The sequence below is a fragment of the Lepus europaeus genome, chromosome 5, assembly GCF_033115175.1.
Source record: "Lepus europaeus isolate LE1 chromosome 5, mLepTim1.pri, whole genome shotgun sequence".
NCBI lineage: Eukaryota > Metazoa > Chordata > Mammalia > Lagomorpha > Leporidae > Lepus > Lepus europaeus.
The window spans coordinates 123,027,192-123,168,512 of record NC_084831.1 but is presented as its reverse complement, the minus strand read 5'-3'; the positions used below and the strand labels follow the sequence as shown (position 1 = coordinate 123,168,512).

The 141,321-nt window shown below is 53.9% G+C and overlaps 1 protein-coding gene across 2 annotated transcripts; it reads right to left on the bottom strand.

The window, feature by feature from the left end:
• Positions 1–26,128: 26,128 nt before the first annotated feature.
• On the bottom strand, positions 26,129–127,932 carry KIRREL1 (kirre like nephrin family adhesion molecule 1). Of its 2 annotated transcripts, none has more exons than XM_062192546.1 (15): positions 127,797–127,932; positions 47,020–47,169; positions 45,164–45,313; positions 40,297–40,454; positions 38,194–38,344; positions 36,489–36,594; positions 36,241–36,389; positions 35,931–36,058; positions 35,101–35,275; positions 34,919–35,019; positions 33,304–33,502; positions 32,032–32,139; positions 31,733–31,872; positions 30,916–30,993; positions 26,129–30,710 (listed from the first exon to the last, which is right to left on the bottom strand). In XM_062192546.1, the coding sequence occupies exons 1-15, from the start codon at positions 127,846–127,848 to the stop codon at positions 30,234–30,236; spliced, it is 2,322 nt and encodes a 773-aa protein (XP_062048530.1). In that variant the 5' UTR covers positions 127,849–127,932; the 3' UTR covers positions 26,129–30,233. The 2 variants fall into 2 exon arrangements, with proteins under 2 accessions (XP_062048530.1, XP_062048531.1); XM_062192547.1 differs by having other exon boundaries at positions 35,101–35,227.
• Positions 127,933–141,321: the final 13,389 nt, after the last annotated feature.

The following is a 141,321-nucleotide window of genomic DNA, read 5'->3' as shown; positions in this document are numbered from 1 at the left end:
GGTATTTGGAGCTGCCCTGGAGCCTGGTGCCCGGTAAGGAGGAGCTGCTCCAGGCGGCCTGGTTCCTGCAATGCCAGACGTTCCCCCAGACCTCACCCCCCTCCTCTGCCAATGCACGCTCACTCTGCTCTTTAAAGTGGCCTGGCTTCAGAATTTGAATGTCTTCTCTCGCTGGATCTTCTAGGCTGAAGTGATAGATGCTTCTTAGTTCCCTCATTCACACAGGAAAGGAATGAGTACAGAGGGAATTAAAAATTGGTTAAAGTCCAAATTCTCCTTTTTAAATGGACTATGTGTTGACTATGGAATATTGAAATTATTGGGAGCTCGCAGGATCTCAAATCACAGAATGAAGCTATCTTGGAAGATCCTTAAAATGCAACCGCTCTCCCTGCCCTGTATTCTAGATAAACCCCTTCCTCCCCTCCACCTACTGCTGGAAATAAAAGGTCTTTATTCTCAAAAAATGTTTTGAAGTACCAAGTACTTTTCTCTCTTCCATCATTCCCCAACTTAGTGGGTTGGCAAAATTTAAAAATATCATATTCAAAAGTGATCATTTTTTCTTTTTTTGTCTTTTCTGTATTTGGAACAAATTAACTCTCTTTTCAAATGAAATCCAAATTAAAAGAGGCAGTTTTATGAAAAACCATACCCTCATCCAGTTGGGTTTGGGTTGCCATCAAGAACATTTGAACATTCGCCCAAAAAGAGGGAGCATTTTTCTACAAGAAAAATCTCTTTGCCCGAACCTCATTGTTAATTTTTTTTCTAGAAACGTCAAGTAAGGTGTCCCCTGGCCTCTGTCCTCATATACACTTGACCCTGGAAGTCTCAAACCTGGATCCTCTCCCCCAAAAGCTCTTCCCATTCATTAGAATCGTGACACTGTGTCCAGCCGCTGGGAGCATGCATCCTTCCTGGTGTCTGGGCTGTGCACTGTGCATCTCAGACCGTGGGTCACCCTCTCACTTCCACTGGAATCCATAGGAATTGAGGATCATGGACCCTTGGGCTGCTGTGGAGGGGCTGGAGTTGGGACCAGACCCAAGGAGAGTCCACGCCAGGCAGACCTCCCACCGCCTCCTCCAGCGCCTGCTGTGGGGACAGGAGCTGCTTGTGTTTGTGGCTGACCAGCTTCAGCAGAGACAGACCCCAGGTGGCTGGCAGATGGGGACAGAAAGCCCCTGGGCAAGGGAGACATTGACCTCCTCACTGCTGGCCTCTTGGATCCCCTTAATCAGGAACCGGCTGGCTCTCGAGCCGGCTTTCACCCCCTTTCCAAACCATCACGCCTACTTGGGAAAGAGGGGCAGGCAGAGGGGATGGGACATGGTTTCCCCTCACCTCTGTGTGGGCGAGGAGTTCCACCAAGGTCTGTGCATGCCTCCCGGCACTCTCTCAGTCTGTCCTAATCTGCAAACACCTCTGTCCACCCCACAAACACTCACTGAGCTCCTTCTGTGCAGCTGGGGGCTAGGGGGTACAAGAGAAGCAGAAAGAGGCCCCCATCTTCTCTCTCCTAGATGCTGTACAACACAGTGAAAGAGACAGGTGTTAATTAAACCATTCCAGAGATGAACGCTTAACATTAAACTGAGAAAGAATTTGGCTCTAGAAGAGTGTGTGTCCAAGGAAAATGACCTAATTATGGCCGGCGCAGTGGCTCACTAGGCTAATCCTCTGCCTGCGGCGCCGGTTGGGGCACCAGTTCTGTCCCAGTTGCTCCTCTTTCAATCCAGCTCTCTGCTGTGGCCCAGGAGTGCAGTGGATGATGACCCAAGTCCTTGGGCCCTGCACCCGCATGGGAGACCAGGAGGAAACACCTGGCTCCTGGCTTCGGATCGGCGCGCGCCAACCGTAGCGGCCATTAGGGGAGTGAACCAACGGAATGAAGACCTTTCTCTCTGTCTCTCTCTCTCTCACTGTCTAACTCTGCCTGTCAAAAAAAAAGAAAAAAAATGACCTAATTAGAGAAAGTTAGAACTCGTGCGTGGACTGAGAGCTGAAGAAGAGCGGATGGGACCATGCTGGGATGGCAGGAGAAGGACAAAGCACCCCAGATAGAGAACCAGCAAGTGCAAAGCCCTGTCAAGAGAGGTGGCTATGGCACTGATGGGATGGATGGGTTTTGCGGTGTAGGGCACATGGTAAACACAAGCACGAAGAATGTAGGCTAGAGTCAGGGGCGGGATCTCACTAACCCTGGTGGGCAGTAATAATCGGAGATGCAACAGTGGATGGGGACGGGGGGCAGACCTCTGGGACCCCTTCCAGTTAATACTCCTCGGCAGGCCATATTTTGCTCGGTTTCTGTTATGCACAATTGAATGGCAAACCAGCCAGCATGCACTGCAAGCAGATGACCACCAGATGGCAGCAAAAGGTCAGCAAACCTGGTCCTTGTAACAACCCGGTAGGCAAAGGAACTGATAGAACAGCTGCTCTCTCCTTCCAGCCCTATGAAAATATGAGATCATCCATATAATGAAACTCTCTTGTCCAGATGATCTGGAATGGAAATTTGGAGGTTTTTAAAACATGTCTTCTATCTTGAGTATCAGGTCTATGCTGACTGTTGTATGTAGTGTTGCCTCGCTTGGCCTGTGAAAAGTCCATCATCCCCCCAACGATGGCACGTTGAGCTCAGAGCAGCAGAGAGGCTGCCCATGTCTCACAGGTTTCTTTCCCTTGTCTCTTCCTGCATCCATTGTGGAACAAGACAGACTTGCTTTGAGGAAGCTCTTTTTCTTAAAAAATTATTTATTTATTTGAAAGGCAGAATTACATAAAAGCAGAGAGAAAGAGAGGTCTCTGTCTGCTGGTTCACTCCCAAAATGGCCATAATGGCCAGAGCTGTGCCGATCTGAAGCCAGGACCCCGAGGCTTCTTCTGGGTCTCCCATGCAGGTACGGGGGCCTAAGGACTTGGGCCATCTTTCACTGCTTCGCCAGGCCATAGCAGAGAGCTGGATCAGAAGTGGAGCAGCCAGGACAACACTCATATGGGATGCTGGCACTGCAGACAGCAGTTTTACCTGCTACACCACAACACCAGGCCCTGCAAGTTCTTCTTTATCAGAAATCTTTTTCCCCTAATATGCCACTAGTATGCATTTGTGGTGTTCTCTTGTTGGGGGAGTGGGGGTGGAGAGCAGTGACTTCCCTGCTGGGCGAGTCCTGTGTCTGCCTCTCTTATCTCCTAGGACTGCTCCCCGGCACCTTCACAGGGGTCTGCTGCTCCCAAGCCATCAAGGACCAATTTCATAAAGCATCGGTGGGCGACAGAGAGCAGAGGGAGACGGCAGGGAAAAGGAGTGAAATGCTGCCTCCTTCAGGGAGCACCCTGTGCAGGTGGGGCCTGGAGCTTCCCTTGGGCCACCAATATCACCAGGGTGTTCTGGAAAGCCCAGGAGGAGGTACTGATGGGATGCTCCAGGCATTGTGAATCCAAGAAGCACACAGGCTGGAACAGTCAAGCAGGGCTTCCTGAAGCAGGTGCAATGTTAGAGAAACAGCCTGGACCTAAGAGTGGAGGGGGCTCGTGACGGAGCAGTGAGCCAGTCACACCGCCAGTGAGGGCAGGGCAGGGAACAATGGGAAACCAGGTTCAGAGAAAGATGAGCCAGGGGCAGAGGGCCTGGAATGGCAGAGCAGGGTGGGCAATGATTTTCAACCAAGAGGAAGCCAGGAAGGTCTTTGGAAAGTCCGTGGAGCTGATGAATTAGGAGCTGGGCTTCCTGAACGCCGTTTACTCACAAAACGTCCCAACATTCCTGCTGCTTCCCCATTTCTGTGGCTTGGCCCATTCTGTTCCTTCCATATGAAGTGCCCTTTTGTAAGCCTTTTTCTGCTCAGTGGGTTTTAAAGGGTGTGAGAGAGACTGGGAGGAGTGGAATTCCCAGGGGTGCATCTTCAAAACTCTGTCTAAACACGCGGCAGGGGCAGGTGTTTGTCCTAGAGGAGAAGATGTCTCTTGTACACTGCATCGTTTGTGGGAGTGCCTGGCTTCATGTCAGTGCCAGAAGGGTCTCGGACCCCCAGAGCGGCACTGCCATCCCACAGAGGAGGGCGCTGATGACCACAGAGACTGAGTGAGGGCAGCAGCTCGGGGACACACAGGAGGCCAGACCAGCCTGTGCAGGAATGCTGGCTCCACGATGTCACACCACTGTGCATCCGCAGGCAACTTATCTCAGCCAGTGGTGCTGAGTATGTGGTCCTGAGACCCCTGGGGATCCCCAAGACCCTTCCAGGGGATCCCCAAGGTTGCAACTGTCTTCAAAAAAACACTCAGGGGCTGGCGCTGTGGTGTAGGAGGTAAAGCTGCCGTCTGCAGTGCCGGCATCCCATATGGGTGCTGGTTCAAGTCCCAGCTACTCCACTTCCTATCTAGCTCTCTGCTTTGGCCTGGGAAAGGAGTAGGAAGATGGCCCAAGTCCTTGGGCCCCTGCACCCGCATGGGAGACCCGGAGGAAGCTCTGGTTCCTGGCTTCGGATCAGCACAGCTCCGGCCATTGCAGCCATCTGGGGAGTGAACCAGCGGATGGAAGACCTGTTTCTCTGCCTCTGCCTCTCTGTAACTTTGCCTTTCAAATAAATAAATAAATACTCAAGTAGTTGGGCCATAATTCGCTGTTTCCCAGCTGCATTAAAAGAAAGTTGGATCAGAAGCAGAGTAGTCAGGACTCAAAACTGGCCCTGTGATACAGGATGTGGGGGTTCCAAGCAGTGGCTTAACCTGAGGCACCGCAATGCCCGCCCCTAGTGTTTGTTTCTAACTCCGTAAATATGTATAAAAATAATTCACTGGGCAGGCACTGTGGCGTAGTGGTTGAGGCCATTGCCTGCAGTGCCGGCAACCCATATGGGCACTGGTTCTAGTCCTGGCTGCTCCACTTCCCATCCAGCTCTCTGCTGTAGCCTGGGAAAGTAGTAGAAGATGGCCCAAGTCCTTTAGCCTCTGCACTCACATGGGAGACCTGGAAGAAGCTCCTGGCTCCTGGCTTCTGATCAGCCCAGCTCCGGCCATTGCAGCCATCTGGGAAGTGAACCAGTGGATGGAAGACCTCTCTCTCTCTCTCTCTCTACCTCTGTCTCTCTGTGAATCTGCCTTTCAAATAAAATAAATCTTTAAAAAAATAATAATTCACGCAAGCCAGAACTCCTTGGTATCCCCAAGGAGCTTGGAGACTATAAAGGGATATTGAAAGCACAAAGTTTAAAACCACAGACTTAAACTCACTAAACCTCCTCCATGTCCTTATTTGTAAAATAGGTACATAACACTTATTTCACAGAATAGTTTGAGACCCCTTTAAAAAGCCGGGTGTTTAACCTAGCTTAAGAGGCTGCTTGGAACGCCCCCATCCCATAGTGGAGTGCCTGGTTTCAAATCCTGGCTCTATTGCAAGTTCCAGTTTCCTGCTAATACTCAACACTAGGAGGCAGCAGGTGATGGCTCACGTATTTGAGGCCCTGCCACCCACCTGGGAGACCCAGTTTGATTCCTGGTTCCCAGCTCCAGCCTAGCCCAGGCCCAGGAATTGCAAGCATGTGGGGAGCGACCCAGCTGATAGAAGTACCTCCATCAGCGGAGTGCCTGCAACTGCTGGGGCAGAGAAAACCTGAAACCAGGTCTCCATCATGAATGGCAGGGACCCGACATTTACGCCATCACCCATCACCTCCCAGCGTGTGCACTGTAGGGTCTGGAACAGCGAGCACAGTCAGGACTCCAATATTCCAACCAAACTGTGCCAAAGGCCAGCCCAGGGTCCTGTTTCTTTTGTGTTTTTTTTGTTTGTTTGTTTGTTTTTTGTTTTTTGGGGGGTGGGGGTTGTTGTTGTTTTGAGATTCATTTATTTTACTTGAAAGAGTCAGAGAGGAGAGGCAAAGAGAGAGAGAGAGGGAGAGGGAGAAGGAGATGATGAGGGAGAGGGAGAGGTCTTCTATTTACTGATTCACTCCCCAGTTGGCTGCAATGGCCAGAGCTGAGCTGATCCAAAGCCAGGAGCCAGGAGCTTCTTCCGGGTCTCCCACATGGGTGCAGGGTCCAAGGACTTGGGCCATTTTCCACTGTTTTCCCAGGCCATAGCAGAGAGCTGGATGGGAAGTGCAGCAGCTGGGACTCGAACTGGAGCCCACATGGGATGCTGGCACTGCAGGCGGCAGCTTTACCCGCTACACCACAGCACAGGCCGCACAGGCCGCAGGATCCTGTTTCTTTTTTTTTTTTTTTTTTTTTTTTTTTTTTTTTTTTTTTTGACAGGCAGAGTGGACAGTGAGAGAGAGACAGAGAGAAAGGTCTTCCTTTTGCCGTTGGTTCACCCTCCAATGGCCGCCGCAGTAGCGCGCTGCAGCCGGCGCACCGCGCTGATCCAAAGGCAGGAGCCAGGTGCTTCTCCTGGTCTCCCATGGGGTGCAGGCGCCCAAGCACTTGGGCCATCCTCCACTGCACTCCCTGGCCACAGCAGAGAGCTGGCCTGGAAGAGGGGCAACTGGGACAGGATCCGTGCCCTGACCGGGACTAGAACCCGGTGTGCCGGCGCCGCAAGGCGGAGGATTAGCCTAGTGAGCCGCGGCGCTGGCCAGGATCCTGTTTCTTAAGCCAGACCCTGTGACATCACGTCTGGGCAACTCTGGGCTTTCTCTGAGGCTGCATGAGGTGAGTGTGGGAGCAGCGGAGTGAGGCACTTGGAGTGCAGAGCTGCTTTTTCCTGTTGGAAGCCCAGGTCTGCATGCACAAGTCCCTTCCTGTGCCTGGCACAAGTCCCCTGACCCGCACCCAGGGCTTTGAAGAGTGTGAGAGGCAATCTTACCCCATGAGCTTGCTGGTTACAGCCGAGACCCCAGAAATCTGTTCGCACACCTGCAGCTCACCTTTCTCACCACCAGAGGGCAGAAAGTCCCCACAAGTGGACAGGCAGAACCAAAAAGAAAACCAGGAAAAGTCGCTTCAGAGACTGTGTTGGGTGGCTGTTCAGGACCCGTGACAACCACGACCCAGCAGCAGGGGTGATGAGTCCCCAACCTTTTAGTGGAAAGGATTTCAACACTGTATGACCGCCCCAGGCGCTTGCATCCGGGTTGTCTCTTGCCCTGGAGTGAGTCTGCCTGGACTCTGATTAAGCTCTGGAGGGCGAGGGACTCCTGGACCCAGGCGGCCACTAAGCCCCTGCGTAATGAGCCTCAGTTTTCTCCTGGGTAAAATGGAGAGAGAAAAAAATTAAAAGCACCCAGCCCGTAGGATTGTGAGACGCTAAGGAGAAAGATACAGAGTCCTTGTGAATCCCAGGTGGCCCAGGTCCTGTAGTAATTCTTGCTGTTGTTCTCCTGGACAGGAAAAGCCAAACATGTGGCTCCTTCTAATATACAGGTAGATCTTTCATAGCGCATGCAGAACACACACATAGAGTCATTCAAGAAGTTTGTGAGAAAATGAAATTCAAAAGTTTATTTTAGTGTGAAACACATTGAAATTGTGCATAGTTTTTTCAGAATATATGCTCTCCATGAAATGTGTGAAGAGCCTTTGTATGGATAGATCTCAAAATTTTTTGCACCAAAATATCCATTTTAATTCCATTTCCTCCCGTGTTAGCTCGGATTCAGAAAGGAGCAGTGACTGAGCAAGAGCAAGTTCCTTGCGGTTCTGTGCGTCTCCTTGATTGAACCAAGGCTCAGTCCAAGTGAGACGGCACAAAAGACAATTATGCAGAAGTGACTTGGGAAGAATGGCTTTCCTGTTACTAGCAGCCGACACCTCTGCAGCACTTCAGGGTTTTGGTTTGTTTTTTGTTTTTTAAGATATTTATTTATTTATTTATTTGGCAGAGCAACAGAGAGAGGGGGAAAGACACAGAGAGAAAAAATTCTTCTGTCTGCTGGTTCACTCCCCAAATGGCCTGAGCCAGGAGCCTGGAACTCCATCCAGGTCTCCCACATGGGTGACAGGGCCCCAAGGGTTTGGACCAGCTTCTTCTGCTCTCCCAGAAGCATTAGCAAGAAGCTGAACTGGAAGTGGAGTAGCCAGCACTCCCAGTCAGGGTGCTGGCATTGCAAGCAGCCTCTTAACACTCTGGGCCATAACACCAGCCCCCACTTTAGAATTTACAAACTGATTTCACCAATGTTTTCCTCTGACTCCTCCTGCAAAGACAGATAGATATCAATAGTTTTCTTTCAAAAAAAAATTAAAAAACAGGCTCAGAGCAGTAAAGGAACTTGCTCAAGTTCTCAAAAGTGTGTCAAGGCCTGGCCACACTTGAGTCTAAAGTTTGCACTTTCCCCAATATGCAATTCTAAAAGACCCTACAACTCCCCGGAAGATGATGCAGGCAGCTCTGTATCTATGGAGCAATGTACCCACCTCAAGGAGCACCAAGAGGGTTGCTGGCCCCCACTCCCTTGCCCTCAGTAAGCGCACGACTGCACGATGAACCAGCATCTTTGTGGTGAAGGGACTGCCCCACTCCTCTGAGTGGCTCTCTCCTGCCACTCAGTCGAACCCTCCCACGCCAGTTTCCTCACAGCTGTGTCACAGAGAGCCATGGGGGAATCACACAGCAGTGTGGAGAGACCAGGGGGACATGGCTCAACAGCAGAGGGAGGAGGAAATGGAGGGGAGAGGAGGAGCGGCTGGAGACACCTGCCCATGAGTTAACATTGTGTAGGATCAGAGTCGCCGGCGCTGAAGAGCTGGAGCCCTGCTTGTGCTGCTTATGCCTCAGAGCTCTCAGGAGGTCACTCCACCATGCTGGTTCTCGGCTGCTTCACCCTTTAAGCACTTGGTATCCCAGGAAGCCCTCCTAGGTAGACACAAAGCCTGTCTACAGGAAGGCTGCATTGGATGTTGCCACTTGTTCACTCCCAAAACTGCCTGTCCTCAGTTCCAATTAGTCTGCATGTCAGATCCTCTTTGCTGAGGATGCATGGCTACATATTTTGGGAGAGTTGAGAATTCTCTAAGCGAATTTTAATATTTCTTTATTACAAGCCCCAGTAGTATCAGCAACACCTGTGTCTCCGTCACTCATGGAAATCAAGATGTTTTGCTACACTATCGGTTGTTGAAATATTGTTTGCACTCATCACAATGTGAAAGTAGTTATTAGATCTGTCGCTACATATAGTTATTGAATGCGTTGTTAAAGAAGGTGGTAGATTACTGTGTCACAAATTTGGTTTTTGATTATTTCATTAAAATTGGCTTTCTTTGCAAGACTTTGTGTTTTCATTTATGTGTTGGGGAAAATCGTGAGTCCATAGAGTTCACTAGACTGTCAAGAGGGACCTGGGTCAGAAAGGGTCTGGGACCAGCACTGTGGAGCAGTGGGCTAAGCCTCTGCCTGCAGCACCAGCATCCCATACGGATGCCAGTTCGAGTCCTCGATGTTCCACTTCCAATCTAGCTCCTTGTTAACACGCTGGGAAAGCAGCAAAGGATGGCCCAAGTGCTTGGGTTCCTGCACTCATGTGGGAGCCCCAGAAGGACCTCCCGGCTCCTGGCTTCTGGCTTTTGGCTTCTGGTTTCAGCCTGGCCCAGCCCAGAACCACTGTGGCCATTTGGATGGAAGTCCTCTCTCTGTGTCTCTCCCTCTCTCCTTTCTCTCTTTGTAACTCTGCCTTTCAAAAAATAAAGGATCAGGATTCCCTGACCCAAAATGCTCCCCTGGAACCTCAAGGGTGTCTATACCCAACTAAGCTCCCAGCACCCAGCCCCTGTGTGTTCAGAGGGACCCTGCAGAGGAGGCTGAAAGATGACGTGCCCAATTTCTGAGCCCCAACAAGTTCCAAGAGTTGCTCTCTCATTTAAATATCAGAGACCCAAGGAAGATGATTGTGGAATCTGTATTTTTAAGAGGAAGAAACAAAGGCTCATAAAGAAATGAGCCACAGGCACCCTTGTCCCTCCGAGGTCAAGGGCAGGGTCCTACATTGTCTCCTCAGAGCAACCAGTAACAGAGAGAAGTGGGAGTAAGGGTTGGGTACAACCAGCTGTGTGTCTAGGGGTAGGTCACTCAACTTCTCTGAGTCCCTAAGTCCCCATCACCACAGTGAGGATAAATAGGTGAACGTCACAGTTTTTGTTGTGTGGGTTCAGTGAGAAAACACCTGCGCAGAGCTTAGCATGGTGCCTGGGACCCGCTGGCTGCCTGCCTGCTAACCCGTGGCTGTCACCAATACAGGCAAGGGGCTCAACACACTGCTTTCGGAGTTGCATTACAGTCCATGTTAGACATTACAGGCAACACTAAGGCCTCTCTCCCACCTCTAACAGCTTTGTTTGTTTTCTTTCTTTTTGGGCATCCAAGACTTTTTCAAAGCCAAATGGACTTTTCTCCTCCAGTGAGGAACACAGGCTGAAAGATGAAAGCTTCAGTGCCAGGGCCGGGCAGAGGGGAGGAGGGGAGAATGGGTGGCCGACTGCTCTGGCCGAGCTGCTGGGGAAGATCGTGCGTCCGTGTCTCTGTGTGTGCATGTGTAATTTATTTCTGGCGTGGCTGGGGGGAGGTGGCAGAAGGATCACAGGCTGTACCTGACAGATAATTACACAGAGACAAATTGCGCCCTGCTTTCCCCTTCTCCCAGTGTGGCAACCTGCAAGCTCTGGATGTGTGTATTTGTGTGTGGAGGGGGGTGATATGTGAGTTGGCAGGGTGTAGAACAGCTGGAACAGATGTGCTGGGCCCCGACCCCTGGCTCACCTATATGCCAGAGTGGACAGCGGAACTGGGAAGAATGGGGCGGACTCTGATGGAAACATAAACACGTTTCTGGGTCAGGTAGTGGCTTCCCTTAAAGAACGACACACACGGAGCACCAGGCGACCTCTCCGTGCCCATCAGAGGTTGGCTGCTGTCTGTGTGGCCAGACGCCAGGCCATCCAGAGCTGTGCTGACCAGACACACAGGACGAACTTTAGCGGCCCCCTGGGGCGGAAGCCGCCCAGAGCCTGGTGGGGGCCCAACCTCCACTCCTGGCTCTGATTTGGAAGCAGAAGGGGCTGCTAGTTTCTCCAGGGCTTTCTCCTCCTCTCCTACATTTCTGACCACTCCCTCTCTCCATTCTCACTCTCTTCTCCATCTTGTCCTTCCTTCTCCTTTTAAAACCTTTTCTGATACATGAAAGGATTTTTTTAATGTTCTTCACAGGCGAAAACCTGGATGACAGTGTATATATAGCCTCCAAGCTTTCTACACCTTTTTTCAGTTAAAATGGTAGTAATTTTCAAAGTATTCCTGAATGTATAATTATGTTGACCAGCAAAGAAGCTAATAAAAATAAATCAAGCCTATAGACACATTAAGCTTTCTCAAGAAAGGAACACAGACAGCCCGAGCCTAGGGATGCTACGCCTTTCATCTAAAGCCTCCCATAGCTGCAGAAGAGTCTCAATGTCCTCATCAGCAAAAGGGGAACTTGCTTGGTGCAAGCAGACTTCACCTAGTTATTGTCCATGGAGCATCTGTTGAGCACCTGTGGCCCTAGGCACAGCACAGTTCCGCTTGTATCAACAAAGAGGAGCTGAGTGTGTATGGTCCTCTGTGGGGAGGGGGCACTGAGCAGGAAGAACTGATGTCCTCCACCAGGAACACGGGAGAGAGCTTCGGAGGAGAGGCGCTGGGATCAGCAGTTAACTCCCGGGCCATTTCTTCAGCACAGAGCATGGCCTCGTACAGGTCCCCCAAACAGATTACTTCCCACCAGACTCCCTCTCTTGCAGCATCTAGGTAGTGCATCTCTACCTCTTGCTCATCTTCCTTCTGGACCCAAGGGGCCTCTTCCACCCCAGCCACCAGCCTCACATGGCACAGAGCAGGTGCACAGTCCCTGCTGTGCTGAACCGGCCTCTCCTCCTCCATCCACTCTGCGGGGCCCCTGCTTTCTGCCCTCCTCTGTCTCCATTTGGCTTCAGCTCCTCCTCCTCCCCACTCCTTTGTTTTCTCTCCTGAGATCTGTAACTGAGGAAAGATTCCTCATCCCTGCCAGGCCCATCCATTCTCCTCCCTCCCTGAGCTGGCTCTGCTTCTAACACTCAGCTCCCCTTGGTTCCCCGCCTACCTTGGCTCCTCCTCTTTCCCCAGGGCTGGGGGCTGAGTTCACACAGGTGCTCCCAAGTCACCCCACCCCCACCATGCCTACACAGGGACCCCCATCCACACACTCCTAGGAAGTCCCACTTGGGTCCACACACACACACCCATTCTCTGCGCACACATTGCTTGCTCGCACACATGCACCCACGCAAACACACAGCCCAGGCCTCTTCCAGCCATTTCTTGGGGAGCCACTTTTCCCTTCCTGGAAACAGGGAGAGGATGCCTTGAGAGTAAATCCTCAGGTCCTTCCAAGGGCACCACCCCTCAGTGCTACTGGAAGCTCCAGCCAACACCCCGGGGCAGGATCTTCCAACAATGACAACCGGAGACTCACCGAGAAGCGCCCAGGTTCCCTACAACACAGCTCCTCCCCGCCACTCCAAGCCACACCACCTCTGGGCTTCTGGACCAGGCATCCCTGGTCAGGTCTGGCCTGGGTACCACTCCTCAGACATCTTCCTGCGAGCGGGCTGGCCCTGTCGCTCCTCCCTGAGAGCCCTTCAGACTCCTCCACTGAGGCCATCACCTTTCCGCGCTCCGAACCTCACCCCTGCTTTGCTTTCTGATCCCCACCCTTCCCTGTGGCTCCACCTGCACCTCAGCCCAGCCCCTCCTCCCTGGTTTCTTTTGCACACACTCCTTCCCTGCCCTGGGTCTACTCAGCCCCTCCTCCTCCTACGGGGGAGCCCCAGACTTGGGAGCGTCCTCCTTAATTTGCAGATGAAAGCGGGGAGGTGAAGTGGCCAAGGGCACCCAGCTCCGTCCTCTCTGCTCACAGCCGCTACAGCAGCATCTACATCTTGCATGGACCTGGTCCCGTGGCCTGATGCGATGGTGCTGGCGGTAAGCGAGAGGGTGGAGAAATGAGAGCTGGGAGTTACTCCACATGGGGGCCCCGGGGCAGGCAGGCTCCTCCACTCTGGGGAACCTCACAGCGGGGAAGATGGACAGCAGGCAGAGTCCTCAGCGCCCTTCCTCACTGCCTCCCGCCGTCCGACCGTCCCCTCCTTGGGCTTGAGGAAGGGAAACACTGCCAGTGACCGCGGAGGCAACAGGGGAGTCCTGGAGATCCGTCTCGGAGGTTTCGGTCACTTGGTAATGAGGGCAGGCGTCCAGGGAACGAGGGCAGGGCAGCTCAGGATGAGGCGATCAGAAGGGCCTAGGACGGAGTGGGCTGAGCTCCACGCGGGGAGCGAGGACGGTTGCACCGCGCAGGTGTCTCCAACCGCCTCCCTCACCCTCGGGTGACCGGGAGCAGAGCGGAGAGGGCTCGGCCCGCCTGGCGGCAGCCGCTCTACTCCCACACCGGCCTCGGCTCCCGGTGGCCGGCCGCAGGGGGGAGCCGCGCGCCTGGCCGCCCGCCAGCCTGCTCCGTGCCCCCGCTCGCACCGGGCCCCGCCACACTCCGGCAGAAGCCATTACAGAGAACAAACTACCTTCTTGTCTCCGAGATGGGTCCCCGGGGCAAGAGGCAAATTGCCTGCCTCGTGCATAATAAACCAGGCGTGGAGGAGGCCGCGGCCGCCGCGGGGCAGAGGCGGCCTCTGGGCCCGCCGCGCCTGAGCCCCTGCCCTGGGGGCGGCTCCCGGGTCCCGGGTCGCAAACCGCCGCCGGACCCGCGTCCCCGAGCCAGTCCGCACGCAAGTTTGTGACGGGGCTCATCCCAGGAGGGCCACGCCGAGCCTTGCGCCCCTGCGCCCCTGCGCCCCTGCGCCCCTGCGCCCCTGCGCCCCTGCGCCCCTGCGCCCCTGCGCCCCTGCGCGCTGCGTGGCCTCTGCTGGAATGCCTTTCTTCCGCGTGAGAACGCCGCTGCCCTGCTCATCCTTCAAGTCCCTGCACCTCGCTTTGAACTCTCAGCGGTCAACGGCAATGGCTTTCTCTTCCTGCTCCGCTGGCGCGTGGCTCAGGCTCTGAGTAAGTGGCCATTACGTCACGTACACAGTCGGCTGCGCGCAGGCACCTCCGCCGCGCACGGTGCATTCCCAGGGTCAGAAACCATAGCTTACTTCTATGCCTACACCCGGACACAGCACAACGGCCCATACTAATGAACGAGTTTTAAAAGACAATGCTGGCGCCAGCCTTGTGGCACAGAGGGTTAAGCCACTGCCTGCAGCGCCAGCGTCCCACGTGGGCTTCGGTTCCAGTCCTGGATGCTCTAGTCCTGAGCCATCTCCTTGCTAATGCGCCTGGGAAGACAGCTGAATATGGCCCGAAGTGCCTGGGGCCCTGACACCCACATGGGAGACCCAGATGGAGTTCCTGACTCCTGGCTTTGGCCTGGCCCATCCCCTGGCCGGGCCATCTGGGCAGTGAACCAGCAGAAGGAAGATAACTGTCTCTCCCTCTCTCTCACTTTGTAACTCTGCCTTTCAAATACATAAATAAATTTCAAATAAATAAGTAAAAGCTACAACAAGAGCCCAGGATCGCCATTCCAACCACATCTTGTTCTCCATTTACTATGCCCATCTGGCAATGCCTGCTCTCCCCCAAGATGCTATGTAGAGGTGAGATGCTGTGCAGGGGTGAACCCTCCTCTATGCTAAGTGCAGAGAGAGAGAGAAGCAGAGACCACAGCTTTTCCCATGTGGGAGTCCCAGAGGCTTTGACCTGGCCCAGCCCAGGACATTGTGGCCATTTGGGGAATAAGTCAGCAGATGGAAGATATCTCTCTCTCTCTTTCTCTTTCTCTTCCCCGCCACCCCTTTTGGAATAAATCTTGAAAGAAAAAAAAAAAAAATGATCAGCTAGGAAGTACTGATCTTAATCCAGAGAAGAAGTGAAGAAAGCCTGAACCAAGGTAGGCCTGATATCAGGTAGTGGTACTGAGAAACTGTCAGGAACACTTATCTGGAAGACTTGAAAGTGGACAAGAAAAGGTTGCTGGGTGTCCTAACTGATCCATCAGAGTTACCTCTGCCCTACCTTGTTTACCAGATGTTTTATGGCTCTGTATTTGCAGGAAACTGATAAAAATGCAGACCATTCTTACCAGTAGAAATGCAAATTAATGTATCTAGTGGGGTGCAATTGATTAGTGTCCTGTGGATAAATCAGTTTTATACCTATTTGTAAATTTGTTTTAGAATTCCCGTTTGACCTATATACATTTGTCCCCTTAAGTTTTTCTTTGAACAAGTTGAAATATCTTCCAGGATCCTTCATTTGTTAATGGATTAGATATAATCTTTGACATGTGTTCATTTTATATTTGTATGAAAGTGATGATTTAAACTTAATTTTTAAAAAGTATCCAATAATAGAAGAAAAGCACTTAGATGTGACCATGGATTCAATGACTGGAACCAGATCTGTTTGGGTTTAGGAGGCTTAGCAGGTGCAGAAGACAGAGAATTATGTGTTGGGGTGGGACTGTGAGGTGAGGAACTAAATAAAATGGATTTCAAGAAACTTGACTGTCAAGGGAAAAGGAGTATTGGGTATTATCTGTAAGGCACCATATCATGGAAAGAGGGAAAAGTTGTTTTTAAAAAAACTGAGCATGACATCACCATGTAGATAATAGCTGGGACCACAATTTCTCTTTATATTGTCAATGCCTTGATCAGCTTTCCTGGGTATAAAAATGATGGTAAGGGGCAGGTATTGTGGCACAGGGGGTTGAGCCATTACTTGAGATACCTACATCCCGTATCAGAGTGCCAGTTCAAGTCCCAGCTACTCTGCTTCCAATCCAATTGCACTTATGCACCTGGGTAGGCAGCAAAGATGACCCAAGTGCTTGAAGTGACCCTGACACCAACGTGGGCAACACAGATGAGGTTCCAGGCTCCTGGCTTCCACCCGGCCCAGTCCCGGCTGTTGTGGCCATTCAGGGAGTAAGCCTGCAGATGGAAGATATCTCTGTCTCTCTGCCTCCCTCCCTCCCTCTCTGCCACTCTGCTTTTAAATAAATAAATAAATCTCTTTTTTTTTAAGTTTTAATAATGACTGGGCTGGCACGTGGGCAGTGACTAAGTCACCATTTGGGGCGCCAGTATCCCGTATCAGAGTGCCTGATTCCAGTTCTGACGACTCCACTCACTTCCAATCCAGCTTCCTGCTAACGTGGATTCCGGGAGGCAGCAGATAATGAACAGCTCAAGTGCCTGAGTCCCTGCCAGCCACATGGGAGACCCAGATGGAGTGCTAGGCCCCTGGCTTTGGCCTGGCCCAGCCCTGGCTTTTGCAGATGTATAAGGGGAGTGAACCAGTGGGTGGATTGATTACTTTGTGTCTTTCTGTATCTCTCTGCCTTCACATAAAATGAAATAAATTTTAAAATAATGATAGAGGCACAGAAGACAGGAGTAGGGAGGAGGTGTGGTGCAGTGACAAAGAAGAGGGGGCTGCTAACTTGGCAGGGGAGGGTAGAGACCTCTGTGAGGAGCTAACTCCTGACTTGAGTCTTTATTTTATTTTTTTTTTTTTGGACAGGCAAAGTTAGACAGTGAGAGAGACAGAGATAAAAGTCTTCCTTCCGTTGGTTTACCCCTCAAATAGCCGCTACAGCCGGAGCTACGCCAATCTGAAGCCAGGAGCCAGGTGCTTCCTCCTGGTCTCCCACACGGGTGCACGCGCCCAAGCACTTGGGCCATCCTCCACTGCCTTCCCGGGCCACAGCAGAGAGCTGGACTGGAAGAGGAGCATCTGGGACTAGAACCGGAACCCATATAGGATGCTGGCGCCACCGGTGGAGGATTAACCAAGTGAGCCACGGCGCCAGCCCCATGACTTGAGTCTCTAAATAAGAGTGAGCCAAGTCTTCTTTTCTGCTAAGGTGGTTATGGAGACTCAGAAAGAGCCAAAGATATTGCACCAAGTCAATACCAGTCTGATGGTGGAAGCAGGAAAGCTTTGGAGTCAAAAGACCTAGATCCTTGCTGTTCGCTGCTGATTTTTATAGCTATAGTAGCTGTGTGTTCTGAATGGGAAATTGGTGCCAGGCATTTGAAATTGTCCTTTCCTGGAAATCCAGGCTGCTTAGTTGCCATCCGTTTGACATCCCTAAAAGATATCAGAATCATAGAATCCTAGATATTAGTACTCAGAGGGAAACTCCCAGCTCATTGATCCAATTCCCCTGACTTTTCAAAAGCCAGCCTGGTCCTTTAAATTTCAAGCCCCTAATTTTTTTTTTTTTTTAAACGAATAAAAAAGCCGTGAAAGTGTTTCCTTGCCCTGAGGGTGCTTCAGCACTATTGATATTCAGATACCTGAATCAGATCTGCACAACCAGCCCAGGGGCTTAAACTGGAATGCGAGGCTTTTTCTCCTCAATCTACCGCAATCCCAAGGGGCCACATTTGCCGGCAGCTCTCTGTATCTGTAGAGACCTGAAATGCAAGAAAAGCTGTGTCCAAGGGTGGGGGCCCGGATCCCCCAGCAGAAATGGACCGATTGTCGAGAAATGAGGTCAGTTTTCCTTTTCCTGCCGTGCTAAGGAGGCTGCCCTTTGGGGAGTCCAGCTTCTTTCTTTGGCACATAGCCAGGACCAAAGGGATCAACATCAAAAAAATTGTTTTAATAAGTGAAGCGTCTGTTAATAGCCCTTTAGCTTCTCAGAAGGAGCGAGCTGGAGCCTGGGGGCTCTGAGCTGGGAAGCTTCTCGGAGTTTATTTGCTGAGCTTTCCTCCAAGCTGGGCCGCCGGGTGTCAGGAGTGGGAGAACTGGGGAATTCCCTTTAAGGTCCAACTGCAGAGCCCATGATTCCAACAGTTTACTGTCATCTCATACAGGAAAGCAGCTGGCATGCTTAGGAAGCCGGAACTTCTCCCCATCCTGAGCATCCGCAAGACCTCAGGTGGTTTCACTGAAAGGAGGGTCCAGCAGGTACCCAACGATAGAATACCACAGAGGGCGAGACCGGTGAGGCCGGAGTGGTGGGGACAGAAAGTTAGCAAGGGCCAGCTCAGGTAGGGCTTGCAGGAAAAGAAAGAATACAAATTTTATTCCAAGTACAATAGGAAGCTATAAGGTCTAAAACAGAAGAGAAGAGTGATGGGATTTTTTTTTTTTTTAAGATTTATTTATTTGAAAGGCAAAATAAGAGAGAGAGACAGAGACAGAGAGACAGACAGAGAGAGAAAGGTCTTCCATCCACTGGTTTACTCCCCCAAATGGCTGCAATGGCAAGGGCTGAACCAGGCCAACACCAGGAGCCTGAAACTCCATCCAGGTGTCCCACATGGGTGCAGGGGCCCAAGTGCTTGGACCATCACCTGCTGCTTTCCCTGGTGCATTAGCAGGGAAAGGAAGTGGAGCACCTGGGAATCGAATTGGTGCTCTGATGTGGGATGCTGGCTTCACAAGCTGCAGCTGAACTCGCTGAGTGACGATTCCAGCCCCTTTCTTTTTGTTTATTTATTTTGGCTATTTGAGAGGCAGAGAGAGGAAAAAAAAAAAAACTCAGATCTGCTGGTTCACTTCCTAAATGCCATTGATGGCCAAGTCTGGGCCAGGCCTAAACCAGGAGCCTAGAACTCAATCCAGATCTCCCAAGTGGGTGGCAGGAGCCCAATTCTGTAAGCCTTCACCTAGCGCTTCCCAGGATGCTCACTAGCAGGAAGCCGTGATCAGGAGTGGAGCCAGGGCTCAAACCCAGGCATGCCGATCTGGGATGTGGGTGCCTTACTCAAAACTGCTATGCCAAATGCCTGCCCCAACTTTCACCTTAGAAGGATTATTCTGCACGTGTTATAGTTAAAGTTTGCTATGGTCTGAATGTTTGTGTGCTCCACCCCCCATTCATATGCTGAAACCCTAATACCCCCAGCACTAGGGGCAAAGCCTTCTGTGGGGTGATTAGGTCACCAGGGCAGGAAATCAGTACCCTTATAAAAGAGGCCTCAGCACTGAGGGGAGACACCGTCTGTGAACTAGGATATGGGTCCTCAGCAGCACCAAATCAGTTTGCCTTGATCTTGGATTTCTCAGCCTCTCCAGAACTGTAAGAAATACATCTGTTGTTTATAAGACCCAAGATTCATGATATTTTATTACAGCAGCCCGAGTAGACTAAGACAAGTCTCATCTTCTAGCATTGATGGTGAAAGTAAGAACAAGTTCTTTTTCCCAATAGGGTTACAATTCCCTAGGGATTTGCCACCAGTGCCATGCTACGGAGAGCAAACTCTAGGATCACAAAGACTGGACACAGTGAAACCCCTCAGCCACTGCGGGGGGCTGAGGGGAGCTGACAGCCCTTGGGCAGTGTGGAGTGGTAGGATTTGAGGAACATCCTCATTGAATAGCCAGCTGTGCCAGCTTCCTTCTGCTGATGTACTGGTACCATCGTGCCCACTTTATGAAGAAGGAAACTAAGACTCAGAAATTTCCAGGGGCCCGTGCTGTGGCACAGTGGGTCAGCTGCTGCCTGTGATGCCAGCATCCCATATAGGTGCATGTACGAGGCCCAGGTGCTCCACTTTCAATCCATCTCCCTGCTAACATGCCTGGGAAAACCCATGTGGCAGACCCAGAAGAAGCTACTGGCTCCTGGCTTCAGCCTGGCTGAGCCCCAACCCCAGCCATTGTGGCCATCTGAGGAGTGAACAAGTGGATAGAATTCTCTGTGTGTGTTTGTCCCTCTCTCTCTGCCTTTCAAATAAATAAATAAATAAATAAAAATCTTTTTAAAAATAGCTCCAGTAATGTGTCCAAGGTTACATAATTAATAAGTGGACCTTAGACTAGAACTCATATCTCAATTCTAAAGCCAGAGAGAAATCAGACCTAGAATCTGACAGCAGGAAGGATCTGGGTCAGTGTGATGCTCACCACACCCTTAAAACATTTCAACTAAGGGCTGGTGTTGTGGCACAGCAAATTAAGCCACTGCCTACAATGCTGACATCCCACATGGGTGCTGGATCAAGTCCTAGCCGCTCCACTTCAGATCCTGATCCCTGATAATGTCTCTGGGAAAGCTGCAGAAGGCTGCCCAAGTGCCTGGGCCCCTGACACCCATGTAGTAGACCTGGATTGAGTTCCAGGCTTCTGGTTCAAGGCTGTTGTGGCCACTGGGGGAGTGAACCAGGGGATGGATGATATCTCTCTCTTTCTCTCTGTTATTCTGTGTGTGTAACTCTACCTTTCAAATAAATAAATAAGTCTTAAAAAAAAAAATCCCAATTAGGCCCCTCACACAGAGCTTGGGAAACTCTAAGTCTTGGAACATCTCAAAGAACTCGGGTTGTGGTGCCCGCCATGGCCCTTGCTGAGCTGCTAGACGGGGAACCCCTCTTATCCGGCTCTTTGGGATTTTTGCCTGAGAATTGGGAAGCAGCTTCTACTCCAATGGACTTTTCAGAGGTGAAGAAGCCACACTGCCTCCAAGAAGAGCCAGAAGACGGCGCTCACTAAAGGAGGTAAAGGAACACAGGTGAGCTTTCTGGGGTAAGATGAGGAATTCTCCTTGAGACTAATGGGTGCAGAGAGAGATCCTGAATCTCCCAGTGTGTTCAAACCTCACCCAGAAGGCAAGTTCTGCAGGGTGAGGAAGAGTCAGGACATCCTGTCCTAAGAGAAATGGCCTGATATTCCAGAAATATTTAACCAAGAAGAGACCTCTCAGAAGAGACAGGACAGGGACCAGTATGTGTCAAGATGGGAAAGGCCTGCTGTGGACGCGGGGCCAGGCGACCCAGACTGCTCGTTCCTAAAGGCAGAACCACAGCCCCTGGGCAAAGTGTGGACAGAGATGATTCAGGTTCACTACAGGAAAGAAATGCCTCCCCATCAACCCTGCAAAAATAATAGCAAAGCCCGTTTTTCTACAGGCACTAATAATCAATCAACAGCACTGTAAGTTTACAGATATGAGGTCAAACCATGTACGATTCCTGCTGTCTGGCCATTTTTGACCCACAAAAACAGTGCTTTTCTATGACTTGACTTAAAACCTCTTCCCATCCCAGAATACTTTCTGATGTTCTCTCAGGGGTCTACAGCGTCCTCACAGGATCTGTTGAACTCACTTCTAGCAGGATTTCCTATCACTCCCCTCTGCTCTTTCTGGGCCCACCCCCACATCTCTTTGTTGGAACTTGGGCACTGGGAACTCACTTCTGCCTCAGGGCCTTTGCAGGTGCTGTTCCTCTGCTAGAACGTTCCTCTCTGTAGACTTGAGCACAGTGTACTTTTCCCTTTACTCAACATAAAATAGCCTACCCTCTCTTCCTACTGCCCCTCTCTGGCCCGCTTGCCCTGTCCTTTGTGTCTCCTTAGCACTTGCTGCCATCTGACATCCATTTGTCTGCTTATTGTCTATCTCCCACCAGTACAGCATTGGTTCCATGAGAGCAGGGACTTTGTTTTGTTCTCTGCTTTTTCCCCAGGGTTTGGAATTGTGTCAAACACATGGTAAGTGTTCGATAAATATTTATGGCATCAATGAATGATTTTATGGAGAGGAAACCCAGGCTCAGAGGAGTCACATGACTCTCCCAAAGGCACACAGCTGTGGTCTGGGGAAACTGGAGGTGGGAACAAAGCTCCAAAATTCAGATTGCAAAGTGTAGACCCCATACAAAGCCCCCTGCTTCCAGGTCCCCTGAGAGATGGAGTCCATGTGTCTGTGGGGCTAACTCAGGGCTCCTGCCCTGGATGCAAAGCTGCACCAGATGACTCCAGGGATTCCTTAAACTTTTGAGATTCTATTATACACAGTTGATATCTATTTTAGTGGGAGAATCATAGGGGCTCTGAGAAAAGCAAGGTTTGGTCACCCCTCGGGCTAACGCGTGACTCTGGGGAGCCAGCCTCTGCTCAGAGCATTGACAGGATACTGTTTGAAAAGAAGTCCCGAGCAGTGTCACTTTTGGAGAGATGGAACATGAGTCTCAAAATATGAAATATCCCCCATTTGCAAATGAATGCAGCCTGTGTTTGCATAGCGACCACCAAGAGAGCAGTATTGTGTGGAGAGGAGCACAAAGAGCTCCCCAGTTCAATTCTGGGAGCTGATGGCAGTGCTCTCCCCAGGAGGCTGCCTGTGCGGAGCTAATTACAATGAGTAAAGGAAATGGGGAAATGAGGGCCACCACGGATGAAGTGATCTTTCTCCTCCCCCAGGTTCCTGCTTGGCAAAGAACTGGGCTTTGGGTTTCAGAAACCTGGGGGCTGGCAGGAGGGGCTCTCTCAGGCTCAGCTGGGGGAAGGGGACACAATCTCCTAAGATCAGGTCACGCCGCAGCAGTGTTGGTGGCATGGGATGGGTGCTAGAGTGGAGATGGGGTAGGGTGGGATACCATAGTGTTAACAGACTTTCGAACAGCATTTAGCCATTTACAAGAGGCTTTTGTACATCTCACCTCATTGAATGCTCATAACATTTCACAGATAAGGAAATGGGAGCCCAGAAAGGTGTGCGTTGGCCTGGCGTGCATTGCAGAGTCACGGGAGGCTTTGCTGGGATTTTAACCTAAATCTTCTCATTCCAGAGTCTAAGCTATACTCATAACCCCTGGGCTGGTGCTGACATCTATCCTGACATCTCTAAGGAAAGGGGCACTGGAGAGAGAGGGACACGGACCCACTGCTCCCCCTCCCTTCTCTAGGTAATAAGAGCTACTGTTCACTGAGTCCGGTGTTCTGGAACCCTGTTAAGCACGTTCAAGGGGGATAGGAACCATTCATGACCAGTCCATTTCACAGGGAAACCGAGAGCTGCAGAGAAGTCACGTAAATCACCCAAGGAGGGAATGGTGAGGGCAGGATTTTAACCCTCTGCTAACCAGGATGGGATATGCAGAGTTCCAATAACAAACAGCTATACAATTTCAACATCTTAAGCAAAAAAGAGGTTCATTTCTCTCTCAAAGATTGGCAAAGGAGCTCTGCTTCAGACCCACTCAGTAACCCAGGCAGAGACTCCACTGTCACCGAGCTGCACCACCTGGGACACCCAGCTCCTGTCCCTACGGCAGGGGATGAAAAAAAAAAAAGAGGATCTCATACTAACAATTAAGTGTTTTGGTCTTAAATGACATCTCTCTTCTATAGCACCTTGTCTACAACTAGTCAGGCTGGCCTTTCCCAACAGCCAGGGGACTCAGAGAGAGAGAGAGAGAGAGAAAGAACCCAGAATCAGAGGTACTGGTGATGTCTACCTCCGTGGCACACTGACTTAAGAGTACATGCTGGGGCCAGCGCTGTGGCGTAGCAGATAAAGCCGCCGCCTACAGTGCTAGCATCCCATATGGACACCGGTTCCAGTCCTGGCTGCTTCATTTCCAATCCAGCTCCCTGCTAATGCACCTGGGAAAGCGGTAGAGGATGGCCCAAGTCCTTGGGCCCCTGCACCCACGTGGAGACCTGGAAAAAGCTCCTGGCTCCTGGCTTCAGATGGGCGCAGCTCCAGCCATTGTGGCCAACTGGGGAGTGAGCCAGCAGATGGAAGACCTCTCTCTCTCTGCCTCACCATCTTTCTCTGTGTAACTCTTTCAAATACATAAATAAATCTTTAACAAAAAGAGAGTCCACGCTTTTAATGAGCCTGCTGTCTGAGCTCCTCCAGTCTCCATTCCCTTTTCGCATTGTCTGTGGGTTTGCTTCACATCCCTCTTGCCTTTCACTCCTCCCTGCTTTCCTCCAGCAGGAACCGAGCAGCTGCAAGGCCAGAACCCTAGAGGGCAGTGGGGGTCCTAAGGTAAAAGATCCCTGGTCGCCACCTGCAAGTGCCCTCATTCTGAGAGGAGCGTGCTCATGTGTCATACACAAAACACTGTGATCAAAGCCGGAGGTTGTAAAGGAGATGAGATCCCTGAGATAGAGCTAATCCCTGGGCTGTCTCAGGAGGAAGGGAAGGTGAGCCCCGGGTCAGGCAAAGCTTCCCGGAGGAGCCAGCCTTTGGGCTGGGTCCCAGAGAAAGGCAGAATTGGGAAAGAAAGGTAAAAGGACATGCACTCTGCAGGCAAAGAAAAGAGCTCGGACAACTGCTCAGAGGCAGGAATTTGCAGCGGCACACTGCGAAGACGGTGAATCCCATTTGGTTGTGTTGAAACTTAGGAAAGGGAGGGCTGACTCAATCTTTGGGAGAGGGGCTTGGAGCCCTGTCACGGAGGACTTCATTCACACGTTGGTGTGCAAGTGCACATAGGAGCCTAGAAATCTGCTGCTTCCTAGGCCGAGAGCTCCTGTTGTGAGCCAGAGGATTTCACAGGAGGGCAGTGGCTCTCAAAACTTCCCCTGGTGCAAAGCAAGTAGAGCCACCTCCTCCAGCGTTGGTTTGCATCCTGGCTGCTCCATTTCCTACCCAGCTCCCCGCTGGTGTGCCTGGGAAAGCAGCTGAGGATGGCCTAGGAGCTTGGGCCCCTGCACCCACATGGGAGACCCAGAAGCTCCTGGTTTCCCACCCACCCAGCTCTGGCCTTTGTGGCCATTTGGGGAGTCAACCAGTGGATGGAAGACCTCTCTCTGTCTCTTCTTTCTCTATATAACTCACAAATAAATAAATAAATAAATGTTTTGGTGAAAAAAAAGAAAACTTCCCCAAAGCTTGGCCACAAAGGGGCTGTGTCCTTTTTACTTGTCCTCAGGCTGGAGGGGACTTCAAGGGGCTGAGGTCCCTGCAACAGGAAAACACCTGGCAGGGAACAGAAAAGCTCCTGTGGGCTAACTGGGTGTAGGCGTTTGGAGCCTCAGGTGGGGCCCTATCCACCAGCTTGTCCCATAGTGCCTGGTGGGCCGTGGGGACGCAGAGGTGAATAAAATGTATCGCAAGGGAAGGCCCAGCAAAGGGAGCGCCCCAACCACCTCTGTCTAGCGGAACAGAATTGACCTGGGCCTCTAGGTTTGCACAACTTTGTATTCTCCTCTCCACCAACCCCTGCTGTCTGCCCTTTGGTTTGCTTCTAGATCCTGACTATGTATGATAGCTTTTATCTGTTAGTGCAACTCACCTGACTGCAGCCTCTCAATTCACCCTGTACCTGGGCCTCTCATTCCCAGCCAGGCTGTCCTCACCGTAGCCCACTAACAAGTCCTTGGTCCTCCAAACGGTGGGCCCCCTGCCCCCTGTCCCCTGCCTCAGCTGGCCCCAGCTTCTGGTTGCAACCTCCACCCTCTTGGAAATGGATTACGTTCTCTCTCACGTATTTATTCTTAGCTTTTACATCCTATCTCTGCCTCATCATGTTCTGTGTCCCTTGTGCACAAACAGGCTGCTGTGAGCCACTTTGAGTCTGCTTGGTTGTTAACTGGATAGCGAAAACAATAAACCCTTGTATTTCTCCTAATGATTGACAGCCTTCCAAAACATTATCTGAAAACAATTTCAGGTGTCCTCAAACACTCCTGGGAAATGAGCTCAGCGAAATCGTTGCCAGTGCCACCCAATGGAGAGCATTTGGGATTCTCGGCAGGATGGTCTCTGTGTGGGCAGGGCTGCAACACCTGCTCTTTCCTGCTGCTTTACAACAGGTTCAAAAGCGTGCAGATCTGACAACTTCAGTTTTTAACCCAAACCAAATGAAACAAACCGGACTGTGTAACTACTCCCAATTCCTTTGGGATCCCAATCCCAGACTCAAGAGTCTCCCTTCTTTTCCTCCCCATAATCAGATTTGGCACACATGCGGATGCTATATTCCAAAAACAGGGAGCTTCTAGCTGTTTGTCCCTGGACTGCTACAACTGGCCTCAGGGTTCTGCAAGGCACAAACTGGTGAATAAAATGGTGTTTATCACACAGCCTGGAGGTGACACAGATTCCAGTTTCTGCAACCTTAACCCAAACCTTTTCCCCAAACGTGGCCTGGTTTACTCAGAACCAGGTAGGCTTTTTTAAAGCTGCTTATGCATTAAATAACACAAAACATAGTAATTTTTAAAACATTTATATTTATATATATAAAAATTAAATATATATAATATATAGTGTGTTTGAGACTAAAAATATAGTACATAATATTTAAAAAAAAGAAAAAAAAAGGCAGAATAGGAAAAGGTGTGAGGGACACACAGATACACATTGCTAAAAATCTACGATGGTCTGTCCTAACAAAAATAATATTTTTCTTCTCTCCTCTTATCGTCATGGATTCATTTATTATTGGGGTTTGGGTGCAGAAAAATTCAACTGGAGCCAGAAATAGAGGTTGTAATTCCAAAAGTGGTAGGGACAGAGAAGGCGACCACAGGGAGCTCTGGGCCTTCCTGGCGGAGCTGGAGGCAACAGCTAGCTGGGTCACAGCTGCTGACAGGCCTGTGCCGACACCGATTCGATCAGCGACTAGGGAATTCTGGGGGCAGCATCTGAAGAGCTCCAGAAGCTAACAGAAGAGCCTGGGGACCACCAACACTCGCAGAGGCCAGTGGTTGGGGACAGCAGAGAGGAAAAGGAGGGCAGGAAACAGCTGGTAGAAATGAGTGATCGTCCAATGCAGATGAAGTTATTATTATCAAGACTATGGTTTTTCAGGGCAGGCAAGTGCCAGAACTGCCCAGTATGGCCTGTGACTTCTGTGCAGCAATGATTTCTCCAGGGACAGGGCCTGGAGCTCCCTCACAGTGATGCAATAAAATGGGATTCTCCACACCCTCCCCCTCCAATCTCCCAAGTCCTCTCCACCAGCCGGGGTGGTGTCAGGACCAAGCCAATGCCTTTCACGGTCTGGCCTGCAGGAGACAGGGAGAAATACTACAGAAGTGGGGATTAAGGGAGGCAGAAGGGAATGGGATATTTAAATGCTAATTTTAAAGCCTCTTCACAAAAATAAATGCTTTGCCAATGACATCCCTTGGTCTGTGCACTTGTGTTCCCGAGCCTCCTCGCCAGGGCTCAGCAGGGCTCGGGGCTTCCCTGTTCCTTCCAGCGACTATCTCATACGGGGAACACAGAGCAGTGATGCGGCTCGGGTCACCTGCATCAGGACCAGAGAAGCCAGGGTGGCCCTGGAGTCCAGCCGTGGGGACAGGAGAGTGAGGCAGTGTGTCAGTTCACTCCACTGGGCTTTAACGTGGGTCTTTGAAACCCAGAGGGCCCAACATTGCTGTGTACGTGGGTGAAGTCTACGGATTCTGGGACCAGGAGCCCAGCCCCCAGCTCCACTTCTAACCTGTCCCTTCATGGAAGGATCAGCTGTGTTCTCTCCTGGTCCTCTGGCTCAGTCACCCCGGACTGCAGGCTTCATGGTGCAATAATGAGGACGGTGGCCCTGGGGACCTAGGTAAGGGACAGCTGCTCCTATTTCCCGCACACAGAAGCGGCTGCCTGAAACCTCAGCGCTCGGTGAGACTCACCCAGCCCTGCCTGGGCCTGCGCCATGGACCCCTTTGCAAACCTGCCTGACCTGAGCAGGAGCAGCACAGATAACCCAATGGCCAAAGGATGACCCCGCATCAGTTCCATTCTGAGGTCCTGGGTGTGCATTTGTTGCTGTCTGGGATAAAAGGGTTCCTGACGGAAATTCACTCACAACACTTCTGACAGAATAATGAAGCCCAGGTCTAAAGATTCTTTCAACAGTTACCCAGCTCCCCACCCCGGCCTCAGCAAAACAACAGCAAAAGTAGGAGAGCTCTGGGCCTGTGAAACCCTTCCCAGGCCACAGATCCGGGGGGTAGTGAGTGTATGGTTAAGTCAAGCCACTCAGAAAATGGTGGCTTCAGAACTGCGTTCCAGGTCTCCTGACCTCCAGGCCCTTGCTCTTCCTACTGAAACAAGAAAAGTCAAGATGACCAGGATCATCAAGGACAGATAGCCATAGCCAGCCTTAAACACAGCTCTGCAGCCAAGCCGCCTTCCGTGCCCTGGGAAAGAAAGCTGTTCTGTATGGCCGGGCCTCGGGTCCCGATCCAGATTCCAAACATACCAAAGTGCAGGCTGCAGACAGCACAGACTGTCTGGGCTGCAGATGCCTCCCTGTCCCCAGCCTGGCGCGTGTGACACCCAAGAGGTCCCAGCTAACCAACTAAGGAGCTTCCTTTCTCCACAAGTCTCCCCATTAGCGGAGTTACCTTGTGACCCTGGGTCCGTCCCCTCTGTCCCCTCGACAGAAAGGACCTGATACTTAACCAAAAAGAGAAGTAAGAGAATCTGGCCAAACCCAAAATACAAACGAGAGTGTTTTGGAATATTCCTGTTTAAAAAGTCACCACCTTTAGGCTGTACCGGGATTACCCATGGCTTCCGGCTTCTGTGAAAACAATCAAAATTTGCATGAATTTGTCTGCACAGGGACCTGCTCTCTTAGCAGACCTTCCCAGGGCAAGCTCAGGAAGGACTCTGCAGGAAGTCTGGGCTTCCAGGGGTGGAAGGCAGCTGGGGACAGCCTGAAATGCCCCCAGTAGGGCCGCCTCCACAGGGCTGCCCCCGAGGCTGCAGGCGGAGCTGCTTGCTCCCTGGGCATCATCCGCTGATCACCCCACAGGCCCATCCGTAAGGGTGGTGATGGCCCGTGGCTGATGAGCATGTAACTCATTAAAGTGAACATGACTAATGAATGGTGACCACCGAGAAAGGGCAAGGAGCATTCTGGGAATTGCACCGCAGGCGCCCCCCTCCTCCCACGGGGCTGGCGGGCTACACAGCCGGGGAGGCGAAGAGACTCCAGGCGCTGCTTCTTGGAAAGCGAGGCAGGGGCGGCGGACCAGGTTCTTTCAGAAACACGCGTTCTTTGGTCCGGTGGAATGTGTGCGGGCGCGCACGTGCAGAGGGCACGGACTGCGGGGCGACTGTGTGCCCTTCCGCAGCGCCTTCTCCCCGTCAGCACGAGGTCCCCCTAGCAGGGCCATTTCCCGGCCCATTTCCTCTCCAGGCTCCCCCTCGCCGTGAGTCTCTTTCCCCTAACCCTGTTAACGTCCCTGCTCCCCGCACACCTGCCCACACAGGGCCGGTCAGCCAAAGCTGGACACTCAAGGCACTGACAGTGGAAGAAGGAATCTGATTGGTCCAAGAAGACAACATAAAACACAGACATTAAACCAAAACCTGTCTCAAGAGAACATCTCCCATGTCCCCTGGAGGGTGGTCTCTGACCAGCTGGTGGGGTCTCAGGGAGGGCGGCAGAGCCGGAGACCCAGGGCCCCTCCCTCGCCCGAGCCTCCACCTGAATGTATAAAAATGGAATCAAAGTGCTTGGAGACGGAAAGAGCAATGGAGGGAATTAGGAGCCTGGTGGAGAACAGGTGCCCCCCTTTCCTTTCCACTGGGACTTGTATTTTGGTGGGGAAATCCCTACAGCTTTTATTTTTTTTCTTTCCCCCAAATGAGGTTTTCATTGTTCAGTTTTCCAGATGAGGTTGTCTTTGCAAAATACCCTATAGCACAGCACACCACCCCACCTGATCCCACGCAAGCTCAAGAGTTAAAGCCAGGAAGTGGGGCAGGTTGGGGCAGAGAAGAGGACTCCCCTAGGGTTGGTGCCGCAAACCGCCACGCAAGCCACAGCCGTCCTTGGCTGGCCAATCAGGTCCTGATCCTGACCTTTCTCTCTCCATGAAGATGCAGACGTGTCTGGTTGTCCCCAGCACAGCGCGGGAAGGAAAGGGGGCAGTGTGACTTGGGGCTCCTGGATCCACAGTGGGCAGCCAGGTTATTCTGCACTTTGGCCTCAGCTGCATGAGAGCTAGACTTGAACTCAGTACCAGGGCTGTTCTGCAGACAAGAGCTAAGTAAATCCAAGGTCCCTTCTGCAGTCTCCTAAGAGGGCAAGATGCACTCTGGGCATGAATGCAAACAGGACTGGCCGGGGCATCGTACATTCCACCCGTCTATGCCCAAGCCACTCGCTCCCCATACTTCATGTCTTCCCCGCCGAAGCCTGACCCCCTTTCCCACTTGCAGACGACCAGAGGGGTGGGACGGAAAAGGAATGCTAAAAAGTGCCCCCTCTGCTCTCCCCAACCTTCTCCTTCCCTGTCCCCATGCTGGCGTCAGGCAAGAGCACAGGTCAGAAGAGATACGTCCTCCCGAGGAAAAGGGAAGGGCAGGCCCAGGAGGCTGGGGCATGCACGGAGCACCATCCTCGGGACGTGGTGTTTCTGGGAGACCTGCTCCCCACCTGCCACGCGGGAGGAGGAAGGCTGGTCCGAGCAGGGAGCAACGAGCAATGCCCCTGAATATCAGGGAACAGCTGTGAAGCCTCCTCTGCCCCGCAGAGACGCCCCAGCCGGGCTCAGGCCCCTACACGTGAGTCTGCATGCGCTGCTGGAATCGCTGCCCGTAGTCCGAGTGCTGGGAGGTGTAGGAGAACCGAGTGGCCGTGGCGTACTTGCCAATGGGGTCGTACGCCTCATACGGGGTCCGCTCCAAGCCGGAGGTGGGGGCCTGGGGATAGCCCAGCCGGTAGGTGGGGTACCCGGCTGCCCCAGGGAAGGGGTGGGAGTTGAACTTCTCATAGTTCTCAAAGGACAGCTGGCTGGCTGTGTCGGTGCCCGCTGGGGCAGCAGGGCCAGTGGCGGTGGGCTCAGGGCCGTAGTCAGAGGCAGGGGCCCGGCTGTAGGTGTTGAGCTGGGCATAGCCGCTGGAGTGGGAGAGACGGGACGAGGGGCGGCCATCGAAGCGGGCAGGGCCAGGGGCACGGTAGTCAGCATAGAGCACCGCCCTGGAAGATGGGCGGTCCTCGTGGGCACGCACGTTGTAGTAGCCATTGGTGGGGTCCTGGGGGACAAGGAGAGAAGAGGATGGAAGCAGAAGTTCCCTCTCAGGGGATCAGGTCTCCCCATGGCTGTCCAGCTGCCTCCTCTGGCTCTCCCCATGTTTCCTTCTGGTACCCACCCATGCCCCTGTTCCTTCAGTCACCCTCTGGACCCCTCCTCCCTGCCCTGTCCTCCCCTCCACCCCCAGGCCACGCACACGGCCCCACCTTCATCTCATACTCCTCCCGGGTGTCGATGGTGTCGCAGCGCAGGTCCTGCTTCAGGTCCACATCATCCTTAAAGGACTGCACAGCAGCAGGGGTGAGGGGTCAGGAGACAGGGCCCGCTGTTAGCCCCCTCGCCAACCTCCTCCCCGTGCCCAGAGGCCTCCTGCTAACAGCAAGGGTCTGGGGTCAAGGGCACACTTGAGTTCTGCATCCCCCCGGCAGAGGCTCTGGGATGTAATGGAAGGGGCCAGAGACTGGGTTCTAGCGCTAAATCTGTTGCTAACGGGCAGTGTGGCCTTGGGTCTGTCTCTGCCCTCTGTGGGTTGATTTGTTCATCTCAGTGAAGAGGCCGTTAGGTCAGGAATGCAAGTCCTAACTCAGTCTGAGATGGAAAGGATGGGTGTAGGGGTTGGCGCTGGGGCAGAGTGGGCTAAGCCTCCACCTGCAGCACCAGCATCCTATGTGGACACCAGTTCGAGTCCTGGCTGTTCCACTTCTGATCCAGCTCCCTGTTAATGTACCTGGGAAAGCAGCCAAAGATGGCCCAAGTGTTTGGGCTCCTGCACCCATGTGGGAGACCTGGAAGAAGCTCCTGGCTTTGGATCAGCCCAGCTCTGGCTGTTGCAGCCATTTGGGGAGTGAACCAGCTGATGGAAGACTTTATCTCCGTCTCTCCCTGGGGTGTGTGTGTGCATGTATGCATGTGTGCGTGTGTGTGTGTGTGTGTGTGGCAGGACCAGGGAGAAGAGAGTAACAGCAGTGGTTAAGAGAGCTGGGATGCAGCTGGTCCTAACAGCCTGAGGGAGGAGACCCTCACCGAGTAGATGGCCTTCATGACCCGGGTGGCTGTGGAGACGCTGGCCGTGTCGTCCTCCCGGTCAGAATGCATCGTGAGTGGCTCTCGGTTCACCGTCTCTACCTTGATGTCCAGCTTCCTCAAGGTCACGTCCTTGCGACCTGGAACAGGTGGGGGCAGCCTGGACCAGTTGCTTTCTGCTGGCCTCTGGGCTGGGGAGCTCAGCTATACTCCCACCCCACCCCACTCTGGGAGGCGCTGCCTGCTGTGTGCCCTGGGATGGGAGGGGAGGGCCGCGGCCTCGTGGGGCCCACACTCACTGCCTTTGCGGCGTCGGTAGAGGAAGAACACCAAGGCGATGAAGAAGAAGATGAGCAGGATGCCCGCGCCGATGGTGGCCCCGGCAATGATGCCTACAGGCAGCACCTCTTCCGGTGGGGGAAGAAAAGGAAGAGGGGTTAGGCAGAGGCTCATGGGGACACAAGCTTCGGGCTGCGGTGGCAGCTCCGCACAGTGGATGGGGCTAAGGTTTCCTGATTTTGTGAGCTGTGTTAGGTTTAAATCAAGGTTGGATTTGAGAAGAAGGGGACGGATGTGTTTGCATCTGGGTCTGTGCTTCAGCTTGATGAGAGCTGAGCTCAGGGTCTCATCCCGGCAGGTGAGGCATCCATGTGACCCTGGCCTCGGACCATTCCTCTTCAGCCCACCTGCCACGAGGGGTGGTCCCTCCTTCCTGGACGTGGCCTGTGTTTCAGCTGCAAACCCTCCCATTGGCCATCTGTGCTTCGACCCCCTTGCCCACTTCCCCACCTGCACCTGTCCAGCCAAGGCCCAGCCTTCCATAATTACCCCTGCTTCCCAGAGCTGAGCAGGAGCTGAGGAGTCCTGACTTTAGCCTCTGTGGGCCGGACTCCACACCCTGTCTTCCTAGCAGTCCTCATGGGGCCCAGAGCCTGCCTACAGTTCATCCCCTCTGGGACCCCTCCCTGAAGAGCCCCCCATTGCTCTTCCACTCTGTCCTCCTGGTTCATCCTGCAGATCCCCAGCCGTTTCCCACGAGGCTCCCCAGCTCCTATGTCAGGTGGCTAGCTCTCAAGACACAAATGGACAAACCAAAGCTATCCCTCCCTCATCAGACCTGGGAGCTTCCAAAGGTCAAGGTAATAACACCTCTGGTGGGCTTCAAGTGCCCAGGGAGAGGGGGTCACGTCTCTCCCATCAGACTAAGAATTCCTGGAGCTGCAAGGGAATGAAATTGACTGAGCACCTATTCTGTCCTGGGCACTGGGTCACCTTCAGCAACCCGGTGAGACTGGCAGTGGTATTCCCTTGGTTTTTCTCCGTCTGGGTTCATTTGCTGCAAGTTCCTCCTCCACACTGGACGCTTCTTGAGTGCAGGGGCTGGGTCTTGCTCTCAGCTGCCCCCTGCAGCCCCTGGTGTGGAGCCCGACCCACAGAGACGCTCAAGAAACGTCCACGGAGTGAGCAACCCCGCGGACCACTGAGAGTTCTTGCCCTTGGAGAACCGCCCCGTCCCCACCCCGACCACCAGGCTGCCCTGCACCCCGGCAGACACCGGCATAGCCAGTCACCTCGCTCCTCCAGCTGGATGATGGCCGTGCCAGGCCCGAAGCTGTTCCAGGCTGTGCAGTTGTAGTGCGTCTGGAAGTCGGCCTCCATGACGTTGTTGATGGTGAGTGTGGACAGCACGCCGCTGCCTGAATTGGTCCTCTCCACCGTGTAGCGCTCCAGGGTCCCCACCTCCAGGAAGTTCTCCTTCCATGCCCAGGCCTGCGGTGGGGAGCGCACAGATGAGTTAAGGGGGCAGGTGGCAGAAGCACATGTCTAAGGCGTCACTAGAGCCATCCTCAAGGCACCCTCACTCTTCAGTGCTGTGTGGGCCTTCAGCTCGACCCAACACTCACCCTGGAAGGAGTCTGTCATATCTACTGCCTCAAACCCTCGGCACCCAGCCTCACTTGGGGGAGCAGCGGCTCCCACATGTGGCTGACGTCACACCTCCTAGGGAGATTCTTTCAAACGGGAACCTCCGGGGAAAGGCCGAGGACCACTGTCTTTTTAATGACCCCATGTGATGTGGGTGCAGCTGGTCCAACGATCCGACGTCTGGGACCCCCTGGGTCTCCCTCCAAGTCCCTGTGGGGCTCCCTCTCCTCTCCCTCTCTAGGCTGCCATTCCTTAATCTGTGACATGAGAGAACCAGGCTAGCACTGGACACTGCTCAAGGTTTCTTCTAGCTCGTCCGCTCTGTGATTGTAACTAAACACTACCCAACTCTCAGCCGCGCCTTAACCAACACGCAAGAACCCGCTAGCCAGCTCTGGAGACTCATCCAAGGCTCTCAGGATGGCAGGGCCCAGAGAAGAGCCCCCTGGACCCACCCCCCTCCCTGACTTCCCACTGCAGGACCTCCCACGGGGGCCCCCCTCAGAGTGTAGCCTAAAGGAGGGGAGCAGCTGAGAGCTGGCTCCTTTCCAGGGATCAATCTTCCCGCTCTGCGAGGAGAGCCCCCGGGGAGCCCAGCCGCCCGCTGCCCGGGCGGCCGTGGTAATGGAGTGTCCCTGGGCAGCCCTGGAGTTAGCCAAATGGTCATTAAATGTGATGAGGGGTTTGACGGTTAATGGTCACGGAAGGAATTAATGGCTCATGGTGTGGGGGAGAGGAGGGAGGAGGGAGGTGGTGGCGAGCGGGCTGGTAGGTGGGGGAAGGCAGGAGGAAGGAGGGAAGCGCAGGGCAGGGTGGGGAGCGGGCACGGATGGGGGTTGAGCAGGCCGAGGTGGGGGGGAATCAGGGGAAGGGTCGGGGCAACCGAGAGTCAGGTGAGGCGGGAGCAGAAGGAGCATTTCCAAGGGCAGCGGGGAGGAGCGGTGACACAGGTGCCACACCTGTTGCTCCAGGGACTTCTCAGCAACCCTGTTGGGCAGGGGTTACGGCCTTGGTTTTGCAGAAGAGGAAAACGAGACTCATCACACTAAGTAGAGTGCTCAAGGTCACACAAGGTTTGAGCGAGGAGGCGGGATCCGAGCAGGTAAAGGGACACAGCGGACGAAGGCGGAGGATTAGAAGTACAGACAAGGGATGTGGAAATCAGAGGCGTGAAGCCAGAGGAAGTGAGAGGCGGCTGGGCAGGAGTGGAGAGTCGGTGGTGGTGTTGCGGGGTGGGGGTGGGGGGTTGCCAGCACTCACGATGCGGTCCGGTGGTGGGGTGCTCCCGATGAAACACTCCACCTTGCCACCGTCACCCCTAACAGCGTACTGCACCGCCTCACTGGAGATGATGGGGGGCCCTGTGAGCGAGAAGACCCAGCAGGCCGGTCAGAGCCTGCAGCGCTGCCCACCCAGGCCTCAGGGCCGCTCGGGCTACTCACCATTCACATAAAGTGGCACCTCCCGCTCAGCCACGCCGATCCGAGGCACGATGGCCCGGCAGGTGTAGGTGCCAGCGTCCGCCTGGGTCACGGACTTCAGCAGCAGCTGGTTGCTGTTACTCAGGACCTGGGCAGAGAGAGCAGCCTCGGGTGGGGAGCCAGGAGGCCTGGGCCCCTAGGTCCGGGAGGGCCCCCGCATCGGAGGCATTGGAAAGAAAGCAGGAGGGGCCACAAGTGAATTCCCAGAAGGGAAATGGGGTTCCCGAGTCCGCTCGGTCCCTGCCCTGCCCCTCAACAGGTTGCAAGAGTGGATAGGGGTGGCGTAGAGGCTGCAGTGGGCAGGTGAAGGCTGCAGTGTTTGTACGAGGACGCGGCCTCCTCCAACCTGCTCTCCCATTTCCATTGCCTAACAAGGCAGGGCACTTTCCCCTGAAATTTCTTCGTGTAACCCCGGACCACACTGACTCCGAGGGTCTCTCTCGAGCTACAGAATCCAAGGGATCGTCCCAGCTGCCTGCCTGTCCTGTGCAGCGTTTATGTGCGTTTCACCCCTGTGGCAGCCTCCCTGCACCCACCCGGCCTCCCGGGCGGAAGCCAGCCTGCCCCTCCCACGGCCTCTGAACCAGCCAGCGGTCCTGTGACAAGGGGCAGAGCTGCCTGCAAACACTGGCCTTGTCCTCCAAATCTCAAGATGCGAAAAAGATCCCAGGTTCTACCTGAAGAGGACAGACCAACCCCTGCCCAGCCCCTTAGCCACCGCCCCTGCCCCCCCATCCCCAACACCCACCCCGCTTCTGCCCAGCACTTGGGAAGAGCAGGACGAGTCTCACCATGTTGGAGTCCTTCTTGGTCCAGGTGAGGGTGAGCGGGGGATTCCCAACCCACACACAGGTAAGGGTCACGTCGGAGCCAATGTCTGTGGTTGTAGGCTTGGGGTCCACTACGATCCGGGGAGCAACTGAGGCAGACAGAGGCAACTCGTCAGGGCCTCAAGCTCACTGGGGGTCTCCGGCAATCAGGGTCCTCCTCTTGCTCTGCGAGCCCCTCATCTCCACTCCTGTCTCCTCCTACTCCGCCGGCCCCCGACCATGCCCCCTTGAGGCACTGCTCCCCGCCCAGCCCTGCTGTCCAGCCACTCACAGTGGACGTTCACCAAGGTGCTGACGTTGGTGCTTCCCACTTTGTTGTGGACCTCACAAGACACGGGCTCCGTGAAGAAGGAATAATCGACATTCGTCTCGTAGCGACTCTCGTGGGCATCCTCGATCAGGAAGCCCCCCTTGGCCCATCTGGGGAGGACGATGCCCAGAGATGGGATCAGGGCTCTGAGCCGCCCCCCGCCCCCATCCTGGCCTCCCTGAAGCACTCCCACCCAGCCCCTTCTTCACCTGTAGCCCAGGATCTCGGGATTCGCCGTGGCCTGGCACGTGAAGATGACACGCTCGCCCTCCTGCACTGTCTGGGGCTCGATGGACAAGGTCACCGTAGGAGGATCTGCAAAACAGGCCACAGGAAGTCAAAGTCCTCCGGCCCTCCCTCGCACACTCAGACCTCATCATTCGGGATGATCTAGGAATCTGAGTTTGCAGATCAGCTCCAACAACTAAGCTGTCTTCCTTGCCTTTCCACGTGGAGCCTCTAGGGAGCCTCTAGGTAGGGGTGACCACCAAGGATGGTACTGAAGTCATCAACTGATCAACCGATGTAATGACCCACTGTGGCCACTAGGCGTCAGTGTGGGCTCGCTGGGCTCACGGAAAGCACCCTCGATTGCCCCCACCCCTACGTTTGTTTCCCCGTGTTTTCCGAGAGTGTTGTTGAGCCCCTACAAGGTAAGCACACTCCATGCTGAGTGCTCTTAGGCTGTTCAATGCTCACAGCCTCAGGAAGCAGGGACAGGTCCACAATCCCTTTCTTTCTTTTTTATTTTTTAAAATTTTTTAAATTTATTTTTTATGTATTTGACAGGTAGAGTTATAGACAATGAGAGAGACAGAGAGACAAGTCTTCCTTCCGTTGGTTCACCCCCAAAATGATCGCTACGGCCGGTGCTGCGCCAATACGAAGCCAGGAGCCAGGTGCTTCTCCTGGTCTCCCATGCAAGTGCAGGGCCCAAGCACTTGGGCCATCCTCCACTGCCTTCCCGGGCCATAGCAGAGAGCTGAACTGGAAGAGGAGCAACCGGGACTAGAACCAGCACCCAAATGGGATGCCGACGCTGCAGGCGGAGGATTAACCTAGTGCGCCATGGTGCCAGCCCCTCACTATCCCTTACTTTCAACCCTTGGAATTGGACATGTCTCAGAATTTGGAATTTTCCAAATTTTACAAAAAAAAAGGTGTGCATAAGGCCACAGACCCCTCCCCCAAGAGGTATGTGGGGACACCCCACAGTCACACACATTAATGCATCTGCAGTGACACATATGGCCACTATGCCAAGACTATGAAGAGCCCCAGCTCAGGTCTGCCCAGCAAATCACTTTTATTATTATTATTTTTAAGAGATTTATTTATTAATTTGAAAAGCAGAGTGACAGAGAGATCTTCCATCCACTGGTTCACTCCCCAAATGCCCTTAACAGCCAGGGCTGGGCCAGGCCAAAGCCAGGAGTTAGCAACTCCATCCCTGTCTCCCACCTGGGTGACAGAAACCCATGTACTTGGGCCATCACCTGCTGCCTCTGAGACATATTAGCAGGAGCTGGACTCGATCCCAAGCACTCTGGGATGGAGATGGGGATGCTGGGGTCCCAGAGGGAGCCCAATCCTCTGTGCCACAACGCCCAGTTCCCAAATCACTTTTTCTTTGGAACCATGGATCAGAGATTACAGGTCCATATTATACTTTCTCCAGGTATGCAGAGTTGGAAACCGAGCCTGGGAAAGATTAATCCATTGCCCCAAATGATGCAGTGGCTCAGAACCAGGGACCACCAGACTCCACAGCTGATGCCCCTTCTACCAGCCCTCAGTGTTCACGATTCAAACCATGGGAACGGCAGCCTTTGTCCTGGGGTCTCTGGCTTCTCACGAGGCCGCCACGTTCCCTCCTCACCACCCCGCGCCCGCCTGCTCCTGGACCCCACTCACGATGCACATCGAGCTCCACAGACGTCTCCTTGCCGCTCGGGATGGCCTCGTTCACGCTGCGGCAGGTGAAGACGCGCCCGATGTCCAGGTCTGTGGGGTTAATGAGCAGCTGACTGACGGTGGTCTCTCTCTTTCCATCCTTCAGCAGCTCCTGGGGTGGGATGAGGCGGACAGACAAGGTCAACCTAAAAGCCCCCTCCCCTGCTACCCAGGTGAGCTGACTCAGAGTGGGGTTCCGGCTACAGGAATACTGTAACCTCAAGTTCAGCTGCCTCTGCTCCCCAAACTCTGGCCTGTGTGCACCTATTTTTTTTTTAAGATTTTATTTATTTATTTGACAGGTAGAGTTACAGACAGTGAGAGGGAGAGACAGAGAGAAAGGTCTTCCTTCTGTTGGTTCACTCTCCAAATGGCCGCAATGGCCGGAGCTGTGTCAATCCAAAGCCAGGAGCCAGGTGCTTCTTTCCAGTCTCCCATGTGGGTGCAGGGGCCCAAGAACTTGGGCCATCTTCTACTGCTTTCCCAGGCCATAGCAGAGAGCTGGATTGGAAGACAAGCAACTGGGACTAGAACCGGTACCCGTATGGGATGCCTGCACTACAGGCAGAGGATCAACCTAGCGCATCATGGTGCCGGCCCCATACCTGACTATTTTTTAGAGCAGTTTCAAGCGTACAGAAAAACTGAACAGAAAGTATGGAGAGTTTCCATATTTTCTCCTTTCAGGCTCACCACTCCCAGCAGTACTGGTATCTTTCATTAGATAACTGTTACAACTGGCGGGCCAAGGCTGGTATACTGTTACTAGCTAAAGTCCAGAGTTGGCCTTAGAGTTCACTGTTTGTGTTACAGTTTTCCCTCTGGATCTGAGTCTCATTCTTGGAATTCTCTGAGTCCAATACAAGCCCCTCCTCTTCTGCAAAGACTTTCAGGGCTGAACCAGGCCTCATCACGACTCTCCCAGCCTGAACCTGAACTAGTACCCTTTGCAACCTGTCCTGGGCCCAGCTCTCAGCACAGCTGGGCCCAGCTGTGTTTGCAGTCCTGTGTGAAGGATTCAGTGTTTATATATAGAGAAAAGATTTACTTGATTATTTGAAAGTCACAGTTACAGAGAGGGAGAGAAAGAGAGAAAGGTCTTCCATCCACTGGTTCACTTTCCAGATGGCTGCAATAGCCAGGGCTGAGGCAAGCCAAAGCCAGAAGCCAGGAACTTCAACCGGGTCTCCCACGTGGGTGCAGGGGCCTGGACACTTGAGCCATCGTCCACTGCTTTCCCAGGCTATTAGCAGGGAGCTGGATTGGAAGTGGAGCAGGCAGGACTCGAACCAGCACTGTGACGCTGGCATCACAGGCGGTGGCCTCACCAGCTATGCCACCAAGCCAGCTCCAGGGGGTTTCAATGTTGAATCACAACCTCCTTGAGGGCGGGGAAGGGGCTCAGAGGCTCCAACTCTCTCTGGATGCTGTCCAACCCAAGATCCCTGAATACAGTCCCAGGAACCTTCCGGTTGTTTCACATATTGCAAACCGCCCAGGAGAACTACGCTGTGAACCAAAGTCAGGTCTGTGGCCTCCCACAGACAGGTGCATCTCTTCTGGGCCTGCAACGGGACCTGGCCATGCAGAGGCCTGTCTCCCCCGTGCTGCTCTGAACCTTTACTGTCTCAAATGGGCATGAAAAGGGGGGTGCCTGCCTGCAGCAGAATCATGGGGCCTCTGTCAATCCGGGTGTCTGGCAGGACTGTGGGGGACAGCGGGCCCACGTTTCCCCCTCTCCATGAGCCGGAAGTAACACCTACTCTATGGGACTTGGGTGAGGATTAAGGGAGTCCCTCCCTAAGGTGCTTAGTGTGCACAGCTAAGTAGGTTACTGTTATTCCTTAGTCTCTGCTTAGGGACCGAATGGTGGCAAGCCCAGGAACCAGTTCCCTGCTCTATGCCTCACGATGCCCAACAGTCTATTGGGAGGGTTGCCCCAGGCACCCTCTAAGACCCCTCCTCACGTCTGTGTCCCCCGAGCCGTGGTGGAACCCCTGTGGGAAAAAAGAGGCGACTACAGGCTGGGCGGAGAGGAGCAGGGGGAGCGGCCAGAGTCCTCACCGTGCTGGCCACGGCGCCCTCCTGCTGCGTCCCGTCCCGGAACCAGATGATGGTGGCGGCAGGCTTGGCGTTGAAGGCGCGGCACGTGAGGTTGTGGGGGGTGCCTGCCTGCAGCAGAATCACAGGGCCTCCGTCAATCCGGGTGTCCTCCGGCGGGACTGCGGGGGACAGAGTGGCCAAGTCAGCCCGGGGTGTGGGCGGGGCTGTGCCACCCAGGCCTGCCTGCAGCCACTCTACCACTGCTCCCATGGTGGCCTCACCCAAGGTCCTGGGCTCACACAGCTCCCCAGGCCCTCAGGTTCTCCTGTCTTAGCTTGCTCTGTTTCCTGGTACTACACTCCCAACCACTGCTCAAGCCTCCTACTGACAGATGGGGTTCTGCGCTATCTCAGTATTTGGGCTCTAGGTGGCTGCCTCCACAGGTCTCTTAACGCCCATCCCTTCCTGTCTGCCTCTCTGCTCCCGGGCAGCCAGACGGGCGGGCCTGTTACAGCAGTTCCACTGTGCCACTGCCAGCACGTCATTTGCCTACAGCTCTGCTGGGACTGGGCCACTCCCTCGCTCAGACACCTTCAGTGGCTACAACTGCCTCAAGCATGAGTTCCGAGTGTTTGTACAAGGGCCCTAGAGCTCAGTCCTGCAGTCCCTCGCCTCCTCATCCTTGCGGATGCTGGCGTTTGCACATGACGTGCCCTTCCCCACAGCTCCTGCTGAAGAGCCACCCACCTGCCCAAGACCCAGTGATGCACTAAGGCTTTCTGTGCCGTGTCCCCCCACCCCCCACCCCATCCTGCTGGTCCCAGCCAGTCACTCAGCACTCTATACACTGTCCCCCTGGGATCTGATGACTATCTGCCCCTGCCCCAACCAGAACTGTTCCCCCCTGGACCTGTCTCACTACTGATGGTCTCCAGTGCCTGCAGTGTGGCCAGTGTGAGCCCCTGCTAAATGCTGATGCTACAAGCAGGTGTGGGGGGGTGTTTCACCTGCACCACAGGTGAATCAGATAGGAAGTTTCCGGAGGGCAGGGGCTGCCTACTCTCAACCCCAATGTCGAGGAAGAGTTGCCTTGACAGCAAGGGTATCTGCTGAATGAATGAATGGTGATGGGTGGGATAAAGGCAGAAGGATTTTGATCACAATCTTTCTTACCCACTCAATGTTCATCAGCCAGAAAGGAGAAAGGATTTTGTTTGCTCCTTTCAGGGAAAGACAAGAAAAACTCGAGAGTTTTCCAGAAGGAACCCTTGAGAGTGGGTAGTGAGAGGCCCTGGGAGCCCTGGGGGCTGGCAGGGCTGTCCTGTAGTTATTGAATTAAGGGGTTGCATGCTTGGGTTTCCAGTTAGAACAAACCCCCTGCAGCCTGGCCCAGGGATCTGTTCAACCCCCGTGTGCTGAGCTGTCTCCTGGATGAGGTGTACAGAGTTTACGGCCCTGGTTTCAAATCCTGATACCTTCGCGTTGGCCTGCCCAGGGATCTTGGGTGAGTCACTAAAGTCACTGAATCGCAGGGGTTGTTAGTTTTGTCTTTGTTTAGACCAGAGATCAGTGCCTCCTCACTGCACCCCCGTGAAGGTCAGGCGAGGCACTGTCCCTGGGCTGGGAGGTGCAGCGCCTGTGCAGTGGGTGGGGTGTGTTAGTTTCCCTGCCTGGACGCGGCCAGCAGCACAGCCGACCCCTGGCAGGTTAATCGTCCTCTGAATCCCTTGTGCCTCCTCCTTGCTCCCTGCTGTATCTGGTTCCAATGCCAGATGGGTGCAGGTTTAGGGATGGGGGAGGGAAGTAGAGAAGGAGACAAGGAGCTGCCACCCCAGGTCCCTGGGTCAGTGGGGGGTGGGACGGACCTCTGTAAGGCCATACCTTGCTGCCACGCCCAGGAGCCAGGGCCTGAAGGAGCAGAGTGCTGAGCGTCCATGCCCAGAGACTCCACCCACACCCAGGTGCCCAGGTGTGTGGAGTCCCCCGGGAGGGAAGGGAAGGCGTCTCCTGCCTGCCCTTGTCATGTTTCCTTTGCTTTGTTCAGGCAGAACACGTCCATCTGTCACCTCTGCCACCAGCCCACCTTTCTCTAGGATTTCCCCACCATCATCGCCATCTGCACCTGGGGCAAAGGACGGCAAGGCTGCTGGGGCGTCTGCTCAGCCCGCAGGGAGGACGCCCGGGCAGGCCCACAACAAGTCCACGTGCTGATGGGCAAGCTTTTACCATCTGTGCCTTAAACGTGGATGCCCACATGCCCGTGTGTCTGTGGCCTCAGGTTCCACGTGTATAAAGTTTCAGCGTTGACACCGGCTCCCCGAGAGGTGTTACTGCGGTGGGGAACAGGATCGCATGGACGAGAAGTCAGCTGCAAACTGTAACGTGAGAGGCAGCCATTTCCACGTCCGCCCTGCTCAGCTGAAGCGCTCGTGTCTATGATTTCATTTAATCCTCACCACCAAGTGCATCTCATTAACCCCTTCACGGTAAATATCATTAACCTCAATTTACAGATGAGGAGCCGAGGCTCGGGGAGGTGACGCCCATCGCTCGGGGATAGCAGAGTGAGTGAAAAGGCAGAGCCGGGCCGGGAACCAGGCTGGCCTAACCCTGAAGCCCAGCTCCTCTCTGCTGCACCCGAGGTGTTACTGCAGTGACTAATGAGGGCGCTGTGCACTCCACGTCTGTGGGGACCGGAAGTCCTGGTGGGCTGCATCACAGCTCAGCTGCGTTGGAAGTCGTTCAGGCGGGAGCTGGGGTACAGGATGGCTGGGGGTGAGGGTCATTTGTGAGGCGGTGGGCAGGGAGGCTGATCCCAGATCCCAGGACAGCCCACTCCTCTTTCCTGCCCTGCCGGGTCTCCGGGTCCCCAGGCTGTGACCAGCCACGGCTGCAGTAGGCGGGCAGACAGGTAGGCAGGGGAGGGTGTGGGGCTGTCATGCCTTCTCCTGCCTGTGTTTGGTGCAGGCAACAGGGTGTCCCAGGGCTTAACAGAGGGACAGAGCAAGTGCAGAGACCAGGCAGGCTAACCACCCCTGTCTCCCTTCTTACTTTTGGGGGCCTCTCCCTTTTCCTCTCATGCTTCCAGAGTGCCCCGACAGCCTCTATGAAGGCCCACATCCTCAACACCGACCAGGCCCTCCCAACAGCCAGTCAGTACCGCCCCCTCCCCCCCCCCTTGTGGAGCTCTGCCTCATTGACCTGCAAGCCTTTAAACAAGGCATTCCGCCATCAAGGGTTCCCAGGACATTCTCTCCTCCCCCAAGAAGCCTTTCTTGATTGAGACAGGCCACTGGCCGCCACTCTGAGGCCTCCTCCTGCGGCACCTAGGAGCCTGTTGGGTTTTGTTTCTGGGTGTGTCTGTCTCTGTGCTGAGGTGGGAGGGAGGAAGGAGAGGCATCTGGGCCCCTTGTTAGGATGCGCACTCTCCAGGGCACACATAAGGAAGAAAAGGGGGGGGGGGTGTCTCCTAGGCTCCAGTGTGTGGACTCCATACTCCAATGAGGGTGTTGGCTAATTCTTGCACTCTAATCCCAATCCTGCTCCTTGCTGATTCCTGCAATTTCAGTCTTACAGAGGAGAAACAAGGCATCCACCAGCCTTGGGCCTAGCGCTTCAGGGCCTTCACACGCACAGAAATGGGCAGCCTGGTCCCCCCAGCCTCCCCTGTCCTGACACCAGACACCAGCCCACACCTCTGCACCTGGCAGTGCCATCTACAGGGAGCAGCAGAGCAGCAGGTGGTGCCGTGCCTCCGAGAAAGCCTGTGTCCAGGGGCAGGGCCCTCTCAGGGCGGTGGTGCCCACATGGCTGGGGTGCAACAGGTGCCCAGGTCCCCGGGGTCCCTGCAGCTGAAGCCTCTTCCTGCTGCACTCAACCTGTCACGTGCTCTCAGCCTCCCCTCGGACTGCACACTTGCTGGCGTCCATGCTCGCTCAGCTCACCTCCTCCCTCCCTTCTCCCATCCACCCTGGAGGCTTCCCCCACGGCAATGATTTCGGCCAGAAGGAGGGAAAACGGGGGCAGCAAAACAGATCAAAGGGAGGCGGGAAGACAGGGATGGAGTCGATGACAAAAGAGCAGCCAGAGGATCACGGGTAGAAGAGTTCAGCTGGAGACTTGGAAAGCACAGGAGAGGCAGAGGCACAGCAAGTGACACAGCAGAGCTGGAGGCGGCAGAAAAACCGAGGGAGCCAGGGGGCCGCCGAGCACCAGGCCTGGAGACAGGCAGAGGGGCGAGGGGCAAGGGGCGAGCTGGAGCTGGCCTCATTCCGGCGCTGCATGCTGGAGCTGTCCTCTCATTATGCAAATGGCCCCGGGGGTTACCATAGAGGGACATCTGCTCTGTCCGCCCGCCCGTGGGCTGCTGCCAGGCGCGTGACTTCCAAGAGACAGGCCCTCCCACGGCCGACCAGTCATACAGGACCCCTGCCCCATGCTCCCCCCCGCCCCCGGTCTGGTCTCAGCCCTCCAGGCCTGCTCCCCCTGTTCTCTGAGAGGGCCCCCAGGTGGAATCTGAGCACTGAGGGAGGCAACCCAGGTAGGAAGGGCTGGAAGCAATGTGAGCGAGACAAGTAGGGAGCTGGAGATGAGAAAGGGGAGCTCCCTCCCCGGCCCCCCCAGGGAGCTAAGGAAAGGAGAAGCCGGGTCTCCATCACAGCTGTGTGGCTCCCAGTGTGAACGCCCACATCCCCTGCCCTCTCCTCTATATGCACTTGACTTTGGAAGAAGTTAAAGGAGGAGTTGGGGAGGGAAAACCAGGGAGGTCACGGGGACAGTGGGGGCAGGATGGCGGCCAGAAACAGAGGGAGAAGCTGGGAAGTTAAAGAGGGGATCAGAGAGCCGGAGAGTCAGGGGCCTGGGGCACCGAAGGGCGTTGCATCATTACTGAGCACGGTGAGTTTGGCCCGCCGGGAGCGCAGGGCGGCCTCCGTGGCCTGGCACTCGTAAGCAGCGTCGTCAGACAGCTCGGCGTCTGTGATCTCTAGGTTGTACTGCCCGGAGTCGGCAGAGCCCACGACCCGGTACCGTGGCCAGGCTGCGGAAACAGAAAGGGCAAAGCCCAGGGTGAGGCCCGGCCTGGGGGCCTCGGCTCCAGGACCACCCCGTGCCCTACCTCTCAGCCCCAGGTATAGGCCCACGCCCAGCCCAGGCCAGCACTCCTCCCTCCGCCCAATCTGGGGACAGCACGGGCAGGTGAGACCAGAGGGTCCCAGACACAGGCTCTGTGATGTCACAGCCCCCCACCCTCCCCGCCCCGTGACGAGTTGGGAGTGATGGAGCAGGAGGGGCGGACCGCGGGGCGAGCAGAAGCAGGGAGATGAGCAGGAGCGGACGAGATCTCCGAAGCTGTTTGCAGACAAATGTCTTTCATAATGATAGGAGAGAAAGGGGAAAAAAAAAAGGCAGACAGCAGGGAGGAAGGGAGAGGGGGAGAGAGTGTGGGCGCGTGGAAATTAGGGCATCGCAGCGCAGACATGAGCTCACAGGGGGCAGCTCTGTGGGCAGAGGCAGAGAGAAGCGAGGCAGCCTGAGGTCTCGCCCCCACCCACACCGGGGGGACAAGCGAGGCAGGGTCCTGCCAGCCCCCTGCTGCAGCCCCCTTCTGGGCCCCCGTGCCTCTGGCCCTCTCCCATTTGGTCTCCCTTGTCCTCCCCCCTCCTCCTCCCCCGTCCCCACCATCAGCTCCCTCCCATTGTCTCCCTGTGTCCAGAGACTATCGATTCTTCTCACTCCATATCCATCGATCTCTCCCTCTCCTAGTTCCTCTCTCTATCATCAATACCTCCACCAGACCTGTCTCCTTCCTTCATACAGAGGGCTCTCTGTTACCTGTGCAAACCTACGGAGCCCGTAGCAAATAGCCTGCATCCCCCCAACAGCAGGAATAAAAGTAAAAATATACAGCCCCCTTCCCGCCACACCTGCACCACTGCAGCGCTTCGCAGCCGTGTGCTTTCCCAGTTCATGTTGTCTCACTGGGCTCAAGATCCACCAATGGACGCCTACACAGCCAGGCCTGGTTCCCACGTCAGTAATCCCAGGCTCAGAGAGGCCAAGTGGCTTTCCTCAGGCCGCCCAGCTGGCAGGCAGCGGAGGCGGGGCTAGAACCCAGGTGTCCTGACTGCCTGTCCACTCTGCCAGAGGCTTTCCAAGTACTTGCTTTAGGAGGTCGGTTTGTTTTCTGTTTCTGACAATCGCTGGGTTTTCTTCAGTGCCAGCTCCACAGTCGATGCTCAGTAAATGCTTATTAAATGAGTGAATAAGCAAATAAGTGCTCAGACCGATATCAGACTGAGCTTTTGGTCTCTGAGCAGGTGTCGCCCAGGCAGGGGGAGGACAGAGGTCAGAGCAGAGCCCGCGGGGCACGAGCTCTTGCAGAACGTACAAGGTGCCTGTGCCCTGTGCCCTCCCCAACGCCTGCAGGGGGCTGCAGGCTCCCAGGCCCTCCTCCTTGACCCCCGCCTGCCTGTAGGAACCCTCACAGTGTCTGTCTGTCTGTCTGTCTGTCTGAAGCTTTCTTTGTAAAGGTCTCTTGGTTTCCCTTCATCTCCTGGGCTCTGAGTTCTCAAGTCAGTCCACGGGGCAGGAAAGCAGTAGAGACAGCTCAGGACAGGGAGGGAAGAAGGAAGGTAGGGGGGAGACCAAGGGATGCTGAGTCCAGGAGTCCGTGCCCGGAGTCGGGGGAAGGGGACGAGCATCCAACAGCCTGGGTGCTGGGGTGGCCGGGCAGCCCCGACTCACCTTTGAGGCCCTGGCCCATGCCCAGAGCCAGTCCGTCCTTGGTCCATTGCACGATCCCAGAGTAGTTGAGCAGCACACAGGGCAGCACAGCCCGCTGTCCGGCCACCACGGTCTGGTCGGCTGGCTCCTGGCTGAAGCGGGTCTGGGTCCCTGGCAAAGCCAAAGCCGGCACTGGGTCAGGAGATGAGTGAGAAGAGGGGCTCCACAGAGAGGCCACCCCTCCCAGGCTCTCACCCCCAGCCTGCAAGGGGTGGGAGGGGAGACGGCCTCTGCCCCACTTCAGCCCCAACCCCTGCCCTCTAAACCTTTGTCTCGTTCCTCCCTCCACCACCCAGGGGAATGGGTTCCAGCAGCTCAAGTGCTTAGCAGTCAGGGAAAGTGGTGCAGTGTTACGTAAAGGCTTAGAGATGGGGCCAGTCCAAGCCTCTCATTTCACAAAGGAGGACACAGGGATCCATGGAGAAGACAAGGAACTTCCCAAGGGCAGGGCTCCACTTAGGGCCTGAGCCATCCTGCCGTCTCACCTCCACACCCATACGTTCCTAACAGTGGCTGCTGGTGATGCTGCTCAGGACTAAAACGCACACACGTGAAAGTGCCATGGCCCCTAGCTGGACATGCATCACGTGAGCCAACAAGAGGTAGCACCAATTTGCATCTGCACCAGGCCACTCCCCCATGGAGCATCCGGAAGGTGCGAAAGGGCAAAGTCCGTGGGACAGGCATGTCCAACATCCACATGCCTAACAGAAGCTTCCAAGGTGGAGACAGTATCCCAAACAGAAGCGCTCTTGGTCCACACATGTCCTGGCACACTGGCCCTGCTCCAAGTGTCACCCCTTGTTCCCAAGTGCATGGGTGTGCACGCACCGACACACCTGCACACACGTGGCCTCCTGCACGGCGGGAGCTGAGGCCGTGTGACTTTGTTCCACTCTCCCCCATGGCTGTGAGCTACACATGGCTGCCCGGCTGGCAGCTCAGCCCGGGAGCATTTGATTAGAGAACTGCAGAGTAATTGCCTTTAATTGTGGAGCCTAAATGGAGCAGGGAATTGGATTGCGGCTTCTTCTCCCCCACCGCTCCCACCCACCCACCCACCCACCCACACCAACCATCACTGGTCGGCCCCAGTGGTGGGGCAGCCTGGGCACTGTGCAGAGCCGGGGAGCTGCAGGTCTCCAGCCTGGGGAAAGGCGAGGAAGGAAGAGAGGACGGAGGAGATGGTGGAGGCTTCCTTGCTGTGCCTCCAGTGAATCACACCAAGGTAACCAGAGTCAGTTCCCCTCCAGGACTCAGGGGCTGTTCCCCCTTCTTCCCCTCCCAGCTCCTAAGCAGAGGCCACAGTCCCCAAATCCTACCCTTTCGAAACCCAGCTTCCTCAAACGTCTCTGACCTGTCATTACCTGTGTGTAGGCCAACATAACTCAGCCCTTCCCATTGCAAGACTTCCCTCTAACCACGGCAGAGGCTGAGTCCTGGTCGCATGCCCTCCCTTTTTTTTTCCTTCAGCCCCACTTTTTCCTTGCTTCCCAAACCTGCCTCCTGTTCCCCTCTTCCAGGAAGCCCTCCTAGACTAATTCCTGGGCCCCTTGGGCCCAATCACTAAGCCGTGCTTTCACAGCTCTATCACACGGTCTCCAGTCTCAAATCATCAGGGCTTACACCCATATTTTTCTTTGCTAGGAGAGGGCAGCAGGGAGGGCAGAGGGGGCAGGGCCGCTGCTCTGTCGCTTCCCCTGGAATGAGACCCTCTCCTCCGGCTGGATCTCTCTGGACGGTGACATCCATCCACGTTGGCTGCTGCACACAAAGGGGACTGAGAAAGAGGCAGCAGGGGCCAGGCATGGACTGATGGCCAGACAGGATACACTGTGAGGCAGGCAGCTTCTCTACCCTGGCCCAGAGTGCCGACTCAGCTCTTTGGGTCTGCAGGGGGTCAGGATTTTAGAAACCAGGACCCACTGTCACCCTCTGTGAGTGGTTCCCCAATTCTGCTGACCTGACTTCCCAAGAAGGAAAGGGTAAGGCTCACCCACATTCTGAGGGATTAGGGTGGCAGGTGCTGAGATCTTGGGGGAGGAGAGGGTCAGGTGAGCAGCCGGCATTATTAATTCAGGCATTGCCCTCATTATTATTCAAATTTATTCATATCCTTGGCGCATTTCTCTAGTGCAGCTACATGCTGCAAACCCTCCACACTCACATTTCTCCTTCCCCCGGCCCCCTGAGCCCAAGTCAAGGGCTTGAGAGTGGGGTGGCCTGCGAGCCCTGGCTCAGAGATGGAATTCCTATCCACAGCGTCCCTGCATGGAGCCTCTTGGTGAAGTCTTGGGAGTACAGTGAGCAGCTGGTTCCCTGTCCACTCGGAGTGCGAGGCCACTGACCCTGCGGCAGGATGGGGGTGGGCAGCACGGGGCGTCACAGTCTGCAGAGTGAAGAGCGCTGTGACCTTGGACTTGCTACTTCCTCCTCAGGGCCTCTGCGCGCACCTGCACTGTGACAAGTCTGGACTAAGGCCTGCAAAGATCCCTGTATGCTTAAATATTTTTTTAAAAAGATTTATTTTTTTTTTTTTTTTTAATTTATTTTATTTTTTTTTTTTTTATTTGAAGGACAAAGAGAGCAAGAAGAGGAGGCGAGAGAGAGAGAGACCGAGATTTCCCATCTCCTGGTTCACACCCCAGAATGCCCACAATAGCCAGGGCTAGGCCAGGCCAAAGCCAGGAGCCAGGAACTCCATCGTGTTCTCCCACCTGGGTGGCAGGAACCCCAGGTGCCTCCCGGGTGCATTAGCAAGGAGCTGGATCAAAGACCCAGAGCAGCTGGGACTCCAACCAGGCACTCCGACAGGGGATGTGGGTGTCGCAAGCAGTGGCTTATCCCACTGCGCCACCATGCTTGCCCCAACGCTCAAGTACTAGGGGCATCAGTTGCAGAGACAAAGGTTCACACTGTGCCTCTGCAGCTTCCGGAGTGACCTTGGACAAGCGCAGGCCCTCTAAGCTTCATTTTTCTTCTTCATGCACTGAAGAGTGGGACAGGGGGAGCAGCACGCCTGAGATAGCCCCGTGTACATTCCCACTAAATGGCAGCTGGGGTCGTTATGTACACTCAGGGGTGTCTGTCTGGGGACTTTGGGGTAAAACTTTATCTTGGTTTAGGCCTGGTTGAAGCAGCTTAGTTCAGAGACAGGAGGATGGAGGCGATGTCCCTGCCGAGGGGTCTGGGGTAGCGGGGCGACGGAAGGGTCCTGGGAAAGGCAGTCTAGATCCTGGGCCTACAAAAGCCACAGGCATTGTGTCCTGCTTCCAAATCAGCCCCCTGAAGCCAGGACAGCATCCGAGATGGAGTCCGGATGCCCGGGGCTCTGCCAACATGGCTCCTGATTAGGGAAAAGCCCCAAGTCTGCCCTTACCAATGCCCATTCTCTTTCTTTACTCTCTAAGGGCACCTGTCTCTCCTCAGGCCCTTGCGCAGGCCTTTTGCTGGGGCTAGGGGAACCATACTGCTCCCTCACCTCCTTTGAAATTCAAACATCACCTCCTCTGGGAAGTCTTCCATGGTTGACCTGCACTTCCTCAAAGCCCTTTGGGACTCACTTCTCACTTCTGCTGTGGTAGCAATGACACCGCACCAGCCTCACGGCTCCCATGCCCGGCACCAGCAGTGACTCCTTGAGGCTGGACCATGCACTCACAGCCCACACCCCACCACCTGGCACAGGTGTTCCGAATGAGTGTTGAATGACAGACCGGGAGTGAGCAAATGCTGGGGTCAACAGTCCTGCCTTGTGAAAGCCCCACCGAGAAACAGAGGCAGAGCTCCACCCCCCACAGACTTCAGCAGTTGGAGAGGCAGGGCAGGAGGCTGAAGGGCTTGGGTGTTCTCGGTCCCAGCAGAGGAGAGCGGTGCTGGGGCAGGACGGGGTGCACTTCTGGGCTCAGGCAGGCGCTGACGCGGCGCTGGGGGGCGGAGGAGAGCTGCAGGGTGAGCAGAGAGGTGCAGGAGCGCAAGAGCTTCAGCAGAAGCAGTGCCCTGACTGCATGACGAAGGAAAGGAGTGGGGGAGACTCTGGTGTGCCCTTGACAGTCAGGAAGCCTAGCAAGTGGCACACACGTGACTGAGCACACATGAGCCTCCAGGGCCGGGCAACCTGGCCCCCCAACCACTCAGCCGCATGGCAGACCTGTCCTGAGCTGGGAGTGAGGCTTCAGTCCCGTACCTGTGCCTGCACCCACCTCCAGGAAATAAAACCTGCACCAGAGAGAAATGCAGAGGACTTGCTCCCTGCAGAGTGAGCAGCTAGGTGAGGGGGGAACCAGGAAGTGTCCCACCGCGGCATCCACCGAGAGCTCGGACTCTGGGACCAGTCCATTCTGCTCGTGTTCCTAAGTGAATTCCCACCTGCTTTGCTCACCACTCCCTGGCTTCAGACCCCAACAGAGATGTAGTGAACTCTTAAGCAGCTGATGAGAAGCAGGCAGGAAAGAACAGGGCTGTCTGCACACCTGCAAGGGTGTGCACACATGCACACGCGTACACACACACAGAGGGCGCTGAGAAACAGAGACAGAGACCGACGCTCCCAGAGAGGCAGGGGCAGAGTGAAGGAGACCGGCCAAGGGGGCAGGAAGCCAAGGGGAGATCTGGGTTAGGAAGAGCCCAGGATGGAAGAGACACAGACTGAGGCGAGCAGGGGTCCAGGAAGAGAAGCACCAGGGCAGACCAAGAGAGACAGTGCCCATGCACTAACAGAGACCCAGGCCGAGAGACTGAGAGCGACTGAGAGGTGTGGCCACTCCAGGGTTGGCGCCCCATCCCACCAGAACAGATTCCTAGGAGGCTGAGGCAGGTGGATGGCTGTATAAGGTGAACAAAGCATGGGTGCAGGGAGCAGAGAGGCCCTGGTGGGGAGCAGGGGTGCAGCCGGGCACAGCACAGGTTCGGGCTGTGCTTCCCCCCGAAGTGCTTCGAGATGGGAGCTGGGGGAAACCCAGCACTCCGCCGGGAATCCCGCCCTCCCGTCTCCCACCGCAGTGTGTGGGCTGCAGGCTACAGCGCTCCTCACACCTCTGCTGGATTAAAAGTTACTCCCGTGTGTGTCTGTCTCCCCCACTCTCCAGAGAGCCCTTGAGAACAGAGAGACGCTTCGGTTTACTTTTCTTGTCCCTGCAACCCCAGCGACATTCATTAGTAATAAATACCTCCAGTCACAAGATGCGACCTGGAGCCAGGAGCGAGGCCGACCCTTGGCGGGCACTGTTTGCAACATTCTGATCCCTCCGCGGTGGCACTCCACAGGGGAAAGAAGGCTCTGGGTGCTTAACGCCTGGCCACCGAATGGCAAAGACACGGCCTGGACTAGGGTGGCTCAGGCACCACCGCCCTGCTCCTGCCGGCACAGGTGCAGGAGTGTCCAGGGAGAGTCACTCTGCCTTGTGGGGAATTCTTGGTCTCTAAGTCCTGCCCTTGTGATCTCCAGTGGACAGCACAGATTCACATCTTCATCCTGTTTACCCCTTGGAGGGCAGTATTCCCAACACCTGCACGAGGGGCAGAGTGGCACTCAAAGACTCCAGAGATGTTTCACTGACTCCCAAAACGCCAGCCGTTAAGTCACCAATGGCCACTGGTAGGGGTGGCAGTACTGTAGACAGCCCCTGGTAACAAAGTGCCAGCGACTCTGCTGAACATCCCGCTAACGGGATGTCACTGTGGGCACACTGCCCGCAGTGGGGCAGGCACGATCAGCATCCTCAGTGGGGAAGCTACGGCTCAGAGACACCAAGCATCGGCCCTCAGGTCACACAGCTGCTAAGTTAATCTGACCCAGTAAGCGCAGCCAGGGACCAGAACACCTGGCACCCCCTAGAATACCACCTCAACAGCCTTGCTACCTACGCTGCCTTCTCGTGGGCTCTTTCAGCTCAAACTCTGGCCATCGCTCAGGCCTGTCCTCTTGATACTATCCTTCACCTGGGGCGTACTCTCCTCTGTCCTAGCATCCCACATGACTTTCTCATCACCGATGTTCCTGGGGCTGCCAGCCTCTAGTTCCTCTGTGCTTTACGCACTGAGGTCGGCAGGCATCTCCCACTCCCGCTGGGTCTGGGGAGCCACCAGGAAGTGACCTCTGCCCCCACCGCAGGGGGCCTTGCATATGCTCACACACCCCCAGCACTCATGCACACACACAAGCATGCGCGCACACGCACACACACACACACTCCTGGCACCTCTGCATTCTATCTGCATTTGCACCCGTGGGTGCCTGTCTGTTCCTGTGTCCTGGTGCAGGGGCCCTGGAGGTCCTATTCCCACAGATGGCCTGGCAGGCCTGCCGGGAGCCAGAGAGGGAGAGGGGCCAAGCACAGGAGAAGCCAGGGAGCGGGTGCAGGGGAGGGGATGTGGAGGCTGGGCCCTGTCTCCCCGGATTCATCAAACGAGCAGTAATGAACCCCCTGGGCCGGAGCAGTCCCCGCGCTCTGCACTCCAGATCTCGGCTGGTTCAAAGGGAAGCCTTTGATTCGCACCGACAGCTTTCAGATGGAACTGAATCTCTCCACACTCCACACTCCCTCCCTCTCTGCTCTCAGGACTTGGCTCTCCCACCCCCACTGGACTCTCTCCCCCCACCTTAGCCATTCCCTTCCTGATCTATGAAAAATACAACAGCCAGACAGGCGTCCTCACGTTGGATTTCAATTCTCTGGGCTGGGCCAGCAAAGAGGGAAAGAGAGAAGAGAGGGAGAGATTGGTACTTTTGATAGAGGAAGAGAGAAAGTGAAGGAGGGGGAGGAGGGCAAAGAGACGCAGAGACTGGCAAGGGGGGAGAGAAAGAGAGAGGAAGAGAGAGAGAGAGAGAGAGAGAGAGCGAGCTGGGCTGGGGCTGTGTGGCGAGGCATGGAAGATGGATTCCTAGCCTGGCCAGGACAGAGCAGACAGGGGCTGACCCCCACTCCAGATGTGCCGGGAGACAAGCTTTGTGCTCACCCATCTGCTTGGGTCCAAGGAAACTACTGACTTTGCCTTTTTAAAAGCTTATTAAAATATTCTTACAATTTTGTTTATCTTTGTTTACTTGAAACATAGACAGTCAGAAACAGAGAGAGGGATATCTTCCATCTGCTATTTCACCCCCGAAATGACCACAGTGGCAGGGCCCTAGCCAGTCAGTTCAGGTGGCCCATGTGGGTGGCAGGGCCCCATGTAGCTCAGCCACCACCTGCTGCCTCCCAGGGTGTGCATCCGCAGGAAGCTAGAATGGGGAGTGCAGTCTGGACTTGAACCCAGGCACTCTGATATGGGATGACAGTGTCCAAAGCAGGGTCTCAAGCTCTGTGGCAAACGCCCCCGCCCCCGTTGATTGTGCCTTGTACAGAGTCCAGCCCAGACTGCTAAAATGTCACCGTGCCCGTGTGCTAACTGACTTCGGCAACTGCAGACCCCCCCTCTGACACACGAGTCCTCAGGGGCTCAGAAGCCTCCTCTGACTCAGGGGAGTGACTGTGGGTAGATGTCCAGTGATAGGAAATGAAAGCTGCACCCCCCAAAATACCATCCCTCCCCTTGCCCCCCGAAGCCCACAAAGCCTCTGCCTCCATTTCACAGGCGATGTGCAGGAGACACACTGAATGGCTGGAGCCTCAGCGCCTCGTTCAACCACCTTCTCCTCCTGCCTACTTCCAGTCCTTTGCCATCCCAGGAAGCCAGGCCACAGGCAGAGCAACCAGTCTCTCCTCCTCCACCCCTTCCTGCCTGGCCACAACCACCCCAACGCCCATCTCAAAGGCTGGGGCATGGCAGCGACAGCCAAAGGGAACTCTTTTCAAGGACCAGATGGCATTTTACAAGTGGCCACAGCCTGGCCTGCTCTCCTTACATATGAGCAGGCCCCAGGGCCTGGCTGATGCTCACAGCGACAGGGCAAGTGGGCTCACCGGTGTAGGCTGGCGATATGAAATGACCCAAAGAGGCAGGAGCAGAGCCCTGAGAGAGGCCAGGGACCGGCCCAGCACGGCCGTGCCAAGAAGAGGCTGAAGCCCTCTGGGCCGTAAACCTGGAACTGTGGGTGCGCCTGGTCCTGGCTCTGCCACCAACCAGCTGTGTGACTTTGGGGAAGTCATGTCCCTTCTCTGGATCTCAGGAGGCAGTTCCGATGTTCTAAGACTCTTCCCCTGCCTCCTGCTATCCCGGGGCCTCAGCCAAACCTTGACGACTCAGTCCCGTGCCAGTCCCTCCTAAGCTGGCAAGGGAAGCTGTGTACATGGGGCCCGACCTGGCATTTCCTCTCCAGCAGGGGTGTATGTAGATGGAGTGCTGTGGGTTGAGGCAGTGGCAGAGAGGACCCAGACAGGCATTCAGCACAGAAGAGAGGCTGTCCTTTCTTCTCCCCCATACAGAACTTCCCAACAGCGTTCCGTCCACTCTTTCCAGTGGGCTCAGAGTGGGCGGACAGCGCAGAAAAGGGCAGGCCAGCCAGGGACCAGGACCAGGAAGGGACCTGCCAGCCCAGGCTGATTCACAAGGACTCTGACCTCCAACTGAAAGAGCCTGGCAGGTGCGTCTGGAAACTCTCCCATCTGCCCCATGTGGGCCTCTAGCCCTGAGGCACCTGGGCCAGACCGACTCTGACAACTTTATGCAAATGTGCGCTGGCAGGGGGCTCTGGAAGGTCTTCCTGGGAAGGACAATGACATGGGGAGCCCAAGTGGGGTTGGCTGTGGCAGGTATGACAGGCGGGAGCAGGGGTAGTGGATGGTTCTGCGGAACAATCGAATTCCATCTGGCTTTGGTGGGAAGGGCAGGGGGTGGGGGAGAAAGAAGGCAGGTGGCAGGCAAGGACTTAGCTCAGATGGGAGACAGATGCAAAGAGGAAAGAGCAAAAGACAGATACAGAGGCAAGGAGGAGAGCGACCAGAAACTAGGGCAGAGCCAGAGGAGGCTGCAAGGGCTGAGGAGAGGCCCCGGGAGCTGGCAAGAGGAGGCAGGGGACAGAAGGCGGAGCCTCTGCCCTCCGCCCGACCCAGGCTCCACCTCCGCCTTCCTCTGAGCCCCAGCAGCAAACGCCAGGGTCCCAAACACCAGGGTCCCCCGCAGCCCTAGAGTCCACAGGCAGGGGTGAGATGGGGGGAGGGGATAGATGGGGACAGGACACTGAGAGAGCAGCAGCATTATGCAAAGATGAAACACAAACACAGCGAAGGAGGGGAAGGAAGAGTAGCAGACAGAGAATAGCAAAGCAGATAAAGAGGAGGTGGGTGGCCAAAGTGGGAGAAGAAAGCCCCAAGCCGGTTTCGTGGCCAGGTAAGGAAGGAGCTGAGGTGACACTGTGGAATGAAAGAGACAGGAACGGGAGGAGAGGAAATTGAATTGGGAAGAGAATCTGCGGCTCACCCTTTACTTTGGAGAATCAGAGGGCCTGTAGGGGAGGGAGTGTGGGGTGTGCATGCCTCCACATTCCTGGTGGCTTCTGGGCCTGCTCTTCCTGCATGGACAGTGGGGACAAGCTGGGGTGAGCGCCTCCCCCTGGACACCCTCCTTCAATAAAAGAAGGAGCAGTGAGAGGAGTTTTGGAGGAGGAGGGGAAGGTGGATACAAAAAGGAGACGTGAGGGCTGGCGTCGTGGCACAGAGGGTTAAGCCTCTGCTGGTAACACCAGGAACCCACATTCGAGCACTGGTTCAAGTCCCAGCTGCTCTGTTTCTGATCCAGCTTCCTACTAATGCCCCTGGGATGCCAGTAGAAGATGGTCCAAGTGCTTGCACCCCTGTCACCCACATCGGAGATCAGGGTGGAGCTCCTGGCTCCTGTCTTCAGCCTGGCCCAGCTATTGCAGTCATCTGGGGAGTGAACCAGCAGATGGAAGATGGATTCTCTCTCTCTCTCTCTCTCTCTCTTTCTCTCTCTCTCTTGTTCTGGTTTTCAAATAAATAAATAAACCTTTAAAAGAGAGACAGAGGGAAAAGTAAGGAGACCATCTGGGAGGGGAACATGGGAAGGAACTCAAGGACAGAGGGACAAGAGGGAAGACACTGGATAAGACCAAGGGCGGTGGGGCAGGGAGGATTACCAGACGAAGGACCTGAGCTTTTAGGTCAAAGCAGACGAGTGCAATTCTTGAGAAATGGAAGGGATTTTTGAAAGGATTAGCCAAGGAAAGGGCGGAGGAGAGGAAGGAGTGGGCTGCTCCTGAGGCAGTGCAGAAGGTCCTCATCTCTTCCATGGACTCAGCTCCGGCTCCCCTCCCTGGCACGGGCATCCCCAGGGGGCTCTGAGCCTCACCCTCTGAGGAGGGGCTCCACCAGTTCCCCCTTACCCTATCTCCCCCAGGGTGTCTAACCCCGTACCCTCTTCTCACATGAGAGCCATCCCTCTGGCCAGCCCCTCGAGCTGGGACAGACCCCGCTTTCCGGGCTCCAGCACTGGGAAGTGCAAGTTCCACTCCGATGCCTCCTTCTGCCGGCTTCAGCTGTCTTAGTTACTGCTGTGAGGGAGTCAGGATGGTGCCTGGGGTCGGCGACCAGGCTCGAAGCCCGGAAAGAGACGCAGGCGGGTCCCCAGACCCTGCCTACAAAGGCCCCCCTGGCGAAACGGCCCCGATTCTGAGAAACCCAGAAGGAGCAGCAGTGAGGAGAGCATTCTCTCCTTTACCCTGAAGCCAGAACCATCGACAGAAATTCAGGTCTTCTGATACCAGAGAGAGGCTCTCGAGTTTATGTATAAATTTAATAAATTTATTCTATTTGCATATCCCTGCCCCCGCCTCCTTTGAAAAGAGAGGACCAGCAGGTCCAGGTGTGGGACAATCTTCCCTTCCCAGCACCAGGGAAACCACATCACAAGTGCTGCAGGCTTCTCCAGCACTTCTGGATGGACCGGAGTCCAGCAGTCAGGCGAGCAACATGCACAAGGTGTTCTCTCCATCAGCACCTGGCTCTCCAGGAGCGCCCTGAAGAGGGCTGACTTGGCAGACTTACAGTATCCCCCCATTACAACAGGGGTGTCCACAGACCCCGCTGCGGCACTTTCCGTACAAACTCCAGGCCAGACATTAATGACAGTGGATCCCAGGGGGCACAGCTTTTGCACACAGGGATTCAAGATGCAGCTGGAAGACCCCTGGCAGCAAAGCTTCAGAGGGCTCTGGGTAGCATTTGGGATCCCTTCTGATTCCACACTTTATGATTCTACCTACACACCTATGTATTTCTTGTTTTTAAGAAATGCATATTCTTTTTGTATTTTCATCTATTTGAAAGGCACTGAGATCTTCCACCCACTGGGTTACTCCTAAGTGCCTACAACAGCCAGCACTAGGCCAGGTCAAATCCAGAAGCTCAGAACCCCATCCTGGTCTCCCTCGTGGGTAGCCATCACCTGCTGCCTCCCAGGATACATTAGCAGGAAGCTGGAGGAGAAGCAGAGTTCCCAATCGGTGGCTTAACCCACTGTGCCTCAGAGCCCCTATTTTCCTTTTCCTTTGTACATACACCTATCAATCCATTCTAACAGCTGGATCACAGTGAACTAGAAATGTGACAGAAGGAATTCTAAGCAGAGCCACCTGAAGGGGAAAGAACGGGTCAAAAACCAATCTGGGAGGGCAGTCACAGAAGTCGTAAGTAAACCTGCATCCCACACAGTCACCCCGTGATGGGACGCGAATGTAGTCACACTGACCCAGACCTGCAGTTGGGTCTGAAGCTGAGCTGTGTTTTACCCTGGCTCCCTTTAGATGACTGATGGTAAACTCCTGGAGGCAATGTAAGGCTGCTCCCCAAAGTTCAGGGAGCATGCACATGACACTTGCATGTGATTTTCCCGCAAACTTTGTCAAGCACCATCGTAGACATGCTTTTGGTTGCATCTTCCAAAATGAGTAGCTCAACATTACCACAGCTGCTTAATAAGTGCTCACTGTCCAGGTATGTGAATTAATGATTATTGATTAAAACACCCCCTGGCCCCTGCCTGAAAAAGCTCAGGAGGAGCAACATACATTCATCCATGTAATAAATATTTACTGAGAGGCTGGTGTGGCAGTGTAGCAGGTTAAGCTGGTTTGCCTCTTGGTTGTTCCACTTCCAATCCAGCTCCCTACTAATATACCTGGGAAGGCAGTGGATGATGGCCCAAGTGCTTGGGTCCCTGCCACTCATGTGGGTGATGTGGATAGAGTTCCAGGCTTCAGGCTGGCCTAGCCCTGGTTGTTGGAGCCACTTGGAAAATCACTCTTTCTCCCTCTCTGTCACTCTGCCTTTCAAATAAATAAATAAATCTTTTAAAAAATATTTATCGAGTGCCTACAACACACCATGCCCTGTCTGGACTCTGGGATGACAGCCCTGGCCCCGCCACCACTGAGCCTAAAGCCTGGTAGACACATCCATGCATCCAGGAAAGGCAGGGTGGTGAGTGCCGTGAAGGAGTGACACAGCCAAAGCTACCTGCAACAAAAAGAAGCACTTCTAGAGGAAGTGATGTCCACGCTGGGCTCTGGGGGGTGAGTCAGAGTTGTCCCCGGAAGCAGAGAGAAAAGGGAGAACACAGTATTCTCAGAAGACCCGGACAGTGGTGTAAAGCTAGGAAAGTGTGGTCTTTTAGGATTCTAGAACCAGTTCAGCCCAGCTGTGTGTCTCCTGGAAGCAAGATTCTGAGCAAATGGACAGTTGTCTCTCACATTCTACCAGGGAAGACAAATGAATTAACAACCAAGTAAGTGCTGAATCACTCTCTCAGCGCCATGCTATGGAGGAGTGACCAACACTGGTGAGATCGGGGTCTCCCATGCGGGTGGCAGGGACACAGGTACTCAGGCCATCCTCCGCTGCTTTCTCAGATGCATTAGCAGGACGCTGGATAATAAGTAGAGCAGCTGGGACTGATGGGGGGTGGAACTGACACTCCAGTATGGGATGCTGGTGTTGCACGTGGCAGCCGAAATCACAGTGGCACAACGCTGGCCTCTGTGGGCCCTTGCTGTAAGCCACACAGGCTGGTATCAGTGGCCTTGCTTGCCTACGGTAAAAAGTCAATAAATACGCATTCACGGAAGAGAATTACACCGAGCCTCGAAGACGAGAAGGATTTCAACAGCTAGAGCTGGGGGAAGGGCATTTCAGACAAAGGGAACAGCAGGAACAAGACATGGGGACATAAAAGTCCAGTGAGCAGTTGGAAGTGGCTGGGATTCAGGTACATAAAGAAGCTGGAACCAAGATCAGACATCTTTAAACACTGAACATATCCTCCCCTTTGGGGCATCCCTCAGTCTCTGCCCTCCAGAAACTTCTGGGCAGTTAAGGGAAAATGTACATAAGCCAAAAAGAAAGAGGTACAGAGTCAGAAGCAGGGAATCTGATCCACTACCAGGCCTGACCCAAGCTGCACGGAGCCAGGTGCTGTCAGCAGGGTAAGGCTTGGGGACAGGCTTGAGCAGAATCAGAAGGAATGTGGCCGCATGTGGCGGAGTGAGTGTATGCTCTGCAGGTGTCATGGGGCACACGTGTGTCCCTGTTTGTGTCCACCTTTGTGGCCATGCTTGTGTGTTACTACACATCCACAGATAAGCATGGCCGCCAAAAGGGAGAACCGGTCAGGCTTTTCCAATTAATCTCCATTAAAAAGATTTCCCGCAAAGGCGCTTCCAGAAGCCCCAAGTTGGGGTCATCTGGATCAATCCTGCGTAAAGTAAAAGCAGCTCCGACCGGCTGCAGAATCGATCCATCTAACTTGGTTCATTCTACACGTGCAAGGGCCATGGAATGTTAATTTGCTGCAGGGAGCTGAGGGGGCCTGGAAGTGGAGGCTTCGTCATCAACAGCTGTAGGAGCAGGGGCTGAATATGGCGGCACCAGAGAGGCAGCCGGAGGGAGAACGCTGGGGCTGGGGGCCGGGGCTGGGAACTCTGGTCTTATTGGGTCTGACGCTGACCTTGCCTGTTGGCTCTGACTCGGCTTCCTTGTGAGAAACACGAACGTCCCAGGAGCAGAGGAGGCCCACAAGCATCCTACTGCGCTCGGAAGCTTCCAGGAGTCGGGGAGGGGCCTTGGCGGTGGTGGCCACTTGGGAATCCACGTCAAGGGTGCCTGGGGAGGCTTTCCCTTCAAGGCTATGCATTCTGATGACTTTTCCTGGAACCCCAAAGCCTGGGGAAGCCGGGGATGCTGCCACGTCCCGGAGGGAGGGAGAGCATCCTGCTGTTCCCTTGCCCGCCATGCTGCCATCTCCCAGAAAACCTACAGCCGTCCTGTCAGGTCCTCTGCTTCTGGACAGCCTTGCAGGAGGAGTTGTCAAGGAGATGCCTTTACCAATCCATCCAAACTGCACACTCTATCAGGGGCCCTCAACAGCCCCACTCTCGGACCACTCACCAAAAGCTGCGTGGCGAGGGGGCTGGTGCGAGCCCTGGCAAAGAGGAGGCAGACACCCAGGCAGGAGAAACCTTGAGAAAGCAGCCGCCCCTTCCTTCATACTCCTCCATGCACGTTGGGTTCGGGTTCCTCCCTTCCCTTTTGATCTCCCCATGCTGCCCGCCCCACCCCACTCCCCCGCAGCGTAGGGGAATGGGGAGGAGGGTCTCTCCTTCCTCTCCCTCTGTTGTCCGTGGTCTCTGCAATAACCTAATGATTTCTCATTTAGCTGCCCAGCCCTCCACACGGATGGGCTCCCTCTGATTGCTTGTGACACCAATCTCACAACAAATTTAGCACCTCGTTTCCTGGACGAGCCAATATTCCCCCTCGATTATCTCCCGGCAAGGGGGACGGGGCGCCGTGCATTCCAACGAGCAGCCTATGCCTTCCCTGATATCAGAGTCAATCAAGCTCACAGTCCTCCCACTGATGGGTGGGGGTGGTGGGGCGTGCGTCCATGGGAGCACAAGAGGGCTCCAAGAGCAAGGAAAAGGTGGAAGAGAGAGCAGGACACAGAGGAGCCTCCGGAAACCCAGCCCTCGGAATTCTCTAAATGGGAGATGAGGATGGGAGCAGCTTGACCTTTGCTCAGACAGCTCTGGACTTCCTTCCCAAAGCACTCCTGGAATCCTGGTATCTCATCCAGCCATCCCCTACAGTCCAGGCCTTGGGACAACCCTGGAGCCATGCCCCTTCACCTGGAATGAGACGAGGGGGGACACACGTCCCTGCTCTGTGCCCCCTCCCCCATATTCCTGGACACCCTGGATCCCACTAGCTCCCAGCCTGCCCGGCTGCCAACAAGCTCAGGGATTCACGAGGGGTCTGACGAGGGAAGATGAAAAGAAACCCCCAGCCTAAGAGGCAGTGGAGGAGGCTGTGGAGGGATGCGGGGGGGGGGGGGGCGGGGGGCGGGGAACGTTCTCAGTGGAGGAGGAAGGGGCAGGCGGGAAGAGACACAGGGGACTTCTGCGACCCGGGAGAGCGATCAAAGGAAAGAGAGCCAGGGAGGGATAAGAAGGTGTTGCTTAAAGGCAAGGGGGGAATGTAGGGGGGAAGCCAGCTCCCTAGAGACTGTGAAGACAGAGGTGTGAGAGGCAGGGCCAGGTGGGGTGGAGGGGGTGGAGGTTGGGAATGGTGCCTGTGGTCTGTCCTAGGGACCAGAGGCCTGAGAAGGAGGAGGAGGAGGAGGGACCACTGGGATCAGAGGCTCCCACACCGGGAGCCAAGAGAGGTGAAAGAAGACCTCCCCCACCAGGAATGCAGGCTGCAGGCTCCCCGCTGGGAGAGGAAAGGGGAAGGGGCCATCACTAGCAGGGGTGGCAGATGGTCGCTGTCATTAAACGGATTCCAGTAAGTCCGGGAAGCCTTAGACAGCACTGACAAGCCTCGGTGAGTGGTGGGAGGGGGGAATTAAGGAGCAGAGGCTGGGAGGAAGGAACTTACACTGAAGCCTCACCGGTTCTGGACGGCCACACGGCCCTACTTCAACCCTAGTCCGAGTGGCAACCCCTAGACCCGCCTCAACCGCAGCGCTAGTTCCAACCAAGCCTATGCTAGTAACCACTCCAACCTCAAATCCGAGGCAGAGTAGGAGCTTCTCCAGGGCAAGGCCTCGTCCCCAGAGCCTGGGTTAGCACAGGTGAGCGGCAGAGGGTTAGTGACCGAGTGAGAAGCTGAGCCAAGCCTGATGCGCTCTCCGACCACAAGCCCCGGTTCCAGCCTGGCTCCTCCTGCCCACCCTGACGCCTGTGCAGAGCAGCCCTCAGAGGTCCAAACCCCAGCTCAGGCTAAAGGTCACTGTCCCAGGCTTCAGTTTCATTCCCCTGCCTCCAATTCCAGTTCTTCTGCCCCCACACCTCTGCCTAGACAGGGTCCTCAGAATCGTCTGGGATACAAAGGCAGGAACAAAGGACGTCAATCAACCTGAAGGCCCAGTCAAGATGCACATGCAGGCCCCCGGATTCTCGGGCTGCCCGAGTGTCTCCAAGGCAGCCACCCAGAGCTCACCGCCCCCTTTGTCCCGCCTCCTGCCCCAGCGGCTGGGTCCCAGGACCTAGGACTGACAAGGCTTTGGGGACTGGAAGGTCAGGATAAAGGAACAAGATGCTTGGGGCAGCCATCAGGGTGAGTGAGACCTGAAGACGCACCCTGAGCAGAGACAATTCGGACAGTGAGCAGGTGCACGACCCCGGTTCAGGAGACAGAGCCCAGACGCCATCCCACCCCAGCCCAGACAGCGCAGGGTGCTGCAGGATGGGGGTGCTGTGAGGGGTGCACACCGCTCTGGAGACTTCTCCAGGTTGCTGTCTCTGGTCCCTGCCCCTCCCTCTTTGCATCTCCAAGGAGCAAGGCTCTCCCCTCTGTGTCTCAGGACCCTCGCTGCTGAGGCGCCTGGAGAGGAGCTGAGTATTATGTTCTGCTCTAGCTGCAGCCAAATCTGATTATCGGGACGCGTGATGGATGAGCCAGGCTTGGACCCCCAGCTCCAGGAGTGGGATGATGGAGTTCGCCTGTCACTCTTTCCCCAGGGGACAAAGCGTCGGGTCCCAGATGTCCTACGGAATGTGCAGACCTGAGAGATGTCACCCTAACCAAGGTCCCTGGGAGACTGAAAATCCCCCCGCCGCCGGCCTCCAACCATTTTTTTCTTAGAAAGACCTTTGCGCCCAGGAGCACCTGCACTTGCTCCCCGAGGCCTGCAGAAAGCAGGCCCACGAACCCCGGCGTCAGAGTCCCCAGCACTGGGTGGGACCCATGGCCTCCGGGCAGCCGCCAGCATCTGTGGGGGCCGCTTGGCAGCGGGGGTGGGAAACCTGCCTCTGCTTCTGGCTAGAGGCCTCCAGGCGCTTCTCAGTGACAGCCATGGGCCTTGGAAGCCTGGGGCAGGGCAGGGAGGGAGGAGGGGGAGAGACAGTACAGAATAATAATGAAGGATTTTTAATAACTCGTCAGCTACGGTGTCAGCTGAACAGCAGCAGCAGCGCAACCCGTGGGGAAAACTTGGTGAGGAATTGTCTTCCTAGGAAGTGAGGGGAATCAGAGGGGCTGAGGGCAGGCAGGAAGCGGCCGCCTCATTCTCAACACCAGAAAGCCCCAGGTAGCAGCCAGCCAGCAGCACGGGGCAAAGGGCACACAGAGTGACACAGCCCCCGGCCTGCCCCTCCGCGAGCTTCCACTCTGGGCCAGACCCCCGGGCCACACGGCACTGAGGCCCAGGACGGAGCGCGGCCAAGAGACCCCCTCCAGAAAGTCGCATCCCCCAGCTTGCCCCGTGAAATCAGTCAACGGCAAGGCAATTACACGCTTATCAAAGGGCTTCTTCTCTTTACCTAATATTCACCAAGGAATTGTGCGAGGCAGCAGCGTCATCAAAGAAGGCTGGAGAAAGCCCCCTATCAACTGCTTCCACTGCCTCATTTTCCACCGAAGGACACGGAGGTCCAAAGACACTGCAGAGAACAGGTGGTGGGTTTCTAGAAACTAGAAATCCAGGGACTCACAGACCAGAACTTCCATGTGCCTTTCATGGGTTGACTGTTGTAAACAGGGTGATCACCAGATAGTCCAGCAGCTGTCTTCTGGGGGCGAGGGGCTCACAGGAATCCCAGGGCAGGCCATCCCAGTCACTACCCAGCTTCTCTTTTCCTCAGACCATCCCAGGAGGGCTTCCTGGAAGCAGTGGCAGTGGATGTGGGAAATGGAGAGATTTCCCAAGCCTCTGAAGCAGTAGTGGGAAAGGGCTCCGTGGTATGGAGAGAGAACACTAGAGGCCTGTGAAAAGCCCTGGAGAGTAATGCAAGGATGGGGTGCTTATCCTCCACATGAGAAACCACAGGGAGTGCTAAGAAGGAGCCCAGGTCTTAGGAGGCCCAGGGTCCTGAAGACCTAGCGCACTGCGTCCATAGTCCTGAGCTGCATGGGTTCCCCCGGAAGCCCAGGCAGGCTGCAGAGAGCATCCCACACCCCCCCCACACCCCCACCCCAGTAAAGCAGAGTGGAGGTGCCAGCCCTCCGCTGCCTTTGCATTAGGCCACACAGCTGGCGCAGGGGCTCACACCTCTATCTCCTCCTCTCCCAGGAGCCCCAGAGGCAGAGGCAGGGCTGCATCCCAGGCCCTGGCACTTAATTAGGGTTTGATGAATGAATGAAGGCAAGCTGGGGGCTCTCTAGGAGAAGATAAAGGAAGGAGAATGCCGCTCGCTCGGAAGATGGGGATGGGGGCGGCCTGAGGAAGACCAAATGACCCCTTCCTTCCCTGCTCCACAGAGACACTGAGGTGCCCAGGAGGAGGCGCACGTTCCAGATGAGAAGTCCAGCAACGAAACCCAGGAGTCGGCCCCACGGCCCCCAGCCCCGGCTGCCGCCCCCCCCCCCCCCCCCGTGCCCAGCCAGCTGCTCGGGAAGATGTAAAGTGCTATCTAAACGTGATGCATTATTAACACTTTAGAAATCATATTTCACAGCTGCCTGGTTGGAGCTGGAAAATGAATTCTTCCTCCTGCTCTCCGGCAGGGGAATTATTGTTGGAGCCGAATGTGACAGCAGTGACGTGTGACTCAGGGGAAGAGAGGGTGTTGGGGGTGGAGGCCATGGACATCCACTGGGGGCACGTCCCGGGTGCTCCTCTTCTGCCTGTGGCCTTGAATTACATGCCTGGGCCCTAACCAGGCAAGGCAGCCATCCCGACCCCTGCCTCGCCCTTTTGTGGTGATCAACACGCAGGGGCCCTGACAACGGGCAGACAGAGCCCCCAAGCCATGGCTGAGCACCTCCCTCAGCTGCAGGACCTTGTCCTGCCCTGTGAGGAGGAACTGCAGAGGGTGGAGACGCCCCAGTCTGAAGGGAGAGGCATGGAAGATCTGTCATCACCATCACCGTGCAAGGGCTTCTTGGAAGAGGAGGGAACAGAGCCGGATGAGGAAGGAGCCCCCTGCATGGGGGCTAGGGGCCTCCAGGCAGGCCCAGAGCAGGGAAAGGGAAGAGTGTTGACAGATAGGGACTGGTTCTGCCCATGTGGGCTGGAAGGAAAGGAGTGGGCAGGATGGGGTGGGAGGAGTATGTCCCCAGCAGGACAGAAGGGAGGAAGCAGGCGGTAAGCTGCATCCTGTCCCCACTGGAGAAGCACCAGCCATGGAGGGGGCGGCAGGGGGAGGGGAGGCGAGGGGGAGTCCCGCCTGCGAACGCCAGTGCCTGCTCGGCGGCAAGGAACCAGAAGGCCTCAGGTGGTGGATGCGGAAGAGGGAAAGCTGCCAAAGTCACGGCCGTGCCCACCCGGGACCCCAACCTCAGGTCTTCCTTGAGGGCGCCAGGCTCCTGTCCCTGTGCTCCACTGGCAGTGCAGGCGGCTTGTAATTAGGCATGGGGAACAGACGAACCAATTTTCAATTAAAACCTTATCTACAGGGTGCATAGATATAAAGGCGGGTAGGGCTGACTCTTTTCTAAGCCAGCCTTCAATATTTGCTGTGCCTATAAGGAGACACGGGGTGGGGAGGGGGGGCGAGGCGCCCAGGCAGCCCAGGCGACATATAAATTCTGCTCATAATTACACGACTTTCAACACCACAAGATGCCAATAAAGCGTTCGCAAGGCACACAAATTAACGGCACGCTGGCGTTCCCGAGACGGTGCCTGGACAGCCAGGGCACAGGGAGGGAGAGTGCTGCCCTGGCCTAAGAGGTTGCGCGAGCTGGGACTGCTGAGGCAGGGCTCTGCTCGGTTTCTCAGCAGAGATGCCCCGTGTTCAAGTCCCCCAGACCTGCCAGCATGGCTCTCTTGGATCCCCAGTTCTGCGAGAGCTGCAAAAGCAAAGGCCTTAAGCTGCACGTCTTCTAGAAGAGAGTGTAGGGGGCCTGAGGGACCAAGGAGAGTGGAGCGGCTGAGCTGCGAACAGCTGTTGGTGATGACAGCGAATGTCGGGCTCTTGGAGCTCGGGAGAGCCCTCCCCCTGCTTGGTCTGGTCTCTTTCCGGGCTCCCATCTTCTTTAGGTGAGCCAATGATAGCCTAGGCAGTTCCAGGCTTCTTTGTTCTCACCACTGAGAGGGGAAGGCAGGTGGCGGAGTGGCAAGTGCTCAGGGCTGCAGCTCAACCAGATGCCAGCTCAGGCTCTCTGGGCCCCATGGTCATCAATAGTCAAACAGCGCAACCGATGGCCCAAGAAAGGGGCAGCAAGAAAGCCAGAGAACCGGGTCTGAAGACGCTCAGCGAAGTGCCCCCTGCCCCAGACACCCCCACCCCCGCTGCCTACACCCACAGTTTAGGCAGGAAACTTGTGAAGATCAGGAACTTCCACTTCCTCATCACTCTGCTGTTTCAAAATCCCCCAGCACGGGTCTCTGCAGGCGCAGATACTTATAAAATAAATACTTGTTGAATTGAGCAGAATTGAGGAAGATAGAATGGGAGGAATTCTAACAGCACCCTGGTAGGGGCCGGTTTTAGTAGACAGAGTAGCAAAAAACACATCAGCTGGAAATGGAGAGAATCGGGTTTGAACTCCAGCTCTGCCACTTACAACCAGGGAGACGGCAGGTGAGCCAGCAGCCTTCTCTGGGCCGAATGAGCTGGACAGAAGTTCTGGATGATGCCTGCCAAGGCCCAAGATGGTGTGAGTCCTGGGAGGACCGGGAGAGTCTCTAAGAAAATGTCACGTTGAGTTCCTGGCATGGGCTTGGGCTGGCCATCGGCACATTACTCAGAGCTCAGCATGCCGTTTGAGATAATGAAAAATTAAATAATAGTAATAATGATGCTTCCAGAAATATCCACAGGCAACTTGTTGGCAAGAAGTCTTGTTTATAACTTCAATGAGAGTTTCTGTCTTAAGCAGTTTTCCCCCAGCCCCACTCCCCTCCATGCCCTGTTCCAACACATTCCCACCACCGTCTGCATTCCCCCTGGTCTGCGGCTCCAGTGAAAACTGGAAGAACTCTGAAACCTAAACAAGTGATTCACTTGAATATTTTTCTCTTCTAATCAGCAGACACGTACTAGGGACCTACTATGTGCCAGAGTCTACACTGAGCACCACAGAGATAAGGGGATTAATAGGGCATAGCCTTGCCCTTGAGGTATTTATAATAAGCATCTTTAGTTCAATAGAAGGCTCATGACAATCATCAGCTTTGGTATTTAGGAGAAAAATGATTAATTCCAATGGTGGGGAAAGGGTGATTCTGAGCAAGGTCTGTTGTGCAAGGGGAAAACTTGAGCCTTGCGCCAGCAGATGGGAGAGTGAAGGGATTCTGGGCCCCAGGAAGGGGAAGGACAATGGCAGGGGTGTATGTGGTGTTTCTGGGGAATAGTCTGGCATGGCTGGGATACGGCATTTGTGGAAGGGCAGGGTTGTGGAATTAAAAGTGATAATCCCCTTAAATACACTTGCAAGCTACTAGTGCACTGCAGTTATAAAGAGCTGCATTTTTATTGTTCAAAGGACAGGGAGACTGGGATGAGATTGTGGCAGGTCTTGAATGTGATTCACTAGATATTTAATCACAGTTACCCTGCTATATGTCAGGCACTGTCAGAGGGGAGGTAGACAGGAAGTAGAATCCCATGTGTCCTGCTCTCAAGGAGTTTACAAGTGAGTACAGACTTTTTTTTTTTGACAGGCAGAGTGGACAGTGAGAGAGAGACAGAGAGAGAGACAGAGAGAAAGGTCTTCCTTTGCCGTTGGTTCACCCTCCAATGGCCGCCGCATGCGGCTGGCGCACTGCGCTGATCCGAAGGCAGGAGCCAGGTGCTTCTCCTGGTCTCCCATGTGGGTGCAGGGCCCAAGCACTTGGGCCATCCTCCACTGCACTCCCGGGCCACAGCAGAGAGCTGGCCTGGAAGAGGGGCAACCGGGACAGAATCCGGTGCCCTGACCGGGACTAGAACCCGGTGTGCCGGCGCCGCAAGGCGGAGGATTAGCCTATTGAGCCACGGCGCTGGCATGAGCACAGACTTCTAAGCCTAAGTGCAGTATGGGTGTGATGACAAACAAATGGAAGGGTGGTGATGAAAAGGCTTCAGGGGTCGGTGTTGTGGTGCAACAGGTTAAGCCAACGCCTAACTCTGTATCGGAGTACAAGTTTGATTCCCGGCTGTTCTGCTTCCAATCCAGTTCCCTACTAATGGGGCTGGGTAGGCAGTGGGTGATGGTCCCGTAGGAGATCCATGGAGTTCCTGGCTCCTGACTTTGGCCTGAGTCAGCCCTGGCTGTTGCAGCCATTTGGGGAGAGAACCAGTGGATGGAAGACCTCTGTCTCTTCCTCTCTCTGCTGCTATTCTGCCTTTCAAATAAATAAATAATCTTTTTTTTTTAAGTCTTCCAAGAGGGGTATCACGTAGACTAAGCTATGACAAATGGGAGGTGTTCATCATGCAGATAAGGGGGGTGCTGGGGTGGGGGTTCACCCAGGTAGAAGATAAATGTGAGCTCAGTTTCAGAGGCAAGGATGTCTGATGGACCATGGCATCAGCAAAGCGTTCTGATTGATTAGCTAGAGTTCAAGAGCAAGGGACAAGAGAGGGGGCGAGGGAGGTAGGGGCCAGATTATGCCAGAGCTCTACACACTGGACCAGGAGTTTGAATTTTATCCCAGTGGTTAAGAGAAGTGATGAGATGGAACGCTCTGCCAGCAGTGGAGGGAGGGCACTGCAGGGAGCTGCTGCATTGCTCCTGGAGAGAAATTATAAGGATGTAAAACTAAGACGGAGGATAAAGAGAAATTGAATGGATGTGAACTATATGAAGGGGGTAGAATCAATAGGATTAGACCGTTGAGAGGATGTAGAAGCTGGGGACAGGAGGGATCGTTTTCAGTCTGGGAACCTAAAGGAGGAGGCTGTGGTGGTGGGGAGGCCGGGGTCATTAATGGGTGCTCTGGGGGCCATCCACGGTCACCATTAGGAGTAGGGACTTTCGCCTGAGGATGAAGGCAGCCTTCAGGACATCACTCTTGCATTTATCCCAGGAAGACGGGAGATGGGATAGAGAAGAGAGTCCCATTCACTGTGCCCCTCCAAAGCGGGGATCACCAGGACACGAGGGTGGTGATGGTTACCCTGGTGCTGGATAGTTGTGGCTGAGGGTTGGCCATTGGTAGTCCTGACTGTGAGGATTCAATAAGATACACACATAGTAAATACTTTATAGTATTTTATTGATGTTATTCCTTCATTGATGCCAACTCTGTCATCTATAGGTATTTATGTGTGACCATGGGCCATTAATAATGATAGCCCATCATCTATTATTGCAGATGGATAGGAGTTGAAAGTAGGAGCTGGGAGTCAGGGTTCTCTCGCCTTCCCCTTGCAGCGACACGGACCAAGAAAGGAGAGGAAGCCCCTCCAGGCAGAGGGGACCGCAGGAGTACAGGCAGAAGCATGGCAGTGAAGGCACCAACTATGTGTTGAATGGGAGCAAACCTTGCAGCTATGTGCTGGGCTGTGAGGGTGCTCCTGGCCCTCCAATCAGAACAGCGGATTCAGTACAGCAAACAGGGAGCCTCCATTCTGAGCATTGGTGAGAGATGTCCTTACTCCCCAGTGAGCTCTATGTTGAAGCAGGAGAAAGGGTGGGAAGACATGAAGGAGGACTTCCTGTTTCCAAGAACCGAGGAGAGGTAAGATTTTGCAAAAGTGTAGACAGTGGGACTAAGGGAGGATCAGATGCATTCTTCAGAATCATGAAACTTGAGAGCTGGAAAACCTCACATGAGATGATCTAATCCACTTCTCCCGTTTTAAGATCAAAACCCCGAGACCCAGAGAGGTGACATGAAGCTCCTGAAGCCACAGAGTTGGGACACAGCAAAGTAAGACAAAACTGGTCTACCTGGATCCCTTATCAGGTGCCATCTCTACTCCCTGTCCCCACAGAGGTCCCCTGCACACCGGGCACAGTGCAGTGCAGTGCCCAGCGGCCTCTCTCACAGGCGACTTTTCACTTGAATGGGCAGTATCCTGCTGCATTCCTGTTAGCCTCTAAGGCCCCTATCTGATTTCCTTGACCCCTTGCAGTACTCTGGGATGGATGGAATTGGATCGATCCTCCAGGTTCACCAGGAGGCTGCCGGTGGGGGGCAGCACTGCTGCCTGGGACTTCAAAGGGAAAGGAGTCCCTGCAGCCCAGCACGCAGCTCCTGGTCCAGTGGAGATCCTTCCCTGCTTGCCACATCTCACACGTGTGTGTGCACATGCACAACACGCTCACACACGCACCCATCTCCCGAAATCCCCACCCCCAGACATCAGTTTTTGGCTTCAAACACGAAAAACTGCCGAGGTCTTGGTCCTCATGTGGGTATTTTCAGAAGCTGCTCGCCATCGCTGGGGAACAGCTCAGCCCATGAACGCCATGAAGGCTGGCTTTGTCAACCTTCCCAGTTCACTGGGGACCGTGGCTGCTGTGACACGGCTATTTTCAGTGTCATTTCCTTGTCTTTTCTGCCCATGGATCCTGCAAGACCCTCACTGAGACAGGAGACTCACCCGACTCTACCTTGTAGCAGGTACCACTGAACATCCCTCCTACACAGCCCTCTTCTCCTCCCCTGCTACCTCGGTCTTCTTTATCACTCCCTTGGACTGTTGCAATAACCCCCTAATTGGTTCCCCTGCCTCCAGCTTGCTCCCCTTAAATCCATTCTCCACGCATTTGCCAGAAGGAGCTTTCTAAAACACAAATCTAATGATACCACTGCCTTGCGTAAAACCCTTCAATGGCTCCCCATTGACTTCAGATGAAGCACAAATTAGGTTAGGTCCTGCCCAATCTAGCTGCCGTGTACTTCTTTGGCAACCTCCTCTGCTCTCTCCCAGGTGCACCTGGCCTCCTAGAAATCCCAGCCTGTCTGAGGTTCCCGCCCACACCAAGCCACATCCTACCCCAGTGCTCTGCTTCAAGTTGCTCCCCTCGGCCAGTCCTTGGGCCACCCTCATTATCCTCCAAGACATAATTCAGATTTGTCCCCTAGGAGCCTCCCATAAAAGCTCTCAGCTGGGTCAAGGGCTCCACCTGAGCTCCCGTGATTCTTGTGTATCCTGTAGCACTGAACAATAAACTCTCTTGTGGACAGGCACCATGTATTTAACTCATCTTGTCTGGCTCAAGTAGGCCCTCAACTATCATTTACAGAATTGAACTGAACCCCAAAGTGAGTTTCCTCCTCCCTTCCCATCTTCCCCTGCAACTACCTTACTCATTCTTCCTCCTTGCTTGTTAATCCAAGTTTTTCTTCTTCCTAAATATGACCCAAATACCCCTTCTTCCAGGAAGCCTTTCCTGATAAGCCCCACTCCCCAGTGCTCTGGGTTGCTTGTGCTACATCCATTATCATCTCCACCTCACTCTTCTCTTAGGAGTCAGCTCAAAACTCCTTCCAAATTGGGCTGCTCATCATTACTCAGATGTGTTCAGCGCTTCACACTCTGGTCAACGCCATACCACTTCCCACCTTTTCCCCTCCAGCTGTAAACAGGTCTCTGCTATACTCTGGCGGCAACACCCTGCACGCCAGCATGTTATTTACTTTAACCGGTGCCCAACCGCAGCTGTTCAGGGCCCGCCTTGTGGGCCACCTTGTATGTTTTATGCTATTTTTGTATGTGTGCAAAGGTGCGTGCGTCCCCTTTTCCTTCGTGGGTATTTCACTTCGCCTCCCCGTGTGTCCCAATTTGGACGCCACCTCCGAGGTCTCTTCCCACTTTGATGTTCTGTGATTCTATAGCTGTGAGTGCACGGAGGGCAGGGACCAGATCTATTTCTTCCCCCACGGCTTCAGCACATGGAAGGCTCAAAAAATCATGGGAATAAAAGCCCTTCCTGGTCCTGTTTCTCCCTGCTGTTCCCTCTTAAGGACGGCGGCCGAGCACGGTGGCTGCACAGGTCCACTCAGGGGCAGCCTGGCTGACTTGCTGTGCCCAGGTTTCCTTGCTTGTAAAATGAAGGTAGTAGCAGTGTTGCCTCATAGCTAGTAAGCCCCAGGTAAGTTTTACTTCTATTATTATTTTTTCTCCTTCTCCTTTCCATCCTTCTTCTTCACAGTTTTATTTTATTTATTTCCTTGAAAGGCAGAGAGGCAGACAGACAGGTAGAGCTCATCCACCTAGCGGTTCACTCCCCAAACACCTGCCACAGCTGGGGCTCAGCCAGGCAGAAGCCAGGAGCCAGGAGCTTCATCTATGTCTGCCCTCTAGGTGGTAGAGACCCGAGTAATTGAGACACCATCTGCTGCCTCCCAGGGCAGAAAGCTGGAATCAGGAGCGGACCCAGGACTCCAGCCGGGCACTCTGATATGAGGTACGGCCACATGGAGCTTTCCTTAATCTTTTGCTCTCAGTAGGTCTCACCAGGACCCCAGGGCCCCAGGGACTGTCAGCCCAGGAAGTGCAGGGAGTATTCAGACTTGACTTCCAGAGATCTTCCTGAAGTAACAGAAAAAAAGACGGGAGGGTCCGGGCCGGGGGTAAGGTCCCAGGCAAAGACTGTGTGTCTGGCTCAACCACAGCGAGGCTTTTGCTGGGAACTAGTCTGCAGGCGGCTCCACAACCTCCGGGGAAGGGGCACAAGGTAGGAAATGCCTGGGACCCAAGCCCCGGCTGCAGGGCACAAGTCAGAGCAGGGAGAGGGCAAATCCCAGTGAGGATGTCGCAGCTCTGGCAAGGGGTGGCCCCTGGACCGGGCACTCGTGAGCCTGGTGTAGGTGCTGGCTTTGTCTTTATCACAGTCACGTGAGCACGGGTAAGGCTCACCACTCTGAGGCTCAGCTAACCAACTACAAAACAGTGACAACAGGACGACTCTGGCAGGGCCGTTGTGAGGATTAAAAGTGCCCTGTAAATGATGAAGCACCATCCATCTATCAGACATCATTTTTATGAAGGCTGTATCTACAGGGCCTAGTCATCCAGAAAATGTACCTGATAACTGAGGTTCAAGTGCCTTTTAAGCCTCATTTATTTAGGCCAAATAGGCTCTCCGTTATCAGCAGGTGGAATGTCCTCAGCCAATAATTATGGCCTCCCCCGCCCAGCCTGACCTTTTCCTGAACCCCACTCCCCACCCCAGTCTGACGTAGGGGCGACCGTCAGTGCTCTCCACAGCGCACTGCAAACTGCTGTGTGTTGCTGCCTCCCACCAGCCACAAAGGGTCCCTGGCGCCTAGGCCGCTGCCACTCACACAGTAGGCATTTAACACTGGTTTCCTGAGTGCGTAAATCCGTGCATAATAAGATGCATAATTCTTACTTAGGTTGCGCTACGATCCTCCTCTTTATAGCTCCTAACCGTTGGTCCTAGTTCTTCTCTCTGGAGTCACATAAAATGAATCTAATTCTCTTCCGAACGACAGTTCTTTAAGCGTGTAAGGAGAGTTACGGCATACCCCCAGCGCCTCCTCTTCTCATGACCAAACATCCTCCGTCTCCCTCACCGCCGTTTCCACAGGCACCAGCACACCAATGGGCTGCATCTCCTCCCCTCCTAGAAAACCCCATGGACCCCATATCCAGCAGCGCCCTCTCCCCCTCCCCCTTTACAGCTAAAGGACTGAGACACAGTCCTACACACCCTCCTCCTCCCATTCTCTCACGGACTCACCCCAGAACCTTCTTTGCCAAGGTCACCAGTTACCTCCAAGGCACTAAACCCACCACGGGTCCCCGTGTTGCTTGCTGGGTCCGCAGTACTTGTTGCGGGAGGTCACTGCCTCTGGCAAGACTTTCCTGGCCAGCCCTGCAGGGCCCCACACTCTCATGCACTCTTCCACTCCTCTGCCTGGTCCAGAGGCCCCACAGACTGTTGCTCCTCACCTTCCTGTTCTGGGGGAGGCAGTAGGGGTGGGGGTGGGGTCCCAGGCTCCCAGGGCCCTGCCTCAGCCGTGTTCCCCTCCCCCATGCACTCCTCAGCTGGACTCCACCCAGGTGACTCCACACCTGCTCTCCTGATGCTCTCCCCAGCTCAGAGCTCTCCTCCAGCCCCAGCTGCATCCGTCAAGCTGCTTACTTAGCATCGCCATGTGGGTATCTAATTGGCATCTCATGCTTAACACGTCCCAAACCGAGCTGTTGATCCTCCACCCCCAAACTGGGTCCTCTTGGGGAACCAAGCTTCACTCCTCCAGGTCTGCGAGACAGAACCTCAGCGCCACCATCGTCTCTGCCTTCCATCTCTCCCTAGCATATCCTGCTAGCTCTAATTCCAGAGATGGGTCACAGTGCCTGGGCTCTCTGGGTGCCACTGGTGCCCATCTACCATCCTGTGCTTTGGTCTGCAGTATTCGTGGCCTACTGGGTCTCCCTGTCCCCACCCTCTCCTCACACAGCAGCCAGGGTGGTTTTGTACAAATAGAATTATACCACGTCACTCTGTTCAAAACCTACCGGCCGGCGCTGCAGCTCAATAGGCTAATCCTCTGCCTTGCAGCACCGGCACACTGGGTTCTAGTCCCGGTCGGGGACCGGATTCTGTCCTGGTTGCCCCTCTTCCAGGCCAGCTCTCTGCTGTGGCCCGGGAAGGCAGTGGAGGATGGCCCAAGTGCTTGGGCTCTGCACCCCATGGGAGACCAGGATAAGCACCTGGCTCCTGACTTTGGATCAGCGCGGTGCGCCGGTCGCAGCACACCGGCTGCGGTTGGCCATTGGAGGGTGAACCAACGGCAAAAGGAAGACTTTTCTCTCTGTCTCTCTCTCTCTCACTGTCCACTCTGCCTGTCAAACAAAAACAAAAACAAAAACAAAAAAACCCTACCAATGCCTCCCTAGTTCATCCAAAGTAAAAGCCCAAGCACTCAGGATTCCTCAAAGGCCCTAGGCTTGCAAGGAAAGATTTGCCTGCTCTTGGTTCCGGGTCCTGGGACAGAGATTCTAATCCCTGGCAATGTGTCAAGTGATAGGAATGCCTTTGTTATTCATTGTAGACCCTTGAACCACACCTGGGAACGCACTGATCCACTGATCACACTGATCCACTGATCGGGCCACTCTGGAGGGGCTGGTTGCTCTAATGTGATTAGAGGCCTGGGGTTTTGTGCTATCAGCCTGACCCGCTGACCTCCAGAAAGGCAGGGAGGCCAGAGACTGAATTCAATCTCATGGCCCATGATTCAGGAAAAACTCTGGACACCGAGGGTCATGGGAAGCCCTGAGTGTGTAGCCAGGTGGTCAGAAGGGTGAGTGGCATCTGACACAGGCACAGTTCTTAAGGGACCGTGCCCTTCACCTGTGCAGTCTGCATTAACTCTGGGTGGCTGGCAGCAGAACTGTATTGCACTATTGTAGCCCTGCATGGATTGTGCACACCTGGGGCAGCGCGCACACACACACATACACATCCCCTCCCTCTAATACCAGTTCCCTTGCTCACTTCCTTACATCCAACTGGCTTTTCCTCAAACACACCCAGCTCATTCTCACCTCTGCATCCCGCTGTCCCCTCTGCCCAGGGTGCTTTCTCCCCTTGCTATGCCCACCTTCTGATCTCCTTTAGATCTTGTCTTAATTATCACCTTCTGAGCTAGCTCCTTCCTAATCTCACCACCTGCCCCACACACCCCAGAGCTGCCTCCCCCTGCTTTACCCTTCTCCCAGCACTAATGCTTACCCCATTTACCAAACGTTTCCCTACTACTGTGTGTATGGGCTCCCTCCCTGACATGAACCTTGTGAGGTCCAGGAGATTGGGCTTGTCTTTTCCCATTTTGTCCACTGCTGTGCCTGGTATTTTTAAAACATTGATTGGATAAGTGACTGTCATGATTTCTAGTAGTTTTACCACTGGGGGCTGGCGCTGTGGCATAGCGGGTAAAACTGCCGTCTGCAGTGCCGGCATCCCATATGGGCGCTGGTTCAAATCCTGGCTGCTTTACTTCCGATCCAACTCTCTGCCATGGCCTGGGAAAGCAGTGGAAGATGGCCCAAGTCCTTGGGCCCCTGCACCCATGTGGGAGACCTGGAAGAAGCTCCAGGCTCCTGGCTTTGGATCGGCCCAGCTCTGCCCGTTGCGGCCAATTGGGGAGTGAACCATCGGATGGAAGACCTCTCTCTCTCTCTCTCTCTCTCTTTGCCTCTCCTTCTCCCTCTGTGTAACTCTGACTTCCAAATAAATAAATAAATATTTAATAAAAAAGAAGTTTTACCACTGTCCTCTTCAGGACACTGTGTCCAGTTTCCATTAAAGTGGGGGTCCAGGAAGGACAGCTGTTGTCTCTGGGCACAGCCCTCCCAGAGAGATGCACAGGACTCTCCCCTCCCCCATGGAGGACTTCACATTAAGCCCAGCCAGGCCGTGGAGGCAGCAGGGGCTCACAGCTGCTCCTCCATGTCTGTACTGTATGCTTCCTAGGTATTGCACTCTGCAAAGATGGCTGCTCTTCTCCAAGGCAGAGATCATACCCGTCTTGCTCACTTAAAAAAAAAAAAAGATTTACTCATTTATTTGAAAGGTAGAATAACAGAGAGAGTGGGAGAGACAGAGAGAGAGAGACAGAGAGAGAGACAGAGAGAGAGAGAGAGATCATCCATCCACTGGTTCACTCCACAAATGCCCACAACAGCCAGAAGCCAGGAATTCCACCAGTGTCTCCCCGTAGGTGGCATGAACCCAAGCACCTAGGCCACCATCTGCAGCTTCCAAGTGCATTAGCAGAGAGCTGGCTTGGAAGCACTGAGTAGCAGGACTTAAACCAGACACCCTGATATGGGATCCGGGTATCCCAAGCAGTTGCTTAACCCTCGGTACAATGCCCACCCACCTTGTTCACTTAAAAAAAGTATTGTTATAAAAAAAAACTTGTGTGTTAGGGGATAGCATCTTAGCTTCACAAGTTTATTTATTTATTTATTTCTTATTCACTTGAGAGATAAGAGAGTTTATCCATCTGCGGGTTTACTCTCCAAATGCCTGTATAGGATGGAAGGTTAAACCCACATATTGAAAACTCAAACCAAACTCACATTTATGGTGGAAATTCAATTATTTGAGCCATCACCACTGCCTCTAAGGGTCTGCATTAGCAGGAACACTGCCGGAGCTGGGAATCGAACCCAGGTACTCTGATCTGTACACAGATGTCTTAACCAGCGACTCCACTACTAAGCGAGAGATCTGCCCCTGGCTCCCTTCTGTGTATCTAGCAAGCAGCACAGTCCCTGCATAAAGCTGGCAACCAGTTCACATCTGCTGAATGAATGAATGAAAGCTCAAGACACCAAGCCTGTCATTCTACCTGAATGTCTCAATGAGTCTTCCATATTCACCATTAAGATGCATATTATTAATCTCATTTTACAGATGGAAATGTGGAGGCTAAGAGAGATTAAGTGGCTTGCCTGGTAATGTACAGAGCTAGGCTAAACCAACAGAGTTCAACACAAGGTCTTTCGGCCTCGAAGACCATGCTCATAACCTCACTGGTGTATGGCCTCAAAGGTGGTAGGTAGCGTTACCATGGTAAGTCAGTCCTCAGAGCCTGGGTTTCTTCCCCTGTAAAACATGACTGCAGAGATTAGATGGGGCTAAAGCACTTAGCCGTGGTAAGTGTTTTATTTACATGCTACGTACATGGTAGCTACTAGTAATAATTATGATTATACAGCAACCTAAAACTGCATTGGCCACCCTAGCATCCACAGCACGGTTCTCAGTTCACCTGAAGCTGGTTAACAGCGCCTTTCCTGCCCATAGCGTCCTCACAGGGAAAGGCACTGCCCAGCGTGGCATGGGCTGCCAGGAGCCCCGGCCGTAGCCCGTCCTAGTAAGAACCTGCAGGGAGGGCCCCGGGCTGTGCTCCCAGCTCCCTGCCGTGACCCGGAGCCCCACAGAAGGCACATTTTCTGCTCTGTTTCTCCCTTTCCTTCTACTCAGGGACCCAGGCAGTCCTCGGCCTCGTCCACAGCCCCTGGAGGTCACCGTGTTGGGTGCCCAGGCTAGGAGAAGGTGGCGGGGAGAAGTGGCCACCGACCAGATGGCTTTAGGAAGGCGTTTCTCTGGGGAGTCCCATCTGACTTCCCAAAGCTGCCCCCTGCCCTGGGCTCCCCTGAACATCAGAGCTTCCAGACACAGAGGGCTTTATCCCCTGAAAGGGAGCAGCCAGGCAGAAAGACAAAGCCCATAGCTGATCCCGGCTGGGGTAGAGGCCATAGGTTGGGGGAAGGGAGGCCTGCAGAGGGGCCAAGTAGGGGCCGAGGTGAATCCGAGCAGGAATGAGGCCTGCAGTCCACGCTCTTATTCCCTTCCCTCCGCTCGAAGTGCAGTGAGGAGATGCAGATGCCGGGCGGGTGGGGACAGTGTCTCTTGCTTGTGTCATCTTTTTTGTTTTATTTATTTTTATTCTATTTGAAAGGCAGAGAGACACAAAGAAAGACATAAGAGATCTTTCATCTGCTGGTACACTCCCAAAGTGTTCACAGCAGCCAGGGCCGAGCCAGGCCAAAGCCAGGAAACTCCATCTGGGTCTCCCACATGGATGGCAGGGATCCAAGTGCTTGAGTCATGATCTGCTGCGTCCTAGGATGCGCACCAGCAGGAAGCTGGATCAGAAGCAGAGGAGCCGGGACTCTAACCAGGTTCACCCACATGGGATCAGATCTCCTTCGCAGCATCTTAACTGCTGCACCAGACGCTTTTTATTTTTAAGGAGGTTTCAGCCCTCTCTTTCCCCATCTGCAGCCTCTTCCAGCGTGGACATCGTGGTCCACTCTCTCCGCTGTCTGCCTCTGGACAGTACGTGCTGGGGGCCACACAGGATACCTAATGAGGCTTTGTGTGGCCTCAGAGAATCTACCACGGGGAGAGTACAGCCGCTGGATGGCCTGGCAACTTGCACAACCTGTCCGTGCATCCGCGTCCTCACCTACAAAGCTGGGGGGGGGGGGGGGGGATGACTGAGCTACCCCCAGTGGTTGTGAAGACTTATGGCAACATGTGTGTGTGTGTGTGTGCAGAGCACGCGGGCGAGCGCCTGGCACACAGTAACTTCCGCTGTCCTCATAGCGGTGTGGGCTTTGCAGATTATCGAGCGCTTTCATTCCCATCTTCCCAGCCCCTCTCACAATGGGCCCCTCACACCCGCAGAAACGGAGGCTCAGGTGAGAGAGACTGGGGTTATAGGGTACAGCCACGGATACAAACGCTGTGGGCCCACGCTGAAGATTCCTTCCAAATAGCCCAGCTGCCTCCCCACGAACAGGAAGCAGCAGGAGGGCACAGAGGTCACCCTCCCTGCACCCCAAACCCGCACTCCAGGCAAGGCCTCCCCTTACCTGCATGTTCACTGGGAGCCTTGCTCAGTTATGAACTCACACACACACACTCAGCACCAGGGAGGCTCAGCACCACAGCTCGCAGCCAGGGCCTGCCACTGCTCTCAGGTTTCTGAGGGGCTCTGTTCCTCTCCCTGGCCCTCCCCGACCTGAGCTCCGGGAGCACTGGTCAGAGCAGCAAGTTCTCTGAGCCCCTGCGAAGGCCCCCTGAGCTTCTGAGTTCCACTTTGTTCTTCCCCCATCCTTGCTCAGAAAGAACTTCCAAAACCAACCAGCTACCCAACCTCCTCCTCTTCCCCGGCTCACAAACCCATTCCCCTCCAATCATCCAAGCCAGCCCACTGCCCACAGCTACGACAGCTAGTACCCCGACACCAGCCTAGCGTTCCGCACCTCCCTCATCACCCCCTGCACAAGCCAGGGGGAAGCTCACTCAGCAGCACACGCACACCAGCAGGGACGGAAGCTGAGATTCCAGCCTGTTCCAGGAGAAGACAGCCATAAGGGATCCAAGGAGAGGGGCAGGCAGAACCAAGTGATCCTTCTGGGTCAAGTTCCCAGGCAAGGAGGAGTGGGGCTCATTCAAATCACTGCCACCAGTGGCTCTGCCAGCTTCCCTTCCCTTCCCCTTACAAACCCGAACTCAGGACCTTCAGAGGGACCACTTCCTCCCTTCCTGGGCCCCTTCCTCCCTCCCTCCTGCCCCAGTGGATTGTCTCTGGGTTAAACGCTTTCTTTCCTACCACAAATACCTTCCGTAGTTGTCTGTGTGATTGACAACCCGGCAACCGTGTGATGGACGCGCGCCTGTGCAGATGAATGAGTGGCCTCGTCCACGGCCTCTTTCACTAGCTGACCCTCCCTCAGGCCTCTGGTGTAGCTCTTACCGCAGATCACTGTGTTTTCTATTCAGGCGTCTCCCCCAGGGATCCTATTGAATTCATCCTCATATCCACAATACCTGGCGCATAATAGCTGTTCAATAAACGCTTGTTGCCTGCAGTCTCTCCCCGATGCACACCCACCCTGCTGTCTCTCCCTTGTTCTACTCTTACTACCCCACGGCCCCCCAGAGTTTTTATCCTAAAACAGAAAATCGATGCATTCACTTATGGCTTAAAAACCTCCATTACACCCCTGCTGTGGACAACAACGTTCCGAATCCCTCGTTGGTCGCCCACAGCCCTTCACAAGCAGGTTCCTGACTACCTTTCCACCTGATCGTCTCCCACTCACCCCCAGCACACACGCCAGCCCTCCTTCTCTGAATAGGCGGGGGCTCTTCCTTTCTAGGGTTGGTGTTAAGGTTTTGCCTGTTCCTACTTCCTGGAAAATTTTCCCCTAGAAAATTACTCTTTGTGTTGGAGATCAAGGCCAAAACCTCCTCCACTGTGAAGCCCTCCTAAGTTGCCTGGGCAAAGCAAGTCATTCGCTTTATACTATCCCAGACAAATGAGAAGACCCATACTTGGAGTGCTGGCACCTAGGATCAGATTCAGTTCTCCCTCACAACAATCACAGCAGACAGTGGACTGTTCCACTATACCTTGGCTCAAGTAGGTCACAGAACTGGTGAAAGCTGGAGCCAGGATTTCAGCCATTGTCTGCAAGACTCTACCCTTCCGGCTCTTCTCCGTGTCACTGTCTCTCACCTCTGCTTTGGGATTTGCTTGCTGTGCTTTATGGCATTTTTCAGTCCACCTCTGTTTCTCCCACCAGATGTACAATTTGAGGTTGGTTCTTACCAAGCCCGGAAACAGGCTTATTAGAGGGGCCTTTAAAAATGTGGTTAATCAGGGCCAGCACTGTGATGCAGTGGGTTAATCTCCTGCCTGCGGCGCCAGCATCCCAAATGGGTACCGGTTTGAGTCCCAGCTGCTCCTCTTCCGATCCAACTCTCTGCTGCGGCCTGGGAAAGCAGAAGAAAATGGCCCAAGTGCTTGGGCCCCTGCACCTGCGTGGAAGATCTAGAAGAAGCTCCTGGCTCCTGGCTTCGGATCAGCCCAGCTCTGGTCATTGCGGCCATTTGGGAAGTGAACCAGTGGATGGAAGACTTTTCTCTCTGTCTCTCCCTCTCACTGTCTGTAACTCTACCTCTCAAATAAATAAAGTCTTTTTAAAAAATGTGGTTCATCACACACACGAGTGAATAAATGAAGAAATGAATGAGTGTGCTGAGGGTTACATCACTCCCCAAAGACATGAGCAGTAATGAAGGCACTGTCCAGAGGGAGAACACACAAGGGAGACGCAGCCTCCCGCTCCCAGTGAAAGAACCCCTTGTGCATCAACTGTCTCCTCTCTTTGGAGCTCTGCTTTATAAGCAGATCAACAGCCTGCAAGGAGATGGCCTGGTTGCCAAAAAACAGAAGGCCAAACACATCCAAACAAACCAAAAACATAACAACAACACCCAGAGGTGACAAGTGCAGCTCCCTATAAAGAGCAAGACAGACAGGTTCTCGGCCTTCTGGGACCTCCCTCTGGGACCAACACGCCAACACAGGTAGCAACACACAGGCCATGTGGAGCCAAGACCGAGAAGGAGACCATCAGCGTGGTGCACGACCAGATGCTTGCTACACCCCTGGCCCAACAGGCAATGGGAAGGCAACAACCGGGCTCAGGCAGAGGTCCCCTCAATACAGCAGGTGCAGGGACACCTGCAGCGACAGGAGGAAGAGCCGGCTCCGCCAACTGGCAGAGGTGCAGACTGGGAGGTTGTAGGCATATGCGGACGTGAGAGCACGCCAGTCCTGGCCCTGCTCAGGCTCCCACAGCCCCGCTCAGCCCTCCTGCTCTCGTGTCCTCCAGCCCCTGTCTCGAGCCAATGCCGCTAATTGTTTTCTCCACCGGCCAACTGGTGGGAACGAGGGGCCGTAAAGGAAGCAAACAGCACAGGCTGTGCATCCAGCAATTTTACTGTTGGCAATTTATACAGAAAAAATAAAATGAGGACAGAGCTGCAGGGTCAGGAAGGGGAAAGATATTTCCAAATGATTTTCCCTGTTAATGCTGAGCAGTCAGGGCTCCTCTTTGTGGACAATTCCATGGCAAGCAAGACACAGGCACTGTCTGCAAAGTGCAGGCATTTATGATGCCAGACCAGGTGGGCCGGGCCTGGGCAGGGGTGGAGACAGAATGGCAGGGCTTCAGTGTGGAAGGGACAGTGGAGGTCACCTTGTCCAACCTCCCTCTCGATCACAAGTCCCTGTCCAGCGTGCCCAGCAGGTGGCTGCGCAGGCTTTTCCTGAGCCCTCCGGGGCTGCTGGGCTGGCTGCCTCTCGAAGCAGCCCCTTCTATTTGCCGACAGCCCTGGCTGTTAGAAATTGGTTCTTTACAGTCTGTGCAATCTGCCTCTCCGTAATGTCCACAGCCATCCGCCCCACCTCAGTCCTCCGGAGCCCATCAGTGCCTGCTGACGACCTACTAGGAGCCACGAGCTTGTGAATTTACACAGGAGAACAGAACTAGGTCCCCTGTGGTCCTTACAGCTGGTGGGCAAGTCTTCTATTTCTTTCTTGCACATGATAAAGAACTTTTCCCTGCCTCCCCAGACCCTTTGGGACCTTATTTGTGTTCAGTCTTTAGCTGTTGAGATCTCTGAGGGCCAACAACAGTTTCTCCTATTATACAACAAAAGCACCCCTTTAAAGGAAGAGAACGTTTTAAAGCGACTAGAAGATCCCAGTCTTGTTCATATTCCCCTCCTTTCTTTAAAATGTTTGCTTACTTATTTATCTATTTTTCATCTACTTGAAAGACAAGAGAGAGACATCTTCCACCTGCTTAGTTCACTCTCCAAATGGCCACAACAGCATGCACTGAGCCAGGTCAAGACCAGGGGACTGGAACTTGATTCAGATCTCCCACATAGGCAACAGGAACCCAAGCACTCAAACCATCATCTGCTGTCTCCAAGGATGCACTAGCAGGAAGCTGGATGGGAAGTGGAGCAGCGGAGACTCCAACCAGCACTCCAATCTGGGATAGGGCGTTGGAAGTCGTGGCTTAGCCTGCTGCACCACGACACCTGTGCCCACCCAGTTTTATCTGTAACGTCACAACACTTATTCCCAGCTGGTGTGTTCTTGTTTACTAACTGACCTCTACCCACTCCCACCCACTCCCACCGCCACTAATCGAGCCCCTCCGCTCCGCGACGGCAGAGTCTCCTCAACCCCAGCACATTGCTGGAGACAAGAACAGTGCAAGGACATTGTATGCATTTCTCAGCACATTTTTCAAGACCTTTGATGCAAGGATTTCATTTTTCTTTCTTTGCCCCAAATTAAACTCATTACTTAATTCCATATTCCAAGAACTTACTGAAGCTGCTCATTGCAGGACTCCCAGTCAGCATCTGCTGAGTTGAGGACTAAACGGATGGATGCACAGGACTCCGACCACACACACAAGGAGAACTCCATTCCTCGGACAGGAAGAAAGAGCTGGCTTCCCACCCTCATCAGCCAGGCAGATGGGTGGCAGGCCCGAGGAGGGCCTCCTTGGAAGGCCTGTGGGCACACAGCCAGGCCCCACTCAACTAGAGCCACCGGCAGCTGGCACGCTGGTCCTGCCCCTTGTCCAGCTGACAGAGCCGGGGACTGCTCCCCGGTGAGGAAGCAGGTGTGAGTCTCAGGGAGTTGCTCAGCCAGGCACTTCGGGCTCAGCCCAGCCTCCTGCAGACAAGAATCTGCTCTGTGCCTTGAAATCTGGGGAGATGAGGAGACAGGACCATTCCTAGGACACTTGGGACCACAAGACCCCAGCTACCCAAGAGCCCAGGTTGACTATGTGGGTGCCCGAGGATGCTTCCTGGAGGAGGGTGGCTGCAAAATGGCCCTGGGAAGAGACAGGACTTGGTAGCTAATGATAACTAAAATAAAGGCATTTATTGAATACATTTGTAGGCCAGGCACTCTGCTAACCACTTGTCAGACATTGATTCATTAAATGCTCACAAGCCCCTGCAAAGTCAGTACGATTAACCCCTTTCACAGACGGAGAAACAGAAGTCTAGTGGGATGAAGGCATTTGGCCAAAGTCCAATAGTAGTTAGTGGCCGGAGGAAGATCTGAACCCAGGTAGCCAGGAGTCCATATCCCAGTGTGTCACTGCACAGCACTGGGGGGGCCCCAGGGCATCCCCTAAGCTCTACCATAGAGAGCCACAGGAGACACACAGGGCGGGGCAGAGGGGCCTCAAAGGCATAGCCAGGACTGACCCTAGCAGAAGCCCCACTGAGGATCAAGGCAGACCCGCCAGGCTCCTCGGACAGATCAAAGACACACAGCCCACCTGCATGCCTGCTTGCCTGCCCTCATCGGTCTGCTCTCCCACGGGGTCTTTATTCTCCAGAGAGCACGCTCTCCATCCCATGTCGCCTTCTTTCGCCCCCTTCAAGCCAGAGAACAGGAAGGCTGACAGCTGTCAGGCAGCTTCAGGCCTCATCCAGGCTGACCCCTCCCACTGCAGGGTTTAAGACACCAGCCCCAGTGGGCTGACCAAGGTTGCTATGGGCTCCAGGTTCAGCGGGGGGTCTATCCCCCCACCCAACCAAACCACCTCCCTCTCAAGGACCTGCCTGCTCCGACAGAACTCATGCCCCCTCCAGGAAACCTGTCTCTCCTTCTTGCACATCCTGCCTACATCGGGATGGGTCCAGAAGCCCTCTCCACGTGCCTTCACTATTTCTTTTTTTTTTTTTTTTTGACAGGCAGAGTGGATCGTGAGAGAGAGAGACAGAGAGAAAGGTCTTCCTTTTTGCCGTTGGTTCACCCTCCAATGGCCGCTGCGGCCGGCGCACCGCGCTGATCCAAAGCCAGGTGCTTCTCATGGTCTCCCATGGGGTGCAGAGCCCAAGCACTTGGGCCATCCTCCACTGCCTTCCCGGGCCACAGCAGAGAGCTGGCCTGGAAGAGGGGCAACCGGGACAGAATCTGGCGCCCCAACCGGGACTAGAACCCGGTGTGCCAGCGCCGCAAGGCGGAGGATTAGCCTGTTGAGCCACGGCGCCGGCCGCCTTCACCATTTCTAACAGGTGCCCCATGGCCAGCCTTCCATTACCTGAGCCTGAAACATGTCCCATCACAGCCCCATCTGTGAAGAGTCTGTGTATTCTCTACTCCACCAGAAAATGCCCACCAGTGCCCCTGACCGGTATGCTTAGTGCTACAAGTCCAGCACAGCATTCACTGAATGAGTTCCCATCAGAAAATCAGTCTGGAACAATAATAAACAGGTGAGTGAATATACGGGGGAAAAAAACTGAAATTCCGTACTCTGATTATGTGCTCCAGGGGGCGCTGTCTGCATGAGGCTTTGTGACTCATGCCCCTTGACTTGCAAAGTCAAGGCCCATGGTCCCTTCATCAAAAAAACAAGCCACAATACTTCTGGATGATCTCCAGTATCTGTTGGTGGTGTCTGTTGGTTTAGGAGAGTCTCTTTGTGTACCCAGGATCTCTGCATTTGTTTAGAATCGAGGGCTGGCAGTAAATGTGAACGCCTGCCCCAGGAAACCCCACATCTCCTCCACTCTGCGTAGTTCTGCAGGGTTCTGTAGGATGCTAAAATGTCTTCTTTAGGGGACAAAGGTACTTTTCTCTCAAACTATCAACACTACTTTAATTAAAACACAGATTGTGGCTAAAAACACCCAGATACACAATTATTGTTATTAGCCACAGTCTCTATGCACCTAACAGGGACACTGCCTGTCTGTTTTCAAAGACTGCTTCTTTAGAGCCCTCACAGATCATGGACTGATAAAAAGAGAGCTACAACTTTGGGTCAGACGTACCTGTATTTGGATTCCAGTTCTACCTTCATTTTTTCTGGGCTTTACCATGTCATCCCCAGAAAGTAGGGTTAGTAATTTTTATTTAACGGGGCTCCAGGAGAATTAAATTAAATGGGTCAACAGTAAGTAGAATATCTAGCAGTGTCTAGTGCACAGTAAGTACTCATTATATTTTAATTCGCTCCCCCTTGGTTTCTCTCCCTTCTCTGTATCTACCCTCCTGGTGTGTGGGACAGGATCTTGTCTTCCTGTCGATACCCCAGGCCCTCCACTGGTGGCAGAAGGAGGCCAGAAATGAGGGCAGAACTCTGCAGTTCTTGCTGTTGGGCTCCCTGAGTGCAGCTGCAACTGTACATCAGCACACGACATCTGGACCTCCCCTCTCTGTGATACTCACTGCCCGGGGCCCTGGTCCCCAGGGGACTGTTCTGAACAGGTTTCTTTCTAAAAGGAAAAAGAAACTGACTGATGGTAAGTAACTGATCCCTTACAGAGGTAGGGGGGCACCTGCATAGCCACCTAGCCAGGAGGTAGTGGGGGATGGCCCCTACCAGTTCTTGCTTCCATTTGCAGACTACACAATACAGTACAGACCCAGAGTGGTAGAAGGAGGAAGAAAAACACAACAATGGCAAAAAAACACAGAAGCACACCAATACATGCATGCACACACACACAACCTGTTTGAGATAGATGTTTTGTTAGATGGAAAATATAGAATACAGAGAATTTAAATGTTGGCTTTCTATAGTGTAGCATGCCTCAACTTCTTTAATAAAAAAAATTATACTCATTTCTATCTGGTGAGATGAGAAACAAATGTGCAATTTTCAGTAGTAACTGGATAGCCCCACATTACTCAAAAATATTTCTACTCTGGCTCCCCAAAGTGTGGATCATCTACAAGGGCTTCATGTCACTCAGTCCCTGTTGACGAAGTGACCCAGGGAAGAATGTAGCATCAGCAACAAAGAATCATCACCTACAGCTGATCAGCAGCTTACAACGCACAAACCACCTTCACGTTCATTTTAGTTCTGAGCCATTAAAACTCAGCCCTCGGGAGTTGAACCTCAAAGGAGTTCAGTAACTCGCCTACCATCTCACAGCAGTGAGAGGAGATTAAGAATTTGAACCCACATCTGAGTCCTACTACGCATTCTCTTCTCACTCAATCAGGCCGAAAGTAAAAGGCCCAGGTCACTGGCTACCGGTGGGCAGCAGCTGCCCTCAGTCTGAGGCCCTGCTGAAGGCTTGAGCATCAACCTGGATATAACACAGAATGGAAACTGGGAAAGGGGAGTTGGGGAAACTGAGGCACCTAAAGGCAAAGAGAAGGAGGGGGAAAAACCTCATCTTCTGTCTCTGTTCGCGCCACGCTGTGTGGTCACAGGCTGAAGAAGAGCAAGGGCTCTTTGTGCAGAAGGTTCTGGGACAAGGATCAAGCACCTTCCCGCTGGGGGTGGGGGACGACGAGCTACAGTGGGCTACAGAGAAGGTGCTGCGGACGGGCACCAAAAGGCCCCCCATCGGGCCCAGCACTGAGAAGCGTTCCTTCAAAGCACAACCACTGCTCGTGGAAAGCTGCAGATTCCGATGGGGGGAGGCACAGTAGTGGGGAGGGGGGTACTCACTAAAGGGAGAGGGATCCCTCATCCCAGCACAGCGGTGAGTTATAAATAAAGTGGGGGCGGGTGTCTTGGTGCAGTGGCGCTTGAGATACGCGCATCCCACATGGGAGTGCCCGAGTGGCAGCAGGCAATGGCTCAAATACTCGGGTTCCTGCTGCCCATGTGGATGAAGTTCTGGGCCCCTGGCTTCAGCCTGGCCCAGCCCTGGCTGTTGCAGGCATTTGGGGAACGAACCAGCTGATGGAAGATCTCTCTTTCAATCTTTCTCCCTTTGGAAGTCTGCTTCTCAAATAAGTCTTTAAAACGTGAACAAGAAAGTGGGGACAACCCGTGACAGGTGTCTGGTCTCGGGTAGATTCTTACTCCTGAGAACTCCTGATCTGGAGTTACAGGAAGGGACACCTAGAGCTCACCTCTTCTCGGGACTGCTGGAGGGTCTTCAATGGACTTCCTGTTCCACCTTGCACCCTCTGTATCCTGTTCTCAGGGAAATAATTCCCCAATTCTGCCTTCAGTTCCTTTCTGACTACTAAACCCAGAAACAAAGGTCCAGGGCACCAACTCCCACTTCATGCATTCTTCAGGGCACCTGCTCCGTGCCATGCACGAGATGCTAAGGGATGGTGTGCCCCCCTCCCCTGCCCCGAAGTCATCTCCCTGCCCCCAGGCCTGCACCTCCTGCTTTGGGCAGACAAACCACCCTCCTCCTCTCCAGTCTCCCAGCCTCCCAGCCCCTACAGGGGCCACTTCCCACCCTGCTCCAGGTCTCCCCAGCAGCCCCCAGTTCCCAGCTCCTGTCAGACACCAAGTGCTTAACACCTCATTTAGCTCTCTCATCCTTGTTTGCCCATTTTCAAAAGTCTTTTCAATCTTCTGTAATCTCTCCCCCAATCAACTGGAAGCCCTACAAAAGACGAGCTCCACAGTTTTCCCTGGGTTCTTCCCTGCTCTGCCCACAGAGGATGCCTTGCAAGTACTGCCAGGCAGGGCAGGCCAGGGGCAGTCACAGGAATGGAGTCCTAGCTCTCCAAGCCTCTGCCTGGGCGAGTGTGTGTGTGTGTGTGTGTGGATGAGTGTGCTGAAGAGAAAGAAAGGAATCAGAGGAGGCAGGAGGACAAAGGTATCTGGCATCGATGAAGCAGTGCTAGAACGGAAAGGAACCTTCCCCCTTATTACTCTATATTAGAGAAGACATCCTACCATTTGTTTCCCATTACAGCCTTCAATTCCCTCCTCGTTCAGGGGACCTGAAGCACAGAGCTGGCTTGTTGATTGGTTTGAGTTTAATTCATTTGTGTAATATCCCTGTTCAGAACGATGTCTAATTAACACTTTTGTTGGGGGGAATAAAACCTCCCATAATCATTAATGAGAGGGGGAGGGGAAGGGAGGCTGTCTCAGGCAGCAGCCTGGATTCCAGCGGGTTGTGTGCTGGCTGCATCTTAGAGATGTCTTAATGAGATATATCTGAATAATGGGATTGTCGCTCACTCTGCGCCGGGTCAAACAGATGGGGCTTAGATGTGATGATGGGGTAATCAGTGCCACAAGAGTCCACGCTCACACCTAGTGCTGGGGTTCCTTGATTCAGGTGCCAGATCTAGAGATGGGGTGCACGGCAGAACAAACTCACCAAACAGAACGAGCACTCTCTCACCTCCTTCCGTCAGGACTTACAAGGAAAAATAACATCACAGACGTGTTAATAATCCCCCATTGCTGAGTGAAAGCCCTTCACTCAGCCCAACTTCCAAAGTGACCACTGCAGCTGAGGGGATGGTCAAGTAGGGTCAGCAACATTGCAGGCAGAACTGTAAATTTCTTGTTAGAGATGCCACCTGCCTTTACCTGGCCAGCTCTCCTCCCAGGCCAGCCAAGTAATGAAAGTCAACAGAGTGCCTTCCCCTAGGAGGTTCACACCTCCCTTAGGATATACCCCATGTGAAGAGATAGATAGGTCTGGGCCTCTGAATTTACAAGGCCTAAAGCCCACCAGATTATTATCAAGCCCCTTCTATCAGGTTCTATTTGCCTCTCAATCAGAAAACTTAATTGTAGCTTAGACAGCACCTTTCTTAACTCCTCTAATAATGACTCTGTCCTTTGTTCTAGGCCCTGTCTAGCGCACTTGGGCCTCATTCCTTTGTAATCATAACCGCTACTCTACCACCAATGGCTCTACTCCCAACATGTGGGTACTGATGGTCCTCTTCCCCACTTAATGCTGTATAATTGTTCAGACCTGGTAAATGCCACTCTTAGGATCATTGGTTACTATCCTCACTCTGTCTTTTATGACCTTGTCTAAATATGATCAGAGTCGGCAAACTTGGAAGGCTTCCATAGCCTTGGCAACTCATGACGACAGCCTAGGATGGCTACTGGCGCCATAAACTAGAGTGTCAATTTGTTGGGTCAACAACAGGAGCCACTGTGCACTTGCTCCTCATGTGGGATCTCTGTCCTTAATGTGCTGTACATTGTGATTTAATGCTATAACTAGTACTCAAACAGTATGTTTCACTTTGTGTTTCTATGTGGGTGCAAACTGTTGAAATCTTTATACTAAATTGATCTTCTGTATATAAAGAGAATTGAAAATGAATCTTGATGCAAATGGAAGGGGAGAGGGAGCGGGAGAGGGGAGGGTTGCGGGTGGGAGGGAAGTTATGGGGGGGGGAAGCCATTGTAATCCATAAGCTGTACACTGGAAATTTATATTCATTAAATAAAAGTTAAAAAAAAATAATCCCCCATTGCAAAATGAATTCACAAACATCAGCTCGCCACCCTTCGTGGGGAGAGAGCACCAACTCCACTTAACAGAGGGAAGTTTGGAGGAATTGAGAGACTCGTCTAAGGTCACAACGCTAAGCCACACCAGGGCCAAGAACAGAACCTGGATCTTCGGACTCCAGAATCCTGCGCTTCCTGGGGAGCAGGTGCTACTGTTGAGGAGACACAGAAGGCGGGGGGGAGGTGCTTTGGGTTTGGTGGCTTCTATTGGGAGAGGATTCATGTAAAATTACACCAACAGTCTGATCTGAGTGGCACGTGCACATTGACCAGGTAAGGAAGGAGAAATCCCTCACTTTCCCAAGATTCTCAGAGGAGCCCACGGCCCCTTGGGTCCATCTCTGACCACGTCTTCCAGTATGAAATTAGCAGGGCTACTAGGAAGAGGACCGGGCTGTGGTGCTATCGTTCCCATCTAGGTGACTTTCATAGCTTGTTTAACCTCACAGGGCTTCAATCTCTATCCCTGAAGAAGCAGGATCATAAACCTCACCCTGCCTGGTACATAGGGATTCTGTGACAACCGAAATACATACAGGGAAGGAAAACAGTGGCTAGAAGACAAAGATGGGAGAGAAACTCATTTCCCTGCTTGCTCTCTCTCAGTTTCTGAATTTTGTATCACGTGCATTATCACCTAAAATACGAAATTAAACATTTAACAGAAATATGTCGGGCCATCAGGTTATGGAGCGCTGGCTCTCTGCACAGCCCCTCCCGGGAGACATAACTTTCCCAGAGGCCTATGAGGCTCAGCAGGCTCAGGTCAGCCACGCTATGGTCATGAAGGAGCCTATTAGCAGGTCTAGGATGAACATTGGTGTCTGACTTCACAGTTGCTATTTGCTCCTCTCTCTCCCTCCCTCACTCCCTCCTGCATTACAGGTACTCATGCTATCTCCTAAAAGCTCAACGTTCAGAGATAAACTTGATGCACACTGGAGAATAAATGTCACTTTCTTGCTACAGGAGGGCTCAACGTTGCCCTATCATTATCTAAATATAGGACTCCCATAACTACACGCCTTATAACCAACCCAATTGTGCACTAGCAGCCCGTAGGAAAGTTATTTTTAAAAAAGTATATATATGCACACACACACATACATGCACACACACACACCCCACAGGCTTCTGGTACAAGAGGGAGAGAAAATGAGAATGGCAATTGCAAAGGCACTTCCGTGGTCTGCCACTGTGGAGACCCGCCCAGGCAGCCTGGCAAGTGCTCATTCTGCCCTTCCCTGAAAATTCACGTACCCTCGCCTTGCACAGTCTTGTAAATACTTCGCTGTCGATTCACGTTAGCTTATTGTTTTCCTTCTGCTGTCGACATGCTCTGTACAGGTTTCTCCATGTCAATGCCTCTGGCTCAGACAACAGCCCGCAGAGGGCAGGGACCGGGCCACAAGAATCTCTTTATACCACATCCACACTGAGCCAGACACAATTAAGTGCTTAATCAAGGTCTGAGCAGATGACCACGAAGATAAAGGTCATTTATTCCAACTTAAAGAGAATGAGGCCTCTGGGCAGGGTAATTCTCACCAGAAGTGCTGTGCAGTGGAACAAACACTACTACCTGGAGAAGGTCAGGGTCTGCATCCTGGCTCTAGTGGGTTCTACCCAGATCCAGAGCGAAAGAATTAGCCTCTCTCAGTTACCAGTTCGTCCACCTATAAAACGGAGATAACGATGCTTATCTGATGGGTCATAGTGAAAATTAAACGAAGAGACTATGAAATCCTTAAAGAGGAAAATGCCATGTATCACCTAATGATTCAAACAGGAGAAAAGCAAACAAAAACAAACCAGCAACCGAGCAAACGCCTAAGATGCCATTGCACTGGAGGCAATGCCTCCCGGGTTTTCCATCCCCAGTGGCGGGAGCCGCCTTGCACCAGTCCTGGCACAACATCAAGAAATGGGGTGACCAGCCGGCAGATCCTCGCCGGAGCTGGCTGCTACAACGAAAACTCTGATTTGCACCCAGTTTTGGGAACAACTTAAGAGGAAGCAAATAGCTCAGATTCTGCCTAAATTTCATTTAAGTTGAATTAATCCATCTCTGGCCACTGGGGATAGGACATATTACACCACGACACGCTCCCCAACATGACAGCAGGTTTGTTCAAGTTAACAGGGCAACGAAGGCAAATGACCTTGAGTCAGTACCCCCAAACCCCGCCAGGCACGGAGAGGGGACTGCAGCAGGCCGACAAGAGTGCTGGGGCTGCTTCTGCAGGCAGCAAAGGTCCCAGGTTGGTGGTGGGGCCAGACAGGGCATTCCCAGTGGAGACAGTGGTGTGTCCAAAGCCTGGAGGCAACAGGGAGGAGGCCCTGTATTAGGAATCTGGCAGCAGGTGAGTGAGAGGGGGTGTGGCAAAGGGGTGTGTAGAGGAGCAAGGAGAAACAGCATCCATAAAATCTGCAAGGGGTGTACTGGGAGGCAGGAGTGCTGGTCCTTCTTGAAGCGGTCTCTAAATTATCATTCCTTCCCAGGAGCTGCCCCTGCCCTATCCCTAAGCTGAAATCCTATTAATTCTCCCTGAAGGTCAAATCTTCTCCAGGCACCCTAATAAGAAGTGATTTGTCCTTGCTCTAAGCTTCCTGGCTACGCTACTCACATGGCAATTCAGCATCTACTGCTTTGCTTTGAGGTGACACAAACATACTGTGGACCTACTGTGCGCCGTGTGCTTTCTCTTCACACCCTGTGTTCAGTTACATCCTCGCCATCTTCAGACAGGCTCTGGAGAGTGGGGATTCCCTAAGGATGCTGTCCCCCATTTCTCACCAGCTCCTATTAGGTTAAAAAAACTCTCACAAGGGCCAGCATGGTGGCATAGTGGGTAAAGCCACCGCCTGCAGCGCCGGTATCCCATATGGGCACTGGTTCGAGTCCCAGCTGCTCCACTTCTGAAACAGCTTTCTGCTATGGCCTGGGAAAAAGGCAGAAGATGGCCCAAGTCCTTGGGCCCCTGCACCCACATGGGAGACCTGGAGGAGGCTCTAGGCTCCTGGCTTCGGATCAGCACAGCTCTGGCCGTTGTGGCCAACTTGGGAGTGAACCAGTGGATGGAAGGCCTCTCTCTCTCTCTCTGCCTCTTCCTCTCTCTCTGTGTAACTCTGACTTTCAAATAAATAAATAAATCTTTAAAAACAAAACCCTCACAGGACCCCGGTTGTCTCCTGTGCCCCTCTGTGCCTTTCTGGAGCCCTGACAAGCAAGTCCAAGGTGAAGATGCATTAAGCCCAGCTCCTCCTGATGACCAAGCAGGATACAGGCAGAGAGGAAGCTGGACCCAGCCTGGGACTGGAGCTTCCCCTGCCCCTCCCTTGCCTCTGAGATTTGTGGTCAGACATCAGGAAAGGCAGAAATGATGGGCACAGGGAAAGGTCCCAAGGAAGTGTCAATGAGGAGACTCAAGTGCAGTACGGCTCCTTCCCTGCCTTCTGGGCGGCTTCTGGCTTCCTTCTGACTTACCCAGGAGGACCGCAGTGCCACAGTGCCAAGCAAAATGGGTGTGCCCCCTCCACCCCTCCTCCCAGCTGGCAGTGTGCCCCCCATGCCCCCACCCCAGCCAGAGTGAGGCTGGCCTCCCAGGGCAGGGGCTCGTGCGCCTCCCTGCCAGCTCAGCGCTCCCGCCTGCCCCTGCTCTGCCCCTGCCCCGCCCTCACTCCCAGCTCACTCCCCCTGCCGTTCTGCTTGGCAAGGGCATTTCTGCAGCCCTCCCGACCTCCTCCGACCCAGGAGGATGGAGGCCTAATTAGCGGAGGCTCCTCCTGGGGAGTGGGAGAGGAGAGAGGCTCATTAAAGTGGCCACGCAAGCCCCTCCTGCTCGCAAGCCCCTCCTGCTCGTGGCTGGCCCTCTCCTCTGTCTCCTCTGCTCCATTTCTCCCCCTCCATTGCTAACGCTCCGCGCCTTCCTTTTGCTTTTGGCTGGCGTCCTCTCCTACCCATTTCTCCTGCCTCCCCAAGCCCCTCTGTTTGCTTCTGCAGCCCCTTTCTCTCTGGGTCCTCCCCGCTGCAGCGCCCTCCTCCTCCGTCCCTGGCCTCGTAATCCCGGCTCCTTCGCCCCCGGTCTTATGCTCCATTTGCTTCCACCCCCTTTCTCCCTGCCCTCCCTCTGCTCCTACCCTCCTGCGGTCCTTGCCTCTCTCCACCACAGTGGGTCCATGGCTTCCCTTTCCTGGTGGGAGGAGAGGATGAAGGGACGCTCGGGAGGACGCTCCTGGCCTCGCTTGGCCTAAGTAAGCCGACGACGCCACGGGGAAGGGTGGCAGCTGTGGACACATGCTGGGGTCTGTCTCCCACCCAGGAGGCAGGGACCAGGGCTTCCTGTAGGAGGGTGTGGCTCGCACCTGAGTTGCCCCAGCTGCTGTGCAGGAAGCCCCAAGGGAGGGGCCTGAGTCCTGGGTCCGGTTTCCGCACAGTTCCAGTCTTGGAGCTGCCACACCGTCCCTGTTCTAAAAATGCCGCTGGTGGTGAGCGGCCTCCAATTGTGAGGTCAGGGTGGACCCTGGGGCGAGAGGGACACTGGCCACAGGAAGAACACCCGCCTCCGCTTCAGGCTCTCCTCTAGCAGCTGGGTCCTGAGGCCGCCCTCCTCACCTTCCTACCCTATCCCACCCACCCCCAACGCCTGCTCAAAACCCTTGTCTCCATTTCCTGCCTCCCTACAATCCTCATTTTTCAGAGATGATATGAGACACCAGAGGCCTTTCCCTGAACGGTCACTTAATGTTTCCTTGTCATTGTCCCCAAACTTCCTGAAATCGCACTTCTTCCAGGAAGCCTTCTTGGACTGACTCTACTTCACAGCTAGAAGAGATGTAAGAGATTATTTAATCGCATCTCGAGTTAGAGTTGGGACACTGAGTGCCAGAGCAGTTGGATGATTTGCCTAGTGCGCACGGAGTATTAATAGGAAATCTGGGAGAAAACACCCGATTCTCTTAATTCCTTATGCTTTCCATCCCAACATCATCAGAGTGGAGGAGCTGACGGTCCTGTCTGGTGGTTGGGGATTTTTCCAGAATTATGCCTCACGTTCTCGACCCCCCAATACCTTTCACAGTAGCCAGTGTCTTTGCTGTATTTGAGACAGGTGTTGCGAGTCGGAGCCGAAAACATACTTAACTGTGAGCTTGAGGAAGGCGGGATCCGCAGTGCATCCACCTCTGTTTCCTCAGCACCTAACAGTGCTTGGCTCTCAAGAAACCCTTGCAGAAGTGAAACTGACATGAAAGCACACCACTGACTGAAGAGGGGCAGCCCCACCACCTACAGGAAGGCGGGGCAGGTTTTCGTGGACACAGGACCAGAGGCCAGGACGGTGCCATGAGCTCCCAGGGGCAGCACGTGCACTTTTTGCCCTTTTCCAAGGCTGAAAGGGAAAGGCAAAACCTTTCAGGTCGGAAGCTGCATCAGTGTGGCCCAGCGTGGCTGTCGTCCCACCCGTGAGTGCAGACAGCAGGAGCCACACAGGATTCCCAAAAGGACTTCCAAAGACACTTGTGGGCCTCACAACATCCAGGGGTGGTTCCTGGAGCCTCCCTGCTCCTCCTGGACTTAACCCAAGGTCTCTCCCTACCTGCACCCACACTGAGCATATGCACACCAGAGACTGCAGGAGGAAAATGCAGGCTGCGCGTGGGCTGGGCCCACGGCACACAAGCACAAAGCCTACAAATGATGCCCGACATGGGCCAAAGAAATAGCAATGCACCTGGGTGACAGACGAGCCGAGCAGAGCGGGACTTGTCTGAACACTTGGACCCTCTCTATCCCTCTTCCGCTTAAGCGATTGTGCAATCTATTCCAGAGGCTGTGGGGAGTTTCAATCTCAAGGCCTGGGATGTTGGCAAAGGATCTGGGGCAAGTTCTGGCTTCTCTAGCACTAAATGCAGTAGGGAAACTGAGGTCCAGGAATACAAGTGGTACCTAGCTGCAGCAGGAACAGCACCGGAATGGGAGTGGGGACTCAGGGCTTCTGGCCCTGGCTCAGTCAGAATCAGCTGTGGGGCACTGGGCAGGTCAACTCCCTTCAATCTCCCAGAACACAGCAGGTGTTTAACACAAGGTCCATGCCTGAATGGATGTGATTCTGAGATTCCCTTCCTCTGGGTGTTCAGAGTGCTCCCTGCACCCCTCGGGTCCCACTGGTCTCATCTGGATAACAAAGGCTCTGTCTTGGTCCTCCTCACTTCTTGCCTTCTCTGATAGATGTGCCTAGAAACCAGCAGGCAGCCGCTCTGACTTCACTGAGGTGACCCACTTCTGAAAGTCCACGAGCACAAGGCTTTCATAACGACCACTCAGGCCCACCCTATCCCCAACACCTGGACATGATTCCCCCGTCCTCTGCAATCCAGACCACACCCTGTGTGCGGCTCCAGACGCGGCTCGTGCAGGAAGCCTGGCCAGACTTGCCTTGTCCACTCCACACCCGGGATTATTTCCTATCCCTGCACTGTATTTATCCACACTTGCCTAAACAGACCCTGGTAAGAATAGGCAGAGTTCACTATTGAAACCTTGCCAACGAACAGCAGGAGCTAAGGGGCTACAGGCCACCACAGCTGCCATACCCACAGGAACTCGGGGGGCCTCCCAGGCCTCCCCAGGTAAGGCAGGAAGGCTGAAAACGTAACTGTATACACACACCTGTGTGCAGGCAGGAGAGGTCTTTGAGAAGGTCATGGAAAATGTGTATGAAAAAATTCTGCAGGGATTTCAAAACTTTTTGGATCAAAAAAGCATATCTTTTAATTCTACTTTTCCATGAACTTTTTGAAGTGTCCTCATATGTATCTTTTAAAAGGATTTATGTATTTGAAAGGCGGAGAGAGAGACAGAGAGATTCTCCATCCTCTCGTTCACTACCCAAATGGCCGCAACGGCCAGGCATAGGCCAGGCTGAAGCCAGGAGCCTGACACTCCAACCAGCTCTCCCACTTGGGTGCAGGGGCCCAAGCTGCTGCTTTCCCAGGCACATTGGCAGGAAGCTGGATGGGAAACAGAGCAGCCAAGACTCATACCAGTGTTCACATGGGCTGTTGGCATCTCAGGCAGTGGCTTAGCCTGCTGCCCAACATGCAGATCCCTACAAGTATCTTTTTAAATTGTTATAGAACGCAAATAATAGTGAGTCAAAAATCATGTGTATGTGTGTTTATTTTTAACCTCTATTACAGACTTACATAAAACATGATAGCTAAAGGGAGCCTCTGCTTCTCTCTATGCCCAGTTCCCCAGGGTAGGGGTTACTGGATCCCAGAGAGGCTCAACAACCTGCCCAAAGTCACACAGCTCAGAATCAGCAGCGTGAGGAAAGGAACTAAGAGAAGGCAGAGTCTGGAACTGGGGTCTTCCCCTGACCCCAGGATACCTTCCCAGATGACCAAATGGGGCAAACCAAGCAGTCACTTTGGCCTCCTGTGGCCGGTCAGACTCTGCTCTTTCAGTGGAGAATTGGCTTTGGAGTGTGGTACCAGACCTGTCCTTGTCACAAAAAAAAAGAGAGAAAGAGAGAGGGAAAGAGAGAGAGAGAGAGAGAGAGAGAGAGAGAGAGAGAGAGAGAGAAGGAAAGAAAGAAAGAAAGAAAGAAAGAAAGAAAGAAAGAAAGAAAGAAAGAAAAGAGGCCTGATACCAAAATGGAACACACAGATCTGAAGAAGAATGGAAAGAATTTCATAATCCCATCCCCAAAAAAGAAGTGAACAACCCCAGGACACAGCATTTTTGACTGTGGATGTTTGAGGTTGTGGTTGAGATACTTTCTTGAGGGCAGCCTGCTCTGGCCATTTTTCGGTTGCTGGTGAGGACACAGCCACCAGCTCCAAGTGCTCCGTGCAAATCCCAGGGGCAGAGCAACCAAGAAGATGAATTACAGAGGACGTGGCCCACTGCTTCTCCCTCCCTAGACCCAATAAATCCAACTGCCCTTTAATCCGGCCCCATCATCCATTCTGATGAAAACACTCACATCTCAGTTACCCACACCACTGAGGAAGAGCACTGGCGTGGATAATGCAAAAGTCATTTCTTCTTGGTGTTGGAAAGCACGATAATGAATTTTTAGCAGTACCTAATTACATTCTACCAAAGATATTATTTAAAACGTGTTTGCATTCTCTGAGTTCATATTAAGTGATAGTGCGAGGAGCTGAGCTGGAAGAGGAACCAGACTTCAAATTAAACCTTCATCATGGAGCCCTACCAAGTGGGCAGTCCACATTCACGGAACTGGGATGGTCACTCAACAAGCTTTGTGTGTGTGTGTGTGTGTGCCCACGTGTATGAACTCACTGTGTGGCAGTCACTGCTGTGTGCAGGGAGCAGAGGAGTCACAAACATGAACAAGCCCCGTTCCCTGTTCTCCAGGAGCGTCTGTCCAGCACAGGAGGGACAGGTAAACAACTCAAATGAGTAAGAAGAGAATCGAGGGACACACAGCCAGTTTGCTGTGGAAGCCCAAGATAAAGAACAGTTAGTCCTAGTGGGGGCAGAGGGGAGACGGCCTTCCAAGAGCGGCACACAAGGTGCATTTTGAAGGTAGGTCCAAATTTCAGAGGGGTGGTTGAGGGAGCAAGGAGTGGAACAGTCTGCCAACCCAGAGCTCTGGGAGGGAGGTGGGGGGTGGCGGGGACTGGAAGCCCCCCCCCCCACAGCAAAAGGAAATGCGGACACCCCCAAGCCCCTTTGCAATCAGCTCCCTGCTCGGCCATCATTTACGTCACCAAGGCAGTTTTTGCTTAGTTCTCCTCAGGCAAGTTCTTTTCCTCTGGCTATTTCTGAGAGCTGAAAAAATTCACCCTGGGAAAAACTCCCCTCCGCATCCACAGCAATCTATTTTTGATCTCAAACCTACTCAAACCAGGGTCGGTTTCCCTGGGATTCCCAGACCCGGGACTTTCTTGACAGGGGCGTCGTTACAATCAGGGCCTCTCTCTCAGCCAGCAGCCCCTCTAACCCCTTCGAATTTGCTTCTGTTTCAAAACTGCAAGGGAGGGGGGGAAACCGATGGAGAGGAGGCAGCTCCCTCTGCCTCCCTGCCTCTTTCCCTCGCTCTGCGGTTAGGCTCTGCAATGATCCTACAGGCCTGGAATTTGAGGAATTTCCTGCCCCGTGCTCCCTGGAAGAGCTGAGAGAGACCCAGCAATTAGGCCTGGCCTTTCCACTCCTGCCTCCCTCCACCCCAGTTAAGAGCCCCGGGTGGCAGAGCTGGGTCTGAGGGGGCCCGCCCCGAGCTCCTTGGCCGGCCGGGATGCGCCTGTGGCCGTCACGTTCAGCACAGATGCCACCCCAAACAAAGTCACCCGCACTGCCACCCCTCCCGATCACCCAGAGCCTCTGCCAAAAGGCTGCACATCCTTCCCTCTGCCTGTCCTGGAGTGTGGAAATAACAATAACACAGGACACGCACGGAGCCCGTTCCTTCCTGAATCTGTCCCGTCTGTCCTGCAAGCCTCTCAGGACAACGCCATGTGCCTTGCCTTTCTCCAACATCTCGCTGGGCCTCAGCTCCATTCCCTCCCCCTCCAGGATGGCCCTCCCTCTCTTGCTCCCTTTCTCTCTGTCCCCCCCCCCCCCCCCCCCGTGTTGACTTTGATTTGAGCCATGGTGGAGCCTCTGCTGCAGGCCCAGGGTTGTAGTCCTGCTCCCTGCAGCCTGTCTGCCCCTAGGACGTCTAGAACGCAGGGGGGAGGCTCTGGCCTTCACTTCTTTGGTTCCAGCCAGAGACACTGGCACAGGCACGGGAAGGATGCTCCCAAGTCATCCGAAGGAACCTTGTGGAAGTTCTTAGCTGTAGCAGCTGCAACCGCAGAAGTGAATTAAGCCTGCTAATGATGTTCTGTTTGGGCTAATATTAAAAGTGGTTAGTTTTCTCTCCCAGGACATCAGCTGATGGCTGGTGCCAGGGCACAAGCAGCCCGGGCTTTGCACGCCAGCCACAGACAGTTCCGAGGCTGACCTGTCCTTCCGCGGCCAGCACAGCCCACTGGGAGCCCGTGCTCCCTCCACCCAGGTGTCCAGCTTCATGGCTGCTAGCTGTCCTACTCCTGACACTCTTCAGGGATGGCCCAGGCCACCCTTTGCTTTCCCTCTCCCTCCGGCCCGGGGCATGTCTGGATCGTGTCTGGAGAAGTTCACCGGTTGGACCTGGCTGCAGGAACCTCCAATGCGCGCCCACCTCACGCTCCAGCCTCCCTGGACAGCACCCACCTCACTCCATCCGGCCCATGGCCCTGCTGCCAGGTGGCCTCCGCCTGTCCACAGGCCTCACTGGGCTCAGCTCCCACAGGCCGCCCTCCCCACCTGGGGTCTCGCTCTCTCCTGGGACAGAAGGGGCCAAGGGCAGGCAGGCGCCTGAGGCTTCCAGGCCCAAGCCACCTTCTTTGCCGCCTGCAGTGACCCAGGGTGGGATTCAAAGAGCAGCCCCTAACCTGTCCTCTCAGCACAGTCCCCCAGCCTCAGAAGCAAATCAAAGCCGCCCACGGCCTCATGGGCAGGCTCACTATCTCCAGACCTCCCTAGGCTCTCCTTCTGAGGCTCAGAGTTGCCAGTCGCCAGCCCCTCCTCCTCCCTCTTCACATTCCCTTCAAACAAAGCGTTTCTGTCAGGTTTCTGACCCTGATGAAGATTTCTGACTGGAATCTTTTTTTTTTTTCCTCTTCCCCCCCTCCCCCAATTCTGAAGGATCTTTTGTCTTCTAAGCAAAAGAACTGAGAGATCGCATGGGCTGCTCCCCCTCTTTTTTTTCCTTGTAAGTAACTGAGGAAGAGTTTTTTTTAAAAGGATAGAAAGAAAAAAAAAACAATATGGAGCTATGTTCTCGCTCAAACATTTCTTTTAATAGCAAAAAGGAGACAGGCCTTGAAAATGTGAAAGGCATGAAGGGCTTTGGGAGGTAAAGGGGGTAAGAGAGAAAATGAGGAAGGGTTGGGAGGACCCCAGAGACGCCAGAGAAGAGCAAGAGGAGAGACCTTGAGCAGGGGAGGCGAGCAGGGGGAAAGAGAGAGGGCGGGAGAGAGAGGGGGAGGAAGAGGGAGGAGGGACGTGGACCTCAGAGACGCCCTTTCCTGGGCGGGGTATCCACCCAGCAGCTTCTCCCACGTAGAGGTAAGAAAAAGAGTAGGAACCCTGCCCCCAGGCAGTGGAGAGAGCTGCAGGGACTTGGCACAGCCACAGGGCCTAACAGTGCCTAGCACATAGTAAATGCTCAACAAAGCACCGCCAAGCAAAACAGTGCTGTCCATGTTTTCCCTTCTTTTTCTATTCCCTCCCCCAAGGCAATCAGGTGAACGGTTGGTCAGACATGGACAGATGAGAAGGAAAGAAAGAGCTCGGGGCCAACCTCACCTGAGCCAGGGCAGGCAGTGTGCAGCTGAGCCGCAGAGGCCCCAGCGGCTGCCCTCTGTGGGGAGAGGCGGGGAGGGGGCAACACTGTCCGCTCTCCATTACGCACACATAGGTTCTCCCTTTGGAGATTATCCATGGAAAAATCTTAATCCCGGGCAGGCTGATTCCCTTTGCCACCCAGAACGTTTCGGTTGTCAGTCTTGGTGTGAGCAGGGAATTAGAAACTCATTTAAATAGCGGACCAAGTCAACTCTAATAAGCAAGGCAAATCTGATTATTATCATCATTATTATCATCATCATGCATTCCAAGGTTTTTTAAAAAAGATTAAAAAGCTCAGGGGCTGGGTGCTATCCACAGCGAGGCTCCCGGATCTGCTGGGTCAGCTGGGTGTTAAATATGTCTTACAGACGGCCTTTCATCTGGGGAGCTCTCTCGGAAGCCTCTGGTCCATCCTTACAGCACCTCTCAAAGGAAGATTAGAGGCAATTTGTATTATTCATTTATTTAAATAACAGCTCATGCTTTATGGCTTTCTCACCACTTGCCAGGCACTGTGCTATATGTTTTATAAATCCTAACTTCTTTAATTAGTTTACTTGCTCCACAAAAGATCTGAGGCGACATATATGGTACATTTGGTCACTGACACAAAGAATAAATTAAGAAAAGAAACCAGACCCTAGGGGAGATGGTGCTGATTAGGGAAAGCAGAGAAAGAACGAGAGGAGAAATAAGCCAAGGTTGGGGTAAAGCTAGAACGCTGAATGTGCACCCTAAGATCCAGAACACACCTCATCAGAGATGAACAGCAAGACGCAGCTCTGAGCTTCCCAGCAGCCAGTGCAAAGAGAAAAAAAATAATAATTTGGGACACAATGTACAGTACCCACAGAATGAAAACTCGCTGACGGCTTAGGAAAAGTACTGCTGGGGAATTTTCTCCCGTGGATCCTCATAAAAGGACACTGATGCACTGAACCATGTCCTGGACAACATCCCCACCAGGAACACAATAAGGAGCTTCATAGGGCTGCTCCTTAGAACATTCCTCAGCGCAGGCTGCTGCTGGCACAGCGCCCGATGCCCGGCTCAGTAAAAGCAATTCTTCAAGGGGCCAAAACCATTCGGTCTCGGTTCACAACTCTCTGATGGCCTGGCTTAGTCCGAGGGCAAAATTGAGAGTATCCACAGGAACAGGCTGGAGGTGGCGATAACAGCGGGAGGGAGAGCTGCAGATATAAAACGCGACTCTCCCCGACTCCATGAGGGAAGGACATCACAGCCCTCTCTGATAGTCCCCATCTCCCGGGATGCAACTGAAGGTGGGGGGGGGGGGGGGGGAGAGAACTGTAAAGATCACCTCCCTGAGGAGCTGCGGGGTGAGGGGCCAGCCAGCTGTTGTGTCTAGGGTGGAGGGAGGTGCCTGAGTGAGATGCATTTTGGAAAAAAAAAAAAAAAAAACGACTTTGGCACTCACGAAAAATTTCTGTGGAGTATACCTAACCCTCAAAATCTCGGCTTAAGCGTTTGGCTACCTTGAGGCCTGGGAAGATTAAGTCTGCTGGAAGAGTCCTAAGGAGTATTCAAAGGGGAATTAGAGGCTGCATTAAACACAGCGAAGCAGCCCCAGCAAAGCAGAGCTCCCGGACCAGAAAACACCCCTCTCCCGAGGAGCCCAGAGTGCCCCTTGCAATGCAGACACAGAGGTGGGCCTGGCGTGGGGCGTCCACACCCCGTCCCGTCCCGGACGCAGAGCCGCAGCTTCATTTCCCATCCTATGCCTCAGTGACCAGAACGCTTTCTATTTATCTGACCAAAGCCCTGTTTGTCTCCCCCCACAAAGACTGTCTTTTTCTTCACAGTGAGGGGAGAGAAAACTTGTCCAGCCCTGGTCTGGGGAGCTGGGCCCGGAGCGCACAGGGCAGTCCCCGGCTCCGGGAGGGCTGGGTCCCCGGGAGCCAGGGGCTAGGAGCAGGGGAGAGGCAGAGGCAGGCTGGAATCTCAGGCCACGTCCCCTGACAATGGGCAGGAGTGTGGAACCTGCAGCCTGTTACTTAATTATCTCTGAATGGTTTTTGTTCCTGGCTTTAAACATTTACCCCTATTGGGTTTTCACGGCTTCACAAGCTCTCTATCTCCTTTTCTTTGCCGTTGCCATGGCAACAACTCCAGGCGTACAACTGCTCTCTGATTTTAAATAAAAGTTGAGGTTTCTCTCTCCCTCCCTCCCCTGCTCCTCCTCCCTCCTTTTCCTCCCTTACTGGGGAAGAGGTTTCTCTCTCATCTCCCCTTCTCTTTTCCTTCCTCCCTGCCCTCCGCCTTACCCTACCCCCACCCCCCGCCTGGCTCTGTTCTTTATCTTGCCTCTTTCTCTCCTTTCCTCCTTCCACCTGCCTCCTCTCCAAACCCTCTCCCGTATCTTTGGGCTTCCAAGCTGGTCCTAATCCCTCGGTTGCCATGACAGCAAGAGTAGGCCCCCTAGGAAGGATGGGGCAGAGGTCGAGATAAGGGAGTATGTGGAGAAGGTGGGGAGCTGCTCACAGTCCCCCGGGGCAGGGTCACCCTGTATTCTTTGGGGGTTGCCCCCTTTCCTCCCTGGGCCTCAATGCCTCCAGCGATCATAGGGCAGGAGGTTCCTGATGTCCTCACCTCCGACCCCCAGAAAAAGCTTCCTGATCTGTGTCATGGAAACAGGCGGAGGGGGCAGGGCAGGGAGGCCTTGGAGAGGCCCCAGACTGAAGTTTTCCAAACAGGCAGGAGGTGAGGGTGTTGGCTGGCTGGGGCGTGGGGGGAGCTAACGGGGAACCTCCAGTTGCAGTCACTGCTCTGGGGCAGTGACATTCAGGAACTGGACCAAAGCTGCGATTCCCAAACTGTGCTCTAGGGGGCCCTGCCCTCGAGATGTCTCAGCAGCTGCCGGGGGAAACCTGGGACCCAAGCCTGTGATGGCACAGATGTGGGGGGCCTCCCAGCAACCCTCATCCCAAACTTCAGACATTCCCTGAGGAAGTCGGCCTCCGCGCCCGCCCTGCCCCTACCCGGCAGCTCTGCTTCTGCCTCCTTCCCCATCCCCAACCTTGGGGAGACAGGTTAAGTCCCGGCTCATAGGAACCCTGAATCAGTTCTGAAATGGGCTAGTGGAGGAAATACTCTCTCCTCAACAACACAGACGTCTCTCAATTTCATGCAGCGTGAGTCAAAATTAAGTATCCAAAGAAGGGGAGACATGGACAGCAATGTGGTGTTTGGGGAGAAGACCTGATTTCTGTTCTCACGTCTCCTCTGACTGGCTCAGTGGTTCTCAGCTGGGGCAGCTTTACTTCCTGGGAGAAGTTGGGGAGGTCTGAAGACTGTTTTAGGGTCACACCTGGACAGGGGTGCCACTGGCTTCCAATGGGTGGGCACAGGGCAACCCCACAGCAAGTGGTCAGCTGTATTCACACAAGTCTCCTGCCACTCTCAGTCTCAAGTTCTTGGTTCACAGATGAACATCTTACACTCCATCATTTGTCCGGCACACACCTCCTGAGTGCCTGTGTCAGGCACCGGGGTGCAGACACACATGACGGAGAAGGGCCGTGGGGCCGGCGCCGTGACTCACTTTAACTAATCCTCCACCTGCGGCACCGGCATCCCATATGGGCGCTGGATTCTGTCCCGGTTGCTCCTCTTCCAGTCCAGCTCTCTGCTGTGGCCTGGGAGGGCAGTGGAGGGTGGCCAAGTGCTTGGGCCCCTGCACCTGCATGGGAGACCAGGAAGAAGCACCTGGTTCCTGGCTTCGGACTGGTACAGCGCCAGCTGTAGCAGCCATTTGGGGAGTGAGCCACTGGAAGAAAGACCTTTCTCTCTCTCTCTCTCTCACTGTCTATAACTCTGTCAAATTAAAAAAAAAATTAATAAAAAAAGAGAAAGGCCGTACCCCAAGCACAACGAGGGAGTGAGGGGAGAGCAGGATTTATGAATTCCATGTTTAGTTAGGACAGCCAAGTTGACCAAGGTCACATAAACTTATGATGGAACTGAACCCAGGTCTTCTGACTACAAGTCCAAGGCTCTTCTCTTACTCCGCACCATAAAATGTCAGGATTCAATGTAACGCTAAGAATTCACATACACCACATGCCTAAAACTTCCCAATGCTGATGCCATGCATTCTACACAGGTGATGTAATGCACCTCACCGCCAGTCCACGTGGGAGATGCACCATTCTACAAGGAGGCAAAGTGACTTGCCCAGGTCACACTGGCAGGAGGTGGCAGACCCTGGATTTGAACCTGTGCAGCTGGAACTCCAGAACTTACTCTTGCTTTGTTTTTAAAGACTCATTTATCTATTTGAAAGGCAGAGTGACAGATAGGGAGGGAGACACAGAGAGACACAGACAGAGAAAGAGGTCTTCCATCTGCTGGTTCACTCCACGGATGGTCACAACAGCCAGCGCTGGGGCCAGGCTGAAACCAGAAGCCAGGAGCTTCACTCTGGTCTCCTATGTGGGTGGCAAGGGCCCAAACACCCGGGTCATCTTCTGCTGCTTTTCCCAGCCCATTAGCAAGGAGCTGGATAGGAAGTGGAGCAGCCAAGACTCGAACCCGTTCCCATAAAGGATGCCAGTGTCGCAGCAGCTGCTTTACTAGCTATGCCATAGTGCCAGTCCCCATGTTTTACTCTTTTACCAAAAGCTGAAGAGCACTTTCAGGGCCTTGGGTATCATCTAGTGATGGTGCAAGCTTCTCATTTTATAGCTGAACAAACTGAGCCCACTGGGGAGCACAGGACTTGCACAAAAAGAGACAATCTAAGAGTCAAGGTCGAGATCCAGGTTCCCTTGGGGCCGGCACTGTAACAGTGGGTAAAGCCGCAGTCTGCAATGCCGGCATCCCATATGGGTATGGGTTCGAGTCCCAGCTGCTCCACTTCTGATCCAGCTCTCTGCTGTGGCCTGGGAAAGCAGTAGAAGATGGCCTGAGTGCTTGAGCCCCTGCACCCACGTGGGAGACCCGGAAGAAGCTCCTGGCTCTTGGCTTCAGATTGGTGCAGCTTGGGCCATTGTGGCCAAATGGGGAGTGAACCAGCAGTTGTAAGACCTCTCTCTCTCTCTATCTCTCTCTCTCTCTCTTTCTCTGCCTCTCCTTCTCTCTCTGTGCAATTCTTTCAAATAAATAAATAAATCTAAAAAAAAAAAAAAATTCAGGTCCAGGACTCCCACTCTACCCTAGAGGCTGAGGGAGGAAGGGAACAGGAGGTGGGAGGTAACACTGTAACGCCAGACCAAAGCCTGAATCAAACCTAGAGGGAAGGAGGAGGGGGAAAGTGGGTGAACAGCTGGTGGTCAGGAGAAGGAAGAGCTGCCTCCAGATGGAGACAGGGACACAGGGAACTCCAGGGTGAGGGGGAAGGGCTGGCGAAGCAGCTCAGACAGAAGATCACCGGTGAAGTTGACGCTGGGACGCCTGCATCCCAGTATTAGAGTGCAGGCTTGAAGCCTGGCTACTCTGCTTCCAATCCAGCTCCCTGCTACTGTGCATGGGAGGCAGCAGATGAGTGCTTGGGGTCCTGCCGCCAGTGCAGCAGACCCGGATGGAGTTCTGGGCTCCTGGTTTCAATCCACCCCAGCTCTGGCTGTTGCAGGCATTTGAGGAGTGAATCGGTGAATAGAAGATCACATTCATTCTCTCCCACTTCCAAGTAGATGAAAATAAATAAATGCACATTTTGAAAAAGAAGAAGAAGGAAGAGGCTGAGCACAGGAGAGGGGACCCAGACTCAGAACCAGAGAGGTTTCTGCGCATGGCTATCAGGGACCGCACATCTGGCCTGCCTGGCTGCCTCCTGCTCCTGGGCCAGGCTTTCTCAGGCTCTGCCTCCCCCCAGGCTCCCGGTTTATCTCCTCACCCTGGCAGACAAGATTTCCTAATTTATTCCTTTACCTGAAAAATCCGCCCTGGCCCGGGGAAAGAGGAGAAGCTGCAATCCCCAACCCCATCTCCCCGCCTGGAGCCACCCCAGCATCCACAGGCTTTGCCCACTGCCAACCAGCCCCACCCTTGAGGAAGGGGGCAAAAGACCCCTGCCCACATCCCCCAGGCCCTCCTCCAGGGCAGTCCTGGGGGGAACCCCGAAGTGCCCCCATAGAGCCCAGCAGAGTGGCAGCCCAGGCTCAGCCCCACTCTTGGACCCTTTAAAGGCCGCCATCCTGCGGACCAGCAAAAGCGGCCCAGGAGGTTCTCCAAAGGCCCCAGGCCACAAGGACGCAGGGAAGAGGCTGGAGTTTGTTTTTTGCTGGTTTTGTTTTGTTTTCAACAAAACATAAGCCAGGGCCTTGGAGGACTTGCAGCGTGGCTGGAAAAGGTCAATGTTTTAAAGCCCTGGTAAACTGAGCTCCACACGGAGATAAAGGGGAGGGTCCGTCAGGAAGGCTCCCCAGGGTCGGGGTCGGGGGTGAGAAGGGTGGGCTGTGTGGCCAAGGTGTTAGGCTGCACAGACAGTCTGAGATTCCTGGGAGCTCGGAGGACAGGGCCCTGGTTTCCATTTGTCCCTTCCCCCACAGCTCGGCTCTGGTCTGCCTCTGAGATGATTAAAACCAAAAGAATTTTAAATGTCTGGAATTCACCACTGATGCCATTTGCTTATTTTCTCTCCCTCTCCTCGCTCCCTTCTTATAATTTCTCCTCTTGGGAGAGCTCTCTGTTTGCTTCCCTCCTTTCTTCTGGCCCAGTTCGCTCTGAGATGATTCCCAGTACACACCAGTTAAATTTGCTTTCATTTTGGAAAGGAGTAGAGGTGGGCGGAGTGGGGGGTTGGGTGTCTCAGGCAAAGGGGAGGGAGGAGGGAAGGGTGGAGGGGCCTTGATCTTGCTGGCTAAAGTTCCCAGAAAAAGAAAAAAGAAATAGCTTTCAGGGAGAGAAGTCTGCCAAATGTTTATGTTCCCACAAGACTCTGCGATCCCTGTTCATAGACCAAAGCTCAAGTTCAGGGCAAAGCCAGAGCATGTTTCTTCAGGGAGAAACTCTTATCAACGTGCAGACACAAGCACCCAACACCCCTGGTGGAGGCTGGGCCCTTCCCAGGACGTGTGTGTGTGTGTGTGAGTGTGTGTGTGTAAATGGGGACAGACTCCCGCTCTCTTTCCCCGAGTCCACACCACATCTGAAAGTGCACAAAACTTTTGCGTTTCCCTTAGCTCTTGAGCAAACACTGCTTCTCCTGGGGTACCCCTTCCCTGGCCCTCTGAAACCCCTACCTCCACCATGGCCCACAGACCGAGTCAAAGAGATCCAGGGCCTCATTTGGGAAGGGCCGAGTGCGGGGAAGCTGTGCAGGCAAAAACAATCTGGGAGATGCACTTTCTCGGTTCATGATAAGAAAAGAGGCCCACGTCCTTGAGTTAAGGCCCCTCCGTGAGAGGCACAAGCAAGCCAGGGGTCTTTCCAAGCTGCTCCTGAACACAGATTTTCCTACCGCAATGCCCAGGAAGCCAGAGGCTGAGTCAGCAGCCGCAAGTCTCAGGAGACTTAAATGTTTAACCCTTGGGCATGCAGGCTGGCGGGGGCGGGGGTGGGGTGGGGGATCCCAGGCCTTCCTTCAGCAAAGGGAAGATCCACCCGGCTTGCAGCTCTGACCTGGAGGCAACCTGGGGCCGACGGCCAACTTATTTGTGGAAAGAAAACTTGCACTGGGACAGAGTGGCCAAGGCCACGTGGCTTTGCTCAGCAGCACACGGGGAAGCAGCACAGCGTAGGATTTCCGATCCCTCCCATACTGGGCAAACAGAACAAAAGAGCCCTCCAGGGGCCAGCGTTATGGTGTAAAGGGTTAAGCCTGTGACTCCAGCATCCCATTTTGGAGCAGTGGTTCAAGTCCCAGCTGCTCTGCTTCTGATCCAGCTCCCTGCTAATATGTCTGGGGAAGCAGCAGAAGATGGCCCAATTGATTGGGCCCCTGCCACCCTCAGGGGGGATCTGGATGGAGTTCCTGGTTCTTGGCTTCCATCTGGCTCAGCCCTGCCTGTTAGGGTCATTTGTGGAGTAAACCAGCGGATGGAAGACCTCTTTCTCTCTCCATGTCTCCCCCTCTTTCTCTCTCACTCCACCTTTCAGATAAATAAATCTTTTTTAGATGCCCTTCCCATAGCTCCAGCACTGTAGGACTAGCTTGTTTTATGTGCTTTCTACCAGGCATAGGAGTAGCCTTCACGTACACTAGTAGTATCGGTAGTAGTGACAACAGGTATCATTTGTTAAGACCCTATCTTAACAAACAGGGGCTCTGTGCCAGGAGCTCAGCTTTACACACTTTGTCAATCTTGTCTAGGTTCCCACTGACCAATGAAAGAAAACACTGAGACTCGGAGAAGCTACATGCCACGGCCTCAAGCTAGTTAGTGGCATAGAAAGTAGTAGAAAACAGGCCGCCGCTGTGGCACAGCAGGTTAACGCCCTGACCTGAAGCACCGGCATCCCATATGGGCGCCGTGTTCATGACCCAGCTGCTCCACTTCGAATCCAGCTCTCTACTATGGCCTGGAAAAGCAGTGGAAGATGGCGCAAGTCCTTGGGCTCCTGCACCGGCCTGGGAGACCTGGAAAAAGCTCCTGGCTCCTGGCTTCGGATCGGTGTAGCTCCAGCCATTTCGGCCAAGTTGGGAGTGAACCCGTGGATGGAAGACCTCTCTCTCTCTCTGACTCTCCTCTTTCTTTGTAACTCTGACTTTCAAATAAATAAATCTTTAAAAAAAAAAAAAGTAGTAGGAAACCAATTTACTTCATCTTGAAGGCCAAGCACGTTGGACTAGGCTATGAAAGAAAATGGAACATGCACAGGGAGAAATCACTCTCTGATCCCCCCAACCCCACCCATGCCCTCCTTGGGGACCGTAGGAGCCCAGACATGAAGACCTGCTGAGGAACAGGCACTGGAGCACACGCTAGAGATGTGAGTGCCAGTCCAGCTCTGTGTCTAACTCATCAGGGAAATACTTCTATCTCTGGAGCCTCTCAAACTCATCATTTGGACAAACGTTCTTTCTGCTTCTCTCTGGGCTGGGAGGCCAAGGAAAGCCTCGAGACCCATGGTGATGGCAGAGCCCACTGGCCATCGGGTCCAGCATAAACGGTCTTTATGAACGGTCTTTGGCCTTCCCTCCACTCTTTCTTCCTGTCCTGTGCTCCGACCCCATGCAGACAGGCCATTCATGGCTAAGAACTCGGCCTTGGCAACCAACCAGACTGACAGACTGAATCTGGTACAGCGTGGGCCAATTATTGGCTCTGCCCAAGCCACAGTTGTTCTCATCTCTAAAATGGGCTTGTGGTGGGCCACCTGGCACAGCGCCCACATGGTGCAGTGCTCAGTAAATGTTAGGCCTCGCCTTGCCATTACTGAGTGATCATTCTCTGGACACCTCCACGCATTCACAGTCAACAGTGTTTGCCTTGCTCTCCTGAAAACGGAACTGGCTGGTGGTTCTCCCTCACAGATGCTCCGGCTCTGGCTTGCTCCACTTCCAAGCACACGGTGATCAAGTGAACTTGAGGCATCTCCTGGTCCTCAGCCTTCTGGCCACGAACCTATGAACACCTCCTGCTGTATCCCAGGCAGGCCAAGGGAGCCAGAGATACACAGCTCAGGGGATAAAAGACTGTGCAACCAGGTAGAGCCTTCCCCAGGAATCCCTGCACAGCCTCCTGCCCACTGGTCCTGGGTCCCATGCTCCGCTCACCTCTGCACAAGTTCCCCACTGCTGCCGCCCCCACACCCCTGCCTGCTGCCCTGGGGTCTCACTCACGGGCTCCTCCTCGATGCTCCCCTACCTTCCTCCAGCATGGTTCTGCCACTCCCCCCTTCTCTCCCTCTTCCGCCCCACCCCCCTCGCTGCCGGCTGGCTTGGAGCAGGAGGTTATGAAAATGAGCTGCATGCCCAGGAGACTGTAATTATCTGCTAAGTGTGAAAGCCAGAGTGATTAATTAAGAGATAATAAAAAGAAAAGGAGGGCGAGAGGGGGGCCTCACGGCTTTGCTTTGATGATAGAACCTGAGGTGAGCCAAGCAATTAGGGGAATCTGTATCGAGAGTTAGCTATAATCCACAAATTATCAAGCACCAAGTGCTTCAGGAGCAGGATGCATTTGCTCCTGCCGAGTGACAGACAGACCAACAGACAGGGAAGGATGGCTGGGGGAAGAGGAGCCAGGAGCCCTGGGCTGCGGCTCTGCTGGCAGCTGACAGCCACAGAGCGGCTGTGCACGCTGTCCCGTGCCAGGCCACGGGCAGCGCTTCCAGGGCTCGGGGCCATGGCTGTCCTCTTCTCCTCCCCTTCACAAAGGGCACACTACCCACAAACAAATGCAGGCTGCCCCACAGGCAGGCAGGCACAACACCGTCCGTCTGTCCGTCCATCCGTCCGTCCGCTCCAGGACAGGCCGCCCCCACCCCTGCACCCCAGTCCTCCCAGGGAGCAGGAGCGGCTGCTTTCACACCAGCCCTCTCCGGAGGTGCGTAGCTGCCTGTGCCTGTGAGGACTGTGTCAGGCTGCAGGTGTGGATGCTGCCGGAGCCACACTTGACAAGGCGACACCACACTCTTAGCTCCCAGAGCCTCCAGCCCACACAGCCCGAGCTGTGCAGAGCTCCTGCTGGCCCCCGCCCTCCTCCTATAGGGTGGCCTCCTCCACCGTTCTTACTGGATGCCACAAGCTCACCCCTTCCCACCCGGTCCCATAGTTCCTTCTTGCCTCTTCCCCCCACCCCTTCCAGGGAGCCTTCCCTAACTGATCCTGCAGCTCCTCTCCCATGCAGCGCCCAGCAGGGTTCTGCAGATGATCCCTGTACGAGTTTATGCACTGGGGAGACGGGCACCGCAACCCCTCTACTGTAATCTGCCATCTGATAGCAGAAACCCGGCTTCCTTCCTGAACTCAAGTTCAGAGCTACGAGTGTGCACTAACCTAATTGGCCCAGCATCCCTAATCTTCAAGCAGATTAGGAGAGCCCCAAGACAGGCACCCCGTCCTCGCCTTTCTCCACCCACACAGATATCACCTGAGACCCATCCACACAAAGCTGGGCTGAGCACATCCCTGGGGGATTCTAAGAAGAAAATATTTAAAGTGAAAACGGGTCCTGACCGTGGGATAGACCCTCCCTTGCCACAACCCCTCCATGCCCACTTTCCTGCATACCTGGCTTCTGCAGCAGACCCCCTGCCCTGCTCAGCCAGCCCCCTCTGGAGGGAGGAGGAGGGGCCTCAGAGATGATAGGAAGGGCACCAGAGTCCCCCAGTCCCCAACCGAGCTGCTGAGAAGGGCGAACCGGACAGGTAAGGGCATAGGGACGCAGCCAGGTTCCGGTCATCTCCGTCCTCCTGGCCCTGGTTGGGGACACTGTGGGGGACAGTCTGGGTGGCTTGCTGGGAAGCAGATCTGACCCTTAAGGAAACAGCGTTCTCTGGCTCACGTGGGGTCTACAAGACAGCCTCACCCATGACATCACTGAGCTTGCTTCTTACTATGAGGAGCTTTGCTTCAGAGTGCACGAAAACAGACCTATTGGGGGAAACGTTCTTTATCCAGACACAGGGAGTACCAGAGACAACCTCAGTTACAGTTCCCATGTCACAGTTGGAAAGGTTCAGGTTAGACACAAGGAAGAGCTTCCAGCTTGCCAGGGAGTATCAGACATAAAAGTGAGTAAGCAGAGAGCTCATGAAATTCCTCTTTGCATAGAAAAAAGGACATACACTGATGTTTCTCAGCCCAGCCTCAAAGAGGAGTCTTAGGAGCCTAAAGATGCTGGGGTTCTTACAGAATCATCACCCTGCTTTCACTCCTGACTCCAAGTTCCACCTTCCAGGAAGCCCCATCTAACTGACCCCACCCCTTTCCCTACTGACTCTGAAGCCCCTTGGGACTGGTGCTTCTGATTCGCACATGTTCCCATTTGCACTTGCAGATGGCTGTGTGCATGTCAGTTTTCTGGGGGATGGAGGAGACCTCCTGGGATTCCCCACATAGGAGGGAGGACCAGGCTTCCCTTCCCAGAACCAGGACAGCCTGAAGGCCAAGCGCTCTCTTCTCAGGCGTGCTGGTCTTCCTGTACAGCCTGCAGCTCTCCACACAAGCAGAGAAAGGAGAAGGGAGGCAGCGGGTGTTCAGACACCTCATCGTGCTGGCTAAACAGCCACCAGGTCTATGCAAGTGAGTGCAGCAAGCTGACCTGCCCATGGACGTCCCCCCTGAAGGCAATAACCTTCCCAAATCACGCAATTTGCTCAGAACCCATCAAGTTGAAGCAAAGAGACTCAAGATCCTGGCTAGAAGCTTGGTCAAAATGTTGTTTCCCGAATCTCCCATTGAGATGGATTACGGTGACATTTTTCATAAAAGCCTAGGAGGAGAGCACTGACTCAGGCAACACACTGGTGGGTTACTTCTCAGCTCTGCAGCTGGTAGCATGAGTGAAGCCTTGGCTGGGAGCTTCTGGGGTGGCAGGGGCTGGGGAGGGGGCTGGATAGGTCGGGCTTGGACCTGAAGCTGGGCACAGTGGCAAGCTCTGTACCCTCTTTCCCCACAGCCTGCTTCCCTACAACAAACATATCGGTGCTCTGGAATCAATGATCCATCAGGCCTGTGTTATACAACTAAGCTGGCTGAAAAGCGGATTCAGTTAAGTGAATTCTATTCTGTCTTGATTCCCATTAGAACGTTAAAGATCGACTTCCCTGGAGGAAAGCGAGTATCCTCTAACAACGCCTCGAAGTATGCTCCTGGGACAGGCAGCACCATCATCACCGGGGAGCCTGGTACAAGTGCTGGATGTTCTCACCCAGAATCTGCATTTCAACAAGACCCTCAGCTGTTCTGCAGGCACGTGAGTGGAAACTTTCTGCAGAGAAGGGGTTAAAATAATGGTCCAGTGTAGAGACCTGAGAGGTACGTGGGTGCTAAGGCTCCCATTTAAATTAGGGGACCAAGGTTCAGAAAAGATAAAAGGTCGCTCAATCTCCAGATCCAGGACACAAAGCTAATTTTAAAGTTTTTTAAAATATTTATTTATTTATTTGAAAGGCAGAGTTAGAGAGAGAGAGAGAGATCGTCCATTCACTGATTCACTCCCCAGATGGCTGCAATGGTTAGAGCTGGGCCAGTCGAAAGCAAGGAGCCAAGAGCTTCTTCCAGATCTTCCACTTGGGAGGGGCCCAAGCACTTGGGTCATCCTCCGTTGCTTTCCCAGGCTCATTAGCAGGGAGCTGGATCAGAAGTGGAGTTGGCACTCAAACCCAGGCCTATACAGGATGTCGGCATCCCAGTTTGCAGCTTTACCGCCTCTGCCACAATGCTGAACCCACCCACCCCCACCCTAATTTTAAATCAAGATGCTTTCCATTGTACTGTGCTGCCTCTCCAAAGCTCCAGCTGCACGGAAATCCGGAGAACAGAATTTAGGGATTACCCACATCACTGGCCACCTCTCGGCACACTGAACAGAGACCAACCTCTGTGCAGCCCATTAGTTTGCTTCTCTCTCCTCCTATCATCTGCCTTCCTCTGATCTGCCTTTGCCCGTGAAGTGTGGAATGCAAGCACTGTGCAATATTAACAATAAGTATGATTTATTGAGTACCTATTGTGTTCCAGGTACTGTTCCTTAATATAGATTCTTTCATGCAATCCTTCCCACCTTATGAGGTAGGTATAGTCATCTGCATTTCACAGATGAGAAAACTGAGACTACAAAAGAGTGACTTGCTCACAACCACACAGGCGGCAGCCCCTCAGGGGAAGGAGCTGACTCTCCAAGGGTCCCCCTGCTAAGAACCCCAGGGCACACCTGAGGGTGAGGGTCTGCAGTTCTAGAAGGCTGAACTCAGAGCGGCCACTCTCTGACATGACCTTGGTAGGAAACGCAGGGCAACGTGCACAAACTAAAGCCCTTGGACAGAGGCTTCACAGACCCCTCTCTCAATTTTCTGCATAAATGGAAAGCAGCAGTGGTGCAGATAATCCGGAAGTCATTTCAACTTGGCTTTGCAATGCATTAGTCTTTTTTTTTTTTTTTTTTTTTTTGCAAAGTCAGATTTTCCTTTCTAATTATATTTGGCTCAAACTGACATTGAAATGAGTTTGTATTCTCACTTCACCCGCTGCCTGGTGAGGGGAGACTTCCCAGATGTGTGCTAGGATGTCAGCCTAGCATCCAGCAACACTCACAAAGCAGCGGACCTGGGGGTGAGCGCTGGAGGTTACAGCACTAGCAACACAGCCAGCTCCAGTGTGTGTGTGTGTGTGTGTAAGGGATGGGCAAAGGGGGGAGTATGAGGCCTCTGGGAGCCCCCCATCCCAGCCCTCAGTGACATCAGCTGGTGAATTTCCAGGGAGAGGAAGTGGGGAGGAGGCTGAGACATAGAGCTGCCAGGCAATTGCTCAAGGTTTGGAATTAAAACAGAGGAGTCAGGGCGGGCACTGTGGTATAGTGGGTTAAGACACTGCTTGCTACGCCCACATCCCATATCGAAGTCCCAGCTGCTCTGCTTATAATTCAGCTTCCTACTGATGCATCCTGGGAGACAGCAGATGATGGTTCAATTGCTTGGGCTCTTGCTACCCACGTGGGAGACCCAGATGGAGTTGCCAGCTCCTGGATTTGGTCGGGTCCAGCCTTGGTTGTTGTGGGCATTTGGAAAGTGAACCACTGGGTGAAGATTTGTGTGTGTGTGTGTGTGTGTCACTCTGTGTTTCAAATACATAAATAAATCTTAAAATATACCCACACACTCCCCAGGAGTCCTTTGGATAATTAGGGAATAAAGATAACCAAAACTGCTCCCAGAAGCCTCCCCCTAGCAAGCCAGCCTAGCCCTGAGTTTCTGCTCCTTTGAACATGCCCTCTTCCTCTCCTGTCTCCTCTCCTCTCTCTCTGCCCCCTCCTGCCTATCTCTGCTCTCCTTTCCTTTTAATAACCTCCCAGTTAAGCGCATCGAATGGGAAGGAGCAGTTTAAAAGCACCTCATGCCTTGACAATGCTGGGTAATGGAGCGAGCAGGGCCCCAGGTCGTTCCTAGGAGAATTCAGGAAGGAAGGGGAAAATAATAATAATGATTTAAAAAAGAAAAAAACCCTCAGCTAAGCTGATTATAAGGATAAAGTTAATTTAGAAATCAGCTCTGCTGGGTGAGAATGGGGTACGAGACGTTGAGGATTGGGGGAAAGTGCACTTTATATAAACTGCCTTTGTTCCTGGAAATCATAATCCTTGGGAGGGAGCAGGGCTGACTCCTTTGGATTCCTCGGCTCCTTCCATCCGGAGCAGGGGGTACAATCAGGGATTGTCCAGAGCCTGGGTATCTTAAACAGTGCTGCATTCCAGAGGCAGTGCAGGCAGCCTGAGCCTCACATCTGTGCACGTCCCCCTCCCCTCAACCCCCACCTCCCCGCCCCCTCCCGCAGCTCCCTCCTCCCTCCCTTCCCCCGCCCCCCCCCAGCCTGGGGACGGTTAGACTTCAGCATTTTTCACATACCTCTCTTACAACCTTCACCATATAGGATCCTGGATATGTGTTTATAGATCCTTCTCCTACTCCAGACTGGGCACCTCAAGGACAGGGCTGAATTTGCACTTATCTCTTTAACCCCATTTAAACCAAAACCAAGCCCACCCCCACCCCCACTGCCTTGCTAAGGGGAACAGGGGCTCCCACCCCCCTGGTGGGACCCTCTTCAAAGGCTTCCATTTGAAAATCCAGAGCTCACTTCCTCCCAGAAGATCTAAGAATTTTTAGGCTCAGCCCCTAAATGCACTCGTGTCTGAGCCACTGAGTGGCGGAAGCCGACCAGGATTGATCCTGAAGGACCGAAACTGGGCCTGGTCCTCTGATGGAGCCAGATGTTTGCCCTGTCTCTGGCAGGGTCGACACAGGTCAGGCTTTCGGGGGACAGACAGCAAGGCCTGGACGCAGGCTCAGGTATCAGCCAGCTGCAGGGTGCCCTCTTCCTCATCTCCAGTGAACACTGGCTGCCTGCAGGCACCCTCCTCTGATACCCAAGGATTCTCAGAGAAAAACATGTCCTCATTATCCCAGTCTCCCCGACTCAAGGCACAGATCTGTGAATCCCCAAGGTGGAACTCATATTTCTTTAAGGTTTTCTGCTCACTACTGCCTAGCCAAATCCTGATTCTCTATTTCTTTTTCTTTTTTTAATGAAGAGGTTGCTAATTTCTACAGTGGCTCCAGCAGAGGAGGATTTTAAGAGAAGGGGAAGGTTTGGTGAAGAATGAGATGGGCACACACCTGTTGTGAACACACCTGCTGTCTGTGCCTGGCTCCCCACTTCACACAGGCAGCTTGGCCTTCGGGGCCTTTGCGGGCCTGCTCCCAGTCCACAGTCCTCACCACCTCATCTCCTCCTCCCTATTCCAGATCCTCACTCCCAGCCAGCCTGTCCAAGCTGGGAAGCATGGTGATGCTCTCCTTCTTTTTTTTTTTAAGATTTATTTTATTTATTTGAAAGAGTTACAGGAAGAGGTAGAAATAGAGAGATATAGGTCTTCCATCTGCTGGTTCACTCCCCAGATGGCTCCAATGGCTGGAGCTGCGCCGATTCGAAGCCAGGAGCCTCTTCTGGGTCTCCCATGTGGGTGCAGGGGCCCAAGGACTTGGGCCATCTTCCTCTGCTTTCCCAGGCCGTAACAGAGAGCTGGATCAGAAGAGGAGCAGCCAGGACTAGAGCCAGCACCCATATAGGATGCTGGTGCTTCAGGCCAGGGCTTTAACCCATTGTGCCACAGCGCCAACCCCTCTCCCTCTTCTAGCCACATCCACATCCTGTCCATCCCTAGGCCACTTCCTTCACGGGGCCTTCCTGGCCACTACAGCCCTGAAGCAAATGGCCCTCTCCTGAACTCTCCAGCACACTGCCAATAGGCACCAATGATCTCTACGCTGCATAACCAAGAATCTCTGCATGCGTGCATCTTAGCATCTAGGAGGGGAGGAACTATAGGAGGTCACTTCTTTTACGCCACAGACTGTCCACCAGAATGTTTTACATATCATAATGTATATTTGCTGGCTTGAAAAAAGTATTTGTCCTCTCCATGTTTGTAGAAGGAGAAACAGGCTGGTCAAGGTTCAATAATGTGCACCTAAACCACAAAGTGAGATCCTTAAGGACCCACACTGGCACCTGGGCACAGTGCCTGCCGGGCACAGTACAAGCATACATACAAAACTTTGCTGCTGAGTCGGGGCACCGGATTCTGTCCCGGTTGCCCCTCTTCCAGGCTAGCTCTCTGCTGGGGCCCGGGAGTGCAGTGGAGGATGGCTCAAGTCCTTGGGCCCTGCACCCGCATGGGAGACCAGGAGAAGCACCTGGCTCCTGGCTTTGGATCAGCGCGGTGCGCTGGCCGCAGTGGCCATTGGAGGGTGAACAATGGTAAAGGAGGACCTTTTGTTCTGTCTCTCTCTCTCTCTCTCTCTCTCTCTCTCTCACTGTCCACTCTGCCTGTCCAAAAAAAAAACAAAAAACCATTGCTGCTGAATGAAGGAACACACTCCTCACTCTTCCCAGTCTTCCAGTGAGGATCCCCTCCTCTTGTCACCTCTGAAGCAAATAAGAGGCAGACAGGAACCGCAAACGGCCCGGTCCAGGAGAATCTGACTCTTAACCCAACCTGAGGTGTGAGGGCTTCCTGGGATGGTCCTGCCGGCACTGAGCCCCGCCTCCAAAGACTCAGGTTCCTGCGTCCCTTCCCTGCATCTAAAGCCAGGCCTCCCAGCCTTCTGGGGTCCTCTCGCATCACCATCCCAGGGGATGAAGCAGCAGCTTTATCTCCTGGGGAAGCAGATGGAATTTGCTAGAAAGTGCTAGAGATTTCCTCTGGATTTCAGACGCTCTGTCCTGAGGAGGTTGGCTGCTGCAAGGCCCATTTGTTCCCATACGGATTCCGATTTTGTTCAATGGGCTAAAGGAGGGCAGAGGAGGATGACACCGCAGTCCCTGGAGATGACAAAGGTTAATCAAAGTTGCTGAAGAAATTAAATGTGAGGGAGGGGAAATCAGGAGCTCCCTCCATGCAGGAGAAGACTGATGTAGGGAGACAGGCTGGGATGAAGAAAAGAAAAATGTGCTCTTCAGTGGTGCCTGGGAGCTGGAGATGTTTTGGTTCTGGGTGCTCCAAGAACTCAACCAATCGGGGTGGCATCCTTGGAGAACTGGGGGCAGGAAGGTCTGAGAGCTGAGACTGCAGGTTGGAGAGGGGCTGGAGTCTCGGAATGAGGACCTGAGGGTTCTGACTTTCTCCACCTTGTCGTGTGTGTGTGTGTGTGTGTATCACAGGGGGGGCAGAACATGAAAGGCACAGCAAGAAGCAGCGCTTTCAAAGACTGGGGAGCATGATACTCAGAAACACTGCACTGGCCACGCCAGTTCCCTGGGGAGTGGAGGCACTGCGGTAAAGGCAGGTAGCTGCCCACCCATGTCCATGGGGTGAGAAATGCACGCGTGTGCAAGAGCACAGGGCATGCGTGAACATAAGGACAGGCTCATGAGAGTGCACCCCCAGGTTTGCACCTGACGGTATGTGGCAGAGGTGGATGTGGTGGCTTTAGAAGCTTCCTTCTGGGAATTATCCCCCAACCCCCGCCCCACCTTCCTTGCATCATCTCCACTGCTCTGTGTCCCTGTTTGCCCATCTGTGAAATGGGGATAATATCACCAATCTTCAATGGATCACTTGTTGGTATTAAATTAGTCACTAATATACACAAAACACCGAGTAGGCCCCTCCCCAAAGGTAGTGGCCTTCTCCCTCACTCTGGGACGGCCTGTTCTTCCTCCCGACTCCTGGAACCACCTCATTTCAGGATCAAGGACGTGGCAGGCTCCTCCTCCTCCATGGCTGACCACCTACTCACACATCCCAGCCTCTTCCAGGTCGGAGCCCCCTCCAGGAGATTGCCAAATAATCAGGCCCATAGGCCCTGGGAAGAAACCAGACAGGAACTAGCAGGTCGGGAAGGGGCACGGCTTTCGGCTTTCTCATCTCTGGACACACGGAGAGGAATTTCCCTACCCTCTGTCGGAAGCAGCTCCTAGAAATTGGGACGATTAAGGAATGTGCCCCTCTCCCCTTCCTCCAGCCCAACTCCCACACCTTAGCAAGATGCTCAGCGTTTCCACGTCTGTTCCCTTATGTGTTAAACTGAGAAGTACAGACTCCCCTGCCTCTGTCACAGGAAGATCTTATCTCTCTATCTGCATGTGACAGAGCAGCTGCTCTCCACCAGCTCCCAGCTCGGGAAAGATACAAAGTTAAAAGGCCCTAAAGGTAGAGAAAAGGGACTGCGGCTGAGACAGACCTGCTTCTTCTGGCAATATTCAGAGTTGCCAGCCCAGGGGACCAAAGTACATATCCCACACCTAAGTTTTGCCTCAAGGATGAACGATCATCAAAGGCAGGGCGGGCAGATGGATGTGGCCTTGGCATTCCTGGGTGGACATGCGGGGAAGAGGGCTGAGCAGGGCACCAGGGGCGGAAGAGGGCCCTGGCTCCCTTCCCATCTGTTCCCAGCTGCCTCGTCTCCAAGGGAGGCGGGAGCGGCTCTGTTGCGAAGGTGCTGGCATGTGCCAGCTCTGGGGTGAGATACAAAAGGGTCTGAATCTGCAATCTAACACTCCAGGGACGGCCCTCAGCAGGTTACTTAAACTCTCAACTTTGGTTTTCTATCTACCAAATTGACAGTAACATTAGCTTGAAAACCACAGAGCAGGAACTCAATAAATGGTCATTTTGATACTCTGGTTTGGAGCTGACCTATCATTACTTTTCATCACCCTAGGTCAGGCAAGACCCCAGCACCCAAGCTAAGAAGGAGGATCTAGAGCTTAGCCCCAGAAGGTTCAAGCAAGCTGTCCAAGACCCCCGCCTCTGAGCCTGCCAGGGCCCCAGGCTGGTTTGGGAGCTGACTTGTGAGAACCCTGTCTTAGCATTTTCCCAGACGCCCAGCCAGTCCTTCACCCCTTCCTCTGTACGACTCTGTGTCTCCCGGAGTCAGCGCTGCATGGTGCAGGGGTTGTAGCTTCCAAATTTGCAGTCCACACACCTGTAAGGCTGTGTTTAATGTCACAAACAAACACAGGTTTTGCCAAGTCCCTTTAAAAAAAGTCACTTACTAGCACCGTATCATCAAAGAAAAATGACTTAACACCAAAGAATGTAGGACAGGATCTCAGAATAAAGGATTGTTTTTAAAACATGAATGACTTTAGCCTTTTGCTCCCAGCTCGCATTCTGCTATAAACCAGGAAAAAATCACACACTACCTGGCCCTGCTGGCAGGTGGGATCTCTGGCCAAGGGGAAATGGGCAGGCTCTGAGATCAGCCAGTGCCTACAACTATCAAGATACCTCACTTGTCTAAACCTCACTTTCTCATCCGTGAAATGGGGATAATGATAGAGGTGATCCCAGGGCGTTGTTGCATAGATTAAATTAGCTGCTGCATATAAAGCAGTTAGCATAAGGGCTCAATAAATGATCCGTATTATCTCTAAGCTCTGAAATGCTGCCACCTCAGGGCTGGTGTCTCTGCCCATTTCACACAGAGCTCTGGCTCCTTCTCATCTGAGGGCCAACCTTTCCGGCTCTGCTTTCTGAAGTCCTTTCTTCAGACCTTTGCTGGGGTCTCTGACCAGGGGAGAAACCCCGTTCCCCTCCAGGGCCTGCCCCAACAGTCTCTCCATGAGCAACGCAGACAGGATGCCTCCTAACGCTCAGGACCAAGAATCTGAGCAGTTGGGGCTAGAAAACACAAGAGAATCTCGAAGAGGAGAGGAAAAGGCACAGACGCCCCGGGGCTGCCTGCCCTCTAACGTCCACCATTGAGTGCTCACCGCAGGTATCTGATCTGACACTTTTGTCTGTGACAGATGCTGCTCCCTGCATTTCACATGGCTATTTAATGGCCAGCCTAACCCTCTGGGTCCTTATTACTACCCCCACTTTACCCATGAGCCAACGGAGGCACCGAGAGGGCACATCACTCGTTCAAGTTAGCACAGCTACCAAGTGGCAGAGGTGGGAGCCGCACTAAGACTGTTCCACACTGCATCCTTCCAACAGTGCACCACCCTCATCAAATCAATCAATTTGATCAGAGATTTAAGGGGCGCTTACCATATGCACAGCACGGTGCCAGAAACTGTAGGTTAACAGAAATTCACATTTGGCGGCCAAGGATATAAAGAGGTCCCGGGGGACTTTCATCAGAGCATGCAGTCTCAAGTCAACAGGGTGAAGGGGAAGGGAGAGACCACAGGCAGGCCCTCCTCACCCCTACCCAACTGCAGAACCAGGACAACCAACACCCAGCTATGCTTGGAGCAGCGGCACAGCCCTACGTGCCTCCCCGACCAGGTGCACTGGGCTCCAAGGCTGTGGCATTGAGCACTTGGTTGACGCCCCAATTTAGGTCTAAGTGAGCAGAGGTAGAAGGTGGAGTTCCATCAAGGTCAAGACAGGGACCCAGGATGCTGATTTCTGCCCTGTCTCCCTGCTCGGGACAGATGTGGTTCATCTGGGGTACTGGTGAGTGAGTGTGTGTGTGCGTGTGCACACTGCAACAGGAGGGGGCGCTATTCCCATCTACTCACCCAGGCAGGGCTCTCTGTGCACAGGAGGACCCTGGGCCTCTCTTCTTTACCTCTCACTCCCCTCCGAAGTGGTGGCAGGAATGTCAGGCGGAGTTCTGGGGGCGATAGGACAGCCCCTTCCCCTGCCTCCGGAGCCACCCCTCTGCAGGCAGCTCCCACCCCGAGCCGGCCTGTCATCCCACATTGCTCTGATTAGCTATAATCTTTCTTTTTCAATTTCTCCTCCCCGAGACTAGGGAGCGAGAAAATCTCCCAGAAAATGAATAAATATTTCAATTTTCGGCGCAATCAGTCTGAGGAGCCAGCGCATGATGGAAACGGGGGGAAGGATAATGGTTTTCATTTAGATAAGATACAGAAAATTATTTAGTGAAAAATGAAGATTGATGAAGCCCATTGAAATTCTTTAAAACGCGATTTTTATTTCTCCGCCTGAGCTGCAATCTCCCCTCTCCCTTCTGCTCTCTGCTCCCCTCAATTCTCTGGCCCTCCTTCACCTTCCCCCCTTCTGCACCACCAGCCCTCAGCCCCCTGGCAACACCTTCCCGCTCTGTTTCCTCTCTCCCTGCCCCAGTTCCTGGCCCTGAAGGGGGAGGCCAAGGAGAAGGGGTCCCGCCAGGCACCCCCAGTGTATGCCCCAGGCTCCCCGACCCCCACGCCCTCCCTCCCTGCTCCTCCCCAGCCCCTGGCCAGCTTCCCCTGAATACCCAGTAGTAATTTCCTTTCCCTCCTGACTTCCCTCCCTTTCTGCCCTTTGGTATCCTCTCCCCCACCACAAATACTTTTGCATAGCGTCTTCAGGTCTTGCTTTCAGCCCACTGGGGGGACAGGGAGGGGAAGGTTCAAGATTCCCTGTCCTCTTCCAAGGGGAGAGAGACACACAAGGGGAGAGAGACACACAATACACACATTTCTTTCTGACCATTCCTGTCTCCGATTCAATGCACATGTCTCTCCTGTTTGCTAACTGCAGCTTTTGTTCCTTAAAGCTCCTTCCTATCCATGTTGCTGACATGCCAGGGCTCCAGGAAAGAGGCAGACAGGAGCTGGCCCCCCCTCCACATACCAATACTGACCCAGGGTCCCTCCCCCTCCCACCCGCCCCCTCCCCCACCACAGCAGCCTGGCTGAACAGAGTCAAAACTTAAGTCATCTTCCCAACTTTCTGCCAAGTGCCGGGCCTGGCCTGCCAACCCCAGGGCCAGGCCTCCTTCCCCGGCACCCCCTCCCACTCTCAGCTCACACCAGACATGTGTGCCCTTCCCGTGTGTTCAGCGTGTCCAAGAGGGAAAGGCGGAAGAAGACAGGGCCCCAACAACTCAGCCCCTGGGGAGGGTGCTGCCTGGGAAACGGGGTGTCCGGCACAGCAGCCCACACCACACACACACATACACACACACCCACAAACCTAAGAAGGAAAGTGAGCATTGAGCCATGCCTGAGGCTGCCCTCCCCAAGCCCACTGCCCTCTTCCCAGATCCACACTCCCACCCCCCAAAAAGAGACCACCTCCTCCATTTTGTAGTCTATACAGCTCCATAGGTGTCTGGCTGTACCAATGTCTGTTCAAGTTTCTTTGTTTGCTCCAGGGCTGGTATCTGTAGAAGGGCTCCTGCACGCCTGTGTGTGTGTGTGTGTGCCCACACGCGTGTCCTTGTAAAGGCTGCCTGCACACATGTTCCCTGTCTGAGTTTTGGCGCTCTGGGGCAGGATGTGTGTGCCAATCTGGGGAGGAATCCGCGACCCTCGGAGATGTCAGCGCCTTTGTGTCCATGTGTCTGTCTCAGTGTGGGGGATGTTTGCTGGTATGTCTGCTTCTCAGTAGGTGAGCAGTCTGTCTCCCTGTCTGTGACTGTTTTATGGTGTTTCTGTGTCAATTTCTCTGTGTCAGCTTCATGGAGGGAGGGGGTTGAAGGGGGGGGGGAGTGAACCCGACAGGATTAAATCTTGCTTAGAGGCAGACGCCAGAGGTAAGAACACACTCCCACAGACCCCATTCCTGGCTGGAGTCTAGACCCTCCGTTTCCTCCCCCTCTTCCCTCCCCTCAGCTCAGCCCTGCCCGGGATCCACCAACATCCTCCCCTCTCTCAACCACAGCCCTCGCCTCCCAGCCTCTCCCCTGCCACTTCCAAATAAGCCCCCAGACTTCGGCACTTCCCCGACCCCAAGCGGGGTGTCCCCCCCAGTAAGTGCCCCTAACACATCCACCGGGCCTGCCGCTGTATTGGGAACTCCACTCCCCGCGCACAGCCGGCGCGGCCCACGGCTCCCACTCCCCCTCGCCCCAGGCTCGGAGGCCCCCTCCGCTCCCTGCCACCGTCCCTTTCTCTAGAGGGGGCGGCGCCGGCGGCTTGGAGCCGCGGTTCAAAAGCAGGCACCCCGACAGGCTGAACGCGAGGGAGCAGGGGGACCGATCCCCTGAACAGCATCTTGGGGGTAGCCCGGGGCCCTGGCCGCCCGCGCACCCCACCCCCAAATCTGAAATCCCACCCTGGCCGGGCGAGACCCCGGCGTCCGGACCCCGGCCACAGGGACTGGGGCTAAGTCGGGCTGCCGGGGGGCTCCGGGAAAGACTTTTCCGTTTTTCGCTCGGACCCCCAGCCCCGGCGGCCCCCCAGTTCTCCGTTCTCCCGCTCAACCAGAGCAAACAACTTGGGTGAACCAACGGAAAACTCCTCCTCGCCGGCCCCGGCGACTCCGCGCCCGGACCCCGTTCCCCCCGCCTCGTGGCGTCTGGAGCCCGGCGGCGGCTGCCCGCGGGCCGCTCCCCGGGCGGCGCCGGGGCGTCCGGGCGTCCGGGCGCCGGGGGTCGTGGGGGGGAGGGGGCGAGGTGGTGGCGTCTGGGGGCCCTTACCTTGGGAGAAAGTGTCGGAGAGAGTGAGGATCCAGACGAGGAGGCTCAGCATGCTGCCCGCCCGCCGCGCGCCCGCCAGCGGCTGGGGCCCGGAGTTGGCGAGCGAGAGAGGAGCGGGCTGGGGAGGAGGGGAGCCCGCGAGCCCGCCCCCCGCCGCCGCGCCCGCCCCTGCACACGCGCCGCGCGCACTCGCACACTCCCGCTCGCACAAACTCACTTCCCTTCGCGCGGTTTCCCCCTGGCAGCCTCCTCCCCCCAGCCCCTCGGACGATTCCCCGTCTCGATCGCGCCCGCTCCCCCGAGCTCCGGCCGCCCGCGCCGCGCGCCCGCCCTCCTCCTGACGTCTGCTCTCTCCCCCCGACGGCGCCTCCCTCCGCCGCCTCCCCGGCCCCCCCAGCGCGCGCGCACACTCGCACCCCTCGCTGGCACCGAGACGCAAGGGCGGCCGAGAGAACGGAATTGAGGGCAAGGCGACGCGGATCAGGAGCGTGACATCGCGGGCTCCGGCGCAAGGGCGGCTGGACCCCTGCCCGCCAGCGCTCCCGCCCGTTTACAGACGCGGGCTCGGTCCCGGGCTGTGGGTTTGTAGCGGAGGGTCGGGGTTGGGGGGACAGGGGCTGAGGATAAGCCTCGTTCGCAGAGGATGGCTGTGATGAGGATGTGTGTGTGTGTGTGTGTGTCTGGTAGGCTGCCAGGGAGTTAAAGAGCATACAGATCTCCAAAAAGAAAAAAAAAAAAAAAAGACCAGAAGCTAATTCCTAGATCCCCTCAATGAAGAATTCTCCACTGGCTAGTGAATGTTGGAGGGGGGAGGGGCAGACATTCCTCTCCCGGCCTAAAAACCCCAGAACTAGAGAATCTCCTTGGGCCTGCCTTGAGCCCCTGCCAGGGACCAGGCTAAATGTTGGAGCCCTCAGCAGCCCGGAGAGGCACAGCTGCCTCCTTCCTTTGTTCCCCCTGGGCCTCTACCCACCCAGAAGGAGAAGCTAGCCAGCACCACGGCCCAGCTTGGAAGGCCAAGGACTGGCCCGGCCTCCCCTTCAAGCCCGTGGGAAGAGCTGGCTGTCCAAAGAAGGTCTCCAAGCAGGAGTCTGAGATAGCTTGGGCTGGAGATGCAGGAGCTGCTGAGGGAGGGACTTCCTGGTGGGAGTGATGAGGGGCTGCAGGAAGGGCCTCGCTTTCTTTAGGGCCCAGTCTGGCAACCAGCTCCTCTCCCAAGCCCTAAGCAGAAGCCTCTGGTCCCAGCGTTGCTGGCAGTGCTTGGAGGTCTGGACCCTAGGGGATGAACTGAGGGGAAACAACACAAGAGTCACAGCAGTTGCACAACTTTACCGTAATGCCTGCTGGTCTAGAGAGGTCTCCACCTCTTTTCTCCCAGATTCTGCATCTCCTGGGTCCCTAATTGCTGCCAGCGAGCATTTCTTCTCCCTTTCAGGCCCTGAACTCAAAGCACACGGCTCTCTGGTGCCCTCTGCTGATGTCAGGCGGCCAGGACTCGCCTTTCCTCCCCGGGATCCTGAAACATCCGCGCGCCAAGTAGAGTGCACAGAAACACGGGCAGGAAAACGCACAGGCTCTACTCTGAAAGACGATATTCACAGCCCAGAGAAGACTTACATAGCTCAAAGCCGTGCACAGGCAAGAACAGTGTAGAAACAAAGAACCGTACTTAGGCCAGAGACCCAGGAATGTAACCCCGGCACACACACACACACTAGCACAGAGACATGCAAGGGCTCTTCATGTATTCCTTCATTAATCACGCAAGCCACAGATAATTCTTCAATGTCTTCTATGCTCCAGTCTCAATTCTAAGCTTTGGGGCTACAAGAATGTGGGGGGGAGTCCCTTCTCTTTAGTGTTCCATTCTGGAGGGGAGGGAAAGGCAGAAAAATAAAAGGGGACAGACTTTTGGCTGAGTGATTACAATGTCTGCATCCCGTATCAGAGTGCCTGGGTTTGAGCGCCCTCTCTACTTGAGATCCAGCTTCCTGCTAATGTATGCTCTGGGAGGAAGCAGGTGAGGGCTCAATTACTTGGCGTCCCTGTCACTCAGGTGGCAGACTCACAGTGAGTTCTGGGTCCCAACATCTGCTTAGCCCAGTTTTGTCTTTTGTGGGCATTTGGGAAGTGAACCAGTGGATTGAAGAGTTCTCTTCTCTCTGCCTTTCAATAAATATTAAAATGATGCATTTTCAAGATTTCGTGTTTATTTGAAAAGCAGAGTTACAGAGTTTGAGGGGAGAGGGAGAGAGAGAGAGAGAGAGAAAGAGAGAGAGAGAGGCTAGGGCTCGTCCAGGTTGAAGCCAAGAGCCAAGAAGTCCATCTGGGTCTTCCATGTGGATGGCGGGGACCCAAGCACTTGGCCTATCATCTGCTGTTTTCCCTGGCACATTAGCAGGAAGCAGGATCAGAAGCAGAGTAGCCAGGACTCAAACTGGCACTTTGATGTGGGATGCAGGCATCACAAGTGAGCTCCTAACCCACTGTACAACAACACCAATCTCTGATAAGTAACTTTTTAAAAAAGAATTATTTATTTATTTGAAAGGGAGAAAGAGAGAGAGAGAGAGAGAGAGAGATCGATCTTTCATCTGTTGGTTCACTCCCTAACTGATCACAATGGCTGCAGCTGGGCCAATCTGAAGCCAGGAGCCAGGAGCTTGCTCTGGGTCCCCCATGCAGGTGCAGGGGCCCAAGGACTTGGGCCATTTTCCACTGCTTTCCCAGGCCATAGCAGAGAGCTGGATCAGAAGTGGAGCAGCTGGTACTCGAACTGGTGCCCATGGAATGGCGGCACTGCAGGCAGTGCTATACCACAGCACCAGACCCTAAATAATTTTTTTAAAAAGAAAAATAGACAATGCACCAGATGTGGTAAATGCTACAAGACAAAATAAAGAAGAGTGGAAGGGAGAGAGCCTTACTTACTCTTTTTATAGACTAGAACTTTTTTAGACAGAAAGGTCTTCCTTCTGTTGGTTTACACCCCAAGTGGGCGCCATGGCCGGTGCACTGCGCCGATCCAAAGCCAGGAGCCAGGTGCTTCCTCCTGGTCTCCCATGCGGGTGCAGGGCCCAAGGACCTGGGCCATCCTCCACTGCCTTCCCGGGCCATAGCAGAGAGCTGGCCTGGAAGAGGGGCAACCAGAATAGAATCCGGCGCCCCAACCGGGACTAGAACCCTGTGTGCCGGCGCCTCAGGCGGAGGATTAGCCAAGTGAGCCACGGCTTACTCTTAAAGGGAATCAAGGAAAGCTGCCCTACTCAAGTAACGTTTGAGCACAGACCTGAAGGAGGCGAGGGATTCGCTCAGACATCGAAGGGAGGACTAGCAGGTACCCAGTAACAGCAAAGGCAGAGGTCCTGGGATGGGGGAGATCTGTGACGGCCTTATCCCATTTCCCTCTGTGTGTAGGTGTTTGGATGGGAGGGCCAGAGGACAGTGATTTAGGAAAATGTTAGGAAGAAAAGTCCCTAAGCAAAGAAAGAGAATATTATTATCTTATTCTTACATAAGCATATTCTTAGCTTAGTGCTTCTTGCCTGTCTTTCAATTTCTGCTATGCAGGCTTCATAGTTATTCTCAGAGTGAGGAGGAATTGGGTTATCAAAGCTTTTGACTTCCCTTGGGCCTCCTATCTCACCTCCATATCCCAGCAACAGAGGAGCTGAGTGTGCCAGCTCCCTGACAGCCCACGCAGCAATCTCTCTCCTGGTCCCTTAACTTTCCTTCCCCCTCTCCCTGTAATTCCAGATCCTCACCTGCTCAGCGCATGGCAAACTCCTTCTCCATAATGCGCTCCACGTAACTGCTCGGCATGCCAGGTCCCAGATCTCAAGACCCAGCCTCTACCTGGTGTCCTCAATGCCAGCTGTGCGTTAGAGTCTCCTGACAGGACTGTGGCCTCACCCCCAAAGATGAAATGTTTCTGGTATCCCAAGCAGTGTTTTTAAACATACCCCCAGGCAACTCTAAGGGGCTCGAGAGCTAAGCAAAGCCCAGCTGTCCAGGCATTGCCCGAACACCCCCAGAGGTGTGCCCTGGTCTCTTCTCTCATTAGGCATTTCTTCTGCTTCCTGCCAATCCTGTGTCACCTCATTCCCCTGGGGTCAACCCCAAAGGTGCTCCCCCACTTTTCTCCATTCTCATGTCTGCAGGGCTTATGCTCAGGGTTCTTTCTCACTGGGTGAACAGAGTCTCCTGGAAAACAGTCACCTAACTCCCATCAAGTGGGGACTGGGAGATCTGCCTCCCCTATCAGACTTGGGGCTCCTTGGGGACAAAGGCTGGGGCTCCCTGAGGGCAGAGAAGTAGCTGAGCAAGCTCCTCCCCTTGGAGAGGTAGCAGAATGCTTGAGAGTTAGGCAAGTTGGCACTGGATGAAGACCGAGGGGATCAAGTCCAAGTTCTGCTGCTCGCTTTCTTGGACAGCTTATGTCTTTAATCTCTGATTCTTGGTTTCTTCATCTCCAAGCGTGGATAATAACAGCACTTACTTTATGGGGTGCTTGTGAGGAGCCGGGGAGTGCTTACCTGTACTGCTGCTAGAGCAGGGCTGGACACACACTGGATACTCAGTAAATGCTACCTGTGATTATTTTCAGTTTTGCAGCTCCCCAAAGCAGGGACCTATGGTATCTTCCTGCTGTGAATCTGTCTTCAGGAAAAGAAGAGCAAGAGAAAATGGACAGTGGAGCGGAGAGAGCCTTGGCCAGACAGGAGCACGCAGGCGTGGAGGGGCAGGCAGTCATCCCTGAGGACGCTACTTCACCGAGAAAAAAAATGAGAGGCCCAGCCAAAGGTTATATACGGAGTTAAGAGAAATATTAATAATTTTTGGAGCACAAAAGCAAAAAGATCAAGAGGTCAGGGAGTGAGCAGGAAGGCAATTTATGACCACCAGCAGGAAAAGCCACCTTGAGAGACAGAAACAAATTCTGTGTCTCGATGAGGGCTAAGAGCAGCAGAACAGTTCTATAAATTGTCCCCTTTCTCCCCAGAGGCGGGAGGAGGATTGTCCCTGCTGCTTACCAGACGTGGAGGAGAGAGAGGCCAAGATGCCGGTTCTCAGCCTGGAAAAGCATCCCGGCCCTAGAGGAAACCCTGAGTCCCTGAGACGAGGAGGCACCCAGGCTGCTGCAGAGACTGCGGCCCAGAGCAGACGCACACGGCGTCTCCAGAGTCCGCCCGGCACAGGCAGCTCTTGGTTCCTTCACTTTTGTGTCTTGCAGCCCAGGTGGCTGCCTAAGTCCTTCCAGACGTTAGGCTTTGAACTTCCTGCTACTATCCTAGTCCCTTTTCTCTTGCTCTTCAGTGGCCAGCTTTCGAGACGTACATGAGTAAGATCAGAGGCAATGGGGGAAGAGATTCCAGTCTGTACTGGGGGGGGGGGGGGGGAGAATTTAGCATCACCCAAAACATTCCAGACCACTCTGCAGTGGCCAGGGGGCACTGAACCTGGTTCAGCTACACCTGGCCTCTCTGTGAAGAGTACCTGGCCCTACAAAAGAAGTGAGAAGAGAAATAGAGAAATTATCGACCTGCAAACTGTGATTTCTCATCTCACATTTTTCAGCTGTGCTCAATGCTTTGCGAGGGACCGGTGGTCTCGGCAGTCGAAACCCCACAGAGACCCTCCCACCTCCATGCTGAACAATGAAGGTGTCTTATGCAGGTCCAGCTCCCTGGGGCCTGAAGGTGTGAGGATGCACACCGCAGGGCATGATGGGTTCCAGTGAAGTTATTAAGTGGCCGTCCTCTGCTTCCTACAGAAGGAGAAAGTGGGGGCTGGCACTGTGGCACATTACGCCACTGCCTGTAGCACCGGCATCTCATACAGGCGCCGGTTCAAGTGCCAGCTGCTCCATTTATGATCCAGCTCCCTGCTAATGTGCCTGGGAAAGCAGCAGAAGATGGCCCAAGTGCTTGGGCCCCTGCACCCATGTGGGAGACCTGGGTGAAGCTCCTGGCTCCTGGCTTAGGCCGAACCCAGCCCTGGCTATTATGACCCTTTGGGGAGTGAAACAGCAAATGGACAAAACCTCCTCCCCCTCCTCTCTCTCTCTCTCTCTCTTTCTCTCTCTCTCTCCACTTTTCAACTAAATAAACAAATCTTAAAGAAGGAGGAAGAGGAGAAGGAGAGGAAAAAGTGGACCGAGGTAAGTTTCTACAGATGGGGCTCGGATGGCAGAGGATATGTGAGGAAGCAGGTGCTGCTACTGAAGAAGACTGAAAGTTGGACCCCACAAGGAGCAGTCTACTGAGGAGCAGGGTCCAGAATGTCTAGGAAGAGATGGTTTCAGTTGGGTTGGTGATGCCTGGAGGCAGGTGCTTAGAAAGGCCAGCCTCAGCAAAGATAGGGTCTCAGCGTGTATGGACCAGGTACACCATTGCCTGTGAACAACTCCAATCCACACCCACTACCGATTTCCAGCCCTTTTCAGTGCTCCATATTCCAGCACCAATATGGGGAGACAATTTGTGCTAAATGGACCAGTTATCTCTCATTAGGTTTAATGAGGATTTCATTGTCTGAGCTCACAGGGATTGGAAGAGGCCTGCTCCAATGAGCATTCCAATTGAAGGGACCTGCTCAGAGAGAGATGGAAGAGGATTAGGGTTCGGACACCCTGAGCAGAGGCACTAAGATGGGGAGTCAGTGTGTGGGAGGGGATGGAAGCGTGGCGGATAGACTTAATTAGGATAAAACAGAGAACAGAACATGAACTAATGACTCTAATGCCAAGCTTCAGAACTGGGTAAGGATTCAGAAAACACGAAGTCAATTCCCCTTCAAGACAGTAAAATGATCTGTCACAGGTCACAAAGCAAATTACAGTAAAACGGGGACCAGGACGCCAGCCTCTTGCCTCTCAGGCCATCTATCTCGCTAATTCCAACTTTCTCACGTTATTACCCGAGTCATTCCGAATGCTTTCATCAGCAAAGGCACTCCTTACATCCAAACAGCCCTGACTATTTTGTAACTTGAAACAGCAGGAAGTCTCTTCTTCCTTTAACCTTTGGTTTTAGTTTCCTTGGAAATTAAAGTCTCTTTACTGTTAGCATTCCCCAGAGCTTCCTTGAAAACCCAAAACCATCCAGCGTTAGGTCCATTTACTGTCAGGACTGGGTTACAAGCTGTGGTTTATGTTAACATCTAAGCTAGAAACAAGATTGAGTTGACAGCTGGGATTGTGGGCTGACGTTGTATTGAGGACACTGAGCATCCTGGTAGGTTTAAGTATGAAGCTGAATGAAATTCATATGAATGGAAACATAAGGGATTAGCTTAATTAACCATAATTATAAGGAAGGTCACTAACTTAAAGCACAACTTCTAATAATGTCACTCTGACCTTTAAACTCCCCCCAGCACTGGTAGACATTTTCCAAGGGCTTTGATTGAGATTGATTAATTAATTAATTAATGTGTTCATCCATGCATTCGTCCCCCAAACATGTATTAAACACTTGCTGTATGACAGGCATTAGGCTAAGCACTTGGGATACAAAGAAAAATGACACATACACCCTGGTTCTCCAGAAGTTCACGGTCTAGTGGGAAAGATGGACAGATAATTACGCCAGGGTTGGGAAGTGCAGAGAGAGAAACATGCTCATATTTCTTAAGAGTGCAGAACAGGGGTTACTGAACTCAGCTTGAAAGCAGCAAGAAAAGATTCCTGAGTTGAGTAAGGAGAATTAGGATCTGCAGGCAAATTCTGAAAGGTGGCCTTCCCCTCTCTGGGAATAGCTCCCTGCTAGCCCTAATACCCCTGTAGTGCTGTGGCACTCTTGGCCTTTAATAACGAGTCAAGGACCATTCCTGCAGAGGGCTGTTGGAGGGGTTCCACAAGGGCTTATTGGGGTGCTCAGTAAATATTCCGAGTCAAACAACTGCTTCTTGAAATTCTTGGGGCCCTTCTCCTAAGAGGAATCAGAGCCACGCTCCCTCCTAAGGCCCAAGGTCAAGAGCCCATTTCCTGATTCCTACCTCCTGCATGTGACCTGGTGGGCTTTCCTGCGTGTGACAGCCACACGCCAGGCCGATGCCATCCTCCCTGCTTCCACTGGCTGTTCGGCTTCTGTGCCAGAGAACAGGCCTCGCAGTGCCCGCCAGGCAGGGTCTGGCTGCTGGCTTGGGTGGCATTTCCTAAACGGACAGATGGAGAATGTTGGTTTAATGTCTCTCCACGGCTTCAGGCCTAGCCTGCAAGGCTGAGCCAGCAGCATGGGCCTGGTACCAAGAGCCCTGCTTGCAGGCAGTGGCAGCTCCCCTCTTTCACGAGCCCTTAGCCCTGACCATCAAATCTTCCTCTGGCTGCGCCCCATCCCTAGTCCTCCCCACGCAGAACCATAGTCTAGGTTTTAGAAATAGATCCAGAGAAGGGGAGAGGGACCAGGAGAGGGGAGGGTTGCAGGTGGGAGGGAAGTAATGGGGGGAAAAAGCCATTGTAATCCATAAGCTGTACTTTGGAAATTTATATTCATTAAATAAAAATTAAAAAAAAGAAATAGATCCAGAGAAAGAAAATCCCCAGAGGAAATGACCCCCCACACACACACACACGAAAAACAAACAATAAAAACAAATGCTGACTATTCCTTCAATGGCCCTCCCTCAAAAATGACACCCCAAAATATTTTTTCCAAAGATACCTCAAAAGTAACATTTTCCAAAGATAATACAAAAACGTTTCTCTCCCAGATGTGAGGGTTCTGGTGTAGTGGATTAATCCACTGCTCAGAATGCATGCAACCTATATCAGAGAGCCAGTTTGAGCCCTGGTGACTCCACTTCTTTTTTTAAAGATTTATTTATTTATTTATTTGAAAGGCAGAGTTACAGAAAAAGAGAGAGAGAGAGAGAGAGAGAGAGAGAGAGGTCTTCCACCCACTGGTTCACTCCCCAGATGACTACAATAGCTGGAACTGCACCAATCTGAAGCCAGGAGCCAGGAAGTTCTTCCGGGTCTCCCATGTGTGTGCAGGGGCTCAAGCACTTGGACCATCTTCTATTGCTTTCCCAGGCCATAGCAGAGAGCTGGTTCGGAAGTGGAGCAGCTGGGACTCGAACCAGAGTCCATATGCGATGCTGGCACTGCAGGTGGCAACTTTACCTTCTACGCCACAGCACCAGCTCTGTGACTCCACTTCTGACTCAGCTCCCTGCTAATACACCTGGGAAGCAGCAGATGATGGCTCAAGTTCTTGGGCCCCTGCCACCCACATGGGAGACTTGGATGGAGTTCCTGGCTCCTGGCTTTGGCCTGATCCAGCCCTGGCTGTTGTGGCTATTTGGGGAGTGAACCAGCAAATCAGCAGATTGAAGACTCTCTCTCTCTCTCTCTCTTTCTCATTTTCAAGTAAATAAATAATTGTAAAAAAATTTTCCAAGGATATCTGAAAAAAAAAAAAAAAAAAGCCCTCCTCCATCCTGTTTTCAAACCAGACACCTGTGCATCTGTCCTTGATTGCCTAGTCTTCCTCCTCATGCATGACCAGTCAGTCAGTCTCCAGATCCTGCTGTTTGCTTTTTCCAAGGTGGTGGTCCATTTCCTTCTGTCTGCGCTGCTGCCACCCAGTGCACGCGGTACTGTCTCCTGCTGTGGTCAGGCCCCTGCCTCATCAGTCCCACTCTCCAAAGCTCCTTCTCAAGCTCGAATGTGACCACGTCACTCTCTTCTTAAAACTCACTGGTGACTGCCCTCCCCCTGGGGTCAGGCGGAGCATCTTTGCCTGGGATCCCAGGGCCTGCTGAGCGGCTTTGCCTTACCTCCCGGGCTCAAAGTGCCCCCACTCCCCTTCTTCTCCCTCATACTCCAGCTTCACCAGGCGTCACCGAGTTCTTGGGACTTGTATTATCATATTATCGAATTTCTCTCCTGACTGGGGCTTCTACAAACACTATTCCTTTGCCTGCAATGTTCTTTTCTTTTGCAAAGCTATAGAGAGGCAGAGGCAGAAGCAGAAGCAGAGAAAGAGAGAGAGAGTGAGTGAGAGAAAGTCTTCCATCCACTGGATCACTCCCCAGATGGCTGCAACTGCCGGAGCTGCGCCGATCTGTAGCCAGGAGCTTCTTCCAGGTCTCCCACACGAGTGCATGGGCCCAAGCATCTGGGCCATCTTCCACTGCTTTCCCAGGCCATAGCAGAGAGCTGGATCAGAGGCGGGACAACTGGGACTTGAACCAGTGTCCATATGGGATGCCAGCACTGTAGGTGGCGGCTTTACTCGCTACTCCACAGCGCCGGCCCCAATGTTCTTTTCCACTCAGGGCCTTCACCTCTCCCATTGTCCCCCTGGATTAGGTCCTCCTCATCGTTCCTCAGACCCCACCCTACAGGTCACTTCTCCACGGAAGCCTCGCTAATTCCCTAACAGCTTAGCTCACCTTGTCATTGCCCCCAAGCACCCCCGGCTTTCTCCTGTCATACTCATCACACTTGTCCTTAAGTATTCAGTACCTGCTTCCCCTGCTGGAGTGCAAGCCCTTCTCAGGTGTGGACTGGGCAAGTCCTGGTCACTGTGTCCCCAGAGCAGCTGACACGCAGTGGACTTTAGGACCTGGACAAGAGAGGGAGATGTTGCACATTCTGAGTTCTGCAGACCATTTCCTGGAGGAGACAGGGGGCTGGGCTCTGTTTCACAGAGCACAAAGCCAGAGGGCTGGCAATTAGGCTGCAGGAGGAACTTCCCCACTAAGTAGGCATTTGATAAGCTCCAGGAAATCGCCCTTCCCAGGAGCTGGGAGATGAGCAGTAATGCTATAAAAGTTTATCTTCTGTTGTTCAGGGTGAGTGTGTGTGTGGGAGATACATACTACCTCAAATGTGCAAAAAAGAAAAAAAAATCCCAGGGAACAGTGAACAAAGCTATAAATACCACCGAGCGTCGGGTGACATCACCTGAGCACAGTGAGGGGATTTATGGCCAAGTCACACGGCCCTAAAGTGTATTTATAACAGTGTAACTCACTAGTACCTCTCCCTGCCCGCCTGCCCTCGCTTGTCTGCCTGTTCGCTGGTGGCCACAGTCCTTGTTATCTGATGAAGCAGGATACTGGGCAGGGCCCCTGCTCCGGAGGATGTGGATGCTCTGACAAGGGGGAGCAGTTGCTTCAAAAACATGCATTCAGAACCTGCCATGGTTCCGTTTCCCGGCGAATTCTGAACACGTAAGCTGGGCACTCCAGGCATGAAAGCCTCTGGCCCTACTTTACCTCCTAGCTCTATGGACAGCTTTGCTGCCTTCCAGTTTTGTTCACATAGGGCACACATACTGTAATATTCAGCCCACCAGTGTTCCCCAGATAGTCGCAGGTGTTTACCCCCCTACTCCTCGGTTCTTGCTATACCTCCACGTGGTGGATTTTTCTACTAATACTCCCTTTTGAAGGCCCAACTCAGATACAACATTTTCTCGGGGCCAACACTGTTGCTGCCTGCAATGCCAGCATCCCATATGAGCAACTGTTTGAGTCTTGGCTACTCCACTTCTGATCCAGCTCCCTGCTAATGCACCTGGAAAAACAATGGAAGATGGCCCAAGTGCTTGAGCCCCTGCCATTGCTGTGAAAGACCCGGATGGAGTTCCTGGTCTTGACTTCAGCCAGCTGGGGATGAACCAGCACTGGAAGATCTCTATATGTCTCATTTTTTCTCTAATTCGGCCTTTCAAATAAACAAGTAAATCTTTCTTTTTTTTCCTCTGAGCTGCTGGATGGGATGATGTGTGCTCTGCTCTCTCTTTGCAATGCTATTGGTTCTCCATTCCCTGAGGCCACCTATTTCCTGTTATGGTCATGCACACTCATATCTTGCCTCCTTCTCAAACTTGGAAAGCCTTCTCCACACATCTTAGATCCTCCATCAGGGTCTTTCAGGGTCTTCCAAGTGAAAGAAGCTCAGAGAATTTTGTCAGTCCCATACCCACCCTTTCTGCAAACCTAGTCCCCTCTGACCTGTGTTAGGTACTGACTATGTGGATGCTATTTTCAATCCTCACAATGGCGAAGTAGGTGTCACCAGGCTTACTTCTGTGTAGGGGAACTGAGGCATAGAAAGGTTCAGTGCCTTGCCCACAGGGCACAGCAAGGGAATACGGCCACAGCATTGTCACCCAGTATGTCAAACTCTGCCAGGCTTCTCCCAGTCCTGCAGACATTGGGCTGCACGGTCTGCAGCCTGATTTCTAGGGACTCTCCCAGGTTCTCATTCTCTCCTCCATGGCGCTGCACACAGTCCACTGAGGGCCTTCCTTTTCTCACAGGTTTGGCTGTGGTTTGCTGAGGCTGCTCCAGCAGTGGGGCTATTAAAGTGGAAGAAGCGTCTGCGGAAGCTGCTATCAGAGAACCCTCCAGCTCTGCCAGTGTTCTGGGGAGCTGCCTTCCCCTGCCTCAGAGAGAAGAAAGCTCAGACCCAGCCCAGGGGACTGAGATAAACAGTCACCTGCCAGCCCCCCACTCCTCACAGCCCTGGCTCCCCTCTCCTCTCCTCTCCTCCGCTCCTCGATCCTGGTGCTTCCTGAGTGATTTGTTCACCACCTTGGTTTAGAGTCTAAGAGGAGAGCGAAGCCAGGATGAGCTGAGATCCCCCTTCTCACATACACATCAGCAAATGCCCACCGTAGGGAGCAGGTGGACCAAAAGTTACCCAGGGTGGATGGGAGAAGGGTGTTTGTTCAGGGAGCCTGGCACCTGTGTCAGGGCCTCCTGCAACCTGAAGTTGGGAAGTGAGGACAGGTGGTGGCAGGGAAACAAGCCAAAATATATAGAAAAGTTCTATGTCTTTCCAATTCCTTCTGACCTAAGTCACCTGCATGGGGTTTATTTTACTTTTTTTTAAATTTTATGTATCTCATAAATACAGCATTAGGAACATAGTAATTCTTCCCACAGTCCCCCCCCCCATTCTCCCACCCCTCTTCCTCCTCCCTCTCCTGTTTAGTCTGAGAAAGAAAAAGAAAAAGAAAGAAAAAAAGAAAGAATGATGTAAAAAAAAAAAAAACTAAGAAAACTGTTCTTCAACAGTCTAGACAAGGGCTGTTCTACTGCATGTGGTTTAAAGAACTCAATGAAATAAAAAAAATTATCAAGCAAAGTGATTTTGTTGAAATTGCCATTAAGTGACTAGCACTCTGGCATAGTAGGTAAAGCTGCTGCCTGCAACACTGGCATCCCAGGTGGGCTCCTGTGCATGTCCCAGCTGATTCACTTCCAATCCAGCTCCCTGCTAATGGCCTGAGAAAAGCAACAGAGGATGGCCCAAGTGCTTGGGCCCCTGCACCCATGTGGGAGACCCAGATGAAGCTCCTGGCTCCTGGCTTCAGCCTGGCCCAGAGCTTGGCTGTTGCAGCCATCTGGGGAGTGAACCAGCAGATGGAAGATCTCTCTCTCTCTCTGTCTCTCTCTCTGTCTCTCTCTCTCTTACATAACTCTGAAATTCAAAATAAAGAAATAAATCTTTAAAAAAGGAAAGTTGGATTAAAATTATCAATTGTTCTTTTGTACTATCGCTCAT

Excerpts from the sequence above, each read along its gene's own strand:
- KIRREL1 (XM_062192546.1), bottom strand. The coding sequence starts at position 127,848 with ATGCTGAGCCTCCTCGTCTGGATCCTCACTCTCTCCGACACTTTCTCC. Across the intron at positions 32,140-33,303 it reads CATCCAGCTGGAGGAGCGAG|AGGTGCTGCCTGTAGGCATC; the intron begins GTGACTGGCTAT and ends CCCCACCGGAAG. Across the intron at positions 30,994-31,732 it reads TCATGAAGGCCATCTACTCG|TCCTTTAAGGATGATGTGGA; the intron begins GTGAGGGTCTCC and ends GCTGCTGTGCAG.